At 42.5% G+C, this 124,359-nt stretch overlaps 2 protein-coding genes across 3 annotated transcripts; one reads left to right on the top strand and one right to left on the bottom strand.

Annotated features, from left to right (window-relative positions):
• Nucleotides 1-20,660: 20,660 nt before the first annotated feature.
• Nucleotides 20,661-73,263, top strand: LOC106602284 (nephronectin). The gene is given in 14 exon segments (XM_045716463.1): nucleotides 20,661-21,020; nucleotides 27,554-27,654; nucleotides 34,938-34,991; nucleotides 39,531-39,623; nucleotides 50,263-50,382; nucleotides 52,482-52,601; nucleotides 55,002-55,136; nucleotides 56,001-56,123; nucleotides 57,791-58,095; nucleotides 58,098-58,257; nucleotides 63,924-64,013; nucleotides 65,544-65,642; nucleotides 66,390-66,649; nucleotides 71,652-73,263. Coding segments are annotated over 14 exon segments (1,842 nt in total). The 5' UTR covers nucleotides 20,661-20,949; the 3' UTR covers nucleotides 71,763-73,263.
• A 19,297-nt stretch (nucleotides 73,264-92,560) lies between these two features.
• On the bottom strand, nucleotides 92,561-117,827 carry LOC106602285 (hydroperoxide isomerase ALOXE3). Of its 2 annotated transcripts, XM_045716464.1 has the most exons (16): nucleotides 117,405-117,825; nucleotides 116,841-116,890; nucleotides 116,540-116,699; nucleotides 110,699-110,909; nucleotides 110,391-110,472; nucleotides 108,388-108,510; nucleotides 107,553-107,656; nucleotides 107,263-107,432; nucleotides 106,934-107,077; nucleotides 106,369-106,572; nucleotides 106,024-106,110; nucleotides 103,800-103,969; nucleotides 102,318-102,439; nucleotides 94,783-94,883; nucleotides 94,514-94,684; nucleotides 92,561-94,342 (listed from the first exon to the last, which is right to left on the bottom strand). In XM_045716464.1, exons 2-16 carry the CDS (start codon nucleotides 116,861-116,863, stop codon nucleotides 94,163-94,165), a joined length of 2,052 nt encoding a protein of 683 aa, XP_045572420.1. In that variant the 5' UTR covers nucleotides 116,864-116,890; nucleotides 117,405-117,825; the 3' UTR covers nucleotides 92,561-94,162. The 2 variants fall into 2 exon arrangements, with proteins under 2 accessions (XP_045572420.1, XP_014050293.2); XM_014194818.2 differs by having other exon boundaries at nucleotides 116,841-117,827.
• Between the last annotated feature and the right edge of the window lie 6,532 nt (nucleotides 117,828-124,359).

Consider the following 124,359-nt stretch of genomic DNA (forward strand, 5'->3'; position numbering starts at 1 on the left):
CGATTTTAGATCTCCCCAACATGACGTCTTGTCTGTATCGCAACGCGTATTTTTCTGGGCGCAGTGCTCAGATTATTGCAAAGTGTGATTTCCCAGTAAGGTTATTTTTAAATCTGGCAAGTTGATTGGGTTCAAGAGATGTAAATCTATAATTCTTTAAATTACAATATAATATTTTACCAATGTTTTCTAATTTTAATTATTTAATTTGTGGTGTTGACTTGACTGCCGGTTATTGGAGGGAAACGATTTCCTCAACATCAATGCCATAGTAAAACGCTGTTTTTGGATATAAATATGAACTTGATAGAACTAAAAATGCATGCATTGTCTAACATAATGTCCTAGGAGTGTCATCTGATGGAGATTGTAAAAGGTTAGTGCATCATTTTAGCTGGTTTTATGGTTTTGGTGACCCTGTCTTTGAATTGACAAAACATTACACACAACTCTTGTAAATGTACTGTCCTAACATACTCTAAATTTATGCTTTCGCCGTAAAACCTTTTTGAAATCGTAAAACGTGGTTAGATTAAGGAGATGTTTATCTTTCAAAGAGTGTAAAATAGTTGTATGTTTGAAAAATTTGAATTTTGACATTTATTTGGATTCAAATTTGCCGCTCTTGAAATGCACCTGCTGTTGATGGAGTGCACCACGGGTGGGACGCTAGCGTCCCACCTAGCCCATAGAGGTTAAGACTCCAAAGGGAATTGGAGTTTCCTTCATTAAACAGTCCAAAATCACATTACACAATTTCACAAACAGTTCCATCCTTATTCATTCATTTTATACAACCATTTAGATGTAAGTCTCATAACTGAGGCTATTATATAAACATGATTATGGTAATGTGGCTGTATTGTCTCTCATGAGTTTCACAAAATTGTACCAAACGGACCAGTTCAATGCTGGATTCTTCACCGATCTTTTATACCTTCTCCAGAACATAAATGTCGTTCGGTTCTCCAGTTCTGTGAGGTGGAAGAACTCCTTTGTTCTCTATGAAAACTCACTCTCTCTATATACTGGGGCCATGAGGCAGGATCTTCTCATAGGAATTTACGACCTCTTCTGACCACAGCAGCCTGGGTGTGGGAGACAGAGGTAGGGGGATGGTGCATAGAAAACCCAAAGAGGGCAACGTCATGACAGAATGCAGGCCAACACCAGTAATTAACCTATCTAGGTGTGAGTTGTTGCTTTTTGAATAGAAACCAAACAAATCTGAAATTCTAGTGATTACTTCATTAAAAGGGACCAACTGGGTTCAATGTAACCAGACTACACCGCACTAGTTTTTTTGCGGAGTTTATTCAGGGAGGCCTAGTGCCTCAGTTTCTTCCTGTATGCTAGAGCAAGGCAGAAGATTCATGACCTACTCAGGGACAGGGGCAATAGAGGGCCAATTCTACCATGTATCAAAAATAGCTACGACAAATAAGTCCTGAGGTAGTCTGAAATCATTTAAAACCTTCATGTCTTGGTTTGGATGCAGACGGTGGTACGTGTTAGTGATCTCATGCTGAATGGAGCTGCACCCTTTCTACTATCAGTACGAGGTTATTTTCTCATTGTAACATTTTATTTATTGATATGCCTAATGAAAAACAGACGCTACTAGTAACTGCATCACTGCTCAGAAGATGAGACGACTCTTCAATGAGAAACCGACGGATGAGTGTTCTCTCAAATAGAGGCAGCAGAACTTCAGCTGATTTAAAACCTGAACCACTCCCTCAACTAAAGAGTGAAATGCAGAGGGAAGCACACTTTACGGACATATAAAAATCTCTTGTCACAAGTGTATGTGGGAGAGAGTGGAGGACTAGTAATCAATGTGGAAATAGCAAGCTGATTGCATCATTTTTTATATATTGCATACACCTGTCAAATCCTCTCAGATCTCCAAAAGTGCATATGGTCTACACCCCTCAAACTCAACTCTGGACCTCGAAGCCATTTCCACTGCCTTTTTTCATTGTTCCCCTTAATCAGGGACTGATTTAGACCTGGAACACCAGGTGAGTGCAATTAATTATCAGGTAGAGCATAAAACCAGCTGGGTCCAGACCTTGTAGGAGAGAGTTGAGTACCCCTGGTCTAGACTCTAGGGATTGTTTTGGCATTGGGCCATAATATCCACTAACTGGACCCTATGGTTGAACCATTCACACAGACTCTGGTTTGAATGACATGAACAGCCAGACACCTTCAACCATTTGTTTTGGTTACATGTTCAACAATGTTTCTGTGAATAACAGATCAAGTTATTACAACAGCTGACGGTACTTTCTATCTGGGTCATAATCAAGAGATGTTCTGTAATGATATTGTAGCGAGCAGGGCATGGAAGTGAACCCAGGCCGCTGACATGAAAGGAAGTCACCCTACGCGTTGTGCCAATAGGTTTAACCCACTTTGTGGGAATTGTAACGTGTCTCATAAAGCGATTTAACCTTCCCCAAATGGGAAGGCACGTCCCTTGCTTCGAAATACTCAAACACCTCACAAGTCTGGGCCGTGCATTCTGATGGCCTCATGGCCGCCATCCCACTTCAGACATCAATGTCGCAATTTGCGGTGCAGGGAAGCCAATAAGGTTAACCCACTTGGTGGGAATGTTAATGTGGCTCATATAGCGAGGATCACAACAATATTGATATTGGATGTCAGGGCAGGGAAGCGAATCTGAGTCGCTGGTGTGAAAGGCAAACACCCTACGGATTGCAACAATAGGGAAAAGCCACTTTGTGGGAATTGTAATGTGGCTCATATAGCGAGGATCACAACAACATTGATATTGGATCAAAATGATGGGCTATGTCAAATAGAATTGCTTGGTAAAACATGTTCCCCTCCTCTCTAATAATTAAATAACTTAAAACAGCTGCCTAGGCTATAATTCAACAAACAAGCAACCATGATGATATGAAAAACAGTGGAGCAACACCTGTGACTACAATTGACATAGTGGGATACGTAGACTTCGTTTAAACAGGCAGCCCAATTATTGTCTAAAGCTCTGATCTAGATACAAAAATGTACCATGGTGCTACAATGGTACTTTCACGTATAACATGGTATAGTCTGAATCATGGAAATGTACCGTGATTTTAGCCTTGAAATATGATGGTACCGCCAAGCACCTAAATAATCAACATGTAGACAATGGATAATGGAAATACCATGGATTTAACCTGCATTATACATTCTACCATGGTAACGCACAACCATAATAGTACCATTGTGTTTTTTTCATTGTACTACTATGGTACATTTTTGTAAGCGCTGATTGGTCATAAGATACAAAAATCCCTCCCAAGAAACATACTGCAGATTGGTGAAAAAAGATGCATATGTATGTGATTATATGGACATGATTAACACCCTTAAGACAATGGACAATATTGATCGGGAGATGCTTATGGTTCGCTTTGATGTTGAATCACTCTAAACAAACATCCCCCACCAGGCAGGCCTAGAAGCTATGGAAGCTCTGGCACACTGTCTTAGTCAACGACCCAGCGGTACACTCCCTAGCACTAACTGTATTGTCGAACTCGCTGACATTATTCTGACTGAGAACTTTTTCATGTTTGAAAATGAAATGTTTATTCAACAAAAGGGAACTGCTGTGGGTAGTAAAATGGCACCAAATTATGCCCATCTGTATGTGGGGTTGTTTGAGAATAATTGTTATTTTCAGCCCTAACAGTCCATTCTTGGGCCAAATCAAGCTCTGGAAACGCTTCATTGATGACACATCTCTTCTATTCCAGGGCACAGCAGAGGAACTTCATCAATTCCACTACTTCATCAATACAAGCAGTGAGCATCTGAAATTCACGCTCACCTTTCATGCAGATGTAACAAGTTTTCTGGACATTTTGACAAAGAGGGCGGGGGTGGCTTTAGCACGGACCTATACAGGAAGCCGACGGACAGGAATTCCCTGTTACGCGGAGATAGCTTCCACCCTACACCCCTGAAAGAGATTCTCCTATCAGCCAATACAGTCGCATATGCAGGATCTGTAGTACACAGAGTGACAATGACAAGCGTACTGTCTGGATGAGCGCTTCAGACAATGGGGTTGCCAAGAGTATTTTCTGCATGATGCACAGGACAGTTAGAAAAATATGACCCAGGATGACAGCCTCACTCCCAAACCTCCCCACCCCCCCTGACCAACAAGTCCTTTGCTTTCTTCAATACTCCTCACTTGGCTAACAGTTCGACCACATAAACACTGGTACATCTTGAGCACTGACCCGCAACCTGCAAAGGTCTGATCTTCCACCGGTGCCAAGTAGCACCTTCCTAGACAATGTGCGGGATGGTAATTACAGATGTGGCCGATGTACCCACTACCCAGTGTAACTTTACCAACAAATGCACAACATTCAATCACCCCTTCGCGGGCAAGTGTTGTACCCCTGAAAGGGGGAAATATAGAAATAAATCACACAGAGATGTAGATTCTTTTAGTTTAGTTTAGTTTAGTTTATTAATTAGACCATTTAAAAAACAGGCACACATAAAACTTAAAAGCCATACATGCACATGAATAAAATCATCGAGGATTTTGATTTTGATTTTATTTGAATCTCTTTTAGTCCCCATTTCGACTAATTTTCCAAGAGTCCTTAAACATCAAAATACAATTTATAATACGAACACATTTTCACATATAACACACTATTACAAACATACATAATATACTAACATAATGACCCAATAAATACTCAATCTAAAAAATATTGATTCTTCATCTACTATAGTCCCACAACATTTCTATGTATTCTATTTAAATCGTTTTAAAATAATGTTTAAATTTATACATTGAAAGGTTTCTGGTTTGCTCAGTTAATTTATTCCATTTCTTTATTGCTCTAAATTGAAATGTTCTTTTGCCTATTTCTCATTTCTGTCTGGATAACACATAGATGGTGGACATTCTATTCCTAGTATTTACGGAATGTCTGTCTCTTACCAACTGAATACCATTGTGAATAGAACTTGGCCGTTTTAAATGATGTATATTATCAAATAAAATAAGCATGTTTTTTTCAATTATCTTGTCAATTGATGACCAACCAAGAACATTGCGCATGACTGCAACAGAAGAACCATATCTCCACCTTAAAACAATCCTTGCTGCTTTGTTCTGTGCAATCTGCAGCCTCCTAACTTCACTTGATGATGCATTTCCCCAGACCACAGAACAGTAGTTCACCTGACTCTCAATTAATGCTTGTGTTATTTACTGAAGAATTTTTCCTGGTAAATATTTAGCTATCCTTCTGATTATGCATGCTGTTTAAAAAAAATTCTTCATAGATTAGTTATTTGAGACGACCATGATAAGCAGTTGTCTAGCTGCACTCCCAATAGTTTGGTTTCTGCCACTTCTTCAATTAGTACTCCTCCCATACTTAATTGTATCCCATGCTGTTTTGGCCTTTTCCTAGTGGAACAGACCAACATAACTTTGGTTTTCTTTGTATTTAAAACAAGTTTGTTTTGGCAAACCCACTCCCTGATATTCTCCAAATCTCCTTGTAAAGCTTGCTGTACCTGTTGAACTGATTGTCTTGCTGCATAAATTGTAGTATAATCTGCAAATATAGTAGTTTGAGTTTCAGCTAAGGCATAGGGAAGGTCATTGGTATATATTAAATAAAGAAGTGGCCCAAGGCAGCTGGCCTGCGGTATTCCACAGTTTAACACATGAGGGGAGGAAAATGAACCATTGATATAGGTGGACTGTTTCCTGTCAGTTAGATATGACTGTACCCAATTCAATGCTACCTCCTTAAAACCATAATGCATTAATTTTGTCAAAATTATTTCATGATCCACTAAATCAAATGCTGCACTGAAATCTAAACATAGTACACCCACAAACTTGCCATTATCCATAGCATTGAGCCACTGGTCAGTCATGTCAACCAATGAAGTGGTAGTGGAATGGTTTTTGCGATAAGCATGCTGATTGGCTTTAATCAGATCATTCTTTTCCATGTACTCTCATATTTGTCTACTCACAATACCCTCCAATATCTTACTGAGTGTAGGGAGTAGACTAATTGGTCGACTATTGTCAGGAGTAATGGGTTCTTTGCAGTCTTTCGGAATAGGACACAGTTTCGCATGCTTCCTTACATTTGCAAACATCCCCTTTTCCAGTGACCAATTAAATATGTATCTCAGTGGAACTGCAATCTGGGGAGCAGCACAGCGAAGCAAAAAATTGTCCATAAGTTCATAACCTGTAGATTTACCATCAGGTAATGACTTCAATAGGATTAACACCTCCTCCACTGACACTGTTTGCAGACTAAAAGAGCAGACCTTGTTGCTCATAATATGATCATCAATCCATTGGACAATAGCTTGTTTGGTAGAATGTATGTTTACATTGTTGCTCAGCAAATTCATTTTCTTTGTAAAAAAATCTGCAAAATGATTGGCAATATCAACTGGTTTTGTTATTATTCTCCCATCAACCTCCACACTAGATGGGCATGATGAGATAGATGTGTTAAGTAAGCCCTTAACTGTGTTCCATACCTTTTTAGAATCATTTTTACAATCAATAAAAACATTGTTGTAAAATAACTTTTTTTTCTTTCGATTCAATTTAACTGCATAATTACGTAATGTTCTATAATTCTGTTCATCAATTTCTAATTTTGACTTGGCTGCTAAGACTTTTGCCATATTTCTTTGAGAAAAAGCCTCATCCAGTTCATCATCAATCCATGGAGATGGACGAGCACCAACTGTACTCTTTCTTACTGGGGCATGATGGCCCATTACCTCAGTGAGCAAATCAATAAAACATTCTGTAGCGTGATTTAAATCATCCTCTAGATAAATCAGCTCCCAGGGTACAGCAGCCAAATAATTTTGAAATAGCTCATGATTAAATGTTCTAAAATTTCTCTTGACCACAATCCTAAGGGGTTTCTTTGGAAACCTTGGTGTTCATGGTTATGGTCACAATATTATGGTCTGTCCAGCCCACTGGCATTGATCTGGCTTTTAAGCATTGCAATGGTATATTACAGAAAATCAGATCAATGCATGTGTCTGAACGATGACCCAACTTAATTGATGATCTAGTAGTATCATTAACCATTTGTTTCAAACCACAGTTCTTGGCATATCTCATCAATTTTGTTCTATTCGAATTATTGTGATCCTTCCAATTAATATTAAAATCACCCAAGATAAATACATCTCTGTTGCTATCTGTGGCCTGGTCAAACCCAGTGCATAAGTCATCCAGATAGGACACCTTAGAGCTAGGAGGTCTATACACACATCCTACCAATATGGCTGCCTGGTGAGGCAGATGTACTTGAGCCCATAGAGCCTCTACCTGACATACATTAAGGTCATCCCTTCTCTGCCAAGAACTGTGTGGCTCAGTTGGTAGAGCATGGTGTTTGCAACACCAGGGTTGTGGGTGCGATTCCCACGGGGGAACAGTACAGAGAAAAAAATGTATGAAATGTATGCACTCACTACTGTAAGTCGCTCTGGATAAGAGCGTCTGCTAAATTACTAAAATGTAAATGTTAAAAGGTATATGATTCTGAATGTACAGTGCTACACCCCCACCATTCCTGTCCCTTCTAAGTAGACTATATCCATGAGTGTTAATTTGCCCATCATTTACAGATGCATCTAAATGCATTTTGGCAAAGCCAAAATATGAATATTATTTATCTTGACCAAGTTAAAAACCTCATGTATTTTGTTAGGAAGGCTACATACATTAACCTGAGCTATATGCAACCCTTTCCTTGTCAAGTGAAGATCAATAGAGCATGTATTCGTTATAGTTGAAGTTGTCATGATACACTACAACACACAAACTCAAATTTGAACATTAAATTAAAATAGCCATGGAGTCACTCTAGAGTCCCGATACAATTGCCCGCTGATATAAAGTTTATCCATCACCATGGAGACTCGTTGATTCAGGCAACGCTTTTCCTTCATGATGGGATATAGTTTTTTCCTCCTTTCATTGATCTCGTGGGGAAGTGATCATTCATTCCAAAATCAGTGTTTCTGAGTTCTCTGCCCATGTTCTTCGTCATTTCCTTTTGCTTAAATTTGTCAAAACATGCAATAATAGCCCGTGGCCTATTTCCAGAGGCCTTACCTATTCTATGGACTCTGGAGAAAGTGACATTACGCACAACGTCAGTGGGCAGTTTTAGTTGAGTTGACATAAAGTCTCGGACTGTGTCCTCACAGCCTCTGCTGTTGTCATTCTCCGGTATCCCTGAAAATATGAGATTGTCCTACATTGATCGACACTGTACATCAAGCAAGGTTTCTTTAAGTTGTTTGTTCTCCCTTTGCACCACCTCCACCTTGCTATGAATAGAGTCTACAGTACCTTTCAGCGCCGTGTTCTCTTTCCTTACATCATCAATCTGACGTTGGCTGAATTCTAGACTGGCACATAATGCATTGATGTACTGACCCACAACCTGCAAAGGTCTGATCTTCCACCGGTGCCAAGTAGCACCTTCCTAGACAATGTGCGGGATGGTAATTACAGATGTGGCCGATGTACCCACTACCCAGTGTAACTTTACCAACAAATGCACAACATTCAATCACCCCTTCGCGGGCAAGTGTTGTACCCCTGAAAGGGGGAAATATAGAAATAAATCACACAGAGATGTAACTTCTTTTAGTTTAGTTTAGTTTATTAATTAGACCATTTTAAAAAACAGGCACACATAAAACTTAAAAGCCATACATGCACATGAATAAAATCATCGAGGATAACACACAAAGTGTGGGACTTATTTCCACTGTGGTCCTCTTGAGACAAGATGGCTAAACAAGATCGAACACAGTATGGCAGTGAAATAATAAAACAAACACATAGAAGAAGAGCATCTATCTCATCATTCCAGTTACATCATAGGGGTTATTCATATGGGCACAGAGGACATCAAAACATATTTTTACTTTATTTTTTATAGCTGTCCAGAGAGGACGTTGTTTTTATAGGCAGAGGCAACTCATTCCATTCTGAGGCTCCAGTATACAAGAAAGTACCTTTCCCAGCATTACTCCTGAACCTGTGTAAGCACACATCAGCAACACCTGATCTGGTGCTGTGATTGTGTGCATCCCTAACACGAGGAAAGTAATCACTTAGATATCTGGGCGCAGGACCATAAATAGTCCTGTAAACCAAACCTAGTCTAATCTGGGACACCCTAGCCTCAACAGGCAAACAGTTTAGTTCCTGAAAGCAGCTCCTGCCTATGTGAGTACGTGGACTCACCTTCAATACTACCCTGATCAACTTATTCTGGGCTATCTGGAGCTTCCCCTTTATAAGTTTAGATAAGCCCCCAAACCAGGAAGTACTAGCATAGTCAAAATGGCATTGAATGAAGGCAGTAGCTAGCACTTTCATGGAGTCCTTATCAAGCAGCTTGGACTTTCTAGCCAAAAACTTAGTCCTGGCATTAACCTTCCCTAGCACCTTACTGGCCATGCTCACACCTCCCAAGCTTCCATCAAGGATACATCCCAAGTAGCTAACAGAGGTTTTAGTAGTCAGCACCTCACCGCCTAACTCCACTCTGATTTCAGATGACCTACACAATTTAGGTCTGGATCCAAAAATAATTGCTTCAGTTTTCCCTAAGTGCAGAAATAGCTTATTATCTCCAAGCCATTTGCTAATGTTAGTAAGCTCTGTGCTAAGTATGCTCTCCAACATAGTTTTACTTTTGTGAGACACCAGAAGTGTAGAGTAATCCGCATAAAGAAAAAGACGGCAAGAACAAGCATCTTTCATATCAATAATATACAATAAAAACAGCAGAGGCCCAAGCACGCTCCCCTGCGGAACGCCACAACTCATTGGTTTTGCCTGAGACAGTGAACCATTAACCTCTACTACTTGCTCCTTTCCTGATAAATAGGACTCTACCCAGTCTAGAGGGATATTTCTTAACCCCAGTGCCTCCAGTTTGGAGATTAGGAGACAGTGGTTAACTATATCAAAGGCCTTCTGTAGGTCAAGCAGTACCATTCCACACAGATTTCCCTCATCAATCTCTTTCCTGATGAAGCCAGTCAAGTAAAGTAGACATGAATCAGTGGAGTATGTTTTTCTAAAACCCGACTGAAAATCATACATTAGACCCTGTTTGGTAACATATTCATACATTTGCTCATGCACAATTCTCTCCAGGATCTTTGATGTTACACAGAGGATAGATTCAGGCCTATAATTCCCAGGGTCAGACTTTATCCCCTTCTTATACAGAGGTATAACGTTAGCTTGTTTCATGTCCCTGGGAAAGGTGCCTTGTTCAAGAGAGAGATTAACAATATGTGTAATACATGGGCCAATTTGCTCAGCAGTATCTATTAGAAACCTTGCAGGAATATTATCCAGGCCTTTGGCTTTGGAGCATTTAAGCTCTGCCAGCATACTGACTATTTTGGCTGTTGCTACCTTTGCAAAAGAAAAAGAGTTTGGCTGAACCCCTAACTCTATATAATACTTCTTGACTTGGTTGCTTCCATACAAACCAGAACTGGTGGGCAGCTTGCTAACCAGCTTGCTGGCAACAGAAGTAAAAAAAGAGTTGAATTCATTGGCATCCTCTGCTTTTTTATATACCATCTCCCTTTTTATGTTTAGTCCAATCCTGTTTAGTTTGTTTTTGGTAGTACTACTATAGCCTAGTTCCTTAAATGATTTCTAAAGCTTTTTAGGGTCATTTTTGTTTTCAATTATTTTCTCAGCAAAGTGACCCCTGTTAGCTTCATCCATCCTGCTCTGTGCTTAATTTCTGTGACATTTATATAGGACAAAATCATGCTGCTCTTGAGAGTTCTTAAATTTCTTAAAGGCCTTATTATTCCTTGCTTGGATAGATTCTAGAATCTCATGATTAAACCAAGGGCTAGATCTCTGCTTTACCCTGACCCGTCTAATGGGAGCCATCACATTCCCCACATCAAAGAATCTACATTTAAAGGCTTCCCAGGCACTGTCTACCCCTACACTATCTAGCACAGGTGACCAGTCAATTTTACCCACTGATCTACAAAAGTGCATAAATACATTGTGTGTAGGGCTATTCTTTTTGCAGACATCAGTATTGAAATCCCCTAACAAAATGATTTCCTTCAACAGCGAATCATTACAGTTTGACAACACAATTTCAAGACCTCCATAGAATGCATTCTGCTTGGGCGGCCTATAACACACCCCAAACAAAATCGGCTTGGTTTTGGGAAGGCAGATATCCAGCCAGACAATCTCCAGATCAACGTTTAAATCCGATCTGACGTTAAAAGCAATGTCAGTTCTTACAAACGCACATATTGCCCCACCGTTCCGATTCCGATCCTTCCTGACAACAGAGTAATTACCTATCTCAATTTCTGAGTCACAAACAGATGAATCCAACCATGTCTCAGTAAAACATAAGACACCCACCTCTGATTTGCAAACCAGCAGGCGTATCTCATCGATTTTCGGTTTCAAGTCACTTGGTTTCAAGTCACTTGGTTCCAAGTCACTTGTAATGAGTGTTTTCGTATAAAACCATTTACATACACTACTGCTCAAAAGTTTTAGAACACCTACTCATTCAAGGGTTTTTCTTTTTTTTTTACTATTTTCTACATTGTAGAATAATAGTGACGACATCAAAACTATGAAATAACACAAATGGAATCATGTGGTAACCAAAAAACTGTTAAACAAATGTAAATATATTTTACATTTGAGATTCTTCAAATAGCCACCCTTTGCCTTGATGACAGCTTTACACACTCTTGGCATTCTCTCAGCAAGTTTCACCTGGAATGCTTTTCCAACAGTCTTGAAGAAGTTCCCACATATGCTGAGTACTCTGCGGTCCGACTCATCCCAAACCATCTCAATTTGGTTGAGGTCGGGGGATTGTGGATGCCAGGTCATCTGATGCAGCTCTCCATCACTCTCCTTCTTGGTAAAATAGCCCGTACACAGCCTGGAGGTTTGTTGGGTCATTGTCCTGTTGAAAAACAAATTATAGTCCCTAGGGTTGCAAAGGGCCGGAAACTTTCCGGTAAATTTCTGGAAATTTTCCATGGGAAGTTGAGCCCGGGAATTTGGGGAATTTTGCTTAAATTCATCAAAAAAGTTAGCTTATAACGGCGAACCTTTTTTTGTGGGATACACATAAGGCAATTCTAGGTCTTGTGGCATATTTTGGTTAAACTATCCCCAATTCAATGGAATTGCAACCCTCTGCATGCACAGTGCATTCTTCCAGCAACTCTTCCATTGCATGTACAGCTGATTCTCAAGATCTTGCACACTAATGAGATGTATTTGAGCACACACTACTACTACACTGTCTGAGCCAAGGACTACATGCTTTCTGGTAAGTTTTGATTACAATACTGGGTGGGTGAATATATTTTATATGACATACATGACTTTTCTGTAGACTACTAGTAAATAGTAGTCTACAGAAAAGTGTGTTTTAAATCATTTCTAAATGGTTAACAATTTCTGCTAGTTAGTTTTTGCTACCATGTGGGTTTTAGCTTGCTTGGGCCTGCTATCTGAGGAGTGTTAATTCACCTGTTTCCATACATGTTTCTTTTTTAAACATTTATCTTACAAATGAGTTGTTTTAATCTAACTGCTTAACTATTTATCTGTACAGGGAATTGTATTATTAATTTTTTTCCAATTTTTTTCCTAATCTTTAGAGGAAAATGTCACGGTTACTATCTGATGTGTGGAGACATTTCACTGCAGCTAATGTAGAAGGAAAAGCTGTGTACATTTGCAAATAATGTGCCAAATCATACAGTTGAAGTCGGAAGTTTACATACACCTTAGCCAAATACATTTTAACTCAGTTTCTCACAATTCCTGACATTTAATCCTAGTAAAAATTCCCTGTCTTAGGTCAGTTAGGATCACCACTTTATTTTACGAATGTGAATGTCAGAATAATAGTAGAGAGAATGATTTATTTCAGCTTTTATTTCTTTCCTCACATTCCCAGTGGGTCAGAAGTTTACATACACTCAATTAGTATTTGGTAGCATTGCTTTTAAATTGTTTAACTTGGGTCAAACGTTTCGGGTAGCCTTCCACAAGCTTCCCATAATAAGTTGGGTACATTTTGGCCCATTCCTCCTGACAGAGCTGGTGTAACTGAGTCAGGTTTGTAGGCCTCCTTGCTCGCACACACTTTTTCAGTTCTGCCCACAAATTTTCTATAGGATTGAGGTCAGGGCTTTGTGATGGCCACTCCAATACCTTGACTTTGTTATCCTTAAGCCATTTTGCCACAACTTTGGAAGTATGCTTTGGGTCATTGTCCATTTGGAAGACCCATTTGCGACCAAGCTTTAACTTCCTGAATGATGCTTTGAGATGTTGCTTCAATATATCCACATGATTTTCCTACCTCATGATGCCATCTATTTTTTTGAAGTGCACCAGTCCCTCCTGCAGCAAAGCACCCCCACCAGATGATGCTGCCACCCCTGTGCTTCACGGTTGGGATGGTGTTCTTCGGCTTGCAGGCCTCCCCCTTTTTCCTCCAAACATAACGATGGTCATTAAGGCCAAAAAGTTGTATTTTTGTTTCATCAGACCAGAGGACATTTCTCCAAAAAGTACGATCTTTGTCCCCATGTGCAGTTTATGGCGGTTTTGGAGCAGTGGCTTCTTCCTTGCTGAGCGGCCTTTCAGGTTATGTCGATATAGGACTCATTTTACTGTGGATATTGATACTTTTGTACCTGTTTCCTCCAGCATCTTCACAAGGTTCTTTGCTGTTGTTCTGGGATTGATTTGCGTGTTTTTGCACCAAAGTACGTTCTTCTCTAGGAGACAGAACGCGTCTCCTTCCTGAGCGGTATGACGGCTGCGTGGTCCCATGGTGTTTATACTTGCGTACTATTGTTTGTACAGATGAAGGTGGTACCTTCAGGCATTTGGAAATTGCTCCCAAGGATGAACCAGACTTGTGGAGGTCTACAATTTTTTTCTGGGGTCTTGGCTGATTTCTTTTGATTTTCCCATGATGTCAGGCAAAGAGGCACTGAGTTTGAAGGTAGGCCTTGAAATACATCCACAGGTACACCTTCAATTGACTCTAATGTCAATTAGCCTATCAGAAGCTTCTAACGCCATGACATCATTTTCTGGAATTTTCCAAACTGTTTAAAGGCACAGTCAACTTAGTGTATGTTAACTTCTGACCCACTGGAATTGTGATACAGTGAATTATAAGTGAAATAATCTGTCTGTTAACAATTGTTGGTAAAATGACTTGTGTCATGCACAAAGTATATGTCCTAACCAACTTGCCAAAACTATAGTTGGTTAACAAGAAATGTGTGAAGTGGTTGAAAAACGAGTTTTAATGACTCCAACATAAGTGTATGTAAACTTCCGACTTCAACTGTATTTGCACTGGTGACAGACAATGCTGCAAACATGAAGACTGCTTGGTCTAAAGTGGAGTCCTACCCTCACATCACACTCATTGGCTGTGCTGCTCATGCATTGAATCTGCTCCTCAAGGACATCATGACACTGAAAACAATAAATACACTCTACAAAAAAAGCCAAGGAAATGGTTAGGTATGTGAAGGGTCATCAAGTTATAGCAGCAATCTACCTCACCAAGCATAGTGAGAAGAATAAGAGCATCACATTGAAGCTGCCCATCAACACCCGTTGTGGTGGTGTTGTCATCATGTTTGACAGTTTCCTGGAGGGGAAGGAGTCTCTCCAAGAAATGGCCATATCACAGTCTACCGCTATGGACAGCCCCATCAAGAGGATCCTCCTGGATGATGGATTTTGGGAGAGAGTGGTAAGCAGCCTGAAACTCCTGAAACCTATAGCAGTAGCCATTGCACAGATTGAGGGAGACAATGCCATCCTGTCTGATGTTCAGACTCTGCTTGCAGATGTAAGAGCAGAAATCCGTACTGCCTTGCCCACTTCACTGTTGCTCCAAGCAGAGGAAACTGCAGTTCTGAAATACATCAAAAAGCGTGAAGACTTCTGCCTGAAGCCCATACACGCCGCAGCGTACATGTTGGACCCCAAGTATGCTGGCAAGAGCATCCTGTCTGTGCAGAGATCAACAAAGCCTATGGTGTCATCACTACTGTGTCTCGCCACCTTAGCCTGGAAGAGGGCAAGGTTTTTGGTAGTCTGGCGAAGTACACTTCCAAGCAAAGGCTTTGAGATGGAGATGCAATATGGCAGTTGTGCCAACATATCTCATCAGCCACCTGGTGGAAGGGAATTTGTGGATCTGAGGCTCTTTCCCCTGTTGCCTCCATCATCCTCCAAATCCCACCAACATCAGCTGCCTCAGAGCGCAACTTGCCCTTGTTTGGGAACACACACACCAAAGCACGCAACAGGCTGATCAATACAAGGGTTGAAAAGTTGGTGGACATTCGGGCAAATTTGTGGCTTTTTGAGTCTGACAACGAGCCATCCTCAACAAGGTTGGAAAGTGACAGTGAATATGAGGCCTCAGTCTGATGTTCGAGAGGTGGACATTGAGGAGGTCCAGGGAGAAGACATGGAAGCCTGAGAGGAAGACAACCAAAGCTTTAGTTTCTAGACTATCATTTTTGGGAGATGCGATGGATCATTGGGGATCATTCAATATTCCCTTTCTTTCGTTGTTCAGTGAAATCATGCCATGTGAAGAGTCAAGTCATTTAATTAAAGTTTTTTTTTTGTTCTATTGGAAGGATTTTATAATTTGCAATTATGTCTACTTATAATAAGGTACAATGTTTGTTTCTGTCTCCATATGATATGGTAAATATACTGCTCAAAAAAATAAATGGAACACTTAAACAACACATCCTAGATCTGAATGAAAGAAATAATCTTATTAAATACTTTTTTCTTTTTTCTTACATAGTTGAATGTGCTGACAACAAAATCACACAAAAATAATCAATGGAAATCCAATTTATCAACCCATGGAGGTCTGGATTTGGAGTCACACTCAAAATTAAAGTGGAAAACCACACTACAGGCTGATCCAACTTTGATGTAATGTCCTTAAAACAAGTCAAAATGAGGCTCAGTAGTGTGTGTGGCCTCCACGTGCCTGTGTGACCTCCCTACAACGCCTGGGCATGCTCCTGATGAGGTGGCGGATGGTCTCCTGAGGGATCTCCTCCCAGACCTGGACTAAAGCATCCGCCAACTCCTGGACAGTCTGTGGTGCAACGTGACGTTGGTGGATGGAGTGAGACATGAGGTCCCAGATGTGCTCAATTGGATTCAGGTCTGGGGAACGGGCGGGCCAGTCCATAGCATCAATGCCTTGCTCTTGCAGGAACTGCTGACACACTCCAGCCACATGAGGTCTAGCATTGTCTTGCATTAGGAGGAACCCAGGGTCAACCGCACCAGCATATGGTCTCACAAGGGGTCTGAGGATCTCATCTCGGTACCTAATGGCAGTCAGGCTACCTCTGGCGAGCACATGGAGGGCTGTGCGGCCCCCCAAAGAAATGCCACCCCACACCATGACTGACCCACCGCCAAACCGGTCATGCTGGAGGATGTTGCAGGCAGCAGAACGTTCTCCACGGCGTCTCCAGACTCTGTCACGTCTGTCACATGTGCTCAGTGTGAACCTGCTTTCATCTGTGAAGAGCACAGGGCGCCAGTGGCGAATTTGCCAATCTTGGTGTTCTCTGGCAAATGCCAAACGTCCTGCACGGTGTTGGGCTGTAAGCACAACCCCCACCTGTGGACGTCGGACCCTCATACCACCCTCATGGAGTCTGTTTCTGACCGTTTGAGCAGACACATGCACATTTGTGGCCTGCTGGAGGTCATTTTGCAGGGCACTGGCAGTGCTCCTCCTTGCACAAAGGCGGAGGTAGCGGTCCTGCTGCTGGGTTGTTGCCCTCCTACGGCCTCCTCCACGTCTCCTGATGTACTGGCCTGTCTCCTGGTAGCGCCTCCATGCTCTGGACACTAGCTTCTTGCCATAGCTCGCATTGACGTGCCATCCTGGATGAGCTGCACTACCTGAGCCACTTGTGTGGGTTGTAGACTCCGTCTCATGCTACCACTAGAGTGAAAGCACTGCCAGCATTCAAAAGTGACCAAAACATCAGCCAGGAAGCATAGGAACTGAGAAGTGGTCTGTGGTCCCTGCCTGCAGAACCACTCCTTTATTGGGGGTGTCTTGCTAATTGCCTATAATTTCCACCTGTTGTCTATTCCATTTGCACAACAGCATGTGAAATTTATTGTCAATCAGTGTTGCTTCCTAAGTGGACAGTTTGATTTCACAGAAGTGTGATTGACTTGGAGTTACATTGTGTTGTTTAAGTGTTCCCTTTATTTTTTTGAGCAGTGTATATCCAATACAAAAAAACATCTACATTTAAATGGTATTAATATTAATTTGCATATATTCCTGTTATATTCCATATTCCTGTTAATTCTCACGGAAAGTCTCCACCTCTGAATATTCCCCAAAATGTGCAACCCTAATAGTCCCACTAAGCCCAAACCTGATGGGATCGTGTATCGCTGCAGAATGCTGTGGTAGCCATGCTGGTTAAGTGTGCCTTGAATTCTAAATAAATCACAGACTATGTCACCAACAAAGCACCCCCACACCATAACACCTCCTCCTCCATGCTTTACAGTGTGAAATACACATGCAGAGATCTTCCATTCACCTACTCTGCGTCTCACAAAGACACGGCGGTTGGAACCAAAATCTCAATTTTGGACTCCAGACCAAAGGACAAATTTCCACCAGTCTAATGTTCATTGCTCATGTTTCTTGGCCCAAGCAAGTCTCTTCTTCTTATTGGTGTTCTTTAGTAGTGGTTTCTTTGCAGCAATACGACCATGTAGGCGTGATTCACGCATTCTCCTCTGAACAGTTGATGTTGAGATGTGTCTGTTACTTAAACTCTGTCAAGCATTTATTTGGGATGCAATTTCTGAGGCTGGTAAATCTAATGAACTTATCCTCTGCAGCAGAGTTAACTCCGGGTCTTCCTTTCCTGTGGCAGTCCTCATGAGAGACAGTTTCATCATAGCGCTTGATGGTTTTTACGACTGCACTTCATGTCTTAAAGAAATGATTGACTGTCGTTTCTCTTTGCTTATTTGAGCTGTTCTTGCCATAATATGGACTTGGTATTTGACCAAATAGGGCTATCTTCTGTATACCACCCCCACCTTGTCACAACACAACTGATTGGCTAAACCGTATTAGGAAGGATAGAAATTCCACAAATTAACTTTTAACAAGGCACACCTGTTAATTGAAATGCATTCCAGGTGACTACCTCATGAAGCTGGTTGAGAGAATGCCAAGAGTGTGCAAAGCTGTCATCAAGGCAAAGAGTGGATACTTTGAAAAATCTCAAATATAAAATATATTTTGATTTAACACTTTTTTTGTTAACTACATGATTCCGTATGTCTTATTTCATAGCTTGATGTCTTCACTATTATTCTACAATGTAGAAAATGTATAAAAATCTGTTTTTCCTTTGTCATTATGGGTTATTGTGTATAGATTGATGAGAGAAAAAACAAATCAATTTTAGAATAAGGCTGTAACAAAATGTGGAAAACGTCAAGGGTTCTGAATATTTTCAGAATGCACTGTATATATTGGATTTTCTGTAACTACTACAGTGCCCATCTCATTAATATCTAATTATTGGAGGTATACACGTTGTTCTTGAAATAGGTCTCTGTATCTACGGCCACTGCACGTCATGCGCATAATGTTCATATTGTCGGGTATTTCAAGTTTCCAACATAATATTTTTTACTGTTGCCTAAAAAAGGTTCTGGATAGAACCAAAAAGGGTTCTATGCTTGCTTCATATATGGCACCCTTAAAGGTTTTATATATACTAAATAAAAATATCAACGCAACTTGTAAAGTGTTGGTCCAATGTTTCATGAGCTGAAATAAATGATGCCAGAAATGTTCCATACACACATAAAGCCTATTTCTCTCAAATTTTGTGCACAATTTTGTTTACATCCCTGTTAGTGAGCATTTCTCCTTTGTCAAGATCCACTTGACAGGTGTGGCATATTACACAGGTGCACCTTGTGCTGGGGGAAATAAAAGGCCACTCTAAAATGTGCAGTTTTGTCTCACAACACAATGCCACAAATGTCACAAGTTTTGAGGGAGCATGCAATTGGAATGATGACTGCAGGAATGTCCACCAGAGTTGTTGCCAGAGAATTGAATGTTCATTTCTCTACCATAAACTGCCTCCAACTTCGTTTTAGAGAATTTGGCAGTATGTCCAACTTGCCTCACAACCACAGACCACGTGTAACTATGCCAGCCCAGGACCTCCAAATCCGGCTTCTTCACCTGCAGGATCATCTGAGACCAGCCACCCGGACAGCTGATGAAACCGAGGAGTATTTCTGTCTGTAATAAAGCCCTTTCATGGGTAAAAACTCATTCTGATTGGCTGGGCCTGGCTCCCCAGTGGGCTGCGCCCCTGCTCAGTCATGTGAAATCCATAGATTAGGGCCTAATGAATTGATTTCAATTGACTGATTTCCTTATATGAACTGTAACTCAGTAAAATCGTTGAAATTGTTGCATGTTGCGTTTATAGTTCAGTATAGAAATGAAATTGGTTCCATATAAAACCCTATATGGAACACAAGGGTTCTATATGGAACATATTTTGGTTCAGTGAAGAAGAACCCAATGGGGTTCTGATCAAAAGACTCTACAAAAGGGTTCTACACACAACCTTTTAGGGTTGCCATATATGAAGCAACCAACAGAACCCTTTTGGTTCTATCCAGAACCTTTTATTCTGAGTGTAGGTTTTAACTCTGCCCGATCTAATATATATATATTTATTGATTGACTATGCGCAAAAGTGAATTGAACTGTCTTTTTAAATACATTTATAATGTTGAGCCAAATATCTAGCCTGGGAGTTCAATTCAGGGTTGATGTCACTGAAGGATGGTTGGATTTGCAGTGATGTTGCAGTGATGATGATCTGAGACCTTTTTAACGTTTATCCTCTAAAGCACAACCTGTGCATTTATGGGCAAATATGATGATACCTTTGGGTTCCCTCAGAAGTTAGTCCTAAAGTATGTTTTGTACTGTAAATGCTGTACAGGGTGTGTTGACAGGAGGCTAGAACTCCTTATTACTGGGTGGGCGATGGTACTGCGTGTCTGAGCAGGCTATGCAATTAATTAAGCCATCCAAAGTATGCACAGCCAGTGCGTGAGTGCAACCTATATCACACATGGAAAGGCTCCCTTGTGAAAGAGAACTTGGTCTCAATGGGACTCCCAAATGAATTAATAAATGGACCGTCGCCAATTTGCATTTTGTTTTTTAAATCTATGGATTTCCAGCCTACCTCTGCGTAAAGTGGCACAGCACTATACCACGACAAATGACTAGCAACAGTGTATTCACAACAGTCATGCTGACGAGCAGTGCGCGCTCCGACTGCGCTGATGCGTTTTCATTGGGTAGCAGCCCAGTGAACTTGTGCGGAGAGATAGAGACCGAAAGAGAAGAAACCTGCGGGGTCCATTTAACACCAGTAGAGTGCACTCCGCTCCACACGCGCTGGGTCACTTCACGAGGAAGCAACGGGCTGGTTTCTCCCGCTGCCTTTGCTGCACCTCCGAAACATTTTAAAGGATCGGGGTCCGTTTGAAGGACAACAGCGAATCTCCGCTCATGCCAGTGCGTGTTTAACGTTGGGAGTGAACAAATCTCCGCAGTTTTGTTTCGTTGTAACGATTGAATACTGCAGTGTACAGTCCGACGTTTCACTTGGATTTTAGGAGTGCAAGCGCGGTGTGCGCTCATTCCCCTAACCATGGAATTATGGATAAAGTTGATGGTGTTGTACGGTTTCTGTTTAGGTGCAAGTGCTGAGAATGACGGCAGGTAAATGCACACATCTACACATCTTGTTCAATAGGCTACAATTAATTCTTTTTTTGTAAAAAAAAAAAAATCATTCTATCAATTATGTTGTTTTTAGAAGTGTTCAAATTGCGTTGGTGATTGTGGAATGTGGAGAAGGTGTTGCTCTCAAACTCTGAGCGAGTTTTTAAAGCGGTTAATGTGACCACGGAGATGCTATTAATTCCTAATTCTATGAACGCGACTTCCACATAGTGAGCATATGAGTTTGCAAAGCATAGACTGAAACGTTGCTGATGTGCTGAAATTATTCGGGCTGTAGTCGCACTTGACGTTCAGTGGAAGGAATAGACCTATACCAGTGTAATCTATTTTTTCTCCTTTATTTTCATAAAAAATAACATAATTGTTTATCTTGAATGAATGGTGTGCTTTTATATAAAAAAATGACATTCATATATGTTTGTAATGTTTTTGTTGTTGCTTTTTGTTTGGCATTCTTTATGCGGATCTACTAGGTCTATGTTAGTACGTAGGCCGAATACCACAGTTTCTTAACCATCTTTGGTAATACACAGTGTTTCGGTGTTTAGGCCTACATTTGCAAAACCCGAGTAGCCAGCAGCCTACTTTCTTGGCAAAGTCAGTTGCTTGGATTTCCCTCTCAATGAGCTGATATCATGGTGACAGCACCTACCTTGCCGGGTGGTTCATGTCCAAACACGAATCCGGTGAAGTATTTGGAAAGGAGAAAAGTGCCCAATCTAAAGAATGTTCCTGAGATTGAAATCTACATCTACCTTATCTGCTGCAGCTGTCATTTTTTTCTCTCTCTCCATAAAATGAATGTTATACAGCTCTTAATAAGCAGTCATAAAAACATCATACTCATGAATTCCATTTTAGGTCATTGTATATAAAATGACCTATATACTTTTTTCTACCTATATACACAGTAAGCCCTCTGGTATTCCAGATATGTATTCCTTCAGGATACGTTTTCATGCTTGTTTATTAATAAGGCAGGTTCACTTTCACTGGACTGGCTCCAATGCACTTGCCTTGCAGTATTCATCATCATAATGGCAGTTTCCTTTGGGAGAGTGATACAGTAGACTGAGGAACTGAAGGCTAGGTTGCATCCTATATGGCACCCTGTTCCCTGTGGAGTTCCCAATGGGCCCTGGAAAGTAGTGCATTATATAGGGAATAGGGTGGCATTTCGGATTGGATCCTCAATCTGAGTGCTGGTCCTATGGTGCATTGAAGACAACCTTTATTCTGTATCTCCATAGGATAGAGTTTCAGGTCTCACACTATAATTGGATTAGACTCCTTACAAAAAACAATAGAGTGAGACAAATAGAGTTGGAGAGTATTTCTAAGACATGATATTACTCCAATAGTGAACGCAGTCAAGCATTTTCATTTGGCTTTGCACCCCCATTTATTATTGTCAGACAGACTGAGCCCTAAGCACAATCCATACCTCACTGATACCTTACACAAATAAGGTTTCAGAGTCAATAGAATATTTCTTAGGGATTGATAGGGCTGAACTTTCCTACCTGTCTGTCGTTAAACACAGGTTGGGGCGTGTGTGTGTGTGTGAAGGTGAGAGTGTGTGAGGGATTGCATGTGTTTGTGGATGTTTACTCCAGGTTCTTGGTCACAGTGTCTAATGTTAGGTAATGTTAGTGTGTTGTGACAGGGTCACGGCCCCAGTCTGGTGAGTTGTGCTGATATTTCCCCCTGATGCCCTTCCCTGCCCAACCCATAATGATAATTTACATTAAACGAGCAGCATACGGAGTTAGCGTCACCCTCTGATGGAGCGCGGCTGTGCACGCGGGTCATTATTGGCCTATTTCCCCGGTTATAAACCTGGCTTGCTGACTTCAATCTAAATTCACAGGGAGAGGGTCCCGTGAGATCACGGTGGAGGAAAGTAATTTATTATCTGAACTAGCTGTTTGGAGGAGAGAGTTAATGGGCTAAACTAGAACCTGAGGGAGGTGTCACCGCTCACTGGCCAGCCACAACAACGTCATTTTCTCCTAGTGGTAAATTGGCTCAAAACATTCCTGATTAATTACAGATTAACTATACCTGTAATTCCCTGTTGAGGGGTTTTCATTACTCATCAACATTGTTGTCAGTAATGTTTTATCCAAGGATGAAAAATGGCACTCAGCTAATCTTGTTTTGATGTGGTCTATAAGTGATTCTGTATTGTTATCAGGAAATGGGCTATCTGAGGTAAGGTCACAACACTTTGCCTCGATGAAAGACTACACATCAGATAACATTTAAAGGACTAGTTCACTTTTTTTAAAGCCACAATCCTGAGTTTGTGTGTCAGAGCATTAATCAGACCATTGAACAGCTAGGATGAGATATCTTATCCTAGTTGGGGAAAAAAATCCAGATTCCCCCTTTAAATAGCCACTACTCATGGAGGCTATTGCTCTATGATGATGTTGCTACGTTGCTTTGCTCCAGACACAGCCAATACATTCCAATCCTCCTCTCTCCAAGTTACTGCTCCAAACCATGTCCTCACTCTCCTTCCAAACATCCTTAGTATATTCTAACATTAGACCTTCAAAAATAGACAGACCTTATTTTAGCCCCCAGGGTTGATGTTAAAATACTTGAATAAGTGTATACAGAGAAAGCAAGCCATTTTCCTGGAAATTGGTCGAAGTAATTCAGCAGGACTAGTGAAAAAAGCGTTTTCAGAATAAAAGCGAGCCACTTTCTTGAACATTTATGAAGCGATGCTCTCTTTAAAATGAGTGTGCTACTTGTCCTCAGGTATTTAGATTAAATGTGTATGCAAAGGTTGTGTGTGTGTGTGTGTGTGTGTGTGTGTGTGTGTGTGTGTGTGTGTGTGTGTGTGTGTGTGTGTGTGTGTGTGTGTGTGTGTGTGTGTGTGTCACTGTCAAGCAAAATTGCAGCCATAGATGGATTGTTATTATTACTCTCATCATTCTGAGGGACACTTTTAAGACACGGATTATTATCATGCAATATTATTATGTCTCTTAGTGCCACTTAAGTGTTGGGTGCTGCTATATGAGCAATATGTCATCCTATTCATTGTCAAACAGCAGAGATTGGCCTATCTCACACACACACACACACACACACACACACACACACACACACACACACACACACACACACACACACACACACACACACACACACACACACACACACTGGGCGTGATGAACATGCATCCTTTCCCCCAGCGTCTGTTGAGAAGACCCTGTCTAGTGGTTTGTTTTCCTGACAAGGCACCAAAGGAATGTCAAACGGGATAATTCTGTGCTTCAGTTCCTTCACAGCTTACTGCAATTAAGGATTATTATGCATTATTCATACACAGAAGGTCAGACATAGATGTATGTCTTTATCCTTTTTATCCATGTCTATCTGATCTGCCGTCAACGCAGTTCATCTACAGCGCACCGTGTTCAGAATGATTACAGTAATAACACAATATGAATTTTACATGGAGAATTTGATGGGACATCACTCCAACGTACCATAGTGTATAACCGACCTAGTCATAATTCAGTTCTACTTTGATAAATGGTGTTATAACGGCACAGTTGTGTGCATGATTCTGCCGTGTTCCAACAACTGAGGGCTACGCTCAGTTTTGTGACAGACGGAGGGAGAGAAAGAGATGGAGGGAGAGCGTGGTAAAAATGGAGGGAGAGCGTGTTATAGATGGAGGGAGAGAGTGGTAGAGATGGAGGGAGAGAGGGAAAGAGATGGAGGGAGAGAGTGGTAGAGATGGAGGGAGAGAGTGGTAAAGATGGTGGGAGAGAGTGGTAGAGATGGAGGAGAGAGTGGTAGAAATGGTGGGTGAGAGGGAAAGAGATGGAGGGAGAGAGTGGTAGAGAGGGAAAGAGAGTGAGCGATAGAGAGACAGAGAGAGAGAGTGACAGAGAGAGCTTTCTCTCTCTCTCTCTCTCTCTCTCCCCTCCCACCTCACCTCCTGTTCCACTGGCATGGCATCACACGTCTCTTTATGAGGTGCCACTCAAAGTTCATTTGCATCATCGCCTGTTCGTTGGCATTGCCGCCCTGCCTGCCCGCCGCACAGGGTCGACTACACTGCCACTTTTTTGTGTTGCTAAAATGCTTCAGGCAAACCAATTATCATCCTCCCACTCAGTTGGCGAGGCTATGCCCGCAATATCATATCCCTTTTAGGCCCTATTAGTTTTACCCGGGTGGATAAAATGACCCCTGAATAATAACAGCCAAGGAGTTATGTTTAAATTAGTAATACGATGATGGACCAATTTGCAGCAACTCTTCCTCCTCGTTATTATGTGTTAATCAGCTGTAGCAATTTTAATGATGTTTTTCACCCGTTGATCCACATTCAATATTGCTAGTTATTAGCAAGGCATGCTATTAGCTATCAGCAGAGGGTTTATGTGTTTTCAGTGCAAGCTGTGGCAATGGGACTATATCCCTGTATCTGACCAGGTGCTCATTGTGTGTGTGTGTGTGTGTGTGTGTGTGTGTGTGTGTGTGTGTGTGTGTGTGGTGACCTGTTGCTCCATCTGGTCAGTGGTCCTGCTTTGTGTGTGCGGTAACTCTCGGCCCCCAATCCACAATCATGTGTGGCAATCAATTCCAGAGCCCTCTCTTCTGCTTCTTTATCTTCTCCTCCTCTTCTCTTCTCTCCTCCTCTCCCTATTTCTCTCCTTAACATTCCCAATGTGTCTCATATCGGATTGTGCTCATGGCTCCTGATTCTCTCTCTCTCGCTCTCTCTCTCTCTCTCTCTCTCTCTCTCTCTCTCTCTCTCTTTCTCTCTCTCTCTCCTTGCCAGCCATGATGCGTACAAACATTTTCCCTGGGCCTGCCATTTCCACTTAGCATCTTCCATCAGGTTTTCTCTCCTGTGAAGTGATTGGCAGCGGGGGCAGACATTTCCAGAGTTTTGGCAATGGAGGCTAACTGGATGGGATAGCAGGAGGGTAGGACGTGTCCCGCATGCACAACCACGTCAATCTCAGTCTCCTCAGCCCTCAATGCCGAGGCACGATAGAGCAAGGCAAGACGCCCCCTTATGCCAAGTGTTTTTTTTCAAGACACCTTTGGCTACTTCGGTTCGATAACAAGCATCAGAACCTTGATCTCTCTGTCGTTACAAAACGTTCAGATAGAAATGAATTGTCTAGAACGGAGATGATTCTGTGTCATTTAGAATTATGTCAGCTCTGTTCGTTCTATTTCTACTGTCTCTGATTCATTTAGCTAACGTCACAGAACACAACCATGCTCTGATAATTGTCCCCATCCGAGGCATCCTTAAATGGGCTTAATCTTTCTCTATTTCCTGTTAAAAATATGTTGTGCTGTGCTTCCGCTAGAGATAAATAAGTACTCCTACTCTACTCTGCCAAGAAGCTATTTCTCTGAAATAGAACAGAGCGTAACGTCAGTTCACAGAAACATAATTTAGGCTGGTTTTCATACAAGAACTGTCATAAGGTATTTGCCCATTGCCAGGATGAAAACAGCACTAGCCTCATGTTCTCTTTCCTATTTCTGAAAGATGCCATTATCATTCCCCACTTTCTTTAATAGCAAATGACATTCTGACATTCTGACATTCTGCTTCTGATAATGTTTCATTTGGACGTTGGCACACAGACAGTCGATGCTCATGACGCCTCTACGTCGTTTGCTATTGGCACTCAGCGCAGGGGCTTGTTCAACTGTGGCGTTCAGATAGAACTGTGTTGCGCAGAGCAGATAGGACTGTCTGTCATGCCATTGTGTCAGATCTATTAATTTTATTTCTATCTGCGATGTTCAGAACATTTCACATCACTGAATACGCCCCAGTCTGAAGATGGGGGGGATCACATTATGAACGTCACAATGATAACTCACTGCAGTCTAATCTCTACACACACACACACACACACACACACACACACACACACACACACACACACACACACACACACACACACACACCTTCATTCTGAGCTATGGGAGTCTCTGCCTGGCCCCACAGATTAAAGTGTCAGTGATCACTGATGTGGAGAGCAGCTTGTCGTATTAGTTACATTGGGTCCTGTTCTTCTGTAGTCTCACCCGTAAGGCTTCAGCTCTGACATCACACCAACCAACATGGCTCCCCTGTGCAATAAATGCCAACATGCTGATTGGGAAATTTCCTGTGTTTTTTTGTGCCAGCTCGCTCACAGATACGTTTGTTTACTTTCCTTACACATTCTGAGGGACATGGGAGTAGCTTAGCATTTGGAAAACAAGTAACATTTAATTATGTGCTGGGTAAAGAATGAACAAACACATATTCGGTCTGTCAGTCAGTGCCTTGGGCTTTGTTTTGAATGAGACTGCTCTCTCTCTGTCTCTCTGTCTCTGTCTCTCTGTCTCTCTGTCTCTCTCTCTCTCCTGGCGTGGTGGGCAAGAACCAATAGACCCTGCTGGCTTTTAAATTCGTCCATTTTAATTGGCTGTGAACTGATAGAGCTGTCTCCTGACAGGTGGCCTCGGCAGATGGCCTCGTCCAATGGGCTGTGTCGCTACGGCGCCCGCATCGACTGCTGCTGGGGATGGACCCGGCGTTCCTGGGGCCACTGCCAACGTGAGTAGTGCCAACTCTACCGTGCCCGGGGGCAACCAGGGTTTCCGACGGGGGTTGCCTTGGGTTACCAGGGTGTAGCTGCTGGGATCTAACCACAATTAGGATGTAGAAAGAGGATTAAACACCAGTGTAGAATCAATCAAATGTATTTATAAAGCCCTTTTTACATCAGCCGATGTCACAAAGTGCTATACGGAAGACATACAGTAACTAAGGGCTCTGAAACACACACTCTACCAACGAGCACACACACTTGTTCATAGGCACATACGTGGACGTACACACACACAAAGTGAAAAATACACTTGACATTTTCACTGCTGCTGTTGAGTTTTCCGTGTTGTGGGAAAGATAATCTAGCCGAGAATAAGGCTCTAGTGAGCAGATTCCCATTGTAAGCTTGTAGCCATGTAAACAGATAATTGTAAATGATTGCTGTGAATGTATATTTAGTAAATGTCATGTATATGTAAATGCAGGTGTGCAGGGAATCAATTTGGTGACATGTTGAGTAAATCCAGTCATGGATTCAGAGGATGCCCCTACTGTAAATATACCTAGTTTTACTAGAATCAGCCTACTGTAGCCTCGATATACCTCATTTTGCTAGAATGAGCCTACTGTAGCCTCAATATACCTTGTTTTGCTAGAATGAGCCTACTGTAGCCTCAATATACCTCGTTTTACTAGAATCAGCCTACAGTAGCCTCAATATACCTCGTTTTACTAGAATCAGCCTACAGTAGCCTCAATATACCTCGTTTTACTAGAATCAGCCTACAGTAGCCTCAATATTCCTCGTTTTACTAGAATGAGCCTACTGTAGCCTCAATATACCTTGTTTTACTAGAATGAGCCTACTGTAGCCTCAATATACCTAATTTTACTAGAATTAACACATTTTGTGCTACAGTATTACATTATACCACCGTCTGATATTATATTGACCCTTAATAAAATATCTAGCCCTATGGACAAATATTGACTGTTATGGAAACAGAGAAGTATTGGCTGCTGCCATACTGTGTAATTATATCCTGCAGAGATGTGTGAATGATATTAATAGGGAGCTCTGAAAGTGTCGAGCAGCCTGACAAATGGGAGAGACACTGCATGGCTTGCTGCACACATGATGGTACAGCTGTTGCTTCGGCTGCGGAAGTGTGATGGGTGACACAACGGGCTTACTTACGCACAACATGTAGAGAGTAGACAGAGAGAGGCTGGGCTGCATGTTGGCTCCGGCTCTGTCAATCTACTAACCTAGAAGCCTGGGGGTGGGGGATGGGTTATAATGCTTCATGTCATCGTTATAATACTTCACATCACCTTCATAACCTTTCACCTCATATGCATTTTGTTTAGCTGTGTTGTTGTTGTTGTTGTTTTGATAATCACTTGTCATGACTCATGCTATAATCATGCTAGATTTTTTTGGTGTTTGTTCATGTTGTCGTTTTTAGACTAAACTAAAATGTCACACTGCTGGTCCCTGTCCAAAGGTATTTACTTCACGTGGAGCTCTATTGTTTCCGTTTGGCACTGGGCATTCCATTGGATGCCCTGTTATGGTAGCCTGGTCCCAGATCTGTTTGTGTTGTCCTACAATGACCAGAGAAGCTAGCAAGACAGTACATACTGACCTGGGACCAGGCTACTGTAATGGGGGCCCGCTTATTGCCCTTTCGTTCTCCCCTATGTGAGGGTGTTGAGCTCAATAACCTTCACTTGGTTTAGGTTTGGCATCAGGCCCTCCTTTCAGACGCTCTGTTACGACGGTCGACCTCGTTCCCTTCCCTTCTCCCCTAGGTGAGAGTGTTAGTGTTGAGTTGAGTAACCTTAGTGCCTGTAGGCCCACTTATCGTGTCAGATTAACATTCTGCCTCGCCGCCAGCTGACTCTCCTCTTTAGCCCTCGCTCCTCATTTGAGGTGAAAAGAAAAACAGAATATGGTAATTGCATTCTCACATAGACCCTAGCTTGAGAAAAACAAGTTGTGGTAATGACATAGCGACTCAGACTTAGAGCCAGACCAAGACTGTGCTGGGAGGGAACTCAAGAGATGAGGCTCAAGACAAAGTCGCGGAATGGGATGCTTTTGTGGTTGCTATTATTTGTGACAGGCAAGGCCCCAACATGTTGCTAGGCTAGTTAGGTAAGAGCTCTGCTGTCGTGTTGGCAGGAATCCCTGTACTCAATAAGTGTTGCTTCCTGGTCATTTTGGGCTTGGCTCAGGTCCTCCCAGCTGTCCATGTTGGATCAATCAGGAAGAGGAAGTTAGCTCAGTTTCTAGAGTAGACAGAATATAACATTATTGATCAGACCAAATATTTGTTTTATTCTGTTTGGGTTTAGCTCCATCCTCTGCATTGATTTGAAATGAATTGACAGGTGAAAACAATATGGTGGAATCAAGCCCATCATAAGGCTGTCTTTCACCTGGTCAGTTCTCTCAGATCAGTGCAATGAAGGAGAAGACAGGAGGCAAGGAGAGGACAGAGTTTCTAGACAATTGAGTAATAGACAAGATCTACAGTGACAGGGATTAGTAGAGTAAGCCGTGTTTCCGCTTGACGTTTGATTGACATGTTAAAGTCCTTTGGGTGAGTAGATACCTTTGACAGGACCTTGTTTCTGTTCATTAAACAGCAGTGTGTTATTTGGCTGTTTCCTCTAACACTGTTCCAAAGTACCCATCAGGAGTCTCACACATTCCATGTCAAGTACGAGAAAACGTCGACTTCACCTCGGAGAGTCGTCCCACCTCTCGGCAAAAGCTACTTTTACCCACTACCTGTTTTTGAAGGAAACTGTATCGTTTTCCCGCCAGCCATCCGTCTCAGACGTTGTGATAAATCAATGCCATAGGAGAAAAACCAGAGTGTTCGCTAACGCCTTCAAATGTCCCCGACCGAGCGTACCACACGAGTCCAATCACTCGAGACCTCAATCAGTACTCCATCATGCCGCCACAGGGCTGATTTAAACTTCGGAGACGGAGGGAGGCCAGTCGTCATGGATTACAGATTACACCACTGCAGTTCTGGGGCCGGCCCCAGAGATTAGATTGGCGGTGCTATCGGGTTCTGGCTGTCTCCAGCCCTGCAAGAGTTCAGTGATCGGTCTGGGTGACTGCTCACAAAGAATGGAGAACTGGAATGGGTCTGCCCCGAATTTAAAGCTCCTTGTCCCCAGAACTGAGAGAGAGAGAGGAGAGATGGGAGAGGGAGTGAGTGGAGATAGACAGAGAGTGACAGAGAGAGGGAAAGAGGGAGATGGAGAAGGAGAGAGATGGTGGAGAGAGGGAGAGAAAGAAAGAGAGAGAGAGAGGAGAGAGCAAGAGAGAGAGAGAGCGGGACAGAAAGAGAGAACCGAGAGGAAGAGAGAGAAAGGTTGAGATTTATTATAGGCCAAGAATTTCCATTGGTACTACACTGACGTGTTATGCGATTGGGTGGTTTAAATCACAGGCAGCGTTACTTCACTTTATTCAAGTGCCACCATAAACAGAGATGCATTTGCCTTGCTAAGCATCTGCAGTATATCTCCAATGATTACATACACGTCAGAATGTCCCTCAGGTTTAACTCACAGTCAGGATGAGAATAGACCACTGGCAAATCAACAAGTCTCTCTTAGTCCTCATGTCCTAGTCGTTTAGTCATAACAAGCTCTCGGATTAGACTCAAATTATGGCAAAGAGCTGCAATTAATCAAACCAACACTAAACAAATCAAACCAACACTAGACAAATCAAACCAACACTAGACAAATCAAACCAACACTAGACAAATCAAACCAACACTAAACAAATCAAACCAACACTAGACAAATCAAACCAACACTAGACAAATCAAACCAACACTAGACAAATCAAACCAACACTAAACAAATCAAACCAACACTAAACAAATCAAACCAACACTAGACAAATCAAACCAACACTAAACAAATCAAACCAACACTAGACAAATCAAACCAACACTAGACAAATCAAACCAACACTAGACAAATCAAACCAACACTAGACAAATCAAACCAACACTAAACAAATCAAACCAACACTAAACAAATCAAACCAACACTAGACAAATCAAACCAACACTAAACAAATCAAACCAACACTAAACAAATCAAACCAACACTAAACAAATCAAACCAACACTAGACAAATCAAACCAACACTAAACAAATCAAACCAACACTAAACAAATCAAACCAACACTAGACAAATCAAACCAACACTAGACAAATCAAACCAACACTAGACAAATCAAACCAACACTAAACAAATCAAACCAACACTAGACAAATCAAACCAACACTAGACAAATCAAACCAACACTAGACAAATCAAACCAACACTAAACAAATCAAACCAACACTAGACAAATCAAACCAACACTAAACAAATCAAACCAACACTAGACAAATCAAACCAACACTAGACAAATCAAACCAACACTAGACAAATCAAACCAACACTAGACAAATCAAACCAACACTAGACAAATCAAACCAACACTAAACAAATCAAACCAACACTAGACAAATCAAACCAACACTAGACAAATCAAACCAACACTAGACAAATCAAACCAACACTAGACAAATCAAACCAACACTAGACAAATCAAACCAACACTAGACAAATCAAACCAACACTAAACAAATCAAACCAACACTAAACAAATCAAACCAACACTAAACAAATCAAACCAACACTAAACAAATCAAACCAACACTAGACAAATCAAACCAACACTAAACAAATCAAACCAACACTAGACAAATCAAACCAACACTAGACAAATCAAACCAACACTAGACAAATCAAACCAACACTAGACAAATCAAACCAACACTAAACAAATCAAACCAACACTAGACAAATCAAACCAACACTAAACAAATAAAACCAACACTAAACAAATCAAACCAACACTAAACAAATCAAACCAACACTAAACAAATCAAACCAACACTAGACAAATCAAACCAACACTAGACAAATCAAACCAACACTAGACAAATCAAACCAACACTAGACAAATCAAACCAACACTAAACAAATCAAACCAACACTAGACAAATCAAACCAACACTAAACAACTCAAACCAACACTAGACAAATCAAACCAACACTAAACAAATCAAACCAACACTAAACAAATCAAACCAACACTAGACAAATCAAACCAACACTAAACAAATCAAACCAACACTAAACAAATCAAACCAACACTAGACAAATCAAACCAACACTAAACAACTCAAACCAACACTAAACAAATCAAACCAACACTAAACAAATCAAATCAACACTAGACAAATCAAACCAACACTAAACAACTCAAACCAACACTAGACAAATCAAACCAACACTAAACAAATCAAACCAACACTAGACAAATCAAACCAACACTAAACAAATGACACAGATGGACGGTGATTTTTTAATGAATTTAATCAAATATCTCGAAGCCTCCTCAGTTGCATCCTATTCCATCTCTCTCCTCTCTCTTTCTCTCTCTTTCTCCTTTCTCCCTCTCTCTCTCTTTCTCCTTTCTCCCTCTCTCTCTCTTTCTCCTTTCTCTCTCTCTCTCTCTCTTTCTCCTTTCTCCCTCTATCTCTCTTTCTCCTTTCTCTCTCTCTCTTTCTCCTTTCTCCCTCTCTCTCTCTTTCTCCTTTCTCTCTTTCTCTCTCTTTCTCCTTTCTCCTTTCTCTCTCTCTTTCTCCTTTCTCCCTCTCTCTCTCTTTCTCCTTTCTCTCTCTCGCTCTCCATCCAAATGGAATGTCCCAAATTAACACTCTCTTACCGGTCTATTGCTTTGATCCCGGATTTCGGAAAAGAAATCCAAGAGGATACCGATCTTCAGTGCAGTTTTCCCCGAGACTGTTTAATCGGTTTCCTTCTCGAAGTACAAAGTAGCTTGGATTAGGAGAGGACTTTTAATTGGTAATGGAAGCCAATGAGTGAGTGACAAAATGGGTAAACTGATACAGTTTAACCAATACCCTGGCTGTGACCCCTCACCCTGAGGGTGTCTCAGGGGAAGTTAGGATATGCAAAAAACACATTTCCAAATATAGGACAAATTTAAACACCCATTAAATAATAATAATAATAGTCTTGTCACGACTTCCGCCGAAGTCAGCTCCTCTCCTTGTTCGGGTGGCGTTCGGCGATCGACGTCACCGGCTTTCTAGCCATCGCCGCTCCATTTTTCATATATCTATTTGTCTTGTCTTGTCTTAAATAGCCTCTCTTTTTCTCGTTTTCTTCAAGGCCACTGATCTGATATTAGCTGGATGGGGGAAATCCATTCAATAGAAACTTAATCATGTAGTTTGATCTGTTAGTGGTAATGAGGTAAAAGAGACAAGGAAGGTAAGGTAATAAAAAGTACATGGATTCTGAAAGGGAGAAATCAATATATTGTGTTTCAATTCAACATAGGACTAGGAAGGATCAAATACTTTGTCAAATATCAATCTGTTCATACCTAAGCACTTGTATTAATTCTTTGACAGACACAGAAAAATATGCTGCGGCCTCCTTCAAAATGTGGTGACGGTGGTGATATTTTTATCCATCAAAGCAATGGAGGAGGAAATTGAATTGAACATCACAGAATCTGCAGCCTGTCAGTGTGTTAGAAGAAAACTTCTTATCTTTCTTCTCTCGGCTTGTGATGTGAACGTTCCACAAATATGCAATTAGCCAGCGCGATGCCACGTATAATCTCTGCGGACACCACGGCACAATTTGACCATACATGTAACTAATTAAACTATCTAAACTCCAATTTGGAAACATATTTCAAACATAGCTATTAGCTACTAGCAACATTGCGTGATGAGAAGCATCCATTCTCCATGGGGCTAATGCTAACTTCCATTTAAATTCAATTTTCACTTCGTTTCCCATTGACATCAATGCATTACTAGACTTAAGTGGAAGTTGGGATTCACCCCTGTGCTTACATTTAGTGTGATTGATCTAAACTTGAATTTGTAAGCATATTCAAGATGTAGCTACATTGAGTGTTGCGAAGGGGAAGTGACATCCGACGCCCGTTCTCTGTGGTTGTAACCATGTAATGTGTGTGACTCCTTGTTATGCTTTGTGCATCATTTCAAGAATGCTTTACTCGTCAAAAAGAGACCCGCGCACGGCTCTCTGGCTCTCTCATGCCTTGATTCTGTTCTCTCATCCAACCAAGACAAAACGCCTGCTGGAATGTTCTTTTCTTTGTGTTTGCACATTTGTTTTGCAGCAGGTGTCTTCGCTCTAACCCACAGAGTAGTCGGGAGAATAAGGTGTCCGCCACAAGGTCAGCTGCTCCACATATTTCTTTAAAATAATTCTTGGCAAGACGGGGTCCTGAAGCCAGTGAGGCACACACATCCTCTGAATCCTGGCTTCACTGATTTATTAATAGTCACCTCCCACCTTCTCCCTCATCCTCCCCCCTTCCCCATCCCCTTGGCAAAGAAATATCTCCTCCCCTTCTGGTTTGAGAACTCTGGTGCTGCAGCCACCGTTTGGCGCTCACACCAGCAGCGTGACTGAGATGTTTGGCGTTCACACCAGCAACTTGACTGAGAACTATGTGATGCCCTCAGATGGCTAAGTGTTTAGTTATTCATTTCCTGTGAGTTTGATATCCTGATATAAACTATATACAGCTGCCTAGTTAGTACATGAAAACTTCATCAACCAAGAGCCTATGTAAAGTAATTGTAGTTCAATGTCTATTACTTCCCAATCTTCAAAATGGTACACCTACATCAGTGATTAAAGATTATATATTGTTTTGATTTTTTTTTGGGGGGGGACTCAGTCGGCATCTTAACTTACTGTTGCAAGTTAAAATAGTAGAATACACAAGGTGCAATAAAGAAATGTGGTTGTGCATCAGCTGTTTTTCTCTTGTTATGTCAGTCACTGATAGTCACTCAATTAGCCATGTCAGCTGAAGTATTTCAGATTGGTAAATTAGTCTAGCGGCCAGCTATCTAAATTTAGTAATCATGGTCGAATTACCAGCCGGGGGGCCCCCATTGATTTTGTTATTCAGTCTTACTCAGATACTGTATCATATTAAAAACTGCATGCAAATTCTCTACACCCTGTGGCAAAATGCATAGAATTTTAGGAAATTAGATGTAAAATAGCAAATTTTCCTCTCTACCTTATGGCAAAATGTGTAGAATTGCACGAAATTAACTTCGCTGTCAAATAAGGGAATGCTAAAATGTTTTTCTAGCAATGTGGTGGGGGCTACATGTATGTCAAGCAGTACAGTAAAAAAATATCCATATTTTCTTCTACCCAAATACAACGATTTTGACAATATTGTATGCTGTATCTTAACATTTGAACTGTCTTTGCCAAACACTGTCAAGTTACAGTAGTTAGCGAAATGTAGCTGGAGCATACTTCCTCATTCCAATGAAGTTCACAAACATCTGATAGGACCCCCAGAGACCAAAAGTAGACCAACATCCATAGCGTAGACATTAAAACCAGTAAATGGTGATAGCGCTGACGGCATCCACGTATTCTTATGGAAGCCGGAAGTATTTGAATTTGAACCACGCCATATTGCTGAATGGGGCTGAATGGCACCAATAAATCACTAAGGATCATGGTAAAAGTGGCCGTAACTAGCAAAGGATCATGGTCGATGTAGTCGTTTTCATCTTACCTGAGAGAGCCAACTCCACCGGGCGCGAGCCTCCTCGTAGCCTGCCGGCCCGTGATTGGTCTGTGTCAGCACGTGGTCCTGTGTGAAGACAAATGTAGTAGTCAGAATGGATCACTATTGAATTAAATATCTCCATTTGTTTGACCGTGGGATTGAACTTGATGATAATAAACTAATATTAGAGGCTAAAACTGCCGTCAAAACTTTCTTTGGGGATGGGGGGGCGTTCTGGCGATTGTAATTTACATAGGCTTTCTAGGCCAGACCAGGGCTTTTGGCACTGCTAGGTTGCTAGCAGCAGCTGACCAGCAGAGCTCGTGACTTCAGGCTCCAGTCTGGACACTGGGGGCCTGATCCTTAGATGGGCTCTAAGGATGGATGGCCAGAGGAATGCCTGATGCAAACTAGTGTGAAGGGGTGTCATCAGTAGGTATTCAGGGAACGAGAAGCGCGTTGAATTGGAGCATGTAGTTGCTCCTCTACGGTTGCGGTGGCCATTTTTAGTTCCTCATGTCGTTTGATGTGGTCTAATGAACACAGGGTATTTCCCTGGGCCGCACCGCAGATTTAAAAAGACCAACCTTTCTCTGAACCCAACAGCCTGGGATGGGTTACTTCTGAGCATGCTTGTCCTCATACTACCCTCTGTGGAAAAACTTTTAAATAAAACCCCTCACAGCTCGTGACTGACCGTGTCAGCTGTATTAATAAATTATTGCATCAACTTTAATTGGCCCAAATCGCTGACCAGATAAAGACTTGAACTTGACCTAACAAGTTTTACACGTTTCCCTGATTCAACTCCCCCCGCCAAAATATGTTGCACCCTTTTTTTTATTTTTAATCAGGGGCGTAATCTAGAGGTTTCACAGCTCACCTGCGTCCTCGCGTTAACACCCTATCTCATATATCCCAGGTTTGGAAAATGGGCTAACGCTGTCTTGTCTATTAGGTTACACATTCTAATAAAGTGGAATGAGACTACACAATGCTCCTCCAGGTGAAGGAATCCCCACTAATGGCTGTGAATTCAATATTAACAATGTTCCAAGCCGAAATGTGAACACTATCCCTCTATCACCTCCAACGCCCCATCCTCAAAGGTTTAACCGCCTCAATGATACTCTTCATATAGCGACCTAATTCAATTTCTATTGACATTTTGTGAATGGGCATTTTGGGTAACCTATATACTGGTGTAGGATCTTAATTTGAGCCGGTTTGCTACAGCAGGAAAATTATCCTGCAGCAACAGGAAATGTGAATTATTATGTGGATTATGATGAACAGAGGTTTTTTTTAGAGGTAGATACATTTTTCGTTAAGGAAAATCAAGTCTGAAACGTAAAAGGTGAAAACTCTTATCGATGTGCCCTTGAGCAAGGCACTTAACCCTAATTGCTTTTGTAAGTTGCTCTGGATAACACCATCTGCTAAATGACTAACATGTAAAGTGGAAATTACAAACTTTAGAAGACTTTTTAAGCATTGAATACACCACAAGTATACATTTTCCATGCTGTGCAGGAAAATTCTCAGCAACAAAAGAGTGATCAAATTAAGATCCTACATCTGTAGGGTGTACTTGCCGTGCCAAAATTAAACTTTTCATGCTTGCTTATATCTTTATAGTTAAGCAATGCTCAGCTAGCCTTCATGATGTTGAGTCTCCACTCTTTCCCACTGCACCTCTACATTGTACTTCACATAATGACGGTATCAGGCGCACAATAAACCTGTGACAAGATAAGTGAGCTCGCCCAGACTTGTCCAATCGTGATGCACACACGCACACTCACCCCGCTTCCCGCCACAAACACATATAACCCCCCACCCCCGTCTCCAACTCCCACCGTAGCCATAATTAATGAGCCTGATTGGTCCCTATTATGACAGACGTAATGAAGCTTTTAATGGAAATTATTACCAGTTGGTTGAGGCCCCTGTATATCAGCCATGGTTAGTATGCTGCAGTGAACACAGTGAGCAGCACAGTTAGACAGAACAGAAAGCAGAGCAAGCCTCCAGCTCTGTGGCCGCGTCCCAAATGGCACCCTATTCCCTATGTAGTGCACTACTTTGGAACAGGGTCAATTGAGCTCTGGTCAAAAGTAGTGCACTATGTAGGGAATAGGGTAGCATTTGGGACTCGGACGACTCCAACACCAGAACACACAGAGATACTGTAAAGCTTTACTATTGCCTCAAGTCCTAATGCCTTCAGTTGCCCTAAACAACACTTCACACAAAGGACAACCAGCAGCCAGAAAATGTTCTGTTTTATTGTGTTTCTACTGCCTGATACTGAACATAATGTTCAATGCAAGCATTTGCTTTTGTGTGCTTTAACGCTGTGCTAATAGTGAGGTATTAGGCTATTCATTTAGTTTAGCTGTGTTGGCCGTTTTCTTCAGTAAATATCAATGCGGCCGCTTTCAAAGCCAGGAAAATCAGCACTTCAGTGCTTGCACAAAGTTCAAGTGTTTTAATCGCTTAGGGCTTGCACGGTTTGAAATGGATAAAAATCAACAAGGAAACAGGGTTCTCTCTCCCAATAAGCCAGCGCTGTACAGTAATACAGTTTAGAAGTTATATGAAAACATGGTTTAACATGAAAATGTTATCTCTGTACATTGTTGAACCCCTATTCCCATCGCCCCTAATCCCACACAAGTATGACACACGCGTCGCTGTGCTTGCATTGTCGTACTTAGTAAATCAACAAATCAAAGAAAATGTTATTAGTCACATGCACCGAATACAACAGGTGTAGGTAGACCTTACGTTGAAATGCTTACTTACAAGCCACTAACCAACAATGCAAGAAAATATTTTCTAAATTATTTTCTAAAAAACATAATAAACTAAAGTAGATCAACAGTAATACACACCAAGTTACTGAACAAGTCAGACAGGATTAAATGCTTTCTCATATCTGATCTGAGACCAGGGCTTGTATTCACAGAGTGTCTGAGAGTGCTGATCTAGGATCAGTTTAGCCTTTTAGATCATAATGAATAAGATTGCATAGACACCGGGCACCTGATCCTAGATCAGCATTCCTATTCTGAGACGCTTTATGAAAACAGGCTGGGAGTGTGTTCCGGGGAATTGCTCTTCTCACTTGCCTTTTTCCTATCTATGGGAATCCTCCCCAAACAGCTCTGTGCCAGCACGGGTGTAAGCATGGAGACTGCGTAGGACCCAGCAAATGCAAGTGTCACCCCGGCTTCACTGGAAAAACCTGCAATCAAGGTAAGACCGTCCTCCTCACCACCCACCAGTAACTGGGTTGACTTTGTGATCGTGACATTGTGACATTGTGATGCTTAATGACCCTTAATGACGTTGTGATTACACCCTACACTAAGATTGGATAGACCACTTGGTGTCTTCTGTGTGAAAATACACTGTACCTTTTATACTCATGTAGAGAAAGCGGGAGAGAGCGAGAGAGAGTTAGTCAGTCAGTTAGTGAGAGAAAGAGAGAGAGAGAGAGAGAGAGCGAGAGAGAGAGAGAGATAGGTAGTTAGTGAGAGATAAGGAGGGAGAGAGAGAGAGAGAGAGTTGGTGAGAGAGAGAGATAGTGAGAGAGAGAGAGAGAGAGAGAGAGAGAGAGAGAGAGAGAGAGAGGGATGAGTACTTAATGAGATATGAGAGAGCGAGTTAGTGAGTGAGAGATAGAGTTGGTGAGAGATAGCGATAGTGAGAGAGAGAGAGAGCCATAGTGAGTTAGCGGTCGTTCTAATCTGAGCCAGCATGCCTTTACTCAGTGCTTCAAGGCCCCTTTCATCCACCTCCATCCAGACCTGCTGACATTCATATTTTCCAAAGGAAACTAATGGAGGTCAAACTTCACCCGGCCCTGAGCGATGGCATGATAAACATTGTTTATTGTCTACAATGCACACATACAGTACATAGCAACAGGAACAGGCGTACTAATGTTGCCGTTTTATTCATTGATTCATAGCTGATGCAGCATGCAGGCTAGCTCTCTCCATAGTAGTTAGATACTATAATCGCACAGGAGAGGGTGGTAGAAACAGCCTGAATCAGCACAAATGGAAATGCCTGCTGTGCGCCGGGGCCGCACACACACACACACACACACACACACACACACACACACACACACACACACACACACACACACACACACACACACACCCTCCGCAGATAACATCTCAATTACTGTCCTGAGATAACTCAGAGAGCAGGCTGAAAATGCAGTGCAACGAGTAGTCTGTTGAGAGTTACAAGACAGTGAGTGAGTGAGTGAGTGAGTGTACGTGCGTGCATGGGTGTGCGTGTGTCTGTGCCTCTATATTGAATTGAATGACCCCCTCAGTCAGGGAGGGTTAGTTTCAGGTAAATCCGAGTGGCTTGAAACTACTTGTGGAATTCACGCCTTAAGACAGGAATAGGATAGCATGTAATTAAAAACATGGAGGGGGGGAGAGAGAGAGAGAGAGAGGGGGCGAGAGAGAGGGGGCGAGGGGGTTGAAATCCTTTCCGGAATGTAGAAATGAGTCATCGTACATGTCTCAGGCTAAGGTGGCCCTATGGCAGGTTGGCTGGACGGCTCAACTTTGATGTAGTTGCTAGAAAAATAATCAAACATGGGTCATGTTCGTTAGTAACCAAAGGAAGAGAACAGACTCAAACTGGGAGGGACTACTTAGACAGGTCCACACATTTTTTTTTACATTTTCGTTTTCCGCTGCAAAATGTTTTATAACATTTTCCGTTGCGTGCTCTAATGAACACATCTCTGACTTCCTTACTTTGACTAGGACGGACGTTGCTCTTTTATCAATGTACTTATAATAAGACTTGTCTGACAAACTCTCATTTAAAAAATGTCAAATGCTTAAGTGTGCATGGAACTCAGTTGGCAGAGCCGTGCCTTAGACAAGCACTTGGCTTTGACATCTGGTGTGACTGACTGAAGAGCTCATTAAAGGGGCAATCTGGGGATTTTTCAAGCGATCGATCATATAGAGGTAATGTATGTCTAATACGTCTAATAGATATAACCTTCAGCGGGAATCATTCCACGTCGCCGCAGAAACATAATTCATTATTCAAAACCTAAAGATTGGATTTCTTTTCTCCATTCAAAGTAGTGATTTGCTGTTAACCGTTGATTTACCGTTCTAATGTCAGTCGAAGACACACTGTGAATGTTCGTTTTCCTTTATGCCGATACTCGATCGATCTATCTTATGTTTAATTTATGTTCGGTTAGACACCCACTTAGATGGTGACATGAACCGTAATGGTTTAAATAGTGATGTGGCGTTGTAAACATAGAAACGTTGTCACGGCTTTCGTAAGGAGAAGTGGACCAAAGTGCAGCGTGTGTGTCGTTCCACATTTTATTTACACTGTGAAACTATGCTATACATAAACTAAAGAACAAAACAACAAACCGTGACGCAGAGTTGAAACATACACTACTCAAAAAACAATCTCCCACAAACCCAGGTGTAAAAAAACCCTACTTAAGTATGATCTCCAATTAGAGACAACGAGGACCAGCTGCCTCTAATTGGAGATCATCCCAAACAAAAACCCCAACATAGAAATACAAAACTAGACCCTGACAACATAGAAATAGAAAACATAGAACCCCCCCTCACGCCCTAACATCTTTCTATGGTCAGGACGTGACAAACGTGTTTGCAAGTATAACACAAAGGCCACACACACACACACACACACACACACACACACACACACACACACACACACACACACACACACACACACACACACACACACACACACACACAGTACAGTGCAGTAAGGTGTATGCTCAGGGCTAGGCATTCCTCTTCCACAATAACTGAGTGGTGAGCACAGAGGATTGATCCTCAAGGCACTGTGATTAACAACAGCGTTAAAGCACCACAACACAGCAGATGTTTGTGACAGCGACAAGAGGGACCATAGAGGTGATCGTTGAGGAGAATTCTCTCTCCCTCTTCTCTCTGTCTAGAATCGAGCTTGGTTAGGAACATGACATTATGTCGCTCTTTCTTCCTGTACCACTGTAATGGCGAGACCAATGTATACCCATGATCTATTCATATTAGTGAGCAATTATTCCAGCAATTTAGTGTTGTGATTAGAGGTATTACAATTATACGTTGTGCATTGCTATTAATTCCGTGTCATTGATCAAACATCCCCTGCAATAACACCAAATGTTGAAAATGTTTCGCTCTATCACAATTACTGATCAAAATTACGTCCAGCTTGTTTTCAAATGTTAACGCTTTTATGTATTCGCTTTCTGCAGTTCGAACAATAGATTTACCAATCGCAGATTGCCCCTTTAACAGAATGACATCTTGTCATGGTGGGGCCATGGTGTCGGGGCCAGATGGGTACTGATGCTGTACCACACCAAATCAAACTCATTACCAAGGTAATCCAGTTAGCACTGAGACAACGTGCCAGACCCCCCCCCCCGCTCCGTCACTCCCGCAGATCAAAATCCCTTTAATAAGATGATTATTTTCTACGGGAGGTTTCAATTAAACCCTTGTCTCCCGCTGTTTAGATGCTATTAAAAGGTCCTGTGGGGGAGCGAGCGCCATGTAACCGTTTCAGACATCAAAAGAAAAATATCTGTAATCGAGTTGTACAATTATGCGACCTCCTCTCTCCATTTATTTTGCTCTCTGTCTCTCTCTCTCTCTACATTTATCTCTTTCCCTCCCTACATTTCTCTCTTTCACTCTCTCTCGTATACGTGTCAGCGAGCCAGCGGCGGTGGCATCTCTCCAAATATTATGCTTCACGTACCTCAAGTTGAGTACCGCTTGGCCTTCATGTCATCCTAAGCTCTTTCTATTCTGAGAGCGTTAGCTAATATAAGGTTTGGAAGTAGCCTTAAACCTCTGTAGTTAGATGAATTTAAACACCCCTGTTTAACGCTTTTTGCTGTGTTTATTATCTGGAAACTAAGCACGCACTTACACTCTATCTAGATATCTATCTATCTATCTATTTTAGTAGACGCTCTCATCTAGAGCGACTTGCAGTAGCTATGCACATTCATCTTCATACTTTGATTCGTACTGGTGCCCTGTGGGAATCGAACCCACGACGCTGGCATTGCAAGCGCCATGCTCTACCAACTGAGCGCCATTCTCTCTCTGTCTCTGTCTCTGTCTGTCTGTCTCTCAATGTCTCTTTCTCTCTGTTTAGTTGGGGTGATATTTTTAAAGGTGAAAGTCAAACACTGCAGCTGCCACAGGATTACAAATGATACTTTACATGTCATCATATGATTAGCCTTGTGTCACCCATTGTTCAATTACCATTCTCCTCCACCCTTATCAAGGTCACCTAATGGTCAGTGGACAGGGAGGGAGGGAGGGAGGGAAGCAGGCAGGCAGAGAGACAGACAAAGTCAGACAGGAAGGAAGGAAGGCAGACAGGCAGACAGACAAGAGGCCCTGGACTGGACCAAGTTGGCAAGGAAGTAGTTACATTTACGTCATTTAGCAGACGTTCTTATCCAGAGCGACTTACAAATTAGTTAGACCAGGTATTACTGCCTGGATCAATCAGGTAGTCACTACTCTCTCAATAGCGCACACACACACACACACACACACACACACACACACACACACACACACACACACACACACACACACACACACACACACACACACACACACACACACACACAGAAGTCCAGATATATAGGTGGAGGGTATCAGAAGCCAGACTGATTACTCTCTCTGACTCCGAGACGCTGTCTCATGTCATCGCTGACGCAAAGGAATGCTGGAGGGAGGAGAAGTCCGAAGAAGAAGGAGAAGAAGGAGAAACAGGCTCTCTCTCCTTCTCTCTCTTTTGTGGTGTGATTCTAGTCTGCAAATGTGTAATCCTCTTTGCTGCATAATGTCGTTCTTGCTCTCCAGGAATGCAGTCGTGGTCAGAGGTGTACTAATCCCAGAGTGTTTGCGTGGGTGTTTCTCCCACCGGCGGCGAGCTCTCACTCTCTCTCCTTGTGTGCTGTTTTGTCTCCCCCTTCCCTCCCGTATATAAGAAGAGGAACTGGACTATGTAACCCCCCTAACATGGGACAGTCACCCCCCTATCTTTCTTCCTGTGGACCACCAGCCTCCAGCAGGGGTGTTGATGGAGGGTGAGATAAACTGTGGAACGTGAGGTGGTGAAGGGTGCCCCCCCCCCCGCCACACCCAGCACCCACTGAATGCCCCACATGCATGGCTCAGTCCTCTATGGCTTGGGCCGAGTGAGAATGAATGTCCCCCCCCTTTTCCTCCTCTCCTCCCCTCCTCCTTCGAGGAGAGCCGATGCCAGAGCCTGGCCTGGCAGCAGGAATGGCAGAGCGAACGCCAAGCATGCCATGATGCCAATATGCCACACCACTCTGTGCCTCTTTGCACTTAAACCGCGTTTCTATTCTGGACTCCTATTCCAGCAACTCGGTTTCCTGTCTTTATTTGAATCCCTCTCTCTCTCGCTTCATCCCTCTCTCTCTGTTCTCCTTTATCCCTCTGAAGCAGTGGCCTTTTCCTTCATCAATCAGCACTGAAAGCTGCTGTCCTATTCCCCATTTCTTCCTCTGTTTTAGTTTTTCGTTCTTTTTCTCCCCCCACCTTCTCTTATTTTTCCTGACAGCTCGGAAGGGGAACCATTACATACATGGGTTCTCATGGTTTCTCAGCCACGTTCGAACAATGGACCACTCTGTCTGTCTGGCGTTATCGTGTTGTTTTACTTCAAGACCTGCATGTTCTTGACCAGAGAGCCCCCTGGGTAATCTGTTAGCAAGTGATAGTGGCGTGTCAGAAACGCACCGCCGACGCATACCTTGAAGCAGTCCACCCAATAAATCACTTGGACTACTCTCTCCTTCTCCTCTCTCTCTTTATCTGTATCTCTCTCTATCTCTCTCTCTATGTCTCTCTCTCTCTGTCTCTCTCTCTATGTCTGGGGCGGCAGGTAGCCTAGTGGTTAGAGTGTTGGGCCAGTACCCTGAAAGGTTGCTAGATCGAATCCCCGAGCTGACAAGGTAAAAAGCTGTCTTTCTGCCCCTGAACAAGGCAGTTAAACCCACTGTTCCTAGGCTGTCATTATAAATAAGAATTTGTTCTTAACGGACTTGCCTGGTTAAATAAAAATACATAAAATGTCTCCCTCTCTCGATGCATCACGACAGTTCATTGACAGTAAATAGTAATATCTCAGTGAAGGGTTCAACTCCAGAGACACATACAATAGACTCCCAAGACCTTGTCAAGTGGTGGTTCTATCGCTCCTCTGTCAGTCCTATCTGTTATCTCCTCTCTCATCTCGCTCTCTGTCTCTCGTTCGTTATCTCCTCCCGTCTCCCTCTGTCTTGTCTATCTTCCAACAGGGAACAGACTCAGCCAGGCTGTGTATGTCATTTGGCTGCGCTAGTTGCTGCTCGGCGCTTGTGCTGTCTGAGAACGTGACCCATTCCTTTCCCATCATCCTCTTCATTTACATTTTCAAGCTGTTTTCAGTTGTCACTGCCTGGGCAAGCGAATACCTCTCTCTCTCTCTCTCTCTCTCTCTCTCTCTCTCTCTCTCTCTCTCTCTCTCCTTGCTCCAGTTTCAATTGAGTTTCAATGGACAATGTTTTTTATGTTTCTTTGCCTTTTACCCTTGTCTCTCTCCACAGCAGCTCTTATTAATGATGAAGGCAGAGCTCCGGCAGACAAAGCAGGAGTGACAGTGGGAGAAATGGCTGGCAAATACCAGCTCCAGGGTTCTGAATAAGTGTGTGTTTGTGTGTGTGTGTGTGTGTGTGTGTGTGTGTGTGTGTGTGTGTGTGTGTGTGTGTGTGTGTGTGTGTGTGTGTGTGTGTGTGTGTGTGTGTGTGTGTGTGTGTGTGTGTGTGATTACTGAACTGTCAGGGAGGGTACTGGCCAAATGAAAGGTGACAATAAAAAAACAGGGGTGGCGACCAAAATAGCAGACAGGGTGAGATGTCTGGGAGGAGTTGTCGCTAGTCGAGAGGGCATTTTGTCATGTTTGTGTGTTTGGCCATGTTGCTGAGGAGATGCCAATGATAGTTAGCGATAATCACTGTATGTCAGTAGTAACAGTGCTAATGATGCTAACAAGACTGAGTTGAAGTGTTGGAATAGTTCTTTGACCTTGAAACAAGTTTGAGTTACGCTTGGAAGTTAACGATAAAAAGGATTAGGATTTTTATAACACATGTTAAGCACCCAATATATCCAGGGTGGTTATCGCCCAATGTAAATTTCAATGACATTGTTTCGTATCACTCCATTCTACGTATGAATTCACTTTTTGATGATAAAGAACACCGACAGGTGCTAATGATTGTCTCTCCAACGTTACTCCACAAGGAGAGACATAGTCTTTCTTTTTAGAATACAAATGACCAAGTAATTGCGCCTGGATTAGAAATCTCAGAGCTGAAATGGCCACTTTAGTTTCTCATTCTGCCAACGATTTCTAGTTGTGTGTTTTGGTGGGAGTCGATATTTAATATGATGACTTTGTCGTGACAGCTCCAAATGCACAATCTCTTCTCGTTTAGTACTCAAGGGTATCAAGTGTAGAAGATGAAACACAAAGACAGATTTTTTCACAAGTCACTATGTTGGATATAAAACTGATTCATTTGCTTGTGATTCATTTGATTCATTTGCTTGTGGGGTAATGTAATTATTCAGCATTTAGTACAATAAAAACAACTTCTGAATGTGTTTTATTTACTAAAACCTTCATGTTTTTATATAAACCACTGAAACCAATAGAGAAGCTTCTCTTAGAAACCAATAGAGAAGCTTCTCTTAGAAACCAACAGAGAAGCTTCTCTTAGAAACCAACAGAGAAGCTTCTCTTAGAAACCAACAGAGAAGCTTCTCTTAGAAACCAACAGAGAAGCTTCTCTTAGAAACCAATAGAGAAGCTTCTCTTAGAAACCAATAGAGAAGCTACTCTTAGAAACCAATAGAGAAGCTTCTCTTAGAAACCAATAGAGAAGCTTCTCTTAGAAACCAATAGAGAAGCTTCTCTTAGAAACCAATAGAGAAGCTTCTCTTAGAAACCAATAGAGAAGCTTCTCTTAGAAACCAATAGAGAAGCTACTCTTAGAAACCAATAGAGAAGCTTCTCTTAGAAACCAATAGAGAAGCTTCTCTTAGAAACCAATAGAGAAGCTACTCTTAGAAACCAATAGAGCAGCTTCTCTTAGTTCTTTTATGTGAATTAGTGCTATTGGACAATTGGAAGTCAAAACTAGACTAATCATAGTATCTCATTTACTGTATTCTAGTGCACCACAGGGTTCTATTCTAAACCGTCCCCAACACGTTCTGTCAGACTGTCAGTCATCCCTTAACATTTACTGCATTGGAAATTGACTTAAGCCCAATGGCACAGCGGAGGATTTAAACAGACCGTTTCTCCCCTACCACCAATCACGGCGCTGACATGACCTTAGCGGGCTAGCCAATTCACATTAATACCGTGGTAGACGACCGAGTTACACGACCGAGGTACACTCCGCTCCTCGTCTCATTCATCTATTTAAATCTGTAGCATCTGTCCGATACAGACGGGCATGCCAGCGGCCAAAGCACCCAAAGAATGCATTCCCATTCCGCGCGTTGCCCCAGAGCTAAAGATGGCGCCGCTCATGGTTTCACTCTGAAGTGGGCCAGGCTTTAAAACGACCGGCCATCATGTACAGCTGAGATGGAGATTTATTTACATGGCGTGCCTCAATTAGACATGGAAGGGGGGGTAACTTAGATAGATGTTATTTTAATGTTGTTGGGACGGTGTGGGGGTGTGTGTGTAAGTGTGTGTGCATGTATGTGTGTCGTCCCCCTCCTTACGCACACACACATGGGTAGCTTCGCGAGCCCATGCTAACTGGCGTTATCCCAATGACTGGGAGTCTCTGGGTATCTGCTAGCATGCTAGTAGTTCATCTGACTCTGGGGAAGTAGATAAAGGGCCTCATTGCCAAAATCCTGAAGTATCCCTTTAAGCTCCTGGTGGTCCCTGTTCTCCCAAGGAACCCTACTTCCAAGCACACTTCAAAAGGAGTCCACTCCAGGTGCAGTGTATTAACCAAAAAGTAACCCCTTGAATTGTATAATTTTTCTAAAACGTGGACATCAGTACTCTTATGGAACACTTACTCAACCCCACTGTTAGTGTCTGTGTGTTTCAGACCAACGTAAAGATAATGACTTGAGTTAGTGTCTGTGTGTTTCAGACCAATGTTAAGATAATGACTTGAGTTAGTGTCTGTGTGTTTCAGACCAATGTAAAGATAATGACTTGAGTTAGTGTCTGTGTGTTTCAGACCAATGTAAAGATAATGACTTGAGTTAGTGTCTGTGTGTTTCAGACCAATGTAAAGATAATGACTTGAGTTAGTGTCTGTGTGTTTCAGACCAATGTAAAGATAATGACTTGAGTTAGTGTCTGTGTGTTTCAGACCAATGTAAAGATAATGACTTGAGTTAGTGTCTGTGTGTTTCAGACCAATGTAAAGATAATGACTTGAGTTAGTGTCTGTGTGTTTCAGACCAATGTAAAGATAATGACTTGAGTTAGTGTCTGTGTGTTTCAGACCAATGTAAAGATAATGACTTGAGTTAGTGTCTGTGTGTTTCAGACCAATGTAAAGATAATGACTTGAGTTAGTGTCTGTGTGTTTCAGACCAATGTAAAGATAATGACTTGAGTTAGTGTCTGTGTGTTTCAGACCAATGTAAAGATAATGACTTGAGTTAGTGTCTGTGTGTTTCAGACCAATGTAAAGATAATGACTTGAGTTAGTGTCTGTGTGTTTCAGACCAACGTAAAGATAATGACTTGAGTTAGTGTCTGTGTGTTTCAGACCAATGTAAAGATAATGACTTGAGTTAGTGTCTGTGTGTTTCAGACCAATGTAAAGATAAGGACTTGAGTTTTTCTCAGCCGTATTTGACAGGTGTTGAGCCTCGGGTACATTCTCTTCTCTCTGAGCTCACACAGCGTCTAACCTTAACAAGGGATCGTTTTCTAATAATATCTGCATAGACTGGTAGGGGGGTGGGGGTGGGGGGGTGGGGGGTAGGGGGGGGTGGAGCTCCAGACATTTACGGTCACAAAATAAACACCCTGAAATCAGCGATGGAGTTGTCACGGCAATACACAACAGTAACGTCACCATCGGTATGAACTTTAAAAGGTTACGTACGAGGAAGCCATTTGTTTTTACCATTTGCAGCATGTAATAAGCAGCTTGGTCAGTTGGAACAGCTGTTATTAACTGTGTCTTCCTGTGAAAAGAGGAGGAGAGGAGGAAGGTAGCAGCCGGGCTTGTCTGAACATGGAAACACTTCACTTCCTTTATGCACTTACCTGAGACTGGCCCCCACCCTCCACACCCCACTCCCTCCCATATACTCCATACAAATGATGTGCTGGGCTTGACCCAGATTAACTCTATGCCCTTTGATCTCTCTCTCTCTCTCTCTCTCTCTCTCTCTCTCTCTCTCTATCCCTCTGTTCTCTCGCTCTCTCTCTCATCCCTCTCTCCTGCTCTCTCGCTCTCTCCCTCTCTCTCATCCCTCTCTCCCTCTCTCTCATCCCTCTCTCTCTCTCTTTCCCTCTCTCTCTCTCTCTCCCCCTCTGTCTCTCTCTCCCTCCCTCTCTCTCTCACTCCCTCTCTCTCTCCCTCTCTCCCTCTCTCTCTCTCCCTACCTCCAGACACAAAATAAGTGTGGGCTGAAGAAGCCTAACTCCCGCTTTTCCTCCCTTTCTCCTCCCTGTCTTTCTCCTTCCTCTCCGTCCCCCACGCTACCCCCTTCTGATTCCTCTCTTTCTCTCCCTCCAGACCTGAACGAGTGTGGTCTGAAGCCCCGGCCGTGCAAACACAGGTGCATGAACACATACGGCAGCTACAAGTGCTACTGCCTCAATGGCTATATGCTGATGCCTGACGGGACCTGTGGAAGTGAGTGGAATGTCACATGACGTGGGTCTGTGTGGTGTGAACAGTGTGACGGTCTGTCCCTCTTCTCTTCTTTGCCTCTGTATTTCTCTGTCTGTCAGTCTGTTGTCTCTTCATTTTTCCTCTCTGTCTCTCTCTCTCTCTCTCTCTTGATTTCTCCGCCCTCTCTCTCTGTTCATTGTTTCTCACTCTCTCTGTCTCTCTCACTCTCTCTCTCGCTTCCTCTCCCTCACCTCAAATGTATTCACTCTTTAAAGCCATTCGAGTACTGTGCTCTCTCTCCAATTATGAAGTCCATTTTCACATCCACGTTTAGACATTTGACAACACTACAGTCTCTCCTGCTGTGGTAAAATGTTCAGGAAAGTAAAGTCAACATCCCGTTCTATCCACTCACCATTACCTCTACAGGCAGGCTCTGGGGAGCCAACCCCAGTATGCATCCTAAATGACTATAGGTCCTGGTCAAAAGGAGTGCACTGTATAGAGAATAGAGTGCCGTTTGGGATGCACCCCCAGTCAAATATGAAGGAGACGTGAACTTTAACCTTTGTATATAAAATGGGACTTTTATTGCTTAGCCCTAAAGGTATTCTGACTCATCCTGTGGAGGTGATAGTGTGTCTGTGCTTGCCCCCCAGTAACCGCTGCTATTTTTCTTTCTCCTTTCCTTGCACCTTTTGCAACCACACAATCTTATCGAGAACCTTATAAAAGTGTTCACTTGAGTGTTCCTTTGATGAAAGCAGTAATGATATCGCCCCACTTGAATGTGGAGGCCCCTTCTTTGAGAGGCAATGTAGTTTTGTTTTGTTTTTCTGATTTTATTCTTGCACCGCCAGAATTATTTACTACTTTTACCCATCAGGAACAAAAACCCAAGATACCGTTGAAGTTTAACATCCGAATATCCATGTGTGTTCTATCAACATATGCCGAGTGTACAAAACATTAAGAACATATTCCAAATTGCGTTGCCATCAGAACAGCCTCAATTCCTCGAGGCATGGACTCTGCAAGGTGTCAAAAGGATTCCACAAGGATGCTGGCCCATGTTGACTCTAATGCTTCCCACAGTTGTGTCAAGTTGGCTGGATGGCTTTTAGGTTGTGGGCAATTCTTGATACACACGGGAAACTGTTGAGTGTTAAAAATCCTTCTTGAACCTTTCTCCTGCATTTCATCTACACTGATTGAAGTGGATTTAACAAGTGACATCAATAAGGGATCATAGCTTTCACCTGGCCATGGAAAGAGCCGGTGTTCATAATGTTTTGTCCACTCAGTTGGCAGTTATGTGTTTGTTTTTAGGACACCTCAAGTATTTGTTGATATTCCTCTCTCTTTCTCCTCTTCCTCCTCCTCGTCTTTGATCAACAGGCGACTCTAACGTTTTATCAGCCTGGCTACGTCCCTCCTTTCCTCCTCATTGTCTTTGATCAACAGGCTACTCTTAACGTTTTATCAGCCTGGCCTGTGTCCCTCCTCTCCTTCCTCCTTCTTTCTCCTACAGTCTATTCCAGAGTACCTGCTGCAGCAACAAACGTAGCAACTTTCATTTCCTTTTTTGGAAATGTTGTAGAAGAGAAGTGGGGGGGGGGCCTCCACACAAAGAAATGAGTTCATTTTATTTTGGAGAGCAGCTTGAACTCCTGAACGACCAATGAGAATGGAACTACAGAGTGGTGTTTTCAGGACAAACAGGAGGGCGAGAGAAGAGAGGGTGAGAAAGGGTTGAAAGAAAGTGAAGGGAGGGCGAAGGGTGGGTATTTTGTGAGTGCCAATATTCCACTATACCTAGGTTGTGATCCAGGGTATATTGCTGTAATTAATCCTCACTGTGTGTCTTGCTGTGTCCACGCACCCGCTTGTGTGTGTGATCTGTGTGTGTGCTTGTGTGTTTGTGTGTGTGTGTGTCCTTAATGTTTATGTGTGTGTTTATGTGTGTGTGTTTGTGTGTGTGTGTGTCCTTAATGTTTGTGTGTGTATGTATGTGTGTGTGTGTGTGTGTGTGTGTGTGTGTGTGTGTGTGTGTGTGTGTGTGTGTGTGTGTGTGTGTGTGTGTGTGAGCTAGCTATAACCTGCTGCTTTACCCCCTCCAGATACCCGTACCTGTGGTATGGCCAACTGCCAGTATGGCTGTGAGGTGCTGAAGGGAGAGGTGCGCTGTCAGTGCCCGTCGCCAGGGCTTCAGCTGGCGCCGGACGGAAGAACCTGTGTGGGTATGTTCTGTTCTAGTGTTAAATATATCAGCACGCACACACATAAGCGCACACACAAGCACACATCCACACACACACAACAAGATGGGTGAGCCTTATTCAATTATTCAATGCCAGAAGAAGCGTTACTTCTTTTCTTGTAATAGAAAAACGTGAGACGGGTGAGTTGTTTTTGTCTTGTCAGCCTTTGAATTTGCTGAATAGATGATCAAATGAAATTTGATTGCCACAGAGCTCGACAAAATACCTTTGGCAGCAATGAAAACACAAGTTAGAAAATCAAATAAGGCCTTGAATGGGGAAGACAGCAGCAAGGAGAAGAACTTTCCTGTTATTCTCAAACACTCTTCTCCACTTTCTGCTGGTCCATTGGCATTCTGAATGTCCTTGACAACCTCAACGGTGATTCTCTCTCTCTCTCTCTCTCTCTCTCTCTCTCTCTCTCTCTCTCTCTCTCTCTCTCTGAGCTACTACCGTAATTACATTTTTACTACGTGGAGACTGCATAATGGCCTTTCTTAATGAAGGTGAATGCACTGACGGAAGTTCACTGGGAGTAAATTGACCAGGCATCTCTCTCTCTCTCTCTCTCTCTCTTTTACATGCCACCACTCAGATGAGTAAATCTCAGATGGACAAATTGAGGCAGTTAATCCGGGTCACATCTAAATGCAGGCTCTGTCAATTGGTTCATCTTAAATACAAGCTCTGTCGATTGGCTTGGCTGAGCCTTAAGGCGATGCACTCTAGTCGCAGTTTGAGACTGAGGGGAGGCAGAGGGGGTGTGGCTTCAAAACAGAGGCACATCAATCATTGTTGTAGAAGGAGAGAGAGGTTCCTAGCCCACAGGTTTTACAATGGCTCTGGAAATATTTGAGGAGACCCCTTCAACCCTTTTCAGAAAGAGGAGTTTTTTTTTTATGGAAGAGGGTGTCTGCTTTAAATAAATACTAAGGTCAAGGGTCACCAGTGTTAGCAATTTATGTTATTCTTCAATAACACAAACTCCAAAGCAAATCAGGGTGAGATCGTCCTCTAAAACTCTCAAACTCTGCATGGTGACTTTATCTTCAAAATATTCTTATACCAGAGAGAGTTGATAGCTGTTCCATGGTAGGATGATTTGGATGAGTTATATGTCTGGTCCAGTCTACTAGTCTACTGTAGTCTCTTTGTTATTTTGTGTTGTTCCTCTGGCAACTGAAGAGGCCTATGGCAAGCCCATGGCAAACCCACGTCAAATCCCTTAAAAAATGGGTAAATAAATCTGAAATGCAAAGATTCTTTGCTGTAATCTTGTGACGTGGGCTAGACCTATATTGACAGGCGATGGAGATTGAGAGGCGAGAAACATGTTGAGGACAATACGCTATGATTAACGAGTCATCCTGGGATTAATGAGTGCTGATTAATGATTAACTCCTGGGATTTTTGGATTGTTCCAGAAACTAGACAGCTTCATATTTCATTTATCCTTCTCATAAAAATGCCCAATTAATCAAAGGGTTTGTCAGCAGAAAAAACAGCTATGCAGAACTGAATACAAGCCAATAAACACTAAATACGAAGTGATTGAATGAAACAGCACTGTTCTTTCTAGGCAAGCAGTTCTTTTCATGGGTAGGTTTTCAGACAGAAAAGCAGTGATTGATTGGAAACCTTGTACATATTTTGGCCTGTTCTAGGCTACCCTATAGTATGCATCCATCTTTCTCTTAGACTCTCCATAACACTCGGTAAGTTTCAAGTTGGCGTAACTGTCAGAGTTGTTTCCCTCATGCAACATTTTACAGCACATTAACTCATGGTATTTAAGTGACAAAGACTCACCTAAGCCTGTAGTCCTTTCAATGTCTTCCTGCCCCTGTAACTACAGAGGTGATTTGAGTCAACCCGGACGGAACGAGCTCTTAAAACCTTCCCAACCGTGGTGTGTATTCTTCTGATCATAGGATTTAATACATAATCGGCTTTCGTTCATGTTTGAATAAACCCAAAGGAGAGAAGAAGAAATAAGGAGAGAAAAGACCGGTGAAAGAGAGGAAATGCTGTTCTGTTGAAAGATGCAGATGAACCTGTAGGCTATATTTATATATGTATTCATGTAATACCTATATGTGTCGATGTGTTGCTAGCCAACCTAAGCATACACGAAGAGACATATATTTTACATGGATACATACGGCTTTGGTATAGGTGAAACTATATGTTTATTAATAAAGAATTGAAACCCTGATGAAGGTGGGCTAGCTGATTAAACATTGGTATTTATTACATGCATTGAATCAGAGCCATGATATTGCACAGCCCATCCTTCTTAGTATTAATACCTCTCCCTCTAAGTATTAATAAAGACTCAACTATGAACTGTAGTTTCATCTGTGATGGTCTTACTTTCAGACGTGGACGAGTGTGCGACCGGCATGGCCACGTGTCCCCGGTTCCGTCAGTGCATCAACACATTTGGGAGTTACATCTGCAGGTGTCACGAGGGCTTCGACCTGCAGTACATCAACGGGAAGTACCAGTGCCTAGGTACGTAATGAGGTCATCCAGGCTTTCCACACATCTTACCTGGGGTTTAAGGGTCAAAAGGTCAACGGGCAGGCTTGTTGAGATGTTTTGACCCATCACCGAGTCATTGCGTCTGGAGCGCAGGTGTTGTTTTTACATTAATCATTTTAAGAGAGAGATAAGAAGAAAGAGGGGGGGGGGGGGAAGGCAGAGAGAACGAGGGAGCGGAAAGAAGGAAAGAAAGAAAGAAAGAAAGAAAGAAAGAGGAAAAACAGCATAACTTTATGAAATCCTGTCAAATCTCGAAGTATTTACTGCATCTTCTCGGAACAAATCACAATCAGTCTTTAATCTTGAACGGAGAATCATTCAGTGAGCAGTCTATTGGAATAACGCCTCCTCTGTTCTCACGCCTTTGAGATGTGTCAACAATCAAAAGTTCAACACTGTCAGTCTGTGCCGTGTTCACTAAACTCCTCATAACGTATTATCTGAATGGGTGAGGGTTTTAATGAACTAACAAGCATTCTTCGTAAAGGATTCAGTGTACTGAATATTCTCTCTCTTCACTCTAATAAATAGCACTTCCCCTAATAAAAGGAGACATTGACATAAACGCTGAACTCCCTCTCTGAGTGAAGGGGAAATTAACCTTGGCCAATTAGCATGCTGTACTTCTGCTGCCTTTCACTGTTTATGTGCTGTGCAAGAGCTCTCTTTTCTTTCTTTCTTTCTTTCTTTCTTTCTTTCTTTCTTTCTTTCTTTCTTTCTTTCTTTCTTTCTTTCTTTCTTTCTTTCTGTCTTTCTTTCTTTCTGTATTTTTCTCTCCCCTCCCTCCCTCCCTCCCTCCCTCATACTCAGCTATGTGGTTCTCCTGTCTTTCAGATGTGGATGAGTGCTCCTCAGGCCAAAACCAATGCAGCAGTTTCGCCACCTGCTATAACACGCCTGGTTCCTACAAGTGCAAGTGCAAAGACGGCTACAGGGGGATGGGCCATGACTGCAAACGTAAGCTAGGCCACTGAATGGCCCCGCGGCCCCTCTCTCTTTTTAAAGGGGACAGGGCCCCCTTTTTTATTTTCTTTGGTCGTGTTTTTTGAAGGCTGGAGGGTGGATGAGATTACGAGGTAGGAAAAGTAGTCTGCAACTTAAGAGCAACTTAAGAGCAAGGGGCTGAAATTCTTGTCTTTGTAATGGCTGTCACTCATGAGTGAGATAACCCCGCTCCTTATCGTCTGGTACGGCCATCTTTATCTTTAAAGACATAAAAAGAGTCAGTCAAACGTTTTCCAGACGTCAGATGTCTCTTTCTTTTTCTTCTTCCTCCGGCTAGTGTCTCCTTCCTCTAACTTGATAGACCACTCAGACGCCTGTGTGTCTCTTTTGTCTTTGTTGCTGCTGTTCGCACAGCAGCTCAATGGCAAAAATAAAAGTCATCTATTATCATTATATATCCCCAGTAGTTGAATCTTTTGACTGAACTGCTGTACGCCAGTCAGTGTCTGCATCTCAAATTGCACCCTATTCCCTATGTAGTACACTACTTTTGACCAGAACGCTATACGCCCTGGTCAAAAGTAGTGCACTTTATAGGGAAAAGGGTGCCGTTTGGGATGCTACCAGTGTAGCTAGCAGCACACAGAACCCCTCCGCCCGCCTAGAGCACTAGCAGAATCCCGACACGGGTATTTGAAACAATCTGTCACTCTACCGTCGCTCTACCGTTGCTCTACCGTCGCTCTACTGGTGTGATACAGAAATGGCTCGAGGGGGAGGGAGTTGATTTGCGATATCCTATTTGTGTGTCACATGCTGTATCAAAGCCCCTCCGTAACCCGAGAAAGCTTGAGCCGAGACTCCTTGAGAAGCCCCACACCCCTACCCTCACCCCCCCCTTCAGTCCTCAATCGTGAAGCCCTTTTTCCTCAAGTCGTCCCTAAATGCCTTTTTTTATTCTGCCCTCCGACCTGTGGAATGCGAGGACAGACAATAGATGGGTCTCGAGTCTCTCCTTCATGACATCAGAGGCTTTGGGGGTGATCCTGAGTGCAGGGATTTTTATAGGTGTGGTTGGTATCACTGCCCACATGAATACCAGCTAGCTGGCTGTCTGGCTGGCTGGCTGGCTGTCTGGCTGGCTGGCTAGCTGGCTGTCTGGCTGGCTGTCTGGCTGGCTGTCTGGCTGGCTGTCTGGCTGGCTAGCTCAGGGCTGAGAACTATGACTGCTCTATCAGGGGATAAAGTGGAAATGAATGTTAGAAAATGAGTCTTGATATAAGGGAGTGATTTGGTTTCGAAGATAAAATATTTAAAGTCCCTCAATAAGGGGGAGTATGCTTTATGGATACAGAGATAAAGCTGGTTGCTTGTTTACTCAGGCAAAGTCATTGCAGATGAAAGAGCTGGCCTTTCTTTCCAAGGGTCAGTTGGTCACTGCAGTCACCACTTCTTTAGGCCTCATTAACACCGAAGCAGTCAGGGTCGTGTTCATTAAGCACCAAACTGAAGAAAAGAATACACTGAAACAGGGAGGGACTATCTGGACACCTCCAATTAGAACCGCTCATTTGTTTTCCATTGCAAAATATTTTAAAACCTTTTTATGTTGCGTTCCCAAATTAACACAACCCAGAATTCAGCTCTCAATCCATTTCCTGTTTTCTTTTCCCTTCTAGCCATTCCCAAGGTGGTCATCGATCCCCCCAGGTTCCCCCCGAACCACCACAACATTATCCCTGACTCTGACCACAAGAGGACCACCACCACCACGATCCGACCGCCCATGACCGCCAAGAGAGTCGCCCCCACCACCCCCAAAAGAACCACAACCACAACCACTCCCAAACCAACAACCACACCACCACCACCCCCACCTCCTCCAAGAACGATGGCCCCCGCCCCTCGTAAGCCAGTGGTCCCCACGAGACTACCAATCATACCTACCAGGAGACCCCCTGTAGTCACCCGTAAGCCCTACGTCCCCCACGGCGTCCCGCCATCACCTCTCCACCGCCCCCCACCCGCAGGACCCCGCCCTACATGCCCACACACCGCCCGCCTCCCCCAAAACAGCCCGAGCCGGTCACCCCAGTGGACAACACCATCGAGAAGGAGGTCACCAAACAGAGAGGTGACGTCCACAGTAAGTCTGGTTTTTGTTTTGCTTGAGGTTTACATTGACTGTTATGCATAGTGTGTGTGTGTGTGTGTGTGTGTGTGTGTAGCATCCATAAACTTCTGAATGTCCACCTCAGCTACTTTTCAGCAGATTTGATTGGGAAATTTGGTTTAAAAGATAAGTGTGCACTCCGACAGCGAAACGAGATGGGTGGGGCTAAAGCTTAAGAGGGTGTGAACGATGCTGAATGGGTGTAGACAAAGAAAAGCTCTTCACTAGATAGCAAAACATTCAAAGGCGATATTCTCAAAAGTGCGTTCACAAGTTGATCATTTTACAAGTTGATCACTTTCCCATTGTTCCTCAAATGCAGTGTATGATATACCATTTTCTAGCTCCGAGTCTCTACTTTTATCTAATGTAAAAAAACACCATTTCAAATTTTGTTACACAAGACCGAATCCAGGTGGTGTGTCCCATATGCGGTCAATTTATCTTGATAAGGTGCTTGACAAGTTTCTGCCAACTGGATGTGACCATTTGCATATGCATATTTCTTTCTTCTGGTTCGTAATATATCAGGCATGATTGTGAAATATGTCCATCCAACCATTCCCAATGACAGAATGAAAACACTTTATGTCTCTCTGTCAACAAATCAGTTGTGAAGCGGTCCAGAGAAATCACGTGTGTATTATTATCTTAACCCATTTTCAACAGAAACTGGAGAACATCTGAATGCCATTGAACTGAGGGGGAGTGTCAGTCTTTTGCCAAAGTATATTCCACTATCTATCTAGGCCAGTACGGGGGGGGGATAATAGAGGCTCACCATATGATAATACCACTTGCTATGCAGTTATTGACAATAATTCCCCTAGTTGCAAAAAATGCAGACTTGGTACTAGTCTGACACCTTTTTTCTCATTGGATCAGACTTGACCTTACACTGTTAGCCTGCATTATAACACACTGGCCTGGTACCAGATCTGTCTTGCCAGCTCCAATGGTCAGTGTGACGTTATATTGTTCTGGAAAGACAGCACAAACAGATCTGCAATCAGACTAATATAATACTGGATTACAAGACATCTGAAAATCCCAGTGCCCATTTGAACGCTGTTGATTAAAAGTCATCGTCAAGATCCTCTGACATCAATAGGCTGTGAGGATGAAAGGGTGGCGGTGCAGCAGCCATGGTGCATGCAGGGAGGTGAGATAGATCGTGTTTCCCACCGACCTAGCCAGATGGCCTCACATAATTAGAAAATTGAAAAAACTAGCGGGTAGATTGCATTCACATCAGTTTGCGTTATTTGGAGGAAGACATCCATATATTCAGCTGAATAGCCTCGGAGAATGTCTTTGAAATGCATTGTTTGAATGAGATGAGAGGGAGAGGAAAGGACGATGCCCCGGCCATATCAATAGAATATTTTAATTGGATTTGTGATTCAAGAGGACAAGAATGATCGTCAAAGCATAAGGAACACTGTTGTCAGATTTCTGTTGTCCTTTGCAGAAGCTTGAATCAGACTTGGGCTCCCGAGTGGTCAGCAGTCTAAGGCACTGCATCTCAGTGCTAGAGGCATCACTACAGACCCTGGTTCGATTCCAGGCTTTATCACAACCGGACGTGATTGGGAATCCCATAGGGCAGTGCACAATTGGCCCAGCGTCGTCCGGGTTAGAGTTTGGCCGGGGTAGGCCGTCATTGTAAATAAGAATTTGTTCTTAACTGACTTGCCTAGTTAAATAAAGGTTAAAAAAATATAGATTTCTTTTAAGTGGTTCAGAATTTGGAAGCATCAGCTTGTTTGTACATTTCAGTTTGTTTACTTTTAGTAAAGTAAATGAAGTAAAACGTTTTGTAAAGTAAAATAAAAGTTTTAGTACTTTTAGCTCGTAATTGGGACTCTGTAGATTGCCCTGTAATTGTCTTGTTGAGGCTGTGCTGATCAGTCAAGGCGGAGCTGTTGACGCGTGCCAGTCATTGAGGAAGAGGGATTGAGCGCTAACCACTTTTTTGGTCCTGTTGGAATCCTTTTGAAGATGCGTCCTCCCTTCCATTCATTCCTTGAAGTGGTCGCAGCAAAGAAGTACCCCAGGAAAACTGTCTTCTTACCCACACAAACATTTTATAAATGTGTCACCATCGGCTAATCAAATTCCTCTTTAAAGGGATTGTTTTCCAGGTTTTTATCCCAATCTTAATTTATTTATTACCTCAAGAGAGTAAACACAGATATTATGGAGTGATATTGTTGCAATATAAGTACAATTTTGGAAGAGAAGTGTTTCCCCAAATTTGTTTGTCGCATGTCTCCACCAACATCAAGGCGGTGACCCGATCCTGTAGGTTCATGCTCTACAACATTCGCAGAGTACGACCCTGCCTCACACAGGAAGCGGCGCAGGTCCTAATCCAGGCACTTGTCATCTCCCGTCTGGATTATTGCAACTCGCTGTTGGCTGGGCTCCCTGCCTGTGCCATTAAACCCCTACAACTCATCCAGAACGCCGCAGCCCGTCTGGTGTTCAACCTTCCCAAGTTCTCTCACGTCACCCCGCTCCTCCGCTCTCTCCACTGGCTTCCAGTCGAAGCTCGCATCCGCTACAAGACCATGGTGCTTGCCTACGGAGCTGTGAGGGGAACGGCACCTCCGTACCTTCAGGCTCTGATCAGGCCCTACACCCAAACAAGGGCACTCCGTTCATCCACCTCTGGCCTGCTCGCCTCCCTACCTCTGAGGAAGCACAGTTCCCGCTCAGCCCAGTCAAAACTGTTCGCTGCTCTGGCACCCCAATGGTGGAACAAGCTCCCTCACGACGCCAGGACAGCGGAGTCAATCACCACCTTCCGGAGACACCTGAAACCCCACCTCTTCAAGGAATACCTGGGATAGGATAAAGTAATCCTTCTACCCCCCCCTTAAAAGATTTAGATGCACTATTGTAAAGTGGTTGTTCCACTGGATATTATAAGGTGAATGCACCAATTTGTAAGTCGCTCTGGATAAGAGCGTCTGCTAAATGACTTAAATGTAAATGTAAAATGTTCATACTCACATCCCATGCATTGTTTACTTCACACGGCTTTCCATAAAGCTTTTATTTAAATTCTAATAAAAACACTTGACTTCCCTTGAGGTAAGAGAACAATTATGAATTGGGTAAAAATCCAGAAAATTATCCCTTTAAGCCACATTGAAAAAAAGGAACTTGTGCATTGAAAAAGCCTGTGCTTGGCTTGGTTAGAAGAGTATGTGAAAATCCCCTCTTGAGCTTTTAGCCCCATTGACTGCCCAAATATTTGCCACAGAATTAAACAAGACAGGGTCAAGAGGAGCGCTAGCGACAAGGACGGCTAACACAGTGGAGTAAATCAGATTTATTAAGCGTGGGAGTGCAGCTGCTGGCCGAGGGAGATTGATTCCCTGAAGAAATACTTAGCCCTTTGTTTCTCACAGTGTAAAGTGGCACTGTACATTATCGTGTCCAACTGCCATGGACTTCAGTAGGACAGACCTGGGTTCAAGTTGTATACTGAAAATAAATATAAATGCAACATGCAACAATTTCGACGATTTTACTGAGTTACAGTACATATAAGGGAATCAGTCAATTGGAATAAATTCATTAGGTCCTATTCTATGGATTTCAAATGACTGGGCAGGGGTGCAGCCATGGGTAGGCCTAAGAGGGCATATGCCCACCCAGTGGGGAGCCATGCCCAGCCAATCAGAATGAGTTTTTCCCCACAAAAGGGCTTTATTACAGACAAATACTCCTCAGTTTCATTAGCTGTCTGGATGGCTGGTTTCATATTATCCCGCAGATGAAGATGCCAGATGTGGAGGTCCTTGGCTGGTGCGGTTACATGTGGTCTGTGGTTGTGAGGCAGGTTGGATGTACTGCCAAATTCTCTAAAACAACGTTGGAGACGGCTTATGGTAGAGAAATGAACATTCAATTCTCTGGCAACAGCTCTGGTGGATATTCCTGAAGACAGCATGACAATTGCACGCTCCCTCAACTTGAGACATCTGCGGCATTGTGTTGTGTGACAAAACTGAACATTTAAGAGTGGCCTTTTCTTGTCCCCAGCACAAGGTGCACCTTTGTAATGATCATGCTGTTTAATCAGCTTCTTGATATGCCACACCTGTCAGGTGGATGGATTATCTTGGAGAAATGCTCACTAACAGGGATGTAAACAAATTTGTGCACAGCATTTGAGAGAAATAAGCTTTTTGTGCGTATGGAGAATTTGCGTCTGTCCCCGTAGGAGAACCCTTTTTGGTTCCAGGTAGAACTCTTTTGGGTTCCATGTAGAAGGGTTCTAAATTAAACCCAAAAGGGTTCTACCTGGAACCAAAAGGGGTTCTTCGAAGAGTTCTCCTATGGGGACAGCAGAAGAACCCTTTTTAGTTCTAGATTGCACCTTTTTTTTCTGAGTGTACAGTAGCACTCTCAGCTAATGTAGCTCCTAGGGAGGTCCTCACCCCTCCCCCCTTTCCCCCCCTCCTTGGCCTGAATACGTCTATGGCCTGGATGCCTGGCATTGCTGGAGAGCCTGGTGTCTTGCCAGGGAATCTGTGCACAGCCCTCTGCTTCCTGATTCCACAGACAGACAGACAGACAGGCTGACGTGCTACATCAATGTCAGCTCAGGAGTGGCCCAAGCTGGTGGCTAACACTGGGGTAAATTAAGTAGACTGCTAGGACACAAGGTAGTGTGGGAGAGCCAGGGGTTAGGGTTCAGAGGTCAAGTGTAGCGCCTGTGGAACAGTATGAGTGTATCGTACCCTAATTGAGGTGTTGGTAGTTATGTTTTATCCACCCTGTTTTTCTTTGATGATGATATCACCAGATTTTGTCATTGTCAAAATATCCTTTTCCATAGGCTACTTAATCTAAGCATCATGTTTGACAAGTTAAACCTGGTCAATAGGACTTTGAGTGACGGTGAGCTAGACAAGAAGTACTGTACTTAGAGTAAGGTGAGTCTTAAGCTCCCACAAACTCCCATGTTTCCATTTGACCTGTGACCTTTTAGGCATTGGGGCGGCTTGGCATTTCAGTATATAAGGCAGTATGACCACAGTTATGTCAGTAGAGACTGAGAGTTATTTCAGTAGTGGCTGTGTCACTGTGCCACGAGAGAGGGGCCCCAGGGTCGTGTGTGCGTCACAGCGTTTACACGGCCATTGCATCAGAAACAGCTGAAGACCCCCCCCCCCCCACACACACACCTCCACCACACCCCTTGCTCTGTGGCTACCAATCATAGGGTCTGAATTAGCAGAGTTGAGTACAGTAGGCAGAATGGACCTAATATGTGAACCCGTTTGTAGTACAGTGTACTGTACAGTGTAGTGTATGAATGTGTTTTTGTTCTAATTCAGGTGCCATGTATTTTGTCTCTATCCAAATTATATCGTATCTTTGAGGGTTGATATCAATTTTCATGCTCTTATGGTCAAACCTGTCTGAGAACATATTCACCTGCCAGGTAGGTGTGCTGATTAACAGCCAAATATCCCAGAGGATATTGCTCTTCTCCCTACTATCTATCATTATCAACAAAATATGTATTTTGTATTCTCTGTCAATGTAGCGCGTACACACAAACACTTATTCATTTCCTTAAAACCTCTTGATTTCGCTTTTTCTCTTTGTTCCCCTAGTTCCGCGTAACCATGATCACAACACCGTCTTGGGGATCGACTTTGACATTGAGCTGGGCAACACGGCCGACGAATCGAAGGATGACCCAGGTAAACAGAAACATTTGTCAAACACTAACCATCTCCACGCTTCCTAACACTTCCAACAGAGGACGTAACTCAAACGATGATGAACGAGTTACGTTCATTTCAGATTCATTTCTGCAGCGTTCTGCAACGCTTTGGAAAAAGGCTGCGAAGGGAAAGATATGATAGTGACAGTGTGTTTTTGATGCACTGTCACGGGAAAGCCACAGATTAGATTCGTCCTGCTTGTTTATATGACACATACCCAGATTGCATTGCTTCTTGATTGATTGATTGATTGATTGGTTGAGTTGAAGGTTTAATGTAACGACCACAGGAGGTTGGTGGCACCTTAATTGGGGAGGACGGGCACGTGGTAATGGCTGGAGTGGAATGAGGGGAATGGTATCAAATACATCAAACACATGGTTCCAGCCATTATTATGAGCCGTCATCCCCTCAGCAGCCTCCACAGGTACCGATGCGGCAGTTAGACAAACACACATACGCTGACGCACACGCACGCACACACACACTTCAACACACACACACACACACACACACACACACACACACACACACACACACACACACACACACACACACACACACACACACACACACACACACACATACACACACACACACACACACACACACACACGCTTGAATAAGGAAGAGCAGTGTACTCTTTGTACTTGAGAACGTTATCCACCACATCTGGGGCTTGCTTATGTGATTTATTGATGTCAATAAAACACTATTTAAATTGCCTAATGATTCCACTATGGGCTTATTTTGGCACGCCGTACATGATCGGATCAGCGGTTTGGCGTGAAACAGTGCTTTCATTGGCTCAGAGAAGGATCCTGCTATGTGCTTTTCACGACCCGATGTTCAGGGTCAAAATGATGAATGCTAGTTTCATCTCAAGACACAATTTGTACTTGCGATGCATGAATTATTATGCCTTATGTCCAAAACAAATAAATCAAAATCGAAATGATCATTCGTATCCGATTACTCACTGTCATGACCATAATGTATTTGTTGATGGTTTATGCGGAGTGGCTAAATTAAATGATATGGTGGCTGACACACTTCGATGGACATGCACACACACACACACACATACAGAACACGCGCACAGATGCGAATGCACAATGCACTCACATAAACACACAAGCATACATACACACACGCACACACAAATCCACACACAGTTATCATCAGATTTATTTTGTGAAATGAAGGCTTACTTTGCAGGCAATTCAGATCCTTTCGTTCCCATTTCATCCATCACGGCGCTCTCAGTCCACCGCTCTAGAGAAATCAATATTTATTGTTCTGTAATAACTTGTGCGTTCACCAGCTTTCTTTCATATCTTCTGTATGTTCTTTCATATACATAAGAGAGAATGGAAATGATGCTGCATCCGTTGGAATCAAAGGCACACAGCAGGAGGGATTTGAGCTACGTTCAAGCAAAGAGAGCCTTTGTGGGGTAAAGGTACTTGAAATATGTGAAACAATGTTGTTTAAATTCCTCTTCAGAGGCTGGCTACCTGAGCTGCTCCTTTGATAATGGCCTTTGCGGTTGGATCCGGGACAAGGATGGCGACCTGCACTGGGAGACAACACCGGACCCATCTGGTAAGAACCAGAGTTCACTTTTTTAGACTTTACTTTTTTCTAGTCAGATTAATGCAAACCAGATTATTCTGGACATTGCTACAAACGGTTCAGAGGAAGCAATATTTCCTCAGGGAAGGCAAAAATAAGATACATGTCAACTTCAAAAAAGTTGACTAACCCTTTAACCTCCCTTTTGCATTCAGATACTAACATTTTAATGACAAGCACAGAAGTTCTCTTTTCATATTGGAACATTGTCTCTAAAAGTGTGTTGCTGGTTTTACAACAGGAAGGTCTGATCCTTGGTAGATCTAGCTGTGGTTATTATTCATTGAGAAACAAGTGCCTTTTGTAGAGACTGCATTATTCAACAGTATTCAAAACAAAACACTTGATTACAGGCGGACAATTGGTTCAGAGAAAAGAAGATGTGTGTTTTTTTTGTTGTTGCAATGGTTCCACTCAATCATATGTCAAGAGTACATTTAATTCAGTCTAGTCTGACTATTTTTAATAGTATAACTTTATAGTCCCAGGAGGACATTTTGGGGGGTTTTCGGCACGAATTTCAATGAGGATAATATTCTGTAAAATGGAGCTGCCGATAACGAAAAGATGAAGCCACCTGATTGAGACACATGCATCTGAAAACTAAAACCAGTGTTCTAGCATCTCCTTCGTTTCCAAACGTTTTCCCCCTGTTTTCTCCTATTGAACACTACCCTGATTGTGATGTCACTTTCTCTTTCTCTTTCCTCTCCACAGGTGGAAAATACCTCACCATCCCTGAGGTGAGCGACAAGAAGAGCGGGCGAGGGGCGCGCCTGGTCCTCCCGTTGACTCCTCCCTGGAACGACGGTAACCTGTGTCTGTCGTTCCGCCACAAGCTGGCAGGACACCATGTGGGTATGCTCCAGGTGTTTGTGAAGAAAGGGAAGCAGTACAGCCCGGCCGTGTGGGGAAGGACAGGGGGCAGCGGCTGGAGACATACCCAGATCACACTGTGGGGCACGGGACTTGAGAGTGTGAGTATACAGTAGTGTATATACAGTATATATATATATATATATATATATATATATATATAAAAAAACTCAGCAAAAAAAGAAACGTCCCTTTTTCAGGACACTGTCTTTCAAATGATCATTTGTAAAAATCCAAATAACTTCACAGATTTTCATTGTAAAGGGTTTAAACACTGTTTCCCATGCTTGTTCAATGAACCATAAACAATTAATGAACATGCACCTGTGGAACGGTTGTTAAGACACTAACAGCTTACAGACGGTAGGCAATTAAGGTCACAGTTATGAAAACGTAGGACACTAAAAGAGGCCTTTCTACAGACTCTGAAAAACACCAAAAGAAAGATGCCCAGGGTCCCTGCTCATCTGCGAGAATGTGCCTTAGGCATGCTGCAAGGAGGCATGAGGACTGCAGATGTGGCCAGGACAATAAATTGCAATGTCTGTACAGTGAGACACCTAAGACAGTGCTACAGGGAGACAGGATGGACAGTTGATTGTCCTCGCAGTGGCAGACCACGTGTAACAACACCTACACAGGATCGGTACATCCGAACATAACACCTGTGGGACAGGAACAGGATGGCAACAACAACTGCCCGAGTTACACCAGGAACGCACAATCCCTCCATCAGTGCTCAGACTGTCCCTAATAGGCTGAGAGAGACTGGACTGAGGGCTTGTAGGCCTGTTGTAAGGCAGGTCCTCACCAGACATCACCGGCAACAACGTCGCCTATGGGCACAATCCCACCGTCGCTGGACCAGACAGGACTGGCAAAAAGTGCTCTTCACCGACGAGTCGCTGTTTAGTCTCACCAGGGGTGATGGCCTGATTCAAGTTTATAGTCGAAGGAATCAGCGTTACACCGAGGCCTGTACTCTGGAGCGGGATCGATTTGGAGGTGGAGGGTCCGTCATGGTCTGGGGCGGTGTGTTAAAGCATCATCGGACTGAGCTTGTTGTCATTGCAGGCAATCTCAGCGCTGTGCGTTACAGGGAAGACATCCTCCTGCTCATGTGGTACCCTTCCTGCATGCTCATCCTGACATGACCCTCCAGCATGACAGTGCCACCAGCCATACTGCTCGTTTTGTGTGTTGATTTCCTGCAAGACAGGAATGTCAGTGTTCTACCATGGCCAGCAGAGAGCCCAGATCTTAATCTCATTGAGCACGTCTGGGACCTGTTGGATCGGAGGGTGAGGGCTAGGGCCATTCCCCCCAAAATTGTCCAGGAACTTGAAGGTGCCTTGGTGGAAGAGTGGGTTAACATCTCACAGCAAGAACTGGCAAATCTGGTGCAGTCCATGAGGAGAAGATGCACTGCAGTACTTAATGCAGCTGGTGGCCGCACCAGATACTGACTGTTACTTTAGATTTTGATCCCCCCCCTTCGTTCAGGGACACATTATTCCATATCTGGACAAGTTCCCGGACATGTCTCTGGAACTTCTTCAGTTTATGTCTCAGTTGTTGAATCTTGTTATGTTCATACAAATATTTACACATGTTAAGTTTGCTGAAAATAAACACAGTGAGAGGATATTTCTTTTTTTGCTGAGTTTATATATACACTACCGTTCAAAAGATTGGGGTCACTTAGAAATGTCCTTGTTTTCCATGAAAACATACATGAAATGAGTTCAAAATGAATAGTAAATATATTTAAGACATTGACAAGGTTATAAATAATGATTTTTAATTGAAATAATATTTGTGTCCTTCAAACTTTGCTTTCATCAAAGAATCCTCCATTTGCAGCAATTACAGCCTTGCAGACCTTTGGCATTGTAGTTGTTAAGCGCCGTCCACAGGGTATGGCATGGCGTTGCAAAATGGAGTGATAGCCTACCTTCTGCAACATCCCATTTACCCTGTATAAATCTCCCACTTTACCACCACCAAAGCACCCCCAGACCATCACATTGCCACATGCTTGACAGATGGCGTCACGCACTCCTCCAATATCTTTTCATTTTTTCTGCGTCTCACGAATGTTCTTCTTTGTGATCCGAACACCTCAAACTTAGATTCATCTGTCCATAACACTTTTTTCCAATCTTCCTCTGTCCAGTGTCTGTGTTCTTTTGCCCATCTTAATCTTTTCTTTTTATTGGCCAGTCTGAGATATGTCTTTTTCTTTGCAACTCTGCCTAGAAGGTCAGCATCACGGAGTCGCCTCTTCACTGTTGACATTGAGACTGGTGTTTTACGAGTACTATTTAATGAAGCTGCCAGTTGAGGACTTGTGAGGCATCTGTTTCTCAAACTAGACACTCTAATGTACTTGTCCTCTTGCTCAGTTGTGCACCGGGGCCTCCCACTTCTCTTTCTATTCTGGTTAGAGCCAGTTTGCGCTGTTTTGTGAAGGGAGTAGTGCACAGCATTGTACCAGATCTTCAGTTACTTGGCAATTTCTCGCATGGAATAGCCTTAATTTCTCAGCCAGAACAAGAATAGACTAACGAGTTTCAGAAGAAAGGTCTTTGTTTCTGGCCATTTTGAGCCTGTAATTGAACCCACAAATGCTGACGCTCCAGATACTCAACTAGTCCAAAGAAGGCCAGTTTTATTGCTTCTTTAATCAGAACAACAGTTTTCAGCTGTGCTAACATAATTGATAAAGTATTCTCTAATGTTCAATTAGCCTTTTAAAATGATAAACTTAGATTAGCTAACACAACGTGCCATTGGAACACAGGAGTGACAGTTGCTGATAATGGGCCTCTGTACACCTATGTAGATATTCCATAAAAGAATCAGCCGTTTCCAGCTACAATAGTCATTTACAACATTAACAATGTCTACACTGTATTTCTGATCAATTTGATGTTATTTTAATGGACAAAAATGAGCTTTTATTTAAAAAACAAGGACATTTCTAAGTGACCCCAAACTTTTGAATGGTAGTGTATATATACAGTACCAGTCAAAAGTTTGGACACCCCTACTCATTCCAGGGTTTTTCTTTATTTTTACTGTTTTCTACGTTGTAGAATAATAGTGAAGACATCAAAACTATGAAATTACACATATGGAATCATGTACTAACCAAAAAAGTGTTATATTTTATATTTGAGATTCTTCAAAGTAGCCTCCCTTTGCCTTGATGACAGCTTTGCGCACTCTTGGCATTCTCTTGGTTGTCTGGGTTAGGGGAGAGTTTGGCCAGCTGGCATTTCCTTGTCTCATCGTGCTCTAACGACTCCTCATGGTGGGGCGGGCGCCTGCAAGCTGCCTTCGGTCATCAGTTGGACTGTGTTTCCTCTGACACATTGGTGCGAGTAGTAGCGAGTAGTGTGTCAAGAAGCAGTGCAGCTTGGCAGGGTCATGTTTCAGAGGACGCATGGCTCTCGACCTTCTCTCCTGAGACAACATTGTAACTACCAATTGGATATCACAAAATTGTGTAGAAAAAGGGGGTAAAGTAATTAAAAAAAATAATATTAGAGTGTAAAGCTGTATACAGTAGCATATAGAGCGTATTAAGCAGTATACAGTAATATATAGAGTGTAAAGCAGTATACAGAAGTATATAGAGAATGTAAAGAAGTATACAGTAGTATATAGAGAGTTAAACAGGTGACAGTAGTATATAGAGAGTGTAAAGCAGTATACAGTAGTATATAAAGAGTAAAGCAGCATACAGCAGTATATAGAGAGTATAAAGCAGTATACAGTAGTACATAGAGAGTGTAAAGCAGTATACAGTAGTACATAGAGAGTGTAAAGCAGTATACAGTAGTATATAAAGAGTGTAAAACAGTATACAGTAGTATATAGAGAGTGTAAAGCAGTATACAGTAGTATATAAAGAGTGTAAAACAGTATACAGTAGTATATAGAGAGTGTAAAGCAGTATACAGTAGTACATAGAGAGTGTAAAGAAATATACAGTAGTATATAGAGTGTAAAGCAGTACACAGTAGTGTATATAGAGAGTGTAAAGCAGTATACAGTAGTATATATACAGAACACCTTCCTAATATTAAGTTGCACCCCCTTTTTCAGCCTCAATTCTTGGACTCTACAAGGTGCCGAAAGTGTTCCACAGGGATGCTGACACATGTTGACTCCAATGCTTCCCACAGTTGTGTCAAGTTGTCTGAATGTCCTTTAGGTGGTGGACCATTCTTAATGCACACGGTAAACTGTTGAGATTAAAAAACCCAGCAGCATTGCAGTTCTTGACACACTCAAACCGGTGCGCCTGGCACCTAGTACCATACCCCGTACAAAGGCACTCAAATATTTTGTCTTGCCCATTCACCCTCTGAATGGCACACATACACAATCCATGTCTCAATTGTCTCAAGGCTTGAAAATCCTTCCTCCCCTTCATCTACACTGATGATTGAAATGGATTTAACAAGTAACACCAATAAGAGATCATAGCTTTCACATGGTCAGTCTATGCCATAGAAAGAGCAGCTGTTCCTAAAGTATAAAGCAGTATACAGTCGTATGTAAGACACCACACTTGACATTGCCATCTGTGACTGACCTTTAGCAATGACTGATACATTGATTATTGGAGTGTGTGTTTGAATCATGGTTGTCCTCAATTGATGTTCTACTATATAGCCATACCAGAGACTGCCTTTCTCCATGTCTAACCATCGATGCCCCCCTCCTCTCAAGCCATATCAGAGACTGCCTTTCTCCCTGGCTAACCATCGATGCCCCCCTCCTCTCAAGCCATACCAGAGACTGCCTTTCTCCCTGGCTAACGATCGATGCCCCCCTCCTCTCAAGCCATACCAGAGACTGCCATTCTCCCTGGCTAATCATTGATGCCCCTCTCCTCTCAAGCCATAGCAGACTGCCTTTCCATGCCACCTCTGTCTGAAGCTGACCAGACACCATTCACATTCCATTTTGATAATTAGTTGTAACTGTTTTTTTGTTTTGGCTTCTCAAGTGCTTTGAGATAAGATTTTGTAATCGAAAGTGCTATATAAGCTAAATAACTTATTTATTGTGCTGTGTTGTTGTTCCCAGGTGATCCTGAAGGGCGAGCGCGGGCGCGGCCGGAGCGGAGAGATGGCCGTGGATGACATCACCTTGAGAAAAGGTTCCTGCACTGAGGAGCACAATCTGAGAAGACATTAATACACACAGCAGAGAGAGACAGAGATGGAGAGAGAAAGAACGAGAGAAGTGGAGAGAAGATAGAGCCCAGGGTGGAGCAGACTCTGATTGGACCCCCATAGAGGGTCCAAGAGCACCTCTGGGGAGAAGGGGCATTTCTCTCTGCCTGTCCACCAATAAGAAGACCGCACCAAACTTGTCCACCAACAAGAGGACTGCACCAAACCTGTCCACCAATAACTAGACTGCACCAAACCTGTCCACCAATAACAAGACTGCACCAAACCTGTCCACCAATAAGAAGACTGCCCCAAACCACAGGGGAGAAAGAGGGTCCGCCGTGTGATCCCCCACCACCCCTACCCACTCTCTCCAACTCTCCATCACCCGGTCCCTCACTATTAACCTGTGCATGCCCCTGGTAACCCTGGAAACGTCCCTGTGAGCACTGCCACCCAGCCAACCACACCGCCCAAAGGCCTTCATCGATGTTTCATCATCTTGCTTTCATATTTTAGTCAGAAGCCATATCTGATTGTTTGCTATTCATCATTTAGATTGTCTGACTGTTTTAACCTGCGTCGTGTTCGTTAGGTACCAAACAGGGAAAAACTGACTGAAACAGGGAGGGACTACGAGGGCTTGTCCAATAAGAAACAATTATTTACATTTTCCATTGCAGAGCATTTTAAAACATTTCCTGTTCTGTGCCCTAATGAACGCGACCCAGGGACAACAAGAGAAGACACCAACCTGTAATGATAATGGGGAGAATGAAAAATCCAAACCCTGCTCAGTTTATTTAGACAAATCAAATTCTGTAAAACTAGTGCTGAGGCACTCGTATGTTACTATTGCTACAACCGTACGCAAGTTCACATGATAAGCCATTATGATAAAAACAAATTCTCCCACTGCAAGATTTGTTTTATTTTAATGGATTATTTCCAAGACTTTCTGAAATGGGTCTTGGAGAAGTGGCGTATGAATTCTGAATTTTAAAATTGACCGTGATTTCTCTCTATGTGCTTTGTTCTATTAAGTGCAAGTTGGTTGTACTGGCGATGACAGTATCAACGATTTCTGGCTCTCACCCAGTGTATTATTGTAAATGTAGTCGTGTGTACATATTCTAGAACACTTTCATGCTCATATTAAGCTGTGTGGTTTATACGTTTATGTAAATTCAGACTTAAGTATTAATTGGAGTTGAAAAATGTATGGTTTTCGTTTGTTTCTATAATTCAAGATCAATATATGGATAAACATTTGAACCTTGTGGGAATACAAGGCTGTTTACAGTACATAAATTACCATATCTGTTCATGTTTTATGTTGAATTACTAGATGGCTTCCTCAGTAGTTTTTTAACGTTTCGCAGTACACAGTTGCATTATTGTGTCATCTGCCATAATGAAGGTTCTGATCTGTTGGAAATTCAAACTGTACTATATGCATGGATCAGTTCACCAAATTCTCATATACTCAGCCAATTATGTAAATAAAAGGACATTGACTGATACATGTTTGACTAAGCGTGTCATTGTCATGTTGTCTTTGTCTTTTCTGTGTGACGCACTTTTACATAAAATCTAAAACAAAAAAGCAACGCTTTAAGTGAGAAGTAGGCATTTGTCTGAAGCCAAAAATTCACATGAGCACCACAATGACCCCTCCACCCATGTTCCACTAAGGTTTTCCGCCACATAGCTTTGACCTACTACAGTAGCTATGTCGCAAAGGAGGTTGGTGGCACCTTAATTGTGGAGGACGGGCTTGTGGTAATGGCTGGAGCAGAATTAGTGGACTGATATCAAATACATCAAACACATGGATTCCATTCCATTCCCTCCGTTCCGGCCATTATTATGAGCTGTCCTCCCCTCAGCAGCCTCTTGTGCTATGTTGGTTTATTGTACTTCAAACAATGTGTATGCAGGTTGCTTAGGATTCAAACCTTCTCAAAGAGCCTCATTTATACTATTTGAGGAGGTGTGCCAACAATAATGTAATTTGTACCACATACAAGTTCAAGTATTGGATTCTTCACACACCACACTAATCCCATTCCACTACCTTTTCAAGCTTTTTTTAATTACATGAAAGGAAGCTTTGCTTTTATACTTACAATACCATCATGCTTGATTGAGCAAGCTGTTTTGTCTTGTAGTAATGTGGTGCCTGCCTGTATTTCCATAAACCATTATTTTAGCAATACATTTTACATTTACATTTAAGTTATTTAGCAGACGCTCTTATCCAGAGCGACTTACAAATTGGTGCATTCACCTTATGATATCCAGTGGAACAACCACTTTACAATAGTGCATCTAAATATTTTAGGGGGGGGGTTAGAAGGATTACTTTATCCTATCCCAGGTATTCCTTAAAGAGGTGGGGTTTCAGGTGTCTCCGGAAGGTGGTGATTGACTCCGCTGTCCTGGCGTCGTGAGGGAGCTTGTTCCACCATAGGGGTGCCAGAGCAGCGAACAGTTTTGACTGGGCTGAGCGGGAACTGTGCTTCCTCAGAGGTAGGGGGGGCAGCAGGCCAGAGGTGGATGAGTGCAGTGCCCTCGTTTGGGTGTAGGGACTGATCAGAGCCTGGAGGTACGGAGGTGCCGTTCCCCTCACGGCTCCGTAGGCAAGCACCATGGTCTTGTAGTGGATGCAAGCTTCAACTGGAAGCCAGTGGAGAGAGCGGAGGAGCGGGGTGACGTGAGAGAACTTGGGAAGGTTGAACACCAGACGGGCTGCGGCGTTCTGGATGAGTTGTAGGGGTTTAATGGCACAGGCAGGGAGCCCAGCCAACAGCGAGTTGCAGTAATCCAGACGGGAGATGACAAGTGCCTGGATTAGGACCTGCGCCGCTTCCTCTGTGAGGCAGGGTCGTACTCTGCGAATGTTGTAGAGCATGAACCTACAGGATCGGGTCACCGCCTTGATGTTAGTGGAGAACGACAGGGTGTTGTCCAGGGTCACGCCAAGGTTCTTAGCACTCTGGGAAGAGGACACAATGGAGTTGTCAACCGTGATGGCGAGATCTTGGAACGGGCAGTCCTTCCCCGAGAGGAAAAGCAGCTCCGTCTTGCCGAGGTTCAGCTTGAGGTGGTGATCCGTCATCCACACTGATATGTCTGTCAGACATGCAGAGATGCGATTCGCCACCTGGTTATCAGAAGGGGGAAAGGAGAAGATTCATTGAGTGTCGTCTGCATAGCAATGATAGGAGAGACCATGTGAGGATATGACAGAGCCAAGTGACTTGGTGTATAGCGAGAATAGGAGAGGGCCTAGAACAGAGCCCTGGGGGACACCAGTGGTGAGAGCACGTGGTGCGGAGACAGATTCTCGCCACGCCACCTGGTAGGAGCGACCTGTCAGGTAGGACGCAATCCAAGCTTGGGCCGCGCCGGAGATGCCCAACTCGGAGAGGGTGGAGAGGAGGATCTGGTGGTTCACAGTATCAAAGGCAGCAGATAGGTCTATAAGGATGAGAGCAGAGGAGAGAGAATTAGCTTTAGCAGTGCGGAGAGCCTCCGTGACACAGAGAAGAGCAGTCTCAGTTGAATGACCAGTCTTGAAACCTGACTGATTTGGATCAAGAAGGTCATTCTGAGAGAGATAGCAAGAGAGCTGGCCAAGGATGGCACGTTCAAAAGTTTTGGAGAGAAAAGAAAGAAGGGATACTGGTCTGTAGTTGTTGACATCGGAGGGATCGAGTGTAGGTTTTTTCAGAAGGGGTGCAACTCTCGCTCTCTTGAAGACGGAAGGGACGTAGCCAGCGGTCATGGATGAGTTGATGAGCGAGGTGAGGTAAGGGAGAAGGTCTCCGGAAATGGTCTGGAGAAGAGAGGAGGGGATAGGGTCAAGCAGGCAGGTTGTTGGGCGGCCGGCCGTCACAAGACGCGAGATTTCATCTGGAGAGAGGGGGGAGAAAGAGGTCAAAACACAGGGTAGGGCAGTGTGAGCAGGACCAGTGGTGTCGTTTGACTTAACAAACGTGGATCGGATGTCGTCGACCTTCTTTTCAAAATGGTTGACGAAGTCATCCGCAGAGAGGGAGGAGGGGGGGAGGGGGAGGAGGATTCAGGAGGGAGGAGAAGGTGGCAAAGAGCTTCCTAGGGTTAGACGCAGATGCTTGGAATTTAGAGTGGTAGAAAGTGGCTTTAGCAGCAGAAACAGAAGTGGAAAATGTAGAGAGGAGGGAGTGAAAGGATGCCAGGTCCGCAGGGAGGCGAGTTTTCCTCCATTTCCGCTCGGCTGCCCGGAGCCCTGTTCTGTGAGCTCGAAATGAGTCGTCGAGCCACGGAGCAGGAGGGGAGGACCGAGCCGGCCTGGAGGATAGGGGACATAGAGAGTCAAAGGATGCAGAAAGGGAGGAGAGGAGGGTTGAGGAGGCAGAATCAGGAGATAGGTTGGAGAAGGTTTGAGCAGAGGGAAGAGATAATAGGATGGAAGAGGAGAGAGTAGCGGGAGAGAGAGAGCGAAGGTTGCGACGGCGCAATACCATCCGAGTAGGGGCAGAGTGAGAAGTGTTGGAGGAGAGCGAGAGGGAAAAGGATACAAGGTAGTGGTCGGAGACTTGGAGGGGAGTTGCAATGAGATTAGTGGAAGAACAGCATCTAGTAAAGATGAGGTCAAGCGTATTGCCTGCCTTGTGAGTAGGGGGGGAAGGTGAGAGGGTGAGGTCAAAAGAGGAGAGGAGTGGAAAGAAGGAGGCAGAGAGGAATGAGTCAAAGGGAGACGTGGGGAGGTTAAAGTCACCCAGAACTGTGAGAGGTGAGCCATCCTCAGGAAAGGAACTTATCAAGGCGTCAAGCTCATTGATGAACTCTCCAAGGGAACCTGGAGGGCGATAAATGATAAGGATGTTAAGCTTGAAAGGGCTGGTAACTGTGACAGCATGGAATTCAAAGGAGGCGATAGACAGATGGGTCAGGGGAGAAAGAGAGAATGTCCACTTGGGAGAGATGAGGATTCCAGTGCCACCACCCCGCTGGCCAGATGCTCTCGGGGTATGCGAGAACACGTGGGCAGACGAGGAGAGAGCAGTAGGAGTAGCAGTGTTATCTGTGGTAATCCATGTTTCCGTCAGCGCCAAGAAGTCGAGGGACTGGAGGGTAGCATAGACTGAGATGAACTCTGCCTTGTTGGCCGCAGACCGGCAGTTCCAGAGGCTGCCGGAGACCTGGAACTCCACGTGGGTCGTGCGCGCTGGGACCACCAGGTTAGAGTGGCAGTGGCCACGCGGTGTGAAGCGTTTGTATGGCCTGTGCAGAGGGGAGAGAACAGGGATAGACAGACACATAGTTGACAAGCTACAGAAGAGGCTACGCTAATGCAAAGGAGATTGGAATGACAAGTGGACTACACGTCTCGAATGTTCAGAAAGTTAAGCTTACGTTGCAAAAATCTTATTGACTAAAAATACTAAAATTATACAGTACTGCTGGCTGGTGAAGTAGGCTAGCTAGCAGTGGCTGCGTTGTTGACTTTGTTTGAAAGTGTAGCTGGCTAGGTAACCTCGATAGTTTCAGTACTACACCACTATCATGATACAAAGGCAACTATGTAGCTAGCTAACATAAAACTAATCAAAGACGTTCCTTTGTAATGTATTTAGTTTCTACAATGCTGCTCGTCGGTAATCGTTGGCTAGGTTTGGAAGATGGCGTCGCGGGGGACGAAAATAGCTGGCTAGCTAACCTCGATAATTACTCTAAACTACACAATTATCAAACTATGACAAAGACAACTATGTAGCTAGCTAACACTACAATAGTCAAATCGTTCCGTTGTAATGTATTAGTTTCTACAGTGCTGCTAGTCGGTAAAGGTTGGCTAGCTAGCAGTGGGTTTGATGATGACTAGGTGTGTTGACTAAGTCTGGAGTCTGGAGAACGGCGTCGCGTCGCAGCGGACGAAAATAGCTGGCTAGCTAACCTCGATAATTACTCTAAACTACACAATTATCTTAGATACAGACAGCAAAGACAACTATGTAGCTAGCTAACACTACACTAATCAAATCGTTCCGTTGTAATGTATTAGTTTCTACAGTGCTGCTAGTCGGTAGAATTTGGCTAGCTAGCAGTGTTGACTGAGTTTGGAGAACGCGTCGCGGAGGACGAAAATAGCTGGCTAGCTAACCTCGATAATTACTCTAAACTACACAATTATCTTTGATACAAAGACGGCTATGTAGCTAGCAAAAAAAAATGCTCAGATCATCAAATCAAACCGTTGTAATGTAATATTACCTGCGGAGCGAAGTGCAGCACGACTACCAAAATATTTTTTGGGGTCAGTAGGTTCCCAACATAAGTGGTGGTGTGTTGGACACAGTCACTCATATATAGAGGTCTATTCATGGGTTGCATGTTTGTCACAATATTGTTTTGAACTCTCATTTTGGGTTGATGCCCGACTGAGCATTCTACTCAATGCATCGTCAATGAGCGCTGATGAAGATTTCCTCCAAAGTGCATTACAGTGGCTTGGAAATACAATGACATTCAAAAGGAGGCAAATAATTAGTAGGAAAACCTTTTGTCATAATTTTGTCGATCAGGAGCTTTACCGAGGCAGTCCCGTTAGATCTCTTATATACAGACAAGTTATATTTGCATGATTTAGCTAATTCGTTCATCATTAATGTTTGCTTCATTCATGTGACCGACCAATACTGGGTCATGCATGTGACAGACTAATACATCACGAGGCTTATTCTCTCTAAGCTGAGACCTTGAAACTGAGAGATATTTCATCCTCAAAACAAAAGTCTGGGAGTACTCCAAAATTGAAGCTACTAATAGTGAGGATTCGTTCAACTAGTCACTTGCATTAACACAGAAAACTGTTATTAGAAAAGCACAAACATAGAACACAGAAATGTAGAAATAGAAAAGCACCAACATAAAATGTTCCATCACATGGGAAAGACAAAGCATTTGAGTGCCTTTGAATGGGGTATGGTAGTACAGTAGGTGCCAGGCCCACCGGTTTGTGTCAAGAACTGCATATCTGCTTGGTTTTTCACACTCAACCGTTTCCCGTGTGTATCAAGAATGGTCCACCACCCAAAGGACATCCAGCCAACTTGAAACAACGCTGGAAAGCATTGAAGTCAGCATGGGCAGGCATCCCTGTGGAATGCTTTCGACACCTTGTGGAGTCCATTCCCTAACAAATTGAGGCTATTCTGAGGGCAAAAGCGGGCGCAACTCAATGTATATATATATATATATATATATATATATATATATATATATATATATATATATATATATATACTGTATATACAGTACCAGTCAAAAGTTTGGACACACCTACTCATTCCAGGGTTATTTCATAAAACTATGAAATAACTCAGAGCCCCACCTGTTTTGAGCACCACACTATTAGGTAAAAGAATACATATATATATATATATACATTTTTTTGGGGGGGGGCTTGCCTGTTTTGCTTGTTATTTTAGTATTAATACGTGATATTATCAGTTTGCAAACAATGTAAAAATAATAATAGTTGAGTTAATAAAGCCACATACAAACATGGTCTCCTTTTTGCTTTATTGAGTAAGGCAGCTCCAAAATGCAGGTGTTTCAGCCTAGCTCAGTGCTTTCTGTGGTGGTGGGGCTAGCCAGCAGAAAATACAGAGCATTGCTCTGGAACCCACCAGGTACAACCCTAAATCCGTAAACATGGGCACCCTCATAGACATTATCCTGACCAACTTGCCCTCCAAATACACCTCTGCTGTTTTCAATCAGGATCTCATTGCCTGTGTCCGCTATGGGTCCGCGGTCAAACGACCACCCCGCGTCACTGTCAAATGCTCCCTAAAACACTTCTGCGAGCAGGCCTTTCTAATCGACCTGGCCCGGGTATCCTGGAAATATATTGACCTCATCCCGTCAGTCGAGGATGCCTGGTTGTTCTTTAAAAGTAATTTCCTCACCATCTTAGATAAGCATGCCCCTTTCAAAAAATGCAGAACTAAGAACAGATATAGCCCTTGGTTCACTCCAGACCTGACTGCCCTTGACCGGCACAAAAACATCCTGTGGCGGACTGCAATAGCATCGAATAGTCCCCGCGATATGCAACTGTTCAGGGAAGTCAGGAACCAATACACGCAGTCAGTCAGGAAAGCAAAGGCTAGCTTTTTCAAGCAGAAATTTGCATCCTGTAGCCCTAACTCCAAAAAGTTTTGGGACACTGTAAAGTCCATGGAGAACAAGAGCACCTCCTCCCAGCTGCCCACTGCACTGAGGCTAGGTAACACGGTCACCACCGATAAATCCATGATAATTGATCATTTCAATAAGCAATTCTCTACGGCTGGCCATGCCTTCCTCCTGGCTACTCCAACCCCGGCCAACAGCTCCGCCCCCCCCCCCCCCCCCCCTCGCCCGAGCCTCCCCAGCTTCTCCTTCACCCAAATCCAGATAGCAGATGTTCTGAAAGAACTGCAAAACCTGGACCCGTAGAAATCAGCTGGGCTAGACAATCTGGACCCTCTCTTTCTAAAACTATCTGCCGCCATTGTTGCAACCCCTATTACCAGCATGTTCAACCTCTCTTTCATATCATCCGAGATCCCTAAGGATTGGGAAAGCTGCTGCGGTCATCCCCCTCTTCAAAGGGGGTGACACTCTAGACCCAAACTGCTATAGACCTATATCTATCCTGCCCTGCCTCTCTAAAGTCTTCGAAAGCCAAGTTAATAAACAGATCACTGACCATTTCGAATCCCACCGTACCTTCTCCCCTGTGCAATCCGGTTTCCGAGCCGGTCACGGGTGCACCTCAGCTACGCTCAAGGTCCTAAACGATATCATAACCGCCATCGTTAAAAGACAGTACTGTGCAGCCGTCTTCATCGACCTGGCCAAGGCTTTCGACTCTGTCAATCCCCGTATTCTTATCGGCAGACTCAATAGCCTTGGTTTCTTTAATGACTGCCTTGCCAACTACTTTGCAGACAGAGTTCAGTGTGTCAAATCGGAGGGCATGTTGTCCGGATCTCTGGCAGTCTCTGTGGGGGTACCACAGGGTTCAATTCTCGGCCCGACTCTTTTCTCTGAATATATCAATGATATCGCGATTCCCTGATCCACCTCTACGCAGACGACACCATTCTGCATACTTCTGGCCCTTCCTTGGACAACCTACAAACGAGCTTCAATGTTATACAACACTCCTTCCGCGGCCTCCAACTGCTCTTAAGCGCTAGTAAAACCAAATGCATGCTTTTCAACCGTTCGCTGCCCGTACCCGCCCGCCTGACTAGCATCACCACCCTAGACAGTTCTGACTTAGAATATGTGGACAACTATAAATACATAGGTGTCTGGCTAGACTGTAAACTCTCCTTCCAGACTCATATTAAACATCTCCAATCCAAAATCAAATCTAGAATCGGCTTTCTATTTCGCAACAAAGCCTTCTTCACTCACGCCGCCAAACTTACCCTAGTAAAACTGACTATCCTGCCGATCCTCAACTTCGGTGATGTCATCTACAAAATAGCTTCCAATACTCTACTCAGCAAACTGGATGCAGTCTATCACAGTGCCATCCGTTTTGTTACCAAATCACCTTATACCACCCATCACTGTGACCTGTATGCTCTAGTCGGCTGGCCCTCGCTACATATTCGTCGCCAAACCCACTGGCTCCAGGTCATCTATAAGTCTATGCTAGGTAAAGCTCCGCCTTATCTCAGTTCACTGGTTATGATAACAACACCCACCCATAGCACAAGTTCCAGCAGGTATATTTCACTGATCATCCCCAAAGCCAACACCTCATTTCCTCCTTTCCTTCCAGTTCTCTGCTGCCAGTGACTGGAGCGAATTGCAAAAATCGCTGAAGCTGGAGACTTATATTTCCCTCACCAACTTTAAGCATCAGCTATCTGAGCAGCTAACCAATCGCTGCAGCTGTACATTGTCCATCTGTAAATAGCCCACCCAATCTACCTACCTCATCCCCATAGTGTTTTTATTTACTTTTCTGCTCTTTTGCACACCAGTATTTATACTTGCACATCACCATCTGCTCATTTATCACTCCAGTGTTAATCTGCTAAATTGTAATTCTTCGCTACTATGGCCTATTTATTGCCTACCTCCTCATACCTTTTGCACACACTGTATATAGACATTCTTTTTTTTCTACTGTGTCATTGATTTGTTTATTGTGTTATTGTGTTATTGGCTTGTTTATTGTTTATTCCATGTGTAACTCTGTGTTGTTGTCTGTGTCACACTGCTTTGCTTTATCTTGGCCAGGTCGCAGTTGTAAATGAGAACTTGTTCTCAACTAGCCTACCTGGTTAACCTGTTAGGGTTAGGGGGCAGTATTGACACGGCCGGATAAAAAACGTACCCGATTTAATCTGGTTACTACTCCTGCCCAGTAACTAGAATATGCATATAATTATTGGCTTTGGATAGAAAACACCCTAACGTTTCTAAAACTGTTTGAATGGTGTCTGTGAGTATAACAGAACTCATATGGCAGGCAAAAACCTGAGAAGATTCTGAACAGGAAGTGGCCTGTCTGACCATTTTTTGCCCTTCTTGATTATCTCTATCCAAAACAAGGGATCTCTGGCATGACGTGACACTTCCTACGGCTCCCATGGGCTCTCAGAAGGCGGGAAAAGCTGAACGATGTAATTCCATCCCCAGGCTGAAACACATTAGCGCGTTTGGCAAGTGCTCTATCAGAGGGCCATCAGACTGAGGCTCGTGCATGAGGGGATAGCATGCTTTTACTTTCACTCTCTTTGTATTAAAAAACGATTTCCCGGTCAGAATATTATCGCTTTTTTACGAGAAAAATTGCATAAAAATTGATTTTAAACAGCGGTTGACATGCTTCGAAGTACGGTAATGGAATATTTTGATTTTTTTTGTCATGAAATGCGCCATGCTCGTCACCCTTATTTACCCTTTCGGATAGTGTCTTGAACGCACGAACAAAACGCCGCTATTTGGATATAACAATGGATTATTTGGGACCAAACCAACATTTGTTATTGAAGTAGAAGTCCTGGGAGTGCATTCTGACGAAGAACAGCAAAGGTAATAACATTTTTCTTAGAGTAAATCTGACTTTGGTGAGTGCTAAACTTGCTGGGTGTCTAAATAGCTAGCCCTGTGATGCCGGGCTATCTACTTAGAATATTGCAAAATGTGCTTTCACCGAAAAGCTATTTTAAAATCGGACATATCGAGTGCATAGAGGAGTTCTGTATCTATAATTCTTAAAATAATTGTTATGTTTTTTGTGAACGTTTTCGTGAGTAATTTAGTAAATTCACCGGCAGTGTTCGGTCGGAATGCTAGTCACATGCTAGTCACATGCTAATGTAAAAAGCTGGTTTTTTATATAAATATGAACTTGATTGAACAAAACATGCATGTATTGTATAACATAATGTCCTAGGGTTGTCATCTGATGAAGATCATCAAAGGTTAGTGCTGCATTTAGCTGTGGTTTGGGTTTATGTGACATTATATGCTAGCTTGAAAAATGGGTGTCTGATTATTTCTGGCTGGGTACTCTGCTGACATAATCTAATGTTTTGCTTTGATGAAGTTTTTGCATTTTTGAGGTATTTGAATATCGCGCCACGGGATTACACTGGCTGTTGAGTAGGTGGGACGCAAGCATCCCACCTAGCCCATAGAGGTTAAATAAAGGTGAAATGAATAAATAAAAACAGAGCATTGTGCCTGATTGGCTCAGTTTTCTGTCACTCATGGGACAGTACGTCATCCCCAATTCTAAGGTTAGAGCTCGAAGATTTTAGCCCCTTGGGTTCTGCCATAGAGTTGTATTAGAAGTGCCATCCAAGAAGGCTCAAGGTCACTTGCCACAGAAAGAATGACATCAAGTCACATTATATCTACAGTAGCTTTGATTGGACTGATTGGACATCATACTTTCAAAGTCTTAGCTAGCAGTCATTGTCAGTTGTCATCAAGTTGACCATTTTTAATCCTTGTCACATGAAGAGAAATAATGAAGAGAAATTATAGATAAAACGTATTGGTGTGGATCGGCCATTGTACATAAAGATTACACAACAAATTGGAAATCACAAATTGAACAATGAGTCGTTTGGAAGGAATCAGTGGCTAACTGCAAGTGTTGCAAAGAAACCACTAACGTTAGCCAGCTATTCAATGGAGTGGCTGTGTTTTTTTCTCTGAGTTCCCACCATAAATCTAGAGAATGCCAGACTTTGATGACAAAGTTTGATGACAAAATTTGCCAACAAAGGACTGCTGCGCCACCTTCACAAGGTGAGTCCAAAAATGTCTTGTATGCTGCATAAATGATGTAAAATGCAAGGGAGAAATGTATACTGTAACTAAGAAAGTAATACTAAGTGTATGTTGTGTAGTAATCTGTTAGTAGCCCATGTGCCTCACCCTAATAATTTGGTCTATTTTCACCAACGCGGTATTGTAAACACATCGTTCGTGGCCTGGTGTGTGCTTGTTTGGCTACTTTATTTTGTACAGCTTTGACAGTGCTACTGATAGTGGTTGTGGTGCTTGACTTGAAGGTGCAAATTCAGCACACACAACATTCTATAATATAGTTGTGTTATTTGACGTGTCAAATTAAAAGCTTATTTAACCAGTCAAATAGTGTTATATGACGTATCTTTTTTGACACGCAAAGACCCAAATGGTGTTCAATGTGCCTCACACTAATAATTTGGTCTATTTTCACCTCTTAATTTCGCCTACTGTTCTAACTTGGTGGTGCACAAATAGCCTATAACCTGTTTTAGAGAAATGTAATGATCGAATATTGTAAGAGCTTTCATTGTCTGTTTATATGCCCCATTTATTTATCCTACGGTTCTGACGTGTACAGGGAGTACACTGTAAGAACGGCCCATTTTCTGAATTCTGTCGCTGTAGAGTTCAAAAGTGCTGAACAAATAGTTATATTGATTACGTCTGTCGTCGCTTGTTCATTAATGTCTTCATCGAAATTACGGATTGCCTCTTATCCGCTTGTTGTCCTCTTATGCCATAGTTTATACATCTCAATTGTCAGTAGAAACCACATTTGTTTAAGCAAGTCAGCCAAATCAGCTATGTTTTTATGTGAAATGGGTTTGCTGGCATGCATACCGCTTTTTTATTTTCTTGCCCTATCAAGATTTACTTACTAAAATTGCCACTGCCTGTAATGCATTTAAATTAACAGGTGTGCCTTGTTAAAAGTTCATTTGTGTAATTGCTTTCCTTCTTAATTGAGCCAATCAATTGTGTTGTGACAAGGTAGGGGTGGTATACAGAAGAGCCCTATTTGGTAAAAGATCAAGTCCATATTATGGCAAGAACAGCTCAAATAAGCAAAGAGAAATGACAGTCCATCATTACTTTAAGACATGAAGGTCAGTCAATCTGGAAAATTTCAACAGCTTTAAAAGTTTCTTCAAGTACAGTCACAAAAACCATCAAGTGCTATGATGAAACAGGCTCTAATGAGGCCCGCCAATTGAGATGGTTTGGGATGAGTTAGACCGCAGAGTGAAGGAAAAGCAGTCAACATGTGCCCAGCATATGTGCAAACTCCTTTAAGACTGTTGGAAAAGCATTCCAGGTGAAGCTGGTTGAGAGAATAACAATAGTGTGCAAAGTTGTCATCAAGGAAAAGGGTGGCTACTTTGAAGAATCTAAAATGTAAAATATATTTGGATTTGTTTATCACTTTTTTGGTTACTACATGATTCTATAGGTGTTATTTCATAGTGTTGATGTCTTCACTATTATTCTACAATGTAGAAAATAGTAAAAATCTAGAAAAACCCTGGAATGAGTAGGTGTGTCCAAACTTTTCACTCGTGCTGTATATCTTTAAAACTAGTGTGTTAAAAAGCAGGCTTGGTCCTTTCCATGGACATTCAGGGACAAGGATGGAGATCAAAACTAATATATTCAATAAAAAGGCTCTTAAACATCCAGCAACTAAAATAATAACTATAAGGTAAACACACAAAGCAGAGATACAAAGTTACTATTTCTATCTTGGCTGCACGGACAGTAGTGTGCACGTGTATCACACTTATATCACTACACTTGTAACAACCTGAGCATTCCGAAACTTGTTTTGTATTGTGTCACCGGAGGTGTCTGACCTAAGATGACCATCATATAGGAAACTACACCCTGCTCTACAGGTCACCTGGCCTGAATTGCCTCATTATACACTGCTCAAAAAAATAAAGGGAACACTTAAACAACACAATGTAACAACAAGTCAATCACACTTCTGTGAAATCAAACTGTCCACTTAGGAAGCAACACTGATTGACAATAAAATTCACATGCTGTTGTGCAAATGGAATAGACAACAGGTGGAAATTATAGGCAATTAGCAAGACACCGCCAATAAAGGAGTGGTTCTGCAGGTGGGGACCACAGACCACTTCTCAGTTCCTATGCTTCCTGGCTGATGTTTTGGTCACTTTTGAATGCTGGCGGTGCTTTCACTCTAGTGGTAGCATGAGACGGAGTCTACAACCCACACAAGTGGCTCAGGTAGTGCAGCTCATCCAGGATGGCACATCAATGCGAGCTGTGGCAAGAAGGTTTACTGTGTCTGTCAGCGTAGTGTCCAGAGCATGGAGGCGCTACCAGGAGACAGGCCAGTACATCAGGAGACGTGGAGGAGGCCGTAGGAGGGCAACAACCCAGCAGCAGGACCGCTACCTCCGCCTTTGTGCAAGGAGGAGCAGGAGAAGCACTGCCAGAGCCCTGCAAAATGACCTCCAGCAGGCCACAAATGTGCATGTGTCTGCTCAAACGGGCAGAAATAGACTCCATGAGGGTGGTATGAGGGCCCAACGTCCACAGGTGGGGGTTGTGCTTACAGCCCAACACCGTGCAGGACGTTTGGCATTTGCCAGAGAACACCAAGATTGGCAAATTCGCCACTGGCGCCCTATGCTCTTCACAGATGAAAGCAGGTTCACACTGAGCACGTGACAGATGTGACAGAGTCTGGAGACGCCGTGGAGAACGTTCTGCTGCCTGCAACATCCTCCAGCATGACCGGTTTGGCGGTGGGTCAGTCATGGTGTGGGGTGGCATTTCTTTGGGGGGTCGCACAGCCCTCCATGTGCTCGCCAGAGGTAGCCTGACTGCCATTAGGTACCGAGATGAGATCCTCAGACCCCTTGTGAGACCATATGCTGGTGCGGTTGGCCCTGGGTTCCTCCTAATGCAAGACAATGCTAGACCTCATGTGGCTGGAGTGTGTCAGCAGTTCCTGCAAGAGGAAGGCATTGATGCTATGGACTGGCCCGCCCGTTCCCCAGACCTGAATCCAATTGAGCACATCTGGGACATCATGTCTCGCTCCATCCACCAACGCCACGTTGCACCACAGACTGTCCAGGAGTTGGCGGATGCTTTAGTCCAGGTCTGGGAGGAGATCCCTCAGGAGACCATCCGCCACCTCATCAGGAGCATGCCCAGGCATTGTAGGGAGGTCATACAGGCACATGGAGGCCACACACACTACTGAGCCTCATTTTGACTTGTTTTAAGGACATAGTAGTGTGGTTTTCCACTTTAATTTTGAGTGTGACTCCAAATCCAGACCACCATGGGTTGATAAATTGGATTTCCATTGATTATTTTTGTGTGATTTTGTTGTCAGCACATTCAACTATGTAAAGAAAAAAGTATTTAATAAGATTATTTCTTTCATTTAGATCTAGGATGTGTTGTTTAAGTGTTCCCTTTATTTTTTTGAGCAGTATAGTTTAAATTAACAGCACCTGGGCTGCACCAGGGGCTTTGGCGCACAGGTCAGAAAGAACGATGGATCGTCCATATTATGGTGAGAGGAATGGCGGGAGCAGGTGCAGACGTGGATCTTGAATCTGATGACGGTGGAATAGTGGACTGGACTATTGTCCAAAGGATTGCAAAAAGGAGCAAGGTTATTTTAGAAAACAAAATGTTGAGTTCTGATAATCTACCTTCTTACATGTTAGGAATATGGTTTGTAGAAGAAGAGCAGATGACCCAAATACCAAACTTGAACCCGTTTGAGATACCTAAACTGTGGAAAAAGTATTCGGTAAAGTTTGAGCGAGTAGTGGGCTAGTTTTGATTTGTTCTACTTCTGCAGAGCAGAAAGAGTGTGTGTTTTGAGAAGCATGCCATGTCGTGGGTAGCTCTTTGGATCAGGGCACCCGTCAAGGGGGTCAAGCGGGTAATTTCGGGAAGTTGATGTTAAAGAAATGAAGTATATCTCTGGAGTGGTTGATGCATGTCGTATGAATTGAGTGGTAAATCGATGAAAAGTGAAGAGTATCTGTTATTTCATTTTTTTAAGCGTCCCTCCCTACCCAGATGATGTTGGGATATATGAATTATCATGTAAGAGTGTTTGTCCCAAGAGGGATGCAGTGTGATCCTGTCAAGCTTTTGTGCATGTGGAAAGGGTCTGCAGAATGGAAAAGCCAAGATTTACATGTTGTGGAGCAGACCATCTAATGTGTTGTAGAAGTGAGGAGAATGTGAAGTGTTGCAATTGTGGTGGGAACCATGAGGCGACGTCTTTGGAGTGCACGACGAGGGTGAAGGAGGATGAGGTGCCTAGAGTCAGTGCTAATCAGAGCATCTCATATGCATTCTGATTGGCTGGACCTGGCTCCCAAGTGGGTGGGCCTATGCCCTCCGAGGCCCACTCATGGCTGCGCCCATGCCCATAGATTAGGGCCTAATGAATTTATTTATATTTACTAATGTCCTTATGAACTAACGCAGTAAAATCGTTGAAATTGTTGCACGTTGCGTTTATATTTTTGTTCAGTATAGTTCAACATACAGCCATTCTATGTAAACTTGCAAATGCAATCTACATGTAATATCCTGCTACAGTATGAAAGTTGCACAACATTTCGTGTTTTGACTTCAGATGTTATTGATTTGGTAGCAATAATAACAATTACAGCTATCACAAAGAGCTTACAAATTGCTGTAGCAAATCTTACTTTCATCTAAACACCATTATTATTCCAATTTATTCCCAAAACAAAGGTTGCTCCTAAATGAATATCTTTTGAAGTTAGTGTGCAAAATAAAGCACAGGTTTGGGCTGCATGGACCATGAACATAGGGACAAGGATGAAGATAAAAACGAATACTTTATTTAATGAAATCGAAAAGCTCTTGATCAGCCAACATATAAAATAATTTCTTACATAAGGCAAACACACAAAGCAGAGGTACAGCTACTATCTCTATCTTGGCTGCATGGACAGTAGTTTCCTTCTGGCTCCCCATACTTTTATTGAGTGGGTTCAATTGAGAGCTACACTGCTAATAAATCAAGAACATCACTTGCTCTCAGCAGCAAGGCACTATGGGATGTAGGTAGCGGCCATTTTGAAGTTTACTCCCCACACTGCCCTTTTAGAGGAAGGGAGCTGCAGATGAAAGATGTTACCCTTCCAAGGCTACCTGTCCACAGGGGAAGTACACTGGATCTCCTGGTCTAGCTGGAAAATGAAAGGCCACATACTACTTTGTATGCAAGGTTAGGTCAAAGACAGTTCAGTATGAAGATAGGCTAAAACTGCTTCTCCAATAGAAATCCCTGATCACACTTTGAGGGGATGTCATGGTGACGTTGGGTCTAATGGTCGTCTCGTGCTGAACTGTGCATGTGCAGGGTGTCAAATCAAAGTCGATCATTCGATAAAAAGTTGTTAAAAACGTGTCAGTTTGTCACTCACAAGGTTGGAGTAATAACAAGTTCAACTACATAAGACATTGGTTCAAATCTAGGTTGTGCCTTTAAAAAAGTGAACTTCTCGATCTTGGCCAGCTCTGGTAATATGCCTCTCAGACACCTGTATTGAGACTTCCTAAATCCTAACAAAGATGGTGGATACAGTGCATTCGGAAAGTATTCAAACCCCTTGACTTATTCCACATTTCGTTACGTTATAGCTGTCGTGTCTTTGGCTATGCCGGATTAAGTGATATGACATGCTATTCTATAAAATCCTTTCTCTGTAATTAATATTACCTGATTGAGCTAATCATGTAAATGTAATAAACTAGAAAGTCGGGGCACCACGAAAGAGTGTTTATAGAGCTGTTATCTTCCGAATAAACTCTGAAAGACCTAGTAATATTTTACATCAATAGCAGTCAATATTAATCGTCACCTTATTTCAGTCTCATCTGAAAGTTGTAAATTCTTGGTTATCTTCACAAACCCTGGCTAACAAGTTGAATCAGCAATACAAAAATGGGTTTAATTATTTATTTACTAGATTTATTTACTAAATACCTAACTAATCCAGTGTGGCTCAGTTGGTAGAGCATGGTGTTTGCAACGCCAGGGTTGTGGGTTCGTTTCCCACGGGGGACCAGTACGGAGAAAAAAATGTGTGCATTCACTATGTATGCATTCACACTCGCTCTGGATAAGAGCATCTGCTAAATGACTAAAATGTAAATTACATATACATGGAATGCAAATTATGTCATACAGAAAACGTCCCTGGTGGACGGAACCTGTATGATGGCTTGTTACACAAAGAGAGGGGGTTGGGCTTGAATGAAAGAGCGGGAAGACTGAGGAACAAAGGGAGAAGCTGTGCTATTGTAAATACAGTATCTTATGCATTCTAAATTACCGTCCATTTGGAAAAGGAAAATGCTATAAATATTTACCCTGAGCTGCGCTTCGGTAGGTTCGTCGTAGATGCTGGCCGTGTTGGCCAACAGAGATCTTCCTGTCCTCGGAAGAATGTCTCTGGTGGGAAATTGGATACGTTGTAGTATCTTCGTTGTGTGTTAGACTGGATACGTCGTCCGTCCTTTCCTAGCCCACGTTTACAGCTGCTGTTGCTAACTCAACGGCTAGGATGTCTCACTGTAGTGAATAAGAGTTCAAAGTTCATACCATTCACAACCAAAGCTCACGCTGAGGTTGGCTTAGTTCTGTAGTTGACATGTTAGTCCTTTTTAACATATGGACCGTCGTCCTATCGTCCTCGGAACAGGTTGCATTTTCGTCAAGGGCTTATATAGTGGAGGGAGAGAAGGGTATGTTTCATAGTTTATAACCCATGTCTCTTCACAGGGGTGGGCCACTGATTGAGCAGGGCTCCAACCTTATGAAAACCCAATTCTCTCATTTGGAAGCTAAAATTACATTTCATCTTTTCACAAATAGTTTAATTTAACTGCATTTAAATTGAACAACAATTCCATGTGAATCTGCTGTGTAGACTTTCCAAGATACCGTTTATGTCATCCTGTCATCAGTCATAATGTCTCAGATGACAACCGAACTGACATCATATTCATTAAGTACCAACGCATATTTTCAACTGGTTCTATTACCGAAATATGGTTCCTTTCCCCCCACTTGTTTGATGTACCCAGACTCTCTATGTTTAACAAAGGCTATTCAAGAGTCCTTCAGTAGAGTCAGAGAGAGAGGGAAGGGAGAAAGGTATTTATGGGGGGTCATAAACCTTACCCACAGGCCAATGTCATGACATAGCTTTACTCAAAAATTGAGTAAATCTTTTTTTCTTTCATCAATCTACATACAATACCCCATAATGACAAAGCGAAAACAGGTTTTTAGAAAGTTTAGCAAATGTATTTTTTTTAATAACAGAAATACCAGACAACATGCTTTGAGATTTAGCTCAGATGCATCCTGTATCTATTGATCATCCTTGAAATGTTTCTACAACTTGATTGGTGTCCACCTGTGGTAAATTCAATTGATTGGACGTGTTTTGGAAAGGCACACACCTGTCTATATAAGGTCCCACAGTTGACAGTGCATGTCAGAGCAAAACCCAAGCAATGAGGTCAAAGGAATTGTCCGTAGCGCTCTGAGACAAGATTGTGTCGAGGCACAGATCTGGGGAAGGGTAGCAAAAAGAATCCACAGCATTGAAGGTTCCCAAGAACACAGTGGCCTCTATCTTTCTTAAATGGAAGAAGTTTGGAACCACCAAGACTCTTCCTAGAGCTGGCCACCCGGCCAAACTGAGCAATCGGGGGAGAAGAGCCTTGGTCAGGGAGGTGACCAAGAACCCGATGGTCACTCTGACAGAGCTCCAGAGTTTCTTTGTGGAGATGGGAGGACCTTCCAGAAGGACAACCATTTCTGCAGCACTCCATCAATCAGCATGGTGCATGGTGAAGCATGGTGGTGGCAGCATCATGCTGTGGGGAAGTTTTTCAGCGGCAGGGATTGGGAGACTAGTCAGGATCGAGGGAAAGATGAATGGACCAAAGTAAAGAGAGAGATCTTTGATGAAAACCTGCTTCAGAGCGCTCAGGACCTCAGACTGGGGCGAAGGTTAACCTTCCAACAGGACAACGACCCTAAGCACACAGCCAAGACAAAATAGCTGTGCAGTGACGCTTCCCATCCACCCTGTGAGAGCTTGAAAGGATCTGCAGAGAAAAATGGGAGAAACTCCCCAAATACAGGTGTGCCAAGCTTGTAGCATCATACCTTAGATGACTCAAAGCTGGAATCGCTGCCAAAGGTGCTTCAACAAAGTACAGAGTAAAGGGTCTGAATACTTATGTAAATGTGATATTTCAGTTGTATTGTTTTATACATTTGCAAAAATGTAAAAAAAAAACAGTTTTTACTTTGTCATTATGGGGTATGTAGATTAATGAGGGAAAAAATTATTACATCATTTAAGAATAAGGCTGTAACGTAACAAAATACCTTTCGAATGCACTGTAAATGAAGACAGTTCACTTAGGTCGTTTCCTTTATTTATTTTTGTCAGTTCCTGTCTACTTAATTTGGACACCAATGCAATAACAGCTGAGTCTGGTCTACATAGTTCATTGACTTTCATTGATCCAGAAAAAAACAGCGAGTGGTGTCTCTCGCTCCCACTTCCGTCTCTGATCCTAATTGGATAGCCATGACCCTAGGGGATTGGAGTTGATGGCTATTTTAAGGTTCACTCTACTGATTGTGCCACACTAGACCAAAGTGTGTGATGATGATACAGAAGTCATTTTTTTCATGTTTATTTAACTACGTAAGTAAGTTAAGAACACATTTTTATTTTTACCTTGTCAGCTCAGGGATTCAATCCAGCAACCTTTTGGTTACTGGCCCAACTGTCTAACCACTAGGCTACCTGCCACCCCAAAAATCAAACGTTTAACCTTAAGCTGGCCTGAATATTTTGATTGAAATCACAAAAATATTTTTTGACCCTTCATCTACTTGTCTAGGTAGGAGTAATGAACTTGTAAAAATACAACCCAGTACAACAACAAAAAACGAGACATCTACAATGTTCTGGGTAAATTTGACCCGCACTTTGACCTTTATAACTCTTGAATGGTGTGTCCTAGAAACAAGCTGCTTCCTGCACAGAGCAACATTTATTGGAAGTGGAGTAAAGGTTAAATAAAACCGAGTTGCTGACGATCTGACTTTTCCCTGAACTTTTATTCTCCGGACTAAAGATCCTGAAGCTTCTGCTCATCACATTCTGTGCGTGTGTTAATTCTCTACTTTACCACAGTCCTTGCTCTGCTCTTAGAGAACAGGCTACTCTGGCGAATGGTGCTGTTTAATAAAGATGGATCAAAGCTGAATCAATGTCTGCAAGATCACATAATGAACCGACTATAATATCATAGTATTACATTACTGTAAGACATTTTTCTCTCATGTGGCCAAAACTTAATAGGTCCACTAGGCAAAATACACAGGTAGGTTATGCTACAATTAACACTATCTGCTCCACAATTCACACAATGTACATCATTCAAAACAACACTGTAGGATAGTTTGAAACACTGTATAACTCAAGAAGATCAAACTGATTGAGATTAAATGGTTGGTATGCAGATACTGCATGGATGTTTCACCGGTAAAACTTGAAGAATTATCCTTCTTGATTGACAGTGAGAAATGTGAAGGGAAGGAGATCTACATTTTTTTTTAAGAAAAGGTCTGGGAAAAGTCAGATCCTCAGCCATTTTGATAAGGGAAACTGTACTTACTGTAATTTCTGTTTACTGTATACTGGACCAAATTGGCCCAGAACATCAATCGTGTATACTCTTTTCTAACATAATAGAAGGGTTAAGTAAAATATGATTTATAATATTTTTGTTTCAGTTCAAGTTCTAGTTCAAGTGCAACATGTATCTAACAATTGAACCAAAGTCAATTACGTAGGTTGCATTTATTAGGGCACACCGTAGAAAAAGGTTGTAAAACATGCTTCAACGGAAAATGAAAACAAGTGGTTCTTATTGGACAAGTCCAGGTAGTCTCTCCCTGTATCTGTGTGTTTCTTCCATTTGGTGCCTAATAAATATGACCACTGACTCATTTTACAGGGCCACACTGTTCTCCACATTGTTGGGATTCAGGTAGGTGTATGGCAAGGGCAAAGAGACATCCCTGCCTTGGATTTCAAAGTTGAATTTCTTCAGCACATCTCGAGTTTCGTGAATCAGTTCCAGAGGGGTCTTCTCGCTGAAGTGATCCTGATAGCCATTTCCAAGAGCAACCTAAGGAGGCAAGAGAGTTGATGAAATTTGAAATAACATGGACACTGTTGTTTCATGAACCACTGAGGATATTTTAATTATGACTACTAAGGAAACGATTTGATTGGGATTGTCATGAAATGTTTTAAAGTCATAGAATATACTTTAATACAGTTTCTCTCATATACTCACATAGTCAGTGGACTGCATGCTCAGAAGGTACACAACTGCCATGCCATTGACGGTGGTATTGATGTCAGGGAAGGTCTTCAGCATTGTGCTCTCAGTACACTGCCCCTTAGTGGTGGGAGGAGGCTGTTGCAGGGAGATGGGGAAGTTGGGCATCCAGCCGCCAAAATCAAACTGGAATGACAATGGCAAAATTGATCAAACTACTTTGCTTTTCCAATATAATACATCAGAAACACGGCAAACTAAAATCACACAATAGGTTTCATTACCTGTCCATTGTTGACTGCAGCATGTTGGATAGACACTGTGAAGATCACCATGGTGAGAAACTTGACCAGTTCTGTCACTGAACTGAAAGACTGAGGGATTCCTGCATGGAGAAGGTACAGTAAATCACTTCATTCAGACACTGTATTGACATTTTGCTAATTATCCGGGATATAGTTTTGGAATGTTAACCATGAAAGGGAAGTTGACCTAAAATCCTGAAATTCCCAAGTGATTCCATACATTGAAATTAATTTGGTGGAGTTTGCCCTCTCTCCCTCTCCAACGCAGACAGCTGCAAAAACTAGTCACATGATACATTATGTATCATTGTACACTGCTCGCTTTGCTTCGTTGTCAGGGAATGAGTCAATCAGAAATATATTAATTGTGTACAAATGCTTTGTTTTATTGAAACGTACAGCCGAATAAGCAATGTTTTTGTGGAATGGTAATTGTTATCTACCTAGCAACTACTTTGCTCTCTTCTGATTGGTCAGATGTTTGTTAATTGTTGTAAGCTAACAGGAAGTATTTTTCCATGGACATTGTAGATACTTTCACCAGATAGCACAAGGATGAAGGACTCATCTGGACAGCTGGTAAGAGCTAGCTACTATCTTTTTCTGAGAGATTTAGAGGATTACTGCAGTTTTTGTCACTTTTGCAAAAAATTGTAAGCTTATTTGCCAACTTTTTGCTGATTTCTTGGAACGTGCCTGAAACAGAATCTCTGAACAACAATAGCCCTGAACCTCTGGCTAATGCTAAACTAGCTGGACCATTAGACAATACTAATCAAGCTGGACCTTTGGACAATGCTATTGACTTTGTAGCCCCCCATCACTTCTCACGGCGCCTGAAAATGTACCTACCACCAGCTTTTCAGGGAGATGGAACCTAGGTTGTTTGCTTGCTGGTCTTGTCGCTTTGAAGTGGCTGTGCAGGCAATGTACAATCTGCCAGATATGGAGTTGGACCTGTGCTAGCCTCAGTATTGCCTACACACCTAGCTGATTCAGCATTCCTCTACTGGGACAGCCTTTCGCTAATGGTTCAGAAGACCTACTCTGTTATCAAGACCAAACTCAAGGAAGCCCTTGGCCCCAAGCACTCTCTTCCATTCTTTCTGACACATGTGATTGCTCGCCCTAGGAAGCCTGGTGAGAGCTTGGATGTGTACATTGCTGACATCACTCGTTGGTTCTGGAGGCCTTCCCAGACTATGACCTCAAGGCACAGGAAGGGGAGAAGTTTCGCCACTTTGCGGCCGGATTGGACCCAGCCTTGCAGGCAAAGATTCATGAAAATGGAGCGGAGGACATCGGTGATGCCCTGCTCGTCACAAGTTGCTTTGAAAGAACACGTGCAGCTCTCCAACTACATGCTGCATACCCGCCAGTGGCACAGACCCCAGACTAGGTTGCTATGGTTCGTTCTAATGACACGGATGAGAAGCTCCTTCATGCTCTGAAATAGCTGACTCTCACTGTGAATAGCCTGAAGAGTGAAATACGCCAGCTACAGGTGGAAAACCAGAACCTCACACAGTGTTTTGGCTTCTGGGCCGACAGGACATCCACCCCATCCAATGATGCTGCCAGAAGAGCACTCGGCTTCTCACCACACCATCAAACTCATCATCCATCATGAGCCTACTACTCACCTGAATGCCGTGGCCCAGAGTGTCACCGTCTGTAATTTATTGCCTCTCCAGAGTACTGCCAAGGCCAACGTGATTGGAGCTCTGATGGTGGAAGCTGTCGCTACTACTCTCTAGACTACCCACCAAGATTTCACTACCCAGACTACAGGCACCAGTCTGATGCAAGGGACAGATGACACAACAGCCCGAGTCCATATCCAAGGATAGAGGGATAGGTGAGCCCTCATTACAGGCGCAGTGTACACTTCCAGTCCCCTGACAGACATTAGGCAGTCTAACGTGTCTGGTTCCACACAGCAGGGAAACGATCACTAGTTGTTTGTTAAGGAGCAAACTTCAGCCAGTCAGAGCTCCCTGTTGACACCCCATGATTCAAAATTGAAAGTGACAAGATGGCTTCCACAGAGGGTGTTTCAGCTAACGTACTTGCCATCTTTGAGGGAATTGAAGTGTCTGCTCTTCTTGACACAGGATCAACCATTTCATCATAAGTGAGGATTTCAGAACTTCACATCCAGCTCTGAAAAGCGCCCCATGAAGACATCCTTTGCATTTGCTCACTCTGTCAATGGACAATGTATGGACATTCCCTGGACTTTGTCGGTATGCATTTCCCCTAGGGAAAGAACATCTCAAGCATGAGTTTCAAGTTGTCAGAGGGGCCCACCATTCAGTGATACTAGGCTTGGTTTCCTGCAACAGCAACATGCCCTACTGGATATCAGTTGTGGAAGACATGCTGTACCACATCACCTTCCCTGGATGTTGCTGCACCCTCTATGAAGATAGATGACTTGTCTCCATGCCGCTGTGCTGTTTGTTGCTACTTGCCAATCTTTTCAGTTTTACTTTTAATAACAGCTTCATCAAAATCTGAATTTAACACATTTAACAACTTATTTGTTTTTTCTTCGCTCTACTTCATTCAGCATTTTCACCCTGGATGCTTTATCTGGACATGGTTCTACAGGACCTCCACCAGCCGAAAAAGCTAAGAAGTAACATCTAACTGCAGTGGCTGTACTCATAATATACAGGAGAACTATCTCCTTATGGTGAGGATAGCCGTGTTGCAAGCCCAGCTTCAGATGCAATTGTTAGGCAAGGGCACCTGTGCCACCAGTAAGTACAGATAATAGTATAAATCCCTCTGCACAGTCTCCACAGCCGGACAATTTTCTCAAGGCTCCTGGAAAGAAATGCTGTCGGCATGCTCAACCGGTGTCGCTCATTCAGCCGCCAGAAACTTTAAACCGGTTCTCCCCATTAAGCAATGAGTCAGAGGCCGAGCCTTCTCAAGTCTCCCCTCCACCCGTTAAGGGTTCTGAGCTGCGGAAGACTCCCAACATTAGCTCTGACAAATTGAAAACCCTAGTCATTTGCGATGCCATTAACCGCAATATTAGACTTAAAAATGATCATCCAGCGATCATACACTGTTTAACAGGGAGCAGGGCTACAGACGTAAAGGCTAACCTGAAGAGGGTGCTGGCTAAGTCTAAAACTGGTGAGCATAGAGAGTATGGGGATATTGTTATCCACATTGGTACCAACAATGTTAGGATGAAACAATCATAGCTTCAGCGTGTAAATTCGCTAGAAAGATGTGTCGGCATCGAGTAATTGTCTCTGGCACCCTCCCAGTTAGGGGCAGTGATGAGCTCTACAGCAGAGTCTCGCAACTCAATTGCTGGTTGAAAACTGTTCTGCCTGCGGCTATGGAACCCTGACCTGTTCACCGGACCTGATGTGTGTGTGTTTCCCTCACTCTCTCTCTCTCTCACACTCACACACACACACACACACACACACACACACACACACACACACACACACACACACACACACACACACACACACACACACACACACACACACACACAGCCAGAAGATGACTGGCCACCCATCAGAGCCTGGTTCCTCTCTTGGTTTCTTCCTAGGTTACTGCATTTCTAGGGAGTTTTTCCTAGCCACCATGCCTCTACATCTGCATTGTTTGGGGTTTTAGGCTGAGTTTCTGTATAGTGACGTGCTGATTTAAAAAGGGCTTTATAAATACATTTGATTGATTGAGACTAACTTTTCGTCCGCTCAAGTTCAGTCACTAAAATCGCTTCTCAAGAAGTACACAGACGTCTTCAGCAAGAGTTCAGAAGACCAAGGTCGAACAGGCCTAATAAAACGTTGTGTCCGCACAGGCAATGCAATGCCTGTCAAACAGCGGGCCTACTGTGTGACACCAGACCAAAGGCAGGAAATATAGAACCAAGTGGATAAAGTCTTGAAGACTGTTGTAATCGGAGGAAGCTACATTCTTTGGGCTGTGCCAGTAGTTCTGTCCCCAACAAGGACCGATCCTGGCCTTTCTGTTTGAATTACAGAAAGCTAAATATTGTGACCATCAAAAGATTCTCACCCACTGCCGCGAGTCAACGATGCCTTGGATGGGCTGTCTGGCTCCAACTGGTTTTCAACAGTGGATCTTCAGCATAAGCTTTGCACACCATGCTGTACTGCTAAATATGCTGACTGAAAATGTTCCATTCTAGTGGACTTAGGCATGCCAAGATGCATTATGTTTAGGGCAAATCCAATACAACACAAACTGAGTACCACTCTTCATATTTTCAAGCATAGTGGTGGCTACATCATGATGGGTATGCTTGTAATTGTTAAGGAAGTGGGAGTTTTTCAGGATAACATTTTTACAGAATGGACATAAGCACATGCAACATCCTAGAAGAAAACCTGGTTCAGTCTGCTTTCCGCCAGACACTGGGAGATTAATTTACCTTTCAGCAGGACAATATCCTAAAACACAAGGCCAAATCTACACTGAAGTTGCTTACCAAGAAGACTGTGAATGTTCCTAAGTGGCCGAGTGTTTTAATTTGCTATGGCAAGACCTGAAAATGGTTGTCTAGCAATGAACAACAAACAATCGGAGCTTTTATTTAACTAGGCAAGTCAGTTAAGAACAAATTATTATTTACAATGATGGCCTAGGAACAGTGGAGTAACTGTCTTGTTGAGGGGCAGAACGACAGATTTTTACCCCGTCAGCTCAGAGATTCGATCTGCAACCTTTCGGTTACTGGACCAATGCTCTAACCACTAGACTACCTGCCACCCGACGAGCTTGAAGAATTTGGAAAAGAATAATGGGCAAATATTGTACAATCCAGGTGTGCAAAGCCCTTACAGACTTACCCAGAAAGACTCACATCTGTAATTGTTGCCAAAGGTTATTCTAACATGTATTGACTCAGGGGTGTGAATACGTATGTAAAGTAGATATTTCTGCATTTCATTATAAATACATTTTCCAAAAAAAGTACATTTTTTTTCACACTTTGTGTTTGTGGTGCAGGATTACTTTTCAAAGTATGTCAACCTCTGTGCCATGAAAGACCAGCACTGTCTTTTCAAGAACTTTGTCAGCGAACATGGCGTACCAGAGACCTTGAACACTGACCAAGAACATCCGTTTGAGGCAGACATCGTCCGAGAACTTTGTCAGTTGCTGGGAGTTAAGAAGACCAGAACCAGCCCATATCATCCACAATGTGATGGGATGGTGGAACAATTTAAAATCGGACACTCATCGATCTCCTGACCAAGACACTGCCCCAACAGCCTGGTGACGAGGGCCTCAACCAACTTGCCCTGGCCTACAACACCAGCACTCCCTCTACAACAGATCTGACACATGGTTGAGAAGCGATGATGTCAGCCAAGCTACTGTTCCCCTCTGGACTGCAGCGGTCCATCTCTACACCGGGATTGCCAGCAGATTATACAGCTCAACTCACCGACATGGTCCAGTCTGCCCTTTGGATCTCCCACACAGAACAGAGAACATGCTCACTTTCAACCAAAATGCAACTACGACAAATGTCATACACATACCTCTACAACCCAGGAGACCTTGTGTGACTTAAAGACCCTACAATAGCACGTCAGAAGCTTTCACATAACTGGAAAGGTCCCTTTGAGGAGTGCCTTGGATCTACAGAAGAGGACCCTGGTGTAATCTACAGGATCAGGTACCTGCTGGACCAATCTACCAAGACCCAAGTGATCCACTAAAATCGTTTAAGACCGTACACCTCACCTGTACCCCGACCTGGAACGAATGAGCCTGTGGAACACTTTCTTGCACCTCCTCGACCACTGACCCTGACAGCCTTGTCAGGTGCCTTACCCTTCAGATCCTCAAGGCCTTGTGAGACATGGGAACACTAATTAATTACCTGAGATGTCCTTGGATCCCCCTGTGCCTCACCAGGCCCCTTGTCAGGACCCTTCTTGCCCAGCCCATCAGACATTGACCCACCTGACCCCTCAGTAGACCAGATGTCTACACCCCAACCAGCAGTACTGGAGCAAAGTTCATCTGAGCACCCAGGTTGCCGCCGAGTTAGTCTCTTAAGTGACAGGGGAGTCTATGTACTGAAGTGAGAAGTCTACAGATCTTTGGACCTCCAGCAGTATTATTTTTTTCTTATCGAATGTAGAAACGGGGACGTTTTTCTAGGGGGAGGGGGGAAGAAATGTAAGATTATTGTATGAGAGTTATTTTCTAAGCCACTGTTGTTAGTTCTACAGTGTGGTGAATTGGAATGGTAATTGATTATCTACCTTGCAACTACTTTGCGTTATTCTGATTGGTCAGATGTTTGTTAATTGTCGGAAGAGAACAGGAAGAATGGCAGTTCATGAATGCTTGTAACAGTGTTCAGTTAAAGATAAAAAAACAAAGAGTAATCAGTCTCCATCCAGTTTGTATCCACAGAGTCATCCATCCACCATTAAAACAACCATGAAATGACATTAGTTTCTGTAACTATGTTTCCATCCACAGCTTTTATGTAAGTCATACTGTATAAAAAAAGTAATGACAGCTGTGATGGAAACAGGAAGTTTCGGTACAATTACAATAAATGACGACAGATCATTTGTTCGTTCGACATTGTGGGATATTTGTGTGTCGGTCAAATTAATTATGCAAGAAATGGCAGTGTAAATATCTTTTGTGCAAATATTGATATAATAACCATCATATCCAAGAAAACTTGGAGTCACGCAATGATATGGTGTTCGGTCCACTACGACTTGGTTACTGTGGGAAGTTTATAGAGCTGCAACGGGCCGGACCTCGCTTTCCGTGGTTATGGTTCCAGGAACTGACACAGCCACTCATTTTTAGCATACACATTTCAGCAACATGCTACAGATGAAATAAGTTATGATGAACTTCCCAGGGTGGTGAAAGTGCACGGTGATGAGCTTGATGCTACTTATTATCAAGGGGTTTATTCTGGTGACATGATGATAGATGCTTGACTGCCGTTTGACAAATAAAAATCCATAATAATCTCATAATGTAGACTACCCCCATCCTCACTGTATCTGCCAGCTGTTGGCTAGAGCGCACGTGGCAAGACCAGAGTAGGCACATTTGCTATATAACGCAACAGTTTGTGACAAAACTATCGATAGAGATAAAAATGTGATGGAAACACATTGAACTTGAGATTTTTTTTAAAACTTGTGAAAAAGTACATTTTGTCATCATGCACTGATTTTTATCTGCAACAAGTCCATTTGGTGGAAACACCACTGGTGGGAAAATTTGAAAAAAGATTTTAGAATATTCACATGAAAATCTGATGCCAATTGGTTTCAAACCTACAGTAGATACTGTATGGAATCACTTGGAATTTTCTGGATATTACGTTTCTGGATATTACATATTATCAGAAACATTCATCAACAAATCAGATCTGTACATTTGTATTGCACTGATGTAGACTTATGATTAAGAGTTGAGAAAGAGCTAGTGTGTCTTTTAAATGAGAAAAGTGTAACCTGTGCTGGTTTCTGCCAGGAACCCATGGAAGAAGATATCCTTGATCCAGTTCTGCAGTTCACAGTCCTTCTGGACGTCTGAGTCACAGGTGTAGTAGTGACTAATCACTTTCTGAACAAACCTATACAAAACCACATGACAACATCCGGTATTAGCAAAACACTATGACAAAACACAGGGCTGTTCCACCAGTTAGGTGCTTATGAGTAGTGTAACTTGGTGATTTTAATTTCACCTAATTACATTGTCATAAAGAGCACATGTTAAACTTAATAAAAAAAATATATCAGAGGTTTAATAAAAGTAAAAATATTATAGTAAATGCCTATGAAGTGTCGAACAAAGTAACAGGGTTAACCGTAAGTGTTTTGACGATTTTCTCTTAAATCAGCTATAAATCTCACGGTGACAGGGAATGGAAGCTTGTTCTGTGCAACAGGGAGGGGCAATTGCATTTTTATTTAACTAGGCACAGACGACAGCACAAAGGGCAAGAAGGTAGAGACAACGATACATCACGCAAAGCAGCCACAACTGTCAGTAAGTGTCCATGATTGAGACTTTGAATGATGAGATGGAGCTAAAACTGTCCTGTTTGAGTGTTTGTTGCAGCTCGTTGCAGTCGCTAGCTGCAGCGAACTGAAAAGACGAGCGACCCAGGAATGTAAGCTTCATTTAAAAATAATAATAATTGTGAAAACATTTCTAGCCTGTCTGTCTATGGGTAACTGGGTTGAAGTGTTATGCTTTTGACATCTAGTCAAATGGTTATGATTTGACTAGATGTTCAATGTTTCTTTACGAAAAAAATAGTTAACAAAAAATTGTTTCACCATTTTAAAAAGAGTTCAGTTCACTTAACAGGATTGACCTTAAAATTAGGAACCGTTTTTTTTTTACTTAATTGATCACTAATCATGTGAAATATATAATAATCTTCAGATATTACTTTGTCAAAGCAATAAAATAACTAAAACTTTAAAATGATGGTGAAAAGTTGTAGAAATGTTGAGGTTAAGTGGGTAAAATATCTTCCTAGAAGTCACAGAGGATGCACAGAGGGACATGTTAAAATGCAGAATTTTTTCACTTTAGCAACACTTTATTCATATAAAAAATATAATTTTTTCCATGAGGTCTATTTAATATAGCTTTAATATAACAGGCTTTAAAAATATCAAAGGTACACAAAAGGCACTCATTTCATGGAATGACCCAGCACTGATATTATGGGCTACATTGTCATCGTGCAAAAGAGCACAAATCTTTGCAAAAAAGACCGTAAACCTCATTATAATCTGGCAGCATGATTTACTTTGGAGGAAGGAGTAGACCAGAGTTAACTAGAGTTTAGTAAACTGAGCAAAAATGTAGCTGCATGAACTAGCCTCCTTATAATGCACAAATCTAATTGTGCTGTCAAATTGACAGATCTTGGATTTTTTTCACCACAAAACTCAAGAGACCTGTACACAAACTACCTGTGAACGATGGCCCACAGCTTGAGTCCATCTTCCCTGTAGAAGAAGTTGGGGATTGACTCCAGACCACGTGCAATGATGTCCTCCGGCATACAGAGGGAGCTGTAGGTCAATGAGGCCACCGCTTTCTTCAGGAACTCCATCATCCCTGGACCTCCTACACTGGCATTCTTCAAGATGGGTTAAAGGGAGAGTTCACCTTTTTTTAATCATGGCATAATCTATTTCACAGAGAAAAAAAATATCCACCCTTGTCTAATTGTATTTTGTTTTATTTGACAGTATTTATTATTATTTTTACTAAAATGTGCTGTTTCCATCAAGCCTGTTGGGTAATTCAGCCACATAAAATGGTTGGATGGAAACATGGTTTATGTAACCAGTGAGAAAAACCTAGCACTTCTCCCCTTGTGTCATATAATAGGACATGCAGTTGGGTTCTAATGGCGATCAGTGTTTTAAATATCAAATAGGGTTATCGGAGACAGAACTTGTTAATGACAGACGCCAGGGCAGCTCTGTGGTTTAAGCGACAAAGACAGGTTGCCTGATATCACAAAAATTATGCACACGCATCGATGGGGCAGATGGCTGTGTGGTATGAGTCTGAACGGTCAGATAGCTAGCAACAATGACAAGAAGCTACCATGTGGGGAATCGCAGGTGGCTTGTTTCAGCTAGTTTTATTTTGTCCTTGATAGCATGTCTTGTTTTGAGGTGTTTTAACTTATCACATCTATACTAATATGGCTATGCTAATATGGCTACAATTCTCTAACTAGCTAACCAACAACTGTAACGATATATTTGAGAGACAAGTGCTTATTGTGCAAATGTATTTATGTTTTCAATAAACGTTTGGAGACAAAATATAGTTAAAGTTGTCAATAATCCTTTGGCGTTGACAATTGTTTTGCCCTCAAATTGCGCATGCATCGGTTTTGTTGCTAAACAATCCTCCCGTTTATTAATTCAAGTTTTACGGTTGAGAGGTTCGCAGAGATGTATCACAACAATGCCTGACAGTTCAGCCTGATGATCAATTTACTCTACCGGGTATGTGTCACTAGGCAACGCCTGACAGTTCAGCCTGATGATCAATTTACTCTACCACGGTATGTGTCACTAGGCAACGCCTGACAGTTCAGCCTGATGATCAATTTACTCTACCGCGGTATGTGTCACTAGGCAACGCCTGACAGTTCAGCCTGATGATCAATTTACTCTACCGCGGTATGTGTCACTAGGCAACGCCTGACAGTTCAGCCTGATGATCAATTTACTCTACCGGGTATGTGTCACTAGGTGTACATCTCAAAACGATAACCAGCTCAGTGTCAAATGTGTTACAGGCTTTGATTTTTCCATTTATGTTTTGAGGTTGGACTTTAGCACATACAGTATAGCTCGTTAGCATGTAGGGCGCACTGATTAGTGTCACCTCATTAGACAGTATGTGCTACACCTATGCTGGTTGCCATCTTGTTAGTGGGATGGTGTTTCACCGGTGCTGGCCCAGGTGCTATTTAAGAGTGGGTGGCCCAGTGCTCCAGATGTCTTGAGATATGTGGAGGGTCAACACCTTTAGGTGTGGTGCTCCCTATTTGAGTTCTAGAAAAACATTCCTTTGTCTGATTTCGTTTTGCTCCACCTTTTTGGTTTGCTTCCTGTCTGTAAGTTTGATGTGGGTTTTTCTTTTGTTTGCCTCTTCTTGGGCAAACTTTGTCGGAGCTCATGGTGGGTGTCTTTTAGGTTCCAGTTGTTGTTACTAGTCAACTCCCAGTGGTCACCCCCATAGTGTCTTTCAGAACCCCTCCTAAAACCCCACCTGTTTTGTTGTGGTTGTTGGTCAGTGACTCTGTTCGTTCACCCTTCTGTTTCAGTGACATTTTTGCTGGGGAACGTAACAAAAGTTACAATTGTATAATCGTATAGTGTTTAGAAGGCCTTATTTTAGATGTACTGCATGTTGTTTAATCCGAACAGTTTTTAAATAAGTTAGCTGGTAATTTAAGAACGTCCAGAATAATCATTTTTGGAGAATGTAACAATGCTAGTGGAAATGGATTGTATCAGCGGTGCATTCATAAGCATGCGGAAAGCATGGTGCTTCTTTTTTTAACACAGAGCTCTCTTATGCTTTTGAATCAGTTTCCACTAGCACTGTGACATTCCACAAGTATTAACGTATTATAGAACACTATAAGAATGGAATAGGCAGTACCTCTGTGATCAAACCCTTCTCTGATATGAGGGCCTGTCTAGCCAGAGTGTTGATCTGCAGAGTGTAGCGGAAGTGAGAGATCAGGAGCTATGGAGAAAGATGGAACGATCGTACATGAAATTCACACCTAAAAATGCTATGTATTGTACTGTACTACAAACAACCTACTGCTTCTTTCAATTACAAAAAATACATACAATGAATACATTTATTTCCAAATACTTCAGGTTCTCTTAATCATGTTAAAAGTATTGAGTTAATAGGAAAATGAGAACTCACACAACTGTAGTGTTATAAAAGTTGAAAACAAACTCAGTGTCTGCATGCACAGCAGCAGGTATGTACCTTGTAGATGGGATGCACCATTGGTAGGTTGCGCAGTGTCGACACGGCAAATACCTCAGCCAGCAGGTGAGTCCTCAGCAGGTGAAAGTTCAGCTCGTGTTCGGCGAAGTCGGAGTTCCTCACAAAGATCTTGGCCAGGAGCCAGTCATACTCAGAGTCAGTAGGAAGGAAGATGGGGTTGTCTTCTCCAGGATCCTGCTTCAGCTGTGAAAGGAAGCAGAACAATCATGGCTTGCTTCATTAATTGAGAATGTGTATATTGTTACAATTTAAAGACATACGGAAGTTTAATAGTTGTTTGCTTAAAACGAGTGTTGCCTGTATGGTTCATGCAGACATTGGATATAATATCAATCACGAAACCCCCAAATCCTTAGTTTTAGGCTAACAGTATATGTTTTCCTCATGCTTTTTGCTTTCTGGTCAATTAGTTATTTTCTGGGCATATTTATGTCCATTTATGGGACTCCTTTTGGTTCAAGAGAACTCCCAGTGGCAAACATTCTGTTAAGATGATTTAATTTGGGTTTCGGAAGTAAAGATCTCATTCTTATGTGAGATGTACCTGGATTGCGATGGGAATGAGCTTCTCTTCTGGGGTCACATAGAGCAAGCAGAGTGGGGCAGCCAAGAAGTGCTGTTTCCCGTGGATCACGTTTGCTGTCACTCCATGTAGACGCTTGTAGTCAACCAGGAAGATGTTGCCTTTCTGTTTAGGTTAGGACATTAATGAGTTAGGGAGGCAGATGTTGCCAACAACACCACCATGCCAAAGGAAGTGTACTGACACAATGTACAACATATTGTACTGTACTACACACAATTTCCTGAGGAAGAAACCACTAGAGCAACAACAGAATGATGAATGACATGTATTACTCCATTTTTACAAACCTGAATTTCTGCTTCAAGGTTTTTTCCGAAAAGGGAAGCCTTCACCATGTCTTCTGTGACGGGGAAGTTCTCTGGAAGCTTGGAGCAGCGATGGATCATCATGGGGTTGAGGCCGTTCAGAAGCTGGTACCCAAAAAACGTGTCCTCCTTCCAGTTCTTTTCGACATATTCTAGAAAAAAAACAAAATGATCATGTGTAAAATGAAACTTTGTGCAAAATAATAATGAGATGCTAATGATTCCAGTGAGCTATTTGAATGCTGCCTTTTTTAAGACTGAGACCAACTTACCATAGACGTCAGTCTTGTGTCCATTGAAAACGTGACTGAGTTCATCTAGGCTCTTCCATTGTTTCTTGTTGGTGGAATGGGTTTCTAGTTTTAGTGACACCAATCTGCCAGGATAGAGGAGGAACTTTACTTCAACATGAGAAAGATGGTGCAGTTGATTAGAGAATGGTGCTAACAATGCCAGGATGTCCCCCAGGGCTCTGTGCTAGGTCCACTACTCTTCATCATCTACATCCTCCCCCTAGGGTGATCGATTAATTCACAGGCCACATATCCTTAATATTATGTGTCAATCGGCATTTGATTTGGTGAAAAGTTCAGCTATTTGGTCATAATGTCTGCTAAATGGTTAATTGGCTTGTTATTTGATACGATTTCAGGCATGATTTGAGTGGCAAAAAAACAAATTAATTTAGGAAAACCTTGCCTGAGGGTGTTATTACTGGCATCATTCCTATAATCTACATTCCACCACAACCCTGATGGCCACATTCCCAACATCTCATAATTTCACAATTACCTGAACTGGTGTAGGACAATCTCATCTCACTGTAAAGGAAGTATTTTTAAAGGTGTGTTGGGGATATGCCAATAGAGATGATTAAATATCTAATTCATTTCCTGGTGCTGCATCTTATGGTTCTCAACCTGGGTTCCATGTTCCCCTGGGGATACTTGTCCTATACTCAGGTGGTACTTGCGAAGACTCACAAGAGCATAGGCCTACAGGTAAAATGCACACGAGGGGGTATACTTCAGGGGTACTCTGGGAAGAGCAAAATGTGACTGTTTTACAGTAATCAAAACTATTTTGAAAACCAGTGCTCCAACTTACGCTTCGACTGCTGTGAAGATGAACTCAAAGTCCTTGGTGAAAGAGAAGCGGACCTCAGCAGGGAGATCAGAAGCGCTGTCAACTTTCATTATTTCGGGTAGACCCTCGGCATATATACTCCAACTGAAGGGAATAGACATGATAAATCAAGACGGGATACACAGCCTGTCGTTCACCATTACATACAAAATGGTAGCTTAGGTGACTTCACATAAATGTATCTGTGTTTAAGAGTTATTTGTTTCTTTGGAGTTTAGAGTTTATTGTTTCGAAAAAATTATGTTATTCCACAAATGCTACAACTATACACTACCGTTTTTTTATACATTGTGGACCACTCAAATTGAGTTGAGACACTAAAAACAATCATAGTCAAACATGGTACAGTAGAGGCGTGATCTATAATACATTACATCTGTACACATGTATGCATAAACAAAAATTAGGCACTTATAAAGAAGTCTCCATTGGAGGATAAGTCGCATTTACATAATTGTTACTTGAAGATGTAATTTATTATTTTCATCTAGACTGTTAAAATAATAATTTTGACTGGACAGCTGAAGAAACACATCCTGTCTAATGTTGTTGTATAACCCACAGTGAAGCAAGACATGAGCATCTGTTTCAATGGAACCACTGTAAAAAAAAAAAAAGTACATAGATGTTTAAGGGAGTGTTTGTGTATCGACCAGTCTCAATAGCGAAAGGGGTCACTCCACATAAAAGAGTTGCAAGAGAGCTTCGATATTGCTTGGATAAAACTGTACGTACATAGGGTTCAGTCCCAAACAAGGCTATTATAGTTCTTTGTTTTTATTTTGGATATTTAAACAAAGAAATAATAATAACCTGTTTAGTTTCAAATCATTTTCAGACTTGATTTTCTAGTTTAGATTCATTTTTCATTTGATAAAAACGTTTCTATTTCATTTTTATACTATTTTGGTTTTAGTGTTTGTGTAAGGGACAGAAAGTAGCCTATGCGTGGGAGGCTAGAAGACATTTATGTGTTGGACTATAGTTTGAGTGTTTTTGGGGGATTTCACTTCTTGCCACTGGGGGGCAGTTTTAAATAAGGTGATGTGTCAGGTCATAGTCTAGGTTAGATTTAAATTATAAAGTCAATCTCAATGTGACTTTCCCATGTTAACAGCAACCCAATGCTTTTTTTTAACCTTAGTAGTCAAATCAAATTGTATTGGTCACATCCACATATTTAGCAGATGTTATCGCGGGTGTAGCGAAATGCTTGTGCTCCTATCTCCAACAGTACAGTAGTATCTAACAACTCACAACAATACACACATCTAAAAGTAAAATAATGGAATTAAGAAATATATAAATGTTAGGACGAGCAATGTCGGAGTTGCATTGACTAAAATACAGTAGAAGAGAATACTGCATATACATGAGATGAGTAAAGCAGTATGTCAACATTATTAAATTGACTACTGTAAGAAGAATAAAGTACCTTTACCTGACAGAAAGAGGGAAAAAAACATCAAATGAAGTCATTGCACATGTGTTATCTACTAATACCTAGTAATAGTGGTGATCTAGTTAGGCCTATTTGAAACGTCGCCATTTTCCTGGCAGCATTTACCCATCCAATTCAGAACTTTTAAAACCCATTTAGATTTTTGCCTAAAGTTTAGTAGAAAAACAAACTGCAGCTGAACATAATTTGATGATTTTTGTTTTAGTATGTTTTAGAGGCAAAGATAATAGTTTCAGTATAGTTTTTCAAACTGATTTCTTAATCATTTTATTTCAGTTTAGGAAATAGTTTTTTCATAATATTTGTTTTAGTTTACTATAATAACTTCGGTCCCAACAGTGTGTTTTAAAAGACAGTAGGTGCACATTTTGTTACTTTCATGTTTGTACCACTTTAGTTCATTGCGCTCTAAAAGTGCTGAGTCAAAAGCGTTTTGATGTTGTTTTGAATTGTTTCTGCATCTTAGGAATTCAGTTTCAAGATCTCAGAACCAGCCTCTCACCTGTACACCTTTCGCCGACTCTGTAGCTCCTTCTTTCTCTCTTCTATGGCCTCTGGCCAGGTCTCATTGAATATCAGTTTACCTTATCAACAAAATGCCATAAAGTATGATTATTTTCATGTTTTGGGGGGATTGATCAACGTCTTAAGCCATATAAAGTACATCCACCATTATTCCATAAAAATGGCCCCTTTGACACACATTTCAAAATAAACTACAAATTACATTCAGCTAGCTGATATATAATAGGCACAGCAGGTATACTCAGAACTTAACCTAGACAATGATCTATATACCAACATACTGACCAGTGGCCTCTCTGAACACCAGACGCTCATGGCCTGAGATCCAGTGGTAACAGGGGAAGTTGGCCGTGTCTCCTTCTGGTGTGGTCACCACAACTTTAGAGCAGAACCAGTCATTGTTGAGGAAGCAGAATGGGAGGTATGGCTCTGATTCCAGCACCACAAACTCCAGATGGCCCAGGGAGGAAGGACAGGGAACATCAAGCTCAATCACCTACAGAGAGATAGATGACATGTTAGAATGATCCCAGCAAACAAACAACTTTCTCTCAACGTTGACTAAGTTGAGCCTGTTTGTTTTGTTGTTATTCAATCTTTAAATTTTTTAAATTTATTTTTTATTTCACCTTTATTTAACCAGGTAGGCCAGTTGAGAACAAGTTCTCATTTACAACTGCGACATGGCCAAGATAAAGCAAAGCAGTGCGACAAAAACAACACAGAGTTACACATGGGATAAACAAACGTACAGTCAATAACACAATAGACAAATCTGTATATACTGTGTGCAAATGAAGTAAGGAGGTAAGGCAATAAATAGGCCATAGTGGCGAAGTAATTACAATTTAGCAATTAACACTGGAGTGATAGATGTGCAGATGAGGATGTGCAAGTAGAAATGCTTGTGTGCAAAAGAGCAGAAAAACATGAGGTAGGTAGTTGGTTGGATGGGCTATTTATAGATGCGCTGTGTACAGCTGCAGTGATCGGTAAGCTGCTCTGACAGCTGATGCTTAAAGTTAGTGAGGGAGATATAAGTCTCCAACTTCAGTGATTTTTGCAATTCGTTCCAGCAGAGAACTGGAAGGAAAGGCGGCCAAATGGGGTGTTGGCTTTGGGGATGACCAGTGAACTATACCTGCTGGAGCGTGTGCTACGGGTGGGTGTTGCTATGGTGACCAGTGAGCTGAGATAAGGCGGAGCTTTACCTAGCAAAGACTTATAGATGACCTGGAGCCAGTTGGTTTGGCGACGAATGTGAAGCGAGGGCCAGCCAACGAGAGCTTACAGGTTGCAGTGGTGGGTAGTATATGGGGCTTTAGTGACAAAAACGGATGGCACTGTGATAGACTGCATCCAGTTTGCTGAGTAGAGTGTTGGAGGCTATTTTGTAAATGACGTCGCCGAACTCAAGGATCGGTAGGATAGTCAGTTTTACGAGGGTATGTTTGGCAGCATGAGTGAAGGAGGCTTTGTTGCGAAATAGGAAGCCGATTCTAGATTTAATTTGGGATTGGAGATGCTTAATATGAGTCTGGAAGGAGAGTTTACAGTCTAGCCAGACACCTAGGTATTTATAGTTGTCCACATATTCTAAGTCAGAACTGTCCAGAGCAGTGATGCTAGTCGGGCAGGCGGGTGCGGGTAGCGATCGGTTGAAGAGCATGCATTTCGTTTTACTAGCATGTAAGAGCAGTTGGGAGGCCACGGAAGGAGTGTTGTATGGCATTGAAGCTCGTCTGGAGATTTGTTAAATCCCATAATGTAGCTTTAATTTGGCATTTGGAACAGTTCAGGGGGTTTAATACTTTGTTCACTAGGTACAGACCACACCTTCAATATAGTTTTAAAGATTGTATTGTAAGGGAATGGGTAGTTCATGTAGCTAGGTGAAGGGGGAGCTTGATGCTCGAGGTAGGTAGAGGTGTTCTTGTTCGTAGGACAATGAAGAGCGGTTGTTCTTGAGGAGGGGCATGGTTGACCATAGGACAGTGGAGAGCGAGTCCTCTTGGTGTAGGTGCGCGGTTGTCTATAGGATATATATTTTTAACCTTTATTTAACTAGGAAAGTGAATTAAGAACAACTTCTTATTTAAAATGACTGCCTACCAAGAGGCTAAAGGCCTCCTGTGGGGACAGGGGATTAAAAAAACAACACCCATCACGACAAAAGAAACACCACAACACTACATAAAGAAAGACAACACAACATGACAACACAACATGGTACAATAGCAACACAACATCAGCACAACATGGTAGCAACACAACATGGCAGCAGCACAACATGGTAGCAGCACAAACAAGGTACAAACATCGTTTGGCACAGACAACAGCACGAAGGATAAAAAGGTAGAGATAACAATACATCACGCGAAGCAGCCACAAGTGTCAGTAAGAGTGCCCATAATTGAGTCTTTGAATGTAGAGATGGAGATAAAACTGTTCAGTTTGAGTGTTTTTTGCAGCTCGTTCCAGTTGCTAGCTGCAGCGAACTGAGAAGAGGAGGGACCCAGGGATGTACTGTGTGTGCATTGGGGACCTTTAACAGAATGTGACTGGCAGAACAGGTGCTGTATGTGGAGGTTGAGGGTTGCAGTGGGTATCTCAGATAGAGTGGAGTGAGGCCTAAGAGGCTTTTATAAATAACCATCAACCAGTGTGTCTTGTGCCGGGTATACAGAGATGACCAGTTTAAAGGAGTGTAGAGTGCAGTGATTTGTCCTATAAGGTGCATTGGTGGCAAATCTGATGGCCGAATGGTAAAGAATATCTAGCGGCTTGAGAACACCCTTACCTACCAATCTATAAATGATGTCTCCGTAATCTAGCATGGGTAGGATGGTCATCTGAATCAGGGTTAGTTTGGCAGCTGGGGTGAAAAGCGATTACGATAGAGGAAACCAAGTCTAGATTTAACCTTAGCCTGCAGCTTGGATATATCGGCTGAGAGAAGGACATTGTACTGTCTAACCATACTCCCAAGTACTTATAAGAGGTGACTATCTCAAGCTCTAAACCCTCAGAGATGGTAATCAGTGACATATCCATAACCTGAGCGGAAACCAGATTGCATACCAGAGAGAATACTACAAGTGTTTCCAAAACTTTTTCTAACAGTTAGGATCAGCATGAGCTCCCACTTTAAATAAAGGACGCACTGTGGCTGCCTTCCAAGCGTCTATGACAAATCCGGACAAGTCATTTAACTGAGCAGCCGTGAAACAGTGATCACTAAGGTTATTACAGAAAACACCAGTATGATACTGTGATGGAACATTTTTATAATGTGAAGAGACAGCCTTGAAAATGTTCATCTTGTCTTAGTGTCATAAATAATCCTTGGTTCCTGCCTGTGCTTGGTAAAGAGGTGGGGGTGGGGGGGGCGACATGACCCCCTCCTTAGGACCATCTGGCAGAACGCCCAGAATATGTTCTTTCAGTTAAGATAGGAGACTGTGCCAGACACATGCCGGAACCAACTCTATAAACTATGTAACATGTCTGTAACCACAATATAAGGGATAACAGGACTGCCCCAGAAGAGAGAGCTCCTAATCGTCCATTGTACTTGGTGCATTGAGTTGGTTGGAACCTCTCCAGTGCGCTGGTAATGAAGGATTATTCATTTAATATTGACTTTGAGTGTCCCTGAGTAGAACTTCCACTACAATACATATCAGGATTATTTGTGAGGATAACATCAAGGAGAGGAGCCTTTTCTGGGTGTTTGGGGTTGGTAATGATCCGAGAGAGATTTAGGGAGTCCCATTGTTTTAAGACTTGGTCCGGTGGTTTAATCATGTCCCAGTTTAGGTCACCTATGAGGACAAATTCATACTTACTGTAAGGGCAAGTAGGTTACAGGCCGGTGCTGATGGTGGACAATAACAACCAGCAACAATCAACAAAGAGCTATTTGAAAGCTTAACTGTGAAAATCACCAAAACCAATTATGAGACAACCAAGCACTGAAGGTGTTCTTTGGTAAAGATTGCCACTCCACCACCACTGGAAGATCTATCTTGCGGAAAAAGGTTATATCCAGAAAGGTTATCAGTGTTCAAAACAGTCTTTCTTAACCATGTCTCAGTAATGCACATTTCCAGATATCATCCGCAGTAATAAAATCAGGGCATGGCAGAGGTCAGGGAGAGCTTTTCAGTGTTGATTTTTTTATGACATTTGAATGTGCATCAGATGTCAACAAGATCATATTGTACAGCAATTTTATCAGCTAATATGAATACAAAGCCAGCGAGAGAGGGTTAGAATAGGATGGGAGGCCCAGAGTTGTGAGTGTGGGAGCAAACATCTTCTGTCCCACGGTCGGGTAAATGAGCTGGAGAACGAGTGCTCTTGGTGTAGCGGCGAGGTTGTCCATAGGGCGCTGAAGAGCAGGTGCTCTTGGTGGAGGTACGTGGTTGACTGCAGGTGCAGCTGCAGGTGCAGTCAACCACGTAACCCCATGAATGACAGAACACTGAGCCACTCACGGCGCAACTAGAGAATATTAACAACCCCTATGCTCTGTATTTTCCGCTGGCTGCCCCACCACTACAGAAAGCACTGAGCTAGGCTGAAACACCTGCATTTTGGAGCTGCCTTACTCAAGAAGGCAAAAAATAGAACATTTTTGTATGGAGGCTTTATTACCTCAATAATTGTGTGTTTTATTTTGCATTGTTTTTGCTAACTAATAGGTGACACGTATTAATGCCAAAATAACATGCGAAACAGGAACCCACCCCCCCACCCTTCAAAAAAAACAATAATTTATTTAATTGGGGCTCAAAACATGCCCAGTGGGGCTCAAAACATGCCCTGAATGACGGATCGCCACTGGGTATAATACAACATATTTTTTTTATGACTATTTTTTATTCTTTTACCCCTTTTTCTCTCCAATTTCGTGGTATCCAATTGGTAGTAGTTACTGTCTTGTCTCATCGCTGCAACTCCCGTACGGACTCTGGAGAGGCGAAGGTCGAGAGCCATGTGTCCTCCGAAACACAACCCAACCAAGCTGCACTGCTTATTGACACAGCGCACATCCAACCCGGAAGCCAGCCGCACCAATGTGTCGGAGGAAACACCGTACACCTAGCGACCTAGTCAGCCTGCACTGCGCCCGGCCCACCACAGGAGTCGCTAGTGCGCGATGAGACAAGGATATCCCTGCCGGCCAAACCCTCCCTAACCCTGACAAAGCTGGGCCAATTGTGCGTTGCCCCATGAGCCTCCCGGTCACGGCCGGCTGCGGCTAAGCCTGGGCTCGAACCCAGAATCTCTGGTTGCACATAATACAACTTTTTGGAGAACTTGGCTGACAGTTTTTGGGATGTACTCTCTCCCCTTGTTCCAACCAGTTTAAACCCTCCTCATGTCTATGTCTGCGCCCCTGCGGAAATCGAATTAGCATAAACAAAAATCCCCATCAAAATCCATCAGTTTAAGCTAGAGAGAATTTTTTACATGGACTGCGTCTAAATTCATCACATCCGCCGATGTCACCCTTCAGCATCTAGGGTGAAAGATGGCAGAGCTAGAGCTGTGTTTGTCAGACCATGAGACATCCCAAAAATCGGTCTTCTCACAAAAACGTCTGTAGCTTCCGAAGGGTTTGGCCTGCAAACTATTATGACCCCTCTATGGAAAGATGAGACTATCACAAACATGTGTTTTGCTCTAGGAAGCCTGCAAGCGTCACAAGACTAGTTTAAAGGTAGTGTGGAACCAGTTACAAAAAATGAATGTAAGTATATATGAAGATAGTTTAGTACCTAAAATAAGGGGATAAATACATGTAAAAACCATATATATAAATAGTTTCCTGATCTTTCTTATATCTCTCAGATATAGGACAGACACTTCAGAACACACTTTCTTTAGATAATCTGTTCATCCATGTATGATGTTTTCTATGGGCTAAGAGCAGTAAGGCCAAACTCAATGTTTCATCAAATATTTTTGGGGATACCTTAAGGGGTCCTTAAACAATTCCACATGTTAGCTTAGTGTATGCTAGTCATAAGAATGAAAATAATGTGAATGGATTTAGATTTTGTCACCCAAATGGACAGATGGTCAAAGGAAGGAAAGTTGTAGCAATGGGTTACTCACAGCCCCTCGGGGGTGGCCCCCAATGAATCTACTTTTTGGGAGGCAGATGCGATGGCTTGAATCCATTGTGCCACGGAGTTGTATATAGATACTGTTCATTGTGCCGGCGTACAGCATTTCTCCAGTGAACACCTCTGCTTTGTAAATAAGACTGTCGTCTCTACAAAGCAAGTTCAGAAGACAGAAATATGATAAATATATGATACATTCAATATGTAATTTATACTGATGACCAATCCTTTTGTTTAGCTATTGTGTCAGAATGAGGCCACAGGATGATCCGAAGGGATTGTTACCTTACCTACAACAACAGCACTGGAACATTGTTAATGTGGAAGGCAACCCGTCTGCCTAGGACCACAATTACAGCAGGGTTATTCAAATCCTACACTACAAGGGCCAGACTGCTACTGGTTTTCTGTTACATCTAAATAAGTTCCTGATTAGAGGGGAACAATGAAAAATAAAAAGCAGTGGAACTGGCTTCGAGGTCCAGATTTGAATTTGAGGGTCATTGGCTGCATTTACACAGGCAGCCAAATTCTGATCGTTCAACCAATTATAAGCAAAAAAGCTGATCTGATTAAGCAAAAGACCATTTAGTGATACAAATATCAGAATTGGGCTGCCTGTCTAAACGCAGCCTTAGAGTAAAAAATATATATATTAATGAAGCTACATGGATTACACTCAGAGCCACAAATAGTAACTACAAGTATGAAAATTAGTCAACACTTATTGCATGTTATATTCAACATTCAACAGCAAAGTCAAATGAGAAAGGAACATGGGATCAATCTAGTACATGACAAATAATAAAGAACTTTATAAATATATAGCTCATATAAGATTTCAGCTTTCTTACCCCGATATGATGCAGGAAATTAGCAGTGAGAAATCAGAGTTCCACTGTACTCAGCACCTCAGACATCATGGCTCTTTTATATGGTTTATATATGTCTTGATTGTTCAATCATGAATTAACAGAGAAGAAATGAGGAAACAAAAATCATTCACTTCTGATTCGTCATAGTTTAGTCTTTTAGCAGACGCCCTCATTGTGTTCGTTACAGCTTACACACATTCAAAGTTGGCTCATATCCCGGTTAAGGTCTTATCAGGATAAGACGTTTAAGGCCTTTCAAATCAAATCAAATTTTATTTGTCACATGCTTTGTAAACAACAGGTGTAGAGAAACAGTGAAATGCTTACTTACAGCCCTTCCCAACAATGCAGAGAGAAAAATAATAACATGAGGAATAAATACACAATGAGTAACGATAACTTGGCTATATACACGGAGTACCAGTACCGACTCACTGTGCAGGGGTACAAGGTAATTGAAGTAGATATGTACAGTACATATACCTGGGGATAAATAAGAATAGATAATAAACAGTAGCAGCAGCGTATGTGATGAGTCAAGAGTTAGTGCAAAAGGGTCAATGCAGATAGCTATTTGGTTAACTATTTAACTATCTGGACTAACTATTTAGCAGTCTTATGGCTTAGGGGTAGAAGATGTTCAGGGTCCTGTAGGTTCCAGACTTGGTGCATCGGTACCACTTGCCGTTCAGTTGCAGAGAGCACACTATGACTTTGGTGGTTGGGGTCTTTGACAATTGTTTGGGCCTTCCTCTGACACCACCTGGTATAGAGGTCCTGGATACTCACAAGTATCCCTGTATGCACGAATAACAGAATATTCCTAAATTGCCCAGAGACTGCAGAAATATTTTTTCCCGATTTTTTTAATTTCTGACATTAGGTAGGCTGTTAGTAAACTTGTCTATGATTAGATACATGCAGCATCTCTTCTGTCATTACCTGGTGCTCATCTAGAACACTAAATAAAGCCTTGCTCACCAGAATGTCATAAATCAATAGAATTATCATTGCATCATCAACAATCTTGTTCAGTGGTTCAAAACAAATTTGCCCAGGGACCCCACCTAGGCAAACCGGAAACTCAGGGACCCCCATCCTATGTTAACAAAAAAGTAGCATCTTGTCTTATCAGGTGAATGATAATGGCAAGTAGAAGTAATCAATATTTTTAAATTAATAGATTTGGATGAAACCAAGATTGAACTCTTTGGCCTGAATGTCAAACGTCACTTCTGGAGGTAACCTGGCACCATCCATACGGTGAAGCATGGTGGTGGCAGCATCATGCTGTGGGGATGTTTTTCAGCGGCAGGGACAAGGTGACTAGTCAGGATCGAGGGAAAGATGAATGGAGCAAAGTACAGAGAGCTCCTTGATGAAAACCTGCTCCAGAGCGCTCAGGACCTCAGACTGGGGCGATGGTTCACCTTCCAACAGGACAACACACGAGTGGCTTCGGGACAAGTCTCTGAATTGCCTTGAGTGGCCCAGCCAGAGCCCGGACTTGGACCCGATCGAACATCTCTGGAGTGACCTGAAAATACCTGTGCAGCTACGCTCCCCATCCAACCCGACAGAGCTTGAGAGGATCTGCAGAGAAGAATGGGAGAAACTCCCCAAATACAGGTGTGCCAAGCGTGTAGCATTAAACCCAAGAAGACGCGAGGCTGTAATCACTGCCAAAGGTGCTTCAACAAAGTACTGAGTAAAGGGTCTGAATACTTATGTAAATGCAATAAAAAATATTTTTAAGAAATTTGCAAAATAAAATAAAAAATGTTTTTGCTTTGTCATTATGGGTATTTTGTATAGGTTGATGAGGGGGAGATTTAAAAAAAAATCCATTTTAGAATAAGGCTTTAACGTTACAAAATGTGGAAAAAGTCAAGGGGTCTGAATACTTTCCGAATGCACTGTATACAGTTCAATATCTTTTGCATGCTTTCTGTCTGGTTTTGGTTGTTTAAGTTGACACTGAAGCAGTTTTTCGATCCCGTACATGACCACATAGACGGCCCGCAAAACAATCTTCTATACAGAAGAAAAATCTGCAATTTCCTCTATATTAAAGAAAACGATTTTGGGAATGAAATAATTTATCTACTTCCTCATAGTTGGATGAACAGGAACAGCTAGCATGCTAACTGTTTCTGTAGACTTCCAGTCATTGCACTAATGCTAGTTAGCATTAACTCGTGAAACTAACTCTAACTTCCTTCATACTGGACGCAGAAACATAAAAATGGTAGATAAAATGTTATTATGTTGCAGCTAGCGATATTAATCAAAGAACGATTTCCCGCCCCAATTTTTTTTAAATCACAGATACCGTGCAGTACCTCCCCGGACCTGTAGTGGGCAGCAGATCCCAGTTTGAAAACCAATGAATTAAATAAATAATTTCTCCGCTCCTGTTCATGAGACAAAATGTAACATTTGGTCTATAATTTTACTGCGAGAAACAGTTCATTCTGCAGGAGTTAACATTCTAATAGGCTACTGCCAGTGTGCAGACTTCAGTTACAACTTTATTACTGTTCCCATCTGAACTTCAAATGAGATACTATGTGAAACAGCCTGCGCAGACCACGAAAAACAACAGTAAACGGGATAAGATGTTTACATGCTACAGTATCCTGTCAGTATCCAGGCATCTTATTCAGGTTTCCCAAAACCGGGATATGATCTCCTGCTATTGTGCCGTTTAGCAAAGCCCTGCACTGTGCCATAGCTGACCCTGGCTTTCAACCCCTCAAGGTGTGTGTGGGGTTCAAGCTTGCTTAACCTACAGTGTGTGATGGGGAGAGTGTGTTTTTGCAGAAACATTTTTATTTATTTTTTTTAATTGGGGGGCTGCAGTAGAACAATATGAATGGAATTACGTTTTTTATGGTGTTTCTTAATTTTGAACACCTGCCCCATCAAAGGTCTGTGCACAGCTTTCACCTGGTCAGTCTGTCATGGAGAGAGCAGGTGTCCTTAATGTTTGGTAAACTCAGTGTAAAATGTACTTTGTTGGGATAGTTCAGGGTTTATGGATTAAGGAAATGTCTTATTTCCTTTATGACTCTTGTCGGGATAGTTCAGGGGTTTCCCCTTACCATGAAATATGAACAACTTCCTTGACATACGTCTCTGGTTCAGTGGAATAAGGAAAATGTTTTATTTACTTTATGACTCATATGGTTTAACATCTTGTCGGGATAGTTCAGCGGCTTTTCCTTACTATGAAAAGTGAACAACTTCATTGACATACCTCCCTGGTTCAGTGGAATAAGGAAGACTAATGATTTAATTTAGTAACATGATTATTTCCAATTTGGGGACTAGTGTGAAAACATATAGATCCTACAATTCACGTGTTTTTATATACCTTGTGAGAGCACACACAGGGCTCCATTGTAACGTTTTCAGTTGGTGGCACAAGCCTATGATTTGGTCACGGCAATATTGTTGCAGGGTCGGGCAACAGAAAAAATGTGTCATCTAATGATCTTATCTAAACTAGTCAAAGTGCTTCATTCTAAGTGTTGGCTGCTTGACTACTAAAATGGTATGATTGAAAAAATGTGTAAATAGCACGTCCTTGCAAGAATGCATGATTCAAGATACTTTGATGTGCAACCTTAGCCAGTGATTGTCAAACCCAAAATGCATGACAGTAGGCCTACAATTCAAAATAGGGTTCCAGAATTGTTCAATATAGTGATTAATTTCTCTACATCGTTTTGGGCACTAATATCACATAAGATAATACAGAAAGCTTGGGACCCTATTTTTGTTCAACATTAACAGTGTTCAAAACAGTGTTTTGCACGCATTCACAGTTTAAAATGTTAAACAATCACTAAGCATGTTCTATCCCGCTTGTCAGAGAGAGTTAAAGTGCACTGTAAATATGCAACAAAACAGCAAGTAGAAACTCTATGGAGTCCAGACGACAGTCTGATTAACCAGCGGGCCAGGTGTAAAAGGTTTGGCAGCCTTATCTATTCATTCAATCAATTGGAATACTAAAGAAGCAATCCACCCTTGATGAGCGATCAATAGGACAATAGAATCTTTCTGAGTCGAGAGCATGTGAGAAGTCTTGAGGGTGTGCGAAAGTGTTATCAAATGTTCCTATTAATATTAGATCAGGTAATCCAAAATGTTATTAGATCAAGTAATCAGCTGTTTTTAAGAATGTAACTAATCCTGGTTACATTTTGTAAGTAATCCGGGCAGATTAGTTACTTCATTTTTATAATTCAATTATGTAATCAGTTACTACCCAACCCTGTACACAGGTATGTTTACATCATACATACCTGTTGTTCAACAAAATTACATACCTAGTTTAACTAAATTCAAATCTTTGTAGTGTTTGCAGTAGTTAATTACTTTTTTGCCATGTAGATGTGTAGCCAACTACTGGAACGACTCAATACATTTTTCTCAACAAAGAAAATAAAAGGGAATTCATGTGTCATGTGAATGAAAGATTCTGTTCCGACAATGAAGTTGACAGGACCACTTTGAAAATGAGAGCATGGAGTTATTGGCCTAGTACATTCAAACTCAATTCTGGACCTCGAAGCCAGTTAAACACACTTCGACTGCATTTTTTCACTGTTCCCATTTAAAATTGGGGACTGGTTTAGACCTGGGACACAAGATGGGTGCTATTAATTATCAGGAAGAATAGAAAATAGTTTAATACACCTGGCCTGGTAGATAAAATGTTTAGCTCTAAAGACTAAAGTTCTGCGTCTCTTTTGAATGTTCAAAAATAACAGGGTCTCTTATTAATCACCAGGTAGTTTTGATGTAGTGAACTACATTTTCAAAGTAACAAGTTAAACCAACTACACTATATATACACAACACTATGTTGACACCCCTTCAAATTAGTGGATTCGGCTATTTCAGTCACACCCTTTGCTGACAGGTGTATAAAATCGTGCAAACAGCCATGCAATCTCCATAGACAAACATTGGCAGTAGAATGACCTTACTGAAGAGCTCAGAGACTTTCAACATGGCACTGTCATAGGATTTATTCCAGTGTCAAGTAATTGGTAGCTTGGTAAACTATATTTTCAGAGTAGCGTCCCCAGCACTGCTGGAAAGCAGGTAGTCATAACAGTATATTTGTCATAACAGTATATTTGTAATGAGTGGTCATCATATTCATCATGTTCATTACATCTTATACACGTCAAGTTCTAGTTCAAATGTATATTATCATCATCATCAAGTTGCAGAAAGAAATACTCTACTTCTAAAAAAAAACAGCTCCAATTTACAGTTACACAATTTACTACTGGTCAGTGGAACTTATCAGTGTCATCAGTATCCTGTATGCAATCTCCTGCCATTGTGACTGACCCCTAAATCTATGTCTGTGTGCTTGTGTGTATTGAAAGCAGGAATCGAAACTCTGTTATCTGAATAAAGAAAGGACAATGAGTTACTGTAAGGTGAACCTTGCACCTGTTTTGCTTTCAAGACAACTGGGAACTCTGGAAAAAAAACAAGGTTGAATCATGATGACCTCAGTGATCTTCAGGTCGTAGCTCTAGAAAGAGACCCGAGTTCCCGACTTGGATGACCATTCAAAAATGTATTTTCCCAGTCGGAGCTAGTTTTTTCCTGAGTTCCCAGTTGTTTTGAACTCAATGAAGTCAGATTTCCCAGTTCGGAGTTCAAAGTTGTTTTGAGCACGGCAGAAATCATGCTGCGTTGACAGCATCGCCAATGTTGAATGTTTATCATTTTAAGCTTGGAAAAACTAAAACAAAAACCGAGATTTGGGACCACACACCAACTCCACCTAATAGCAGGCTAGCAACTGCTTTGTAATGCTTGCAGTTAGCCACTGATTCCTTCCAAACCACACATTGTTGAATTTGTCATTTCCAACTTGATGTGTAATGTTTATGTCCAATGGCCGATGAGCACCGATGCGTTTCATCAATTTCTCTTCATTATTTCTCTTCATATGACAAGGATTAAAAAGGATTTGCCAGTAGATTGTCAACTTGATTCATAACTGCTTGCTAAGATTTTGAAAGTATGATGTTGACATGATCAGTCCAATCAAAGCTATTGTAGATAACGTGATTTGATGTAATTTTATCTGTGGCCAATGACCTTGAGGCCTTCTTGGATAGGCACTTTTAATGTAACTCTATGGCAGCACCCAATAGGCTTGAATTTTTTTGCTCTACCCTTAGATTTGACAGTGGCGTAGTGTCCCCATGAATGACAGAACACTGAGCCACTCACGGCGCAACTAGAGAATATTAACAACCCCTATGCTCTGTATTTTCCGCTGGCTGCCCCACCACTACAGAAAGCACTGAGCTAGGCTGAAACACCTGCATTTTGGAGCTGCCTTACTCAAGAAGGCAAAAAATAGAACATTTTTGTATGGAGGCTTTATTACCTCAATAATTGTGTATTTTATTTTGCATTGTTTTTGCTAACTAATAGGTGATACGTATTAATGCCAAAATAACATGCGAAACAGGAACCCCCCCCCTTCAAAAAAAGCTATAATTTATTTCATTGGGGCTCAAAACATGCCCAGTGGGGCTCAAAACATGCCCTGAATGACGGATCGCCACTGGATATAATACAACATATTTTTTTTATGACTATTTTTTATTCTTTTACCCCTTTTTCTCTCCAATTTCGTGGTATCCAATTGGTAGTAGTTACTGTCTTGTCTCATCGCTGCAACTCCCGTATGGACTCTGGAGAGGCGAAGGTCGAGAGCCATGTGTCCTCCGAAACACAACCCAACCAAGCTGCACTGCTTCTTGACACAGCGCACATCCAACCCGGAAGCCAGCCGCACCAATGTGTCGGAGGAAACACCGTACACCTAGCGACCTAGTCAGCCTGCACTGCGCCCGGCCCACCACAGGAGTCGCTAGTGCGCGAT

The sequence above is a fragment of the Salmo salar genome, chromosome ssa04 (assembly GCF_905237065.1).
Source record: "Salmo salar chromosome ssa04, Ssal_v3.1, whole genome shotgun sequence".
NCBI classification, from domain to species: domain Eukaryota; kingdom Metazoa; phylum Chordata; class Actinopteri; order Salmoniformes; family Salmonidae; genus Salmo; species Salmo salar.

Bases quoted from the DNA above. Each gene is read 5' to 3' on its own strand.
- LOC106602285 (XM_014194818.2), bottom strand. From the start codon at position 116,863: ATGTTCCAGTGCTGTTGTTGTAG. The intron at 94,685-94,782 runs GTAATGAAACCT...TTGTCATTCCAG, and splicing joins CTGCAGTCAACAATGGACAG to TTTGATTTTGGCGGCTGGAT. The intron at 94,343-94,513 runs GTGAGTATATGA...TTGCCTCCTTAG, and splicing joins GCATGCAGTCCACTGACTAT to GTTGCTCTTGGAAATGGCTA.